A 144,179-nucleotide genomic window follows, 5' to 3' on the forward strand; every position below is an offset into this window, starting at 1 on the left:
TATAGCCAGTATACCTCTTTCCCTGCCTCACCAATACTGCCCCTATACTCTGTAAAATGACTGCAGACTGAGGACGCTATGGTCTGCATGCCCGATATACAAAAAAAAAAAAAAAGTTGTGCAACACTGCTCCCAGCAGCCTCAACAGTACTGCACACGGTCAGATGTGGCCCTAAGAAGGACCGTTGGAGTTCTTCAAGCCTAATATAACACCTAACACTCTCCCTATAGTAGCTACAGCAAGACAGCACTTTCCCTGATCTCTGTCAGAATGCATCTGTGGCGAGCCGCGGGCGGGGCAGATTTAAATACTCGGGTGTCACCTGATCTCCCCAGCCACTCACTGCAGGGGGGTGGTATAGGGCTGGAATGTCACAGGAGGAAGTTGTAATGCCTTCCCTGTCTTTCTATTGGCCAGAAAAGCGCGCATATTTCTCAGGGAAGAAAATGAAAGTAACTCAAACATCGCGTGGTGCTCGTCTCGAGTAACGAGCATCCCGAGTACCCTAATACTCGAACGAGCATCAAGCTCGGACGAGTACGCTTGCTCATCTCTAGTTCCTACCTAAGTTGAGGTCTGTGTCTGCATGAAACATCTCAGTAGTGTATACTGCATCATTGATTAGTATGGTTCCGTCTGATGTCAGACTGTTTTCCATGTCTGACACATGTTGACGGTCTAAGGGTGATTTCACATCTGTTTTTTGGATGAAAAAAAGTTTTTGTTGCAGGTTTTTCAGCCAAAGCCTGAAGTGGTTCAAGTAAGAAGTGCAAGTCTTTTATATTTCCCATAGCTTTTGAATCTATTTCTGATTTCGGCTCAAAAAGTTGCAGCTTTTTAAAAGCTGTCAGGAATTGCATGTTTGGGAACTATCGGTGTGACGTCACAGCCGTGTATTTGTAAGATGTGTTCCATGTCGCTGCCATGTTAATTCATTTCTTGCTCTGTGTCACCTGCTGCACAATGGATTGTAGTGCAAATGAAACAAAAGTAGGTTAATAGCCTCATCTTGTAGAATATTCAGTAGAGGAGTAAAGCGCATTTCATGATCTCGCAGAGAAGCAGTAATGCTATTTTACTGAACTCAATGGGATTGAAAGACCTGAGATATTTATCAAGTGACGGAGAGGAGGACTTGTAGCATATCTTTATTTGCTGCGTGCCATGGGCGAGAGCCTGGGACACCTCTTATTTAGGGTCTTTTTGATGTATGTGTGAGCACAGAAATTTGCAAATGTGAGTAGCGCTGGCCAATCACAAAGCAGCAGGCAGTGTCTGACTACTGGTGTGCATCGAGTAGTCACAGGAGCGCTGTGGCCATGCTGAAAAAATGAGGAGGGGCTCCAGAAAAAAGTGGATCATTGGAGATATCAGCAGCAAGTAATATTTCCAACCCCCCCTCCTTCCCTGCAGTTGGGCCACAACTCATGGCCAGTGCTGTTGGCTTGTACCCCTTGTCCACCAGGATAAAATTTGCTATCCAGTCCATGTTGGTAAGGGGAAAAAAAACATACTGCCCATTGCCTGCTACAGACTCTGTTATCTGTAGTTCAGACCTGTACCACCCCGTAGGGACTGCATCTCTACAACTGAGACGGCCGATTATCATAGACGTCATAGTAACAAAGTCTTATCCCAGCTTCACCACATTTACTTCTGTAGCCTAGATCCTTTCCACCACATTGGGGCCGTGTCTTTCTGCAAAAGACACACAACATTGTAGACATTGGCTTCTCTCTCAGTCTTACTCAGGCTTCAACAGTCCTTACCGCCCAACTTACGGCGTCAGGTGGCTTGTTGCACCCTTACATACAACATTCACATTGCGCATAATGACAGTTTAATAACAACTCCCCGCATAATGAAGAATATCTCGCAGTATCCTTTACCCACTTACTTAACTGTACTTATATTTGAACATACAAGCTTTGACTGACTCCAGCTAACCCCAAATCAGAAACGTTCCCTGACCAGGAGTCCAATAAAGTCCAGATGGTCATCCTACCATTGAAGCCACAATGGTAACCCTCTCCCTTGCGCATCTCATTACACTTTCAGGCCCCAGTCGTCAGGGCCCTTTTTAATGCTCTTATGTATTCGGCTCCAGTCATCAGGTGAACAATTGTGTGCAAGCCTCGAAGGTTGGCTTCCTGAAGGAAACTAGGCATAAATAACACTAACATTTCCTCCAGCGGTAACGGACTCACCGGGTCAGAGAGGAGGAAGCATCCATATCTCGAGTCCATAGAGGAGGGAAGCTATTGGACAATACTGTAGGCGGCCTGGAGTACATCTTATATGGAGTTGGGACAATACCCTTATCAACTCATGAAGCGACCACATTTTGCGATGCATGGAAACGTAACTGGTGTAAAAGTGCTCTCCTGTGCTGCTCCCCAGCGTGGGAACAATGTAGCTCCTGTAGCCTCCGCCACTGTAATCGCCCAACTGTTCTCACCCTTCTCCCCAGACTGCTGTTCTCTGCTGCATCACCATCTGTGACGCAGCTTCTTTCTCTTATTTAGCAGGCAATTCAGGCACCTTGAACGTTCTAAGACTTTTGGGACAAGGGGTAGGGTTAGCCCCATTCATTTTCCATACTGGGGGTTGATCTTCACAGTGCTAGCTGCATCAACAGGAGCTTTCCCAGCAGCCTCTCAGCAATTCCAAGTGCTTCCGTCCTCCCTGACGCTGCTCCTTATTTAAGGTAGGAAGTTGGTAAATGTTGCACATGTCGGTTGTAGTGTATTTCCTTTTAAAATACTGGTGAAAAGGGGTCGTTCCAGACAAGTTCTGATGAAGGATGTACTTGGATTAAAAAGTTGATTGGAGAGGGAAAACATATAGAGAAGTGCAGTAAATTAGAGGCTGCTCAGCGGAGGTGATCTCAAATGCCTTGAAGTGTCATCCCCAATCTGAAAGTCACGGAAGGAAGCGTGGAACTACTGTTCGAATGGATTGAAGAATAGCCAAAATGGCAAAGACTCAGCCACTGATCACCTCCAGGTAAATCAAATAAGATCTGAACTTACCAGTGAGTACCGCTACAATCAGAAGATGATTAAGTAAAGCCAAGTTACCAGCAAAAAGACCCCTTTCCAGAAAAAACACATTTCCCGAATAGGTTAGAATTAGCAAAGGAACACCTTGGTGGCCCAAAGAGAAATGGGAGCAGGGATCCTAACTGGTGCTCCAAGCGCTTCTTCTACCTCCCCCTCCCCAGCCATGACACTGGCCGGCAGAAAGGGTCTCTCACACAGTGCTGACAAACCCAGCCGTGGCAGGTGCCTCCTTCCTCTTCCCTGCTGGGCCTGGGCAGGGCTATACGGATGGCTCCTGGGCCACATATCAGAACAGCCGAGCCACTGTAATGTGCAAAGGGGCAACAAGGCACCTCTCATCCACCTTGCCTATACATTACATTACTTATTCTGTACTGATATTTGTTTATATTCTGTATTATTCTCCAGAGCTGCACTTACTGTTCTGCTGGTGTAGTCACCATGTACATACATTATTTATCTTGTACTGATCCTGAATTGCTGTCAGGGATTAAGTGTGGGACCTCCAGTGCTCCAGCCAGCAGCTCTTCATGTTGAGCTATCCAGCTCTCTGCAAAAGTTCCCTTGCTGAATCCTTGTTTCTGGTTCTTTGCTCCTGATCTTGTTCCCGCCTCTCTGCCCTTGCCCTGCCCTGCTGCTAATTAGGATTTCCTGTAAAGCCTGGCCATTCCACCCACTTCTTGCGTGATAATTCTGCTCCCCAGCATTGCTTGATCAGCTCCACTTCTGCCTGCTCCGTGGCTATTGTGACTAGATCTCCTGATACCTATGTCCGACTTTCCACCTGACTACACTACCCACTTCATCCATTTGTGCTGCAAACTTAGACCTCCCGTTGTTGACCTCTGGCTTTCCATCTAACTACACTACCCGCTTCATCCATTTGTACTGCAAACTGAGACCTCCCGTTGTTGACCTCTGGTTTTCCATCTCACTACACTACCTGCTTCATCCATTTGTACTTCAAACTGAGACCTCCCGTTGCTGACTCCTGGCTTGTCCCTGCTCGTACCCTCCAGACCTGTGGCTACCACACCTGAGGCTCCAACCCAGTGCCTGAAGCCGCTACAATTGCAGGCTGTACTAGACAATACTCTGCAAAAGTTTTAGGCAGCTGTTAAAAGAAAAAAAGCTGCAAAGTAAGAATTTTTTCAAAATTTTTTCTCTAAATTTATTCTGCAGCAGGACAAGAATCCCAAATATCCAGCCAATGGCATTAACAACTATCTTCAGTGTAAAGAAGAACAGGGAGTCCTGGAAGTGATGATATGGCCCCACAGAACCCTGATCTCATCATCAAGTCTGTCTGAGATTACATGAAGAGACAGAAGGATTTGAGCAAGCCTACGTCAACAGAAGATCTGGGCTTAGTTTTCCAAGATGTCTGGAATAACCTCCCTGCCGAGTTCTTTAAAAAACGCTGTGCAAGTGCACCTAGAAGAATTCATGCAAAAATACAATAGAAAAAGATCTTGCGCCCCTTTATGGGGGTGAACATTGATGAACAATATAGGGGTTACGTTCACTTAGGCATCGTTCACATGAGCATTGTTTTGCACACATTCATGCTGCACGGATTTGTAGAAAAACGCGTGAACAAAGCTCTGTGCCAATTGCTTTCAATAGGGCTGCCACTGCTGTCGGCACCCCCCGCTGTGATTTTCAGGCAAGGGCTTTAAATATAAGCCCTTCCCTGAAGATCATCCCAAGCATGTGTAAAAAAAATATGTATACGCTCACCTCTCCGCCACTGTCAGGGCACAGCGCATCTACCCGCTTGTCTGCCCAGCACTGTACGGAAGCTCTTTCAGCAGGTGGGGATTTAATATCCCTGCCTCCTGAAAGGGCTGCGTCTGATTGGCTGAGCGCTCAGCCATTCATTGAATGACAGCTGATCGTTGCCTGTGATTGGTCACAGCGCTCAGTCAATCACAGGCATCGCTTAGCCATTCATTGAATGCCACAGCTGTGGCAGAGGATTATTTACTCCCCGCGGAGAGTGCCATCATTACTGAACACTGTGACAGAACCGTCACGGTGTTCAGTGATGAAGGGACTCCCTGCGGGGAATATTGATGCGCACCACAGACCGATGGTGCGCGCATGTCCTAGCTTTTGCAGGTGTGCACGTTTGCACGCCCGTAAAACACAGATATGTGAACACATCATAGGAAGCCAATGATTCTAATAGACGCGCAATTTCGTGTGCACGATTGTATGCACATGAACACGCTCATCTGAATGAGCCCTCACTTCTGAAAGGAGTCCTCTCCACAAAGACCCCCCTAGATGGAGAAGTGACATTGAATATCAATATCCAAAAGGAACCTCCAAGTCCATCCAAAGGAGGTTTACAAACCGGACCTATAGTTTACAAAATAACTATTTATTAATAGAGATGAGCGAGCGTACTCGTCCGAGCTTGATACTCGTTCGAGTATTAGGGTGTTCGAGATGCTCGTTACTCGAAACGAGTACCACGCGATGTTCGAGTTACTTTCACTTTCATCTCTGAGACGTTAGCACGCTTTTCTGGCCAATAGAAAGACAGGGAAGGCATTACAACTCCCCCCTGCGACGTTCCAGCCCTATACCACCCCCCTGCAGTGAGTGGCTGGCGAGATCAGGTGTCACCCGAGTATTAAAATCTGCCCCGCCCGCGGCTCGCCACAGATGCATTCTGACAAAGTTCAGGGAAAGTGCAGTTGATGCCGGAGCTGCTATAGGGAGAGCGTTAGGAGTGATTTTAGGCTTGAAGAACCCCAACGGTCCTTCTTAGGCCATAGAAATCGCAGATCGCACCTATCTGCGATCTGCGATTCCTGTTCTCTTCTCTATATGCGCTCAATGGGGCCGGCGGCAGCAGCGCCGACCCCATTGAGAACATATAGAAGACAAATCATTTTTCTCTGCCATAGCTGTAACAGCTGTGGCAGAGAAGAACGATGTTTGCCCATTGAATTCAATGGAGCCGGCAATACAGCAGGTTCCACTGAAAGCAATGGGCTGCTGGCGTGCGCGGGATGAATTGTCGGGAAGGGCTTAAATATATAAGCCCTTCCCTGCAATTCATCCAGAAATGTGTTAAAATAAAAAAAATATATATATATATACTATTACTTACCTTGTCCCGGCAGACGGAGTTCAGCCGCAGCGGCCAGCAGTGGGTGTGAAGGGGGTGTGAGTCAGACTCAGCGCTGAGCCAATCAGGGGGCAGGTCTGACTCACACCCCCTTCACACCCACTGTAGGCCGGCCGCGCTGAACTCCGTCTGCCGGGACAAGGTAAGTATATACTGTATATACTGGCGTATAAGACGACTTTTGAACCCCGAAAAATCTGCTCTGAAGTCGGGGGTCGTCTTATACGCCGGTAATACAAAAAAAAAGAAAGTGTCAAAAAAAAATTCATTACTCACCTCCCGCGGCGTTCTGCGGCGCTGCTGCAGGCTGTCGCTCCCTCCTGGTCCCTGGCAGAGCATTGCTTTCTGGACGCAGGGCTTGAAATCCCCGCCTCCAGAAAGCTACTGTGATTAGCTAACACACGCCGTCAGCCAATCACAGCCATTCAATGACATCATTGTCATTGGCTGTGATTGGCTGAAGGCACGTGTGTTTCTGGAGGCGGGGATTTCAAGCCCTGCGTCCAGAAATCAATGCTCTGCCGGGGACCAGGAGGGAGCGACAGCCTGCAGGAGCACCGCAGAACACCGGGGGAAGTGAGTAATGATTTTTATTCTTTGCTCCACTGTATTCCCGGCGTATAAGGTGACAGTTGGGGGGTCGTCTTATACGCCCCATCGCCTTATACGCCGGTATATACGGTATATTTTTTTTATTTTTACACATTTCAGGATGATTTTCAGGTAAGGGCTTATATATTTAAGCCCTTCCCGACAATTCATCCCGCGATCGCCGGCAGCCCATTGCTTTCAGTGGAACCTGTTGTATTGCTGGCTCCATTGAATTCAATGGGCTAACATCGTTCTTCTCTGTCACAGCTGTTACAGCTGTGGCAGAGGAGAACGATCTTTACGCTGACAGTGCGGGGGGGGGGGGGGCACTCTTGCCACTATTGTGGCTTAATAGTGGGACCTGGGAACTTGAGATGCAGCCCAACATGTAGCCCCTCGCCTGCCCTATCCGTTTCTGTGTCGTTCCCATCACTTTCTTGAATTGCCCAGATTTTCACAAACGAAAACCTTAGCGAGCATCGGCGATATACAAAAATGCTCGGGTCGCCCATTGACTTCAATGGGGTTCGTTACTCGAAACGAACCCTCGAGCATCGCGATAATTTCGTCCCAAGTAACGAGCACCCGAGCATTTTGGTGCTCGCTCGCTCATCTCTATTTATTAAGTTAATTTACAAAACAAACAAGAAAAAAAACTGACAACTCAAACCAACTAGATACACACACTGGATCTGGAATCTAATATTGTGTAAACCATCGCTCTGTACATTGTACAGGTCCTCATATCTGTCCTGGTCTGAAGGCTCCCTCACAGAGCAACAACTCTGACGCCTCGGACCCTCTTCTCATTATCTACTGCAGGATTGTCCCCGATGAGCGCCACGGCTCTAATGATGTGTCCCTTATAAAGAACGTGACGTTTTCCATGAACTTCTTTCAAGGAGACGTCCTTTAAATCTTCCTCAGAGGCAACTTCTGCTGTAAGAGCCTCAACTTCTTCCTTCCAGGCCCCTCGCTCTCTTCATGCATGGCTGCCCACCCAAATATAATGAGGCAGTATTTAAGCAGAGGAAATTGGGTTATTGTGTTCATGGATATATTTTCTTCCTTTCTTCTTCTTGAATCTTTGTGAAGAATCTTCACTGATCTCAGTTTTAGGATCTGCCAGACGTCTCTTTATGTAAGGAAACCCGCAGACAGGAGGGATCTGAAGGGATCTGACTGCACGCTTTGCAAAATACGCACGGTTTTTGTTTGTTTGCACTCAGGTTTAGGTGCAAGACATGTAAGAGATAAAAGGGAGAAGGGGCTTCACGTGTAACCCCATACAGTAAGACCCCCTCCACACAGGTGTATTTGCGGCGCAATACACAGAGAATAGAAGCCATTGATTTCAATAGGTTCGTTCACATGCACGTATTTTTTTGTGCATTTTGGTTGCGCAAGACACCCCGCAGTATGCAGTTTCGCACACCAAAAGCTCCCACGATCAATGTAAATGTGCACAATAATACGGTAGGAGATGCATGAAACGTTGCGTCATTGTGCAGAAAAAAGAGCGCATCTGGAACTCATTAGACTAATTGGCCAGTTCAACTGGTGTGTATATTTTTGCACAGTGCACGTAGAAAAGTACAGTAAAATACACTGATACGTGCGCAAAAAAACATTCGTTCCGCAAAAGCGCTATGCTTATGCGCAAATCTGCATACACTCGTGTGAATCCGGCCTAAATGGAATATCTGCAGTGGACATGCTCACCTGGAATGACAGCTTTATACAGCACTAAATGCGCCAGATATTACACCCCCGGCTGCTGCCGGCTCCACGGGTCACAGACAGACGCTGCAGGAGGATTGGGACGTCTGATGTCGGCCGAGGAGATCCACACGGACAAGATGTAGCTAAATGGCCGCTAACATGCCAATGAACGATTTTTAAATACCCGTGAACCTCCAGTGCTGTGGCTGTCTGCACCGCTGCTGCATAATGAAGAAAAGCTGCGTTCAACGGGGATTTTGGGATCTACAACACGTCAATTTTAGCACTGGATATGCTGCAGTTTTCGTCCAACGGACTGGAACAGTAGCTGCGGATTTTCCACATATATACAGATACTAGCTCCCTCCCTCACCCTATTGGCACTTCTGAGAACTAATCACGGGTCGGTTGGTTATCATGGCAGCAGGGGGTCAAATAATGACCTTCAGGCCTGTGAGGGTCAGCGTCATCATGGAGAGTAATAGACATTCCTGTAAGTGACGAACATGACATATCATATACTGCACTTTATAAGAAGTGAAGTGCAATAGTTAACTGAAGGATGATTGCATCTCCAAACCCCCTTGTGGGACAAACAAATGTAGTTTACGAAAGAAAAGAAATAATAAAAAATGTTTTCATGGAAAAACCGCTCCAAAAAATAAATCCGCAAAAGCCCATTTTTCCAATTATTACAGTTTTTTTTTTATTTGCATGTTTCCAATAACAATTTTCTATCAATTCGTTCGTAACGACCAGTGCTATAAAATGATGTCATTTATCCCAAGTGGTGAACACCATTTAAAGAAAAAAAATGTAATAAAAACATCGCTGCCAACATCGCTGTTTTTGATCATCCTGCAACAGAAAAATAAAAATTGATCAAAATGTCGTACTCACCCCAAAATGAAAACGTCAACTCATCCTGCAAAACTTAAGCCCTCATATAGCTCTATAGATAGAAGGGGGAAAACAGTCATGATTCTCTGAATACGGCGATATAAAAAAAAAAAATGTATGAAAAATTATTTTCTAGTCCCAAAGTAGTAAGAGCTAAAAAAAAAAAAGAAAAAGAAAAAAAAAAATCTGTAAATTGGGCATCGCCGGAGTTCTAATGACAAACAGAATAACCTTGTCATTTATATTGCACGGTCAACAGCATGCAAAGAAATAAAAACTGTGTCAGAACTGCAGATTTTTGCACACCCAAAACACGTAATAAAAAATGATCAAAAATGGACTCCAAATTGGTACAAATGAATGCGTGAACTCATCCCACAAAAAACGGGCCTCAAACAGCTGGGCAGATGAAAAAATAATTAAGTTGTGTATTTATGAATATGGCAATACAAGAAAAAAATTGTATGAAAAATGTTTTTAGTGTGCAAAAGTAGTAAAAAAAAAACACCAAAACTTTATATACACAAATGTGGCATTATTGGAACCGCACTGACCTGCAGAATAAAGCTAACATATCACTTATGGGGCTCAGTGAATGGAGTCCAAAGAAAAAAATGAAGAACAATGTCAGAATTAAGTTTTTTTGAACAGCCCATCTCCTTAAAACGCAATAGAAAATGATCAAAAACTTTTGTCTGCAAGCAAGAATAGTACCAGTAAAAACATCCGCTTGTCCCACAGCGTTGTAAGTGGAAAGAAAAATAAAAATGATGGTTCTCTGAATATGGCGATGAAAGAATGAGCACAGAAAAAGGCAATCGTCAAAATCCACACGTGCTCCTTCATGTCTGAGACTGGAGTTTGAGTCATGGTGCGCACTGAGGACACGTGTGGGATAGTTCTCATTAGAGATGAGCAAGCATACTTGTTAAGGACAAATACTCGAGTGAGTATCGTCCTTTTTGAGTATCTGCCTGCTCGTCTGCAAATATTCAGGTGCCGGCGGGGGTGAGCTGTGGGTTGTGGGAGTGAGCAGGGGAGAGCGGGGGGGTTGGTGGGGGGTGGGGGGTGGGGGGTTGGGGGGGGAGAGATTCCCCCCACTCTCCCCGGCTGCCACTCGCTCGAGTATTTGTCCTTAGCGAGTATGTTCGCTCATCTCTTGTTCTCATCAGTGCAGATTCCGATTAATAAATACTGAGTTTTGTTTATCTGATAACTTCCGTTCTGTTACAGAAAAAACATTATTAAAATTGATAATCTGCAAGAAAAATGGCACTTTCAAATTTATCCTCCCCTTTGCTCCCCTTAGAATTTATAAATGCTCGTTTTGAAAACTTTGAGGGGTGCATTTTTTAAAAACATGGTGATTTATGGGAATTTCTAATATCTGGGGTGATTAATGGGGTTTTAATGTCACTTAAGAACTGAATTAGTAAATTTAAAAAAAATAGATTTTGGTAATTTCCCGCTTTCTGATGTCCAAAGTAAATAAAAGGATGTTTTTGCTTAAAAAATGCATCGCATTGCATCTACATATGTACGATTTTCACACGCATGAAAAAGTCCTTCGATAGTTGCAATGGAAGAAAATCTAATTCCATGGCATGTGAGTGTGGTAGGATTTTGTTTAACGATCCCATAGGCAATAACAGGTCACCCGAAAAATGGAACTTGCACATGAAAGTCGACCATGTGTGTGCACCCTTAGCCATAAGGCTAAGCCTACACAGAGATACGTATCACAAGATACATAAAAGTAGTGCAACAAAAAAGTTGTGAGATTCGCCTGTGACTCGCTGTTGCACAACTATTCCTGAGCTGCGTTTTGGCTGTAGATAGGTCATAGTTACATATGATGCTTATATTGATCCCTATTTTGGAAAAAAATGACCTGTGGCCAAAATCTAACAGAATGTTATTTTCTGCGACTGTCATGTTGCGGTTGTGTTATATTGCAGGTCGCAGCGCTCCACCTTCTGAAAAGCACTAGATACAACGTTACATGCAAATTCAATGCTGGCCGTGCCTGCTGTACCAAACCAGACTGCTGCAGTGCTGACAGCACTATCTGCTTCCCGCACTGTCGATGCTGACAGCAGACCTGGCAAACAGCTGATCCGTGGGTATCCCGAGCGGTGCACCCCCACCAATACTCAGGGTAGGGCATCAATAGAACAAGTCCTTTAGGTGGGCGGCAGTTTCTTGATAACGTTCCTTGCGGTGGTTTATTTACAGATGTAGCAGCGCTAACACTGATCTAATGAAGCCTGGCTTGATGTGACTACGCTATTTGCATAGCATGACCGCCATTCAAACTGAGCCCACACTATGCAAATAGCGTAGCGGCAGCTGGCAGCCTACGCCAACACCCTAGAGCGTCGTCCCTCAAGCATGGCACAGCTATATCTGTACTGCTAGTTTTTATTATCGTTCCATCCTTACTGCATTGGGAATCATCGTTCCAAGCACTGACTTTCTGCTGAGCTTGTGCTTGTACACAGCAGCCAATCAGAACAGGCAGAGCTTCAATGTAATCTGTTAGGCCGTGTTCACACGGAGCAGATTTGCTGCAGAATATCCGCAGCAGATATTCTTAGGCAGATCCGTCGCTGAAAGTCTGCATTCAGATCAACCGTTTTCAGTCGCCGATTTTATCCGCAGCATCGACAGATAAGTCTCACCCTAGCTTTCATTGCGCAGGAAGCTCTCATAGACTTCAATGACTTATCTCCTTTGTCTATTGAGCACAGCGGTCAGGGCTTCCCCAGCACTTGTATTTTAGGGGATATTTTTGATTTTGAAGGGAAATCGTTATAAACAATGTCGCGCCTCCACCATCACCCGCGGTTTTTAAGGTTCTTGCATTTGTTTCTATTTTAAACGCTCAGAATAAGTTGGACTTTTGGGAGGAGCGGCAGATTGTGATGAGGAAGGAAGCCGGTCTTGAAGGAAGTGAAGGCTGCTTGAGATAAGGAGTCTTTATAGCGGTTACAGACCAATTCCCAAGGAGGCTCCTGCTCGGTGAAGACAAAGGACCTTCTCAACAACAATGATAGATTTCCTGTTATTTTCCTTGGCGGGAGCCTTATACCAACGTGGGGGGAGGGGAATCATAGGCCACATTTTTCTTTAATGGATAGCCCTCATTCAGGCGGCTGCATTATTAGTGGCTGTGCAATGAACTAGATCCCTGAAGTTTAAGGTGACGATCACGCTGATGGAAGTTCGGTTCACTTGAACCACAGAGAGTCCCGAGTCTTGCGGCCTTAACGTGGACGCTGATAATATGGCTGTCTGAATGAGATCTAAAGTGCAGCTTTATAATAGTGTAGTACATATCGATAGACGGGTGAGTCGTCTGTGTTCCCAACTCATATTTCCAGGGACCTTTGCATGGGACGGAATAACACTGCAGGACGCAGCCAAATCCGTAGCTGCAGAATTCCACATCCAAATCCGCAGGTCTAAGGCCCCCTTCACATGAGCGAATGCGCATTTGCGCTCGCCTTAGTGCAACTGTTTTGCCCACTGCACAAGACTTTTTTGCACTCATATTGGCATATTTTGCTCTACTTTTTGCGTCCACAAAGGATGTTTATTTGCGTGCGGCAAACATAAACGTACCCATTTAAATGGCTAATTAGTCGAATGAGTTACAGATCAGTTCTTTCCCAGTGAAATCAGGCAGCGATCACACATCTCCACGCTCATTTGCACAACCCCCATTGACTTCTATAGAGCCCTTTGGTCCGCAAATACGCAGAAAAATAGGCCATGCTGTGTTTTGCGCAACCAAAATGTGCAGAAAAAAATACGTACATTGTCAAGTTTTCTTAGCGCTTTTGTGTCTAACTTTCGGTTGCTAATAAGCCAGCGGACAGATGGGAGTCCATAGGAGAATGCATTATTGTGGACATGTACGGTATACTGTAATATACATATATAATGTATTTTGGCCCCAGTGAGGATGTTCCCAAGATGCAGTCTGCTGACAGTGTGTGATTTCTGTGGAAATTTCCCACCCGTAAACCCCAATTGCAGCACAAACTGCGACTCCCTGTACGACCCGTGCTGCGTTTTTTATGGTACGTTGCCAATCCCTGTATGAAGGAGCCGTCTTCTGATTCTGTGTTTACATGACTGTAAATATTGTGCGCCAGGTGAATACAAAAAGACGGAAGAGTAAACAAACACAAAACCAGTTCTCCGGTGGAGCGATGCTCCTACACCAGACGCGCGCTTCCTATATACTGTCGGTATAGGGAAATGTGCAGCTGCTCATACAGGTGATGGGGAGGACTCAGCTGCTCAGTGTAAGGCCCCACACACACGAGCGGATTTAGCCTGTGTATTGAGGCCCATTTAGACACAATGATTATCGCTCAAACTTAACTGAAAAGCCATCTTTTGAGCAATAACCGTTGCGTCTAAACGTGCGGCCACCGTGCACTATTCATTCGTCGGTGATTTTTAGCAAGCTAGAAATCACCAATGACTGTTATCAGCGCCGCATGCTGAGGTCTCAGCGGGACACTGCTGATAGCATTTCAGTTCGTATCTCCCTCAGACTTCTCAGCGGGATACCAACTGAAAGCTCCAAGAACAAAGCAGCTGTTTGCATATACAAAACAGCTGCTGTTCTCTGAGTTATCAGAGATATCCTGCTCTGCCTGCATTTAACTCTTTAGTAGCTAATTAGCTACTTAAGAGTTATGCAAAGATGAGCGCTCAAAACTGTCACTGAAACTGTCATTTGAGCGATTTTCGAGCGATTATTTTTCTGTGCAAATGGGGCTTTACTCGCATATTGTTTTGCATGCATAATATGCAGTACTAAAAGACTGTTGATTTACATTGGGCCATTCATACCTACGCATTTCAAGTGCGCGTATTATGCACGTTAAAGAAAATGCAGCATGTCCTACTTTGCAGCATATTATGCTCTTAATTCGCACCATCAGGGGCGTAACTATAGGGGATGCAGTTGCTCCCGGGCTTAGGACCCTTAGGGGCCCATAAGGCCTCTCTTCTCCATATAGGGAGCCCCGTACTATGAATAAAGCATTATAGTTGGGGGCCCTGTTACAGGTTTTGCATTGGGGCCCAGGAGCTTCAAGTTACGCCTCTGCGCACCATTATCATAGTCTGGTCATAAAATACACAGTAAATACACATGCGTATTTGCTGTGTACTGTGTATTACACGTGTAAAAATATCCGCTGAGGCTAACTTCACACGGACAAACATGATATGGGGCCATGAATCCCGCCCCCATATTGCGATCCCCACTATGTGAAGTCCACAGGGATCCAATGTGTTTTCATGGCAAAACAGCCTTGCATCACTTCGGGGAAGAAGCCATCCTCCGCCACGACTGTCACAGATGCGGCAGAGGACCATGGAGCTATCCCATTGCTTTCAATGGGTCCGACAATGCTGCCCCCGGCCCTTCTGAAGACAATTGGCGCTGCGATGCAAGACCATGCAGAAGATAGAACGTGCGGTTCATATTTGTGCATCTCGCAATGGATATATTTTTTCGCACAATTTTGATACCCGTGTGAAGGCTAAATATGCGCAGGCTAAATATACCCATCTGAGTGAGCTCTGGGGGAAGGTAACAGAATTGTCCAGTTGTATTTAAATTAAACTTAATTGTTGTGTAATATACTTTCTTAGCATTTACAAGATCTCTTCTTGCTGTCAGTGAATGTAAACATTAATTATTTACAGCCAAATAAAACTCATTGTGACATGATATTCCTCATATGTTAAAGAGAACCTGTCACCACGGGCAGCACGAACCCGGGATACGGATGCCTACTGCTCCTGTGTATGTGTTATTCTGAAACACTCTAAAGTTTGACTCTGATTGGACCTCCGAATCACAGAGCTTGCCCCCACTGGACTCTTCGCCCACAGCATGTTGACTGACCGCTCTCTCCTCTTTTGTGTAGAGGGAGAGCGCTGTCAATCTGCATGATGTGGGCGGGCAAAGCCCAGCGTGGCCCACCTCTTTGACTCAGGATTCAGCTTCAAGTCAAATTTCAAAGTATGATTATTCTAAAATGCCGCAGTGTTTCAGAATCACACATACATGGAGGCAGTAGGCGTACTTTCCTTGGGTTATGTCTGTGGATGACAGGTGACAAGTCCCCTTTAAGGTTTGTTACATCCTATCAGCGAATCCTCTGTGAGCAAACACAGCACCACAAATCTCCCTCCTGTCTGGGGCTGTGGTTGGTACTACAGCTCTAATGTGTAGTGTATATCTTTGTATTAGTATATAGGTAAATGCAGCCATTGGCAGTGATATTTGAGTTGGTTTTTCCCTTTGCAGTGATATGTTTATAAATGTTAGTGAAGGGACCTGCAAGATAGCAAGGACCCTTAACGTGGGTTGTGAGCTTATGTATTTTGGCCAAAATATTCACTTTGCCTGCCTTTACACCTGCACTCGGGGGTTCCATTTTCCTGCTTTATTCGGGGAGCAGGAAAGGTGAATCCCCTGGTAAAACAGGTCCATCTTGTGATGGAACCGAACAGCTCTGGACGGACCCTATTGACTATAATAGGGTCCATTCAGTTTCCGTTCAGCTGCCCGGCATTTTACCAGAAGAAAAAGGCCTACATGTAGCACTTTTTGTTCCAGTATTTTGTGCTGTATCTGCGACAGAATCTCCAACGGTAGGTTCCAACGCAGATGTGGAGACAGCCTTATACCTCGTATTTATCATTATTTTTGCAGTAAGCAGTCTGTCGTTAATCATGCCCATCATGCACTTACCCTGTCTTCTTCATCCATCACTGAGTTCAGGTCAGCATGAAATCCATTGTCCCTGATAAGAGGGACGTCATGCTGAGTTCTCCTTGGGCAGCGCTGATAACATTGTATGCAGCCGGCAGCCCAAGGCAGAATAATGGACATGTATTTAGAGAACAGGCCACCTGCTGTTTTCTAAATACATGCACATGAAGCTAGTTATCTACTAATGAGCTAATTAGTCCATTAGTAGCTAATGCAAAAGGAGCACTCAAAACTATCAGAAACTGACGAATTTTGAGCGATTATCTCTGTGTGAAAATGGGGCTTTATTCCTATATGGTGTCATTAATAGGTTAAATGCCTGCATAGTGCATATATCAATGGGTCTGACACCCTCTGTATGCCTTGCTATGTGCAAGTAGGATGCTAAGCAGCCATTCTCCACAATATTTGGTAGGTATGTAAAGGGTCGTTTATCTTTATCTTGCACCTGTGCATTGTGCCTGTCTAGATTCTGCTGGGATATGGTATCTGTACCTGCCCTTGTATATCTTTGTAGTATTATATATGTACATATTGCCACTGGTGGTCATATTTGAGTTGACGTTCCCCTTTGCAGTGATATATTTATACTCCAAATATTAAAGGGGTTGTCTCGCGAAAGCAAGTGGGTCTATACACTTCTGTATGGCCATATTAATGCACTTGGTAATGTACATCGTGCATTAAATATGAGCCATACAGAAGTTATTCACTTACCTGCTCCGTTGCTAGCGTCCCCGTTGCCATGGTTCCGTCTAACTTCGGTGTCTTCTTGCTTTTTTAGACGCGCTTGCGCAGATGCATCTTCTCCCTTCGGCTGGTCTTGGAAGCATCGGCGTTTTGGCTCCGCCCCCTTGTACGCATCATCGCGTAGCTCCGCCCCCGTCACGTGCCGATTCCAGCCAATCAGGAGGCTGGAACCGGCACACGTCATGGGGCGGAGCTACGCGATGATGCGTACAAGGGGGCGGAGCCAAACCGCCGATGCTTCCAAGACCAGCCGAAGGGAGAAGATGCATCTGCGCAAGCGCGTCTAAAAAAGCAAGAAGACACCGAAGTTAGACGGAACCATGGCAACGGGGACGCTAGCAACGGAGCAGGTAAGTGAATAACTTCTGTATGGCTCATATTTAATGCACGATGTACATTACAAAGTGCATTAATATGGCCATACAGAAGTGTATAACCCCACTTGCTGCCGCGAGACAACCCCTTTAAGCCACATTTAGATGGGACGAATGCCGGGCAAACGATGCCCGATACTCGTCCCCGCACATACTCGCTCTTGTGCTGCTGCACGGAGCTAGTATTGTTGGCTCACAGCAGGACAGCAGGAGGAGATTTCACTCCTCGTTCTCCCCCTGCCCCTCTCCATTGACATAACATAGCGGCTGTTCAATACTGTACTGCTGCTATTTACACTCAGTGATCAGCTCATCGTTCAGGATTTTATGCGGCATAAACGATGGACAATGAGCTGATCGCTGATCGTTTAGTGTAAATAGCAGCCGTTCAGTACTGAACATCCGCTGTGTTATGTCAATGGAGAGGAAATCTCCTGCAGCCTCCCCGACGCCTTGCTGGCCGCTCTGTGATCAAGTGAGCGATACTAGCTTCTGTGCAACAGCAGGGAGCGAGGACACACAGGGACAAGTGTTGTGCATCGTTTGCCCAACATTCTTCCCGTCTAAATGGACCTTAACAGAAACCCTGTTGAATGGACACCAAAGTGTTGTCCTGGCAGTGAGTGGTTGTGTTCTTTTCTATCAGGGTTTCTGTCACAATGCTGTTTTCGGTACCTGTGATGTAACCCCCAGACAGAATCCCACTGCATAGTGAAAACACAGTATGGCATCTTTTTGCAGGCATTTTCCTATTGACTTCTCTATTGGGAAAAAAATGCATATGTGTAAAAGAAACACCATAAAAAAAACACATGAAATTCATGTGTTTTTTGTTTTTTACAAGCTAGAAAAAAATGGCACAAAAATAACTAGCTGTAAGGGAAATCTGACGTGTCCATAATGCAATCCTTTCTAAAAATATCAGCCATGCTGGCAGTGCAGCTGTACGGGATTATTAATGGGTCCCTGAGCGCTGGGTGTCATTGTCCCTGGGACAGGAAGTCACATACATTCTCCAGACTGGTTATCAGGAGATGCAGAATGTCCCGTCCCGGCAGCAGGGAGGCTCCTACAGACACACCTGCCGTGTGCACCAACACCTCTGGCTGATCAGGTGTTTGGGACCTTTCACATGGGACAGAATAGGCCGCATGACGCACCGCAAGCCGCGGTAAACTCTGCACCAAAATCCACAGGATACCTGCAGATTTTGATGCAAAACTGAAAATGGCTTAAAACCTGCCTGCAATTCTGCATCACATTCCTCAGCAAAACCTACGGATTTGACTGCGTCCTGCGGCGCAATTCTGTCCCGAGTGAATGGTTTCTCTCTGTGTGATTGCATGTACTTCAGCTGTAAACTGGCAGAGGGAGCCACCGGTGCGCTCTGTGCTGAGCAAGGATTCTCCACTCACTCTACTGAGGTTTTCAGGTCTACAGAGGACAGGAACTTCTCACTACTGAGGGCACTGCAGCCGGGGCAGGTGGTGACAACCAGTGCAGAGGACACTGCAGCCGGGGCAGGTGGTGACAGCCAATACAGAGAACACTGCAGCTAGGGCAGGTGGTGACAGTCAGTACAGAGGACACAGCAGCCGACGCATGTGGTGACAGCCACTGCCGAGAACACTGCAGCCAGGGCAGGTGGTGACAGCCAGTACAGAGGAAACTACAGCCGGGGCAGGTGGTGACAGCCAGTGCCGAGGGCACTGTAGCCAGGGCAGGTGGTGACAGCCCAGTGCAGAGGACACTGCAGCCGGGGCAGGTGGTGACAGCCAGTGCCGAGAACACTGCAGCCGGGGCAGGTGATGAAAGCCAGTACAGAGCACAGTGCAGCCAGGGCAGGTGCTGACAGCCAGTACAGAGGACACTGCAGCCGGGGCAGGTGGTGAAAACCAGTGCCGAGGGTACTGCAGCCACGGCAGGTGGTGCCAGCCAAGTGCAGAGGACACTGCAGCCGGGGCAGGTGGTGACAGCCAGTGCCGAGGGCACTGCAGCCGGGGCAGGTGGTGACAGCCAGTGCTGAGGGCACAGCAGCCAGGGCAGGTGGTGACAGCCAAGTGCAGAGGACACTGCAGCCGGGGCAGGTGGTGACAGGCAGTACAGAGGACACTGCAGCCGTGGCAGGTGGTGACAGCTAGTGCAGACAACACTGCAGCCGGCGCATGTGGCGACAGCCAATGCCGAGAACACTGCAGCCAGGGCAGGTGGTGACAGCTAGTACAGAGGAAACTACAGCCGGGGCAGGTGGTGACAGCCAGTGCCGAGGGCACTGCAGCCAGGGCAGGTGGTGACAGCCCAGTGCAGAGGACACTGCAGCCGGGGCAGGTGGTATCAGCCAGTGCCGAGAACACTGCAGCCGGGGCAGGTGATGAAAGCCAGTACAGAGGACAGTGCAGCCAGGGCAGGTGGTGACAGCGAGTACAGAGGACACTGCAGCCGGGGCAGGTGGTGAAAGCCAGTGCCGAGGGTACTGCAGCCACGGCAGGTGGTGCCAGCCAAGTGCAGAGGACACTGCAGCCGGGGCAGGTGGTGACAGCCAGTGCCGAGGGCACTGCAGCCAGGGCAGGTGGTGACAGCCAGTGCTGAGGGCACAGCAGCCAGGGCAGGTGGTGACAGCCAGTGCTGAGGACACTGGAGCCGGGGCAGGTGGTGACAACCACTGCCGAGAACACTGCAGCCAGGGCAGGTGGTGACAGCCAGTACCGAGGACACTGCAGCCGGGGCAGGTGGTGACAGCCAGTGCTGAGGGCACAGCAGCCAGGGCAGGTGGTGACAGCCAGTGCTGAGGACACTGGAGCCGGGGCAGGTGGTGACAACCACTGCCGAGAACACTGCAGCCAGGGCAGGTGGTGACAGCCAGTACAGAGGACACTGCCGCCGGGGCAGGTGGTGACAGCCAGGGCCGAGGGCACTGCAGCCAGGGTAGGTGGTGACAGCCAAGTGCAGAGGACACTGCAGCCGGGGCAGGTGGTGACAGCCAGTGCCGAGAACACTGCAGCCGGGGCAGGTCATGAAAGCCAGTACAGGGGACAGTGCAGCCAGGGCAGGTGGTGACAGCCAGTACAGAGGACACTGCAGCCGGGGCAGGTAGTGAAAAACAGTGCCGAGGGCACTGCAGCCAGGACAGGTGGTGCCAGCCAAGTGCAGAGGACACTGCAGCCGGGGCAGGTGGTGACAGCCAGTGCCGAGGGCACTGCAGCCAGAGCAGGTGGTGACAGCCAGTGCTGAGGGCACAGCAGCCAGGGCAGGTGGTGACAGCCAGTGCTGAGGACACTGGAGCCGGGGCAGGTGGTGACAACCACTGCCGAGAACACTGCAGCCAGGGCAGGTGGTGACAGCCAGTACAGAGGACACTGCCGCCGGGGCAGGTGGTGACAGCCAGGGCCGAGGGCACTGCAGCCAGGGTAGGTGGTGACAGCCAACTGCAGAGGACACTGCAGCCGGGGCAGGTGGTGACAGCCAGTGCCGAGAACACTGCAGGCAGGGTAGGTAGTGACAGCCAGTGCCGAGAACACTGCAACTGAAGCAGGTGGTGAAAGCCAGTGCCGAGGGCACTGCAGCCAGGGCAGGTGGTGACAGCCAGTGCCGAGGGCACTGCAGCCAGCGCAGGTGGTGACAGCCAGTGCTGAGGGCATTGCAGCCAGGGCAGGTAGTGACAGCCAGTGCAGAGGACACTGAAGCCGGGGCAGGTGGTGACAGCCAATGCCGAGGGCACTGCAGGTGGTGACAGCCAGTGCCGAGGGCACTGCAGCCAGGGCAGGTGGTGACAGCCAGTGCCGAGTACACTGCAGCCATGGCAGGTGGTGACAGCCAGTGCCAATTATATTATAGGCACCAGGGTGGCATTGTTTCTGATCTCTCAGCGCTGATTGACTTACAGGATCCAGGAGTGACACCATCTCCCCTGGCTTCTGGTACTAGTCTAGAGGTGGCAAAGTCTGCCTTGCTCAGAGCTGAGTACATTGCAAAGGGATGCACAGTCACTCCTCTACCTGTGCTAAGCACATTACTGGGGTGGCACAGTCTTCTCCCAGTACTGAGTATAAGGGTGGCACAGTCCTCTTCCAGTGCTGGGTATAAGAGTGGCACAGTCCTCTTCCAGTACTGGGTATAAGGGTGGCACAGTCCTCTTCCAGTGCTGGGTATAAGGGTGGCACGGTCCTCTTCCACTGCTGGGTATAAGGGTGGCAAGGTCCGCTCCCTGTGCTGGGTATATTATAAGGGTGGCACAGTCCTCTCCCAGTGCTTGGTATATTATAAAGAGTAGCATATTCTGTCCCCTCCCAGTGTTGGGACAATTTCTCCTCTTTCTCAGCGCAGAATATATTACAAGGGTGGCACAGTCCTCTCCCAGTGCTGGGTATATTACAAGGCTGGCACACTCCAGAGGTGGCAGAGTCCTTCCTTCCTCAGTGTAGAAGTGCTGGGTATATGGGTGGCACATTCTCTCCTCTCCCGGTGCTGAGTATATTATAAAGAGTGGCATATTCTCTCCTCTTCCAGTGTTGGATATACTCCAGGGGTGGCACAATTTCTCCCTTTTCTCAGTGCAGACTATATAACAAAGCTGGCACAGTCTCTCCTCTCCCAGTCCTTGCTTCCTCAGTGCAGAGTATATTACAAGGGTGGCACAGTCCTCTCCCAGTGCTGGGTATATTACAAGGCTGGCACACTCCAGAGGTGGCAGAGTCCTTCCTTCCTCAGTGCAGAGTACATTACAAGGCTGGCACACTCCAGAGGTGGCAGAGTCCTTCCTTCGCAGCACAGAGTAGACTGGTGACAGGCTCTGGGTGTGACTTGCTGTCACTTGGCTGCAGGTGTCCCCTTGCTCCTCCGCCCCCTGCCCCACTTTGGATTCTATTACAGCAGCTGTGTAAGGACAAGAGCAAATCAGTTGTGAGGAGCGGAGAGCAGGGACCTCCTGGCATCATGAGGATTATATGGGGATCATGGAGGTGCTGGCTCCGGGTCCTGGGGGCCCTACACCTGCTCATTGGTAAGTCACATCCCATACACCTCACCTGATTGCAGGAAGCAGTGATCCCTCCTGTGTGGGATCTATTAACCCCTTACTTGTCAGTTATTAACCATCCTCCCCAAACCAGATTTTAATGCTACTTTATATTTCTGGGACCTGGAACTGTGTCCTGTCTACTTGGTGCATGAGAGTAATATGCAACTTGTGGCTCTACAGCTGTGGTACTACAACTCTCAGCATGCCTGTAATTTGACAACAGCTGTAGAGCCACATGTTGCAGGACACTGATACATACGATAATGCACAGGATGGGGTGAGCTTGTAATTGGGGTATTGGCTACAGAGCTCACAATCGTGAAGTGTACCCATACTGGTGATGTCCTGCATGTACCCTATACCGTGCACGTATATACTGCTGATTTATTGGGGGATCAGTCTGATCTTGTGAGAGAGGATTGCAGGATCTATTCCTAGTCCCAGTTTATTGGGTCTTTTCATGTATAATCCTCAGTGATGACTCCAGAGCCATAATAATCAAGTGTCATTATACAGAGGCTCCGCCAGGACAGGGGCTTCTAGGAATCATCAGATCGATAGGACTGTAGAGAGAGAGCAATGTCCTGTGTATACCGACTGTATGACACCGTATATAGAGTATGTGTGTATAGTGGCAGTATAATACTGTGTGTACACAGTAATGTCCCATGTATAGTGACTGTATGACACTGAGTATAGAGTAATGTCTTATGTATAGTGACTGTATGACACTGAGTATATAGTAATGTCCCATGTATAGTGACTGTATGACACTGAGTATAGAGTAATGTCTTATGTATAGTGACTGTATGACACTGAGTATAGAGTAATGTCCCATGTATAGTGACTGTATGACACTGAGTATAGAGTAATGTCTTATGTATAGTGACTGTATGACACTGAGTATAGAGTAATGTCCCATGTATAGTGACTGTATGACACTGTGTATAGAGTAATGTCCTGCGTATAGTAACTGTATGACACTGTATATAGAGTAATGTCTTATGTATAGTTGCAGTATAATGCTGTATATATAGTAATGTCCTGTGTATAGGGGCAGTATATTGCTGTATATATAGTAATGTCCTGTGTATAGGGGCAGTATATTGCTGTATAAAGAGTAATGCCCTGTGTATAGGGGCAGTATAATGCTGTATATATACTAATGCCCTGTGTATAGGGGCAGTATATTGCTGTATACAGAGTAATATCTTGTGTATAGTGGCAGTATAATGCGGTATATAGAGTAATGTCCTGTGTATAGTGGCAGTATAATGCTGTATATAGAGTAATGCCCTGCGTATAGGGGCAGTATAATGTGGTATATAGAGTAATGCCCTACGTATAGGGGCAGTATAATGCAGAATATAGAGTAATGTCTTGTTTGTAGTGGCAGTATAATGCGGTATATAGAGTAATATCTTGTGTATAGTGGCAGTATAATGCGGTATATAGAGTAATGTCTTGTGTATAGTGGCAGTATAATGCGGTATATAGAGTAATATCTTGTGTATAGTGGCAGTATAATGCGGTATATAGAGTAATGTCTTTTGTATAGTAGCAGTATAACTCTGTGTATATAGAGAGTAATGTCCTATGTATAGTGACAGTATATCACTGTGTATATAATGTCCTGTCTATAGTGACAGTATAATACTGTGTATATGGACAGTAATATCCTGTATAAAGTGACAAATGATTCACGTCATCTGTGGTTTCAGGATGTCTGCTTGCTGTCTATGAAAGGAAACCTAATTGTTTATATTCAGAGGCTGAACCAAACAGTAATCTTCTGAAACATGTAGTATAAGCGGCTCATTTGAATAACCACCATACACATTAGGGAAAAGTTGTCCGAAGTCTCTAATTTCAGTGGGACCAGCCTGTTGTATGTACATGGGGTCTCCTGACTGACCCCTGGCAGATGATATTGGGGATAGAAGGATCAACACCTAAACCTATTGTTCCCCTGCAGTCACACTGATTCGGCCACTATATGGCTCAATATGACCATTGTCTATGTGTATAGCATCCCACACATCTCCACCCCGCCATACCGTGCACATCTCCAGCCCTTTACCTTCTGTATCACCCCACTATTTTTAGTATGTAAGCTCATCGGAGCAGGACCCAGAGGCCTCATATCCACGGGCCCGCATGGTTTCCCCGTGCAGAATTCTGCAGCAGATTCCATCTGGCCAGCAGACATGAGGCCAAAAAATACATTTACTCACCTGTCCAGGTGCTGCTAGGCTCTCCTCCGTCACGGCTGGATCTTCTTTCTTCTGCACAGTGACAGCTGCGGACATGCTGCGGATCCAGCCGGCTGCCATTGGCTTCAATGGAACCCGCAGGAGCCGTCCGTGAGGGAAAATTGCAGAAAAATGGAGCATGCTGCGGTTGTTTTCCTGCGCATGCGATCTGCACGCCAGGGGAAAATGATATCTGCCGATATTTAATTACCCACTGGTGCCCAATCATTCCCTATGGGCGCGGATTGCATGCACGGGAGACCTGCGCGGATCTTGTAAATCAATTTATGCCGTGAACATGAGTTTCCATCAACTGATTATCAGATGTAACTGTGGTTTTGTTTTTTGTTCCCCCTGTTTTGTAAGCGCTGCGGAATATGTTGGCGCTATATAAATAAAGATTATTATTACATTGTAGCAAGTCTGAATGTAAACAGCAACAATGTTTCCATTCAATCACAGCAGAGATCTGCAGAACGCTTCAGAGTGAAGCACCAAGTGTATTATAAAGCTTCAGAACTTCTCACGACTCTGTGACTTACTGTATATAGCGCTCTAGACTCTGGGTGTAACCCTTCCAGTGCCGAAAACAGTGAAAGTTTGTATGGATGGAAGCTTATTGGATGTATCGTGCAGCTCAGTGCAATTGCTCTACACTGATTAGAATGGGGTTATATTTTCATATTCCGTTAACTTTATGACTGGTTTGTGGAAGGTGTTAATTGTAATTCATATAATTACAGCTTTTAATCAATAGTTACTTGATGATTTGTAGAGCGTTAAATCTGCCGCTGTAGATCCGTGACTTTATCGTCTTTTAGGCGGTACATAAATTATGTTACTGACATTTATAGAGCGGGCGCGCAAGGTTATTCTAAGTATTTCCAGTAATAAATGTTCATTAACTGCTCGTCTCTATGTAAATGTGACCAGAGAGCAGAGTGCACTGAGTGCAGGCAACAGTGTGATCAGTAATGTCCTCTGATAGCCCTACTGGTGACGGTGTGATCGGTACTGTCCTCTGATACCCCTACTGGTGACGGTGTGATCGGTACTGTCCTCTGATACCCCTACTGGTGACGGTGTGATCGGTACTGTCCTCTGATACCCCTACTGGTGATGGTGTGATCGGTACTGTCCTCTGATAGCCCTACTGGTGACAGTGTGATCTGTACTGTCCTCTGATAGCCCTAATGGTGACGGTGTGATCGGTACTGTCCTCTGATACCCCTACTGGTGATGGTGTGATCGGTACTGTCCTCTGATACCCCTACTGGTGACGGTGTGATCTGTACTGTCTTCTGATAGCCCTACTGGTGACGGTGTGATCTGTACTGTCTTCTGATAGCCCTACTGGTGACGGTGTGATCAGTGCTGTCCTCTGATACCCCTACTGGTGACAGTGTGATCTGTACTGTCCTCTGATAGCCCTACTGGTGACGGTGTGATCGGTACTGTCCTCTGATACCCCTACTTCTGCTGACCGTGTGATTGGTACCGTCCTCTGGTACCCCCACTCTGACTGACAGTGTGAACGGTACTGTCCTCTGACACTCCTACAGGTGACGGTGTGATCGGTACTGTCCTCTGATACCCCTACTGGTGACAGTGTGATCGGTACTGTCCTCTGATACTCCTACTGGTGACGGTGTGATCGGTACTGTCCTCTGATAGCCCTACTGGTGACGGTGTGATCAGTACTGTCCTCTGATACCCCTACTGGTGACAGTGTGATCGGTACTGTCCTCTGATACTCCTACTGGTGACGGTGTGATCGGTGCTGTCCTCTGATACCCCTACTTCTGCTGACCGTGTGATTGGTACCGTCCTCTGGTACCCCCACTCTGACTGACAGTGTGAACGGTACTGTCCTCTGACACTCCTACAGGTGACAGTGTGATCCTTTGATACCCCTAGGGATGACAGTGTGATCGGTACTGTCTTCTGATACCCATACTTGTGACAGTGTGATCAGTACTGTCCTCTGATACCCCTACTGGTGACGGTGTGATCAGTACTGTCCTCTGATAGCCCTACGGGTGACAGTGTGATCGGTAGTGTACTCTGATACCCCTACTGGTGACGGTGTTATCGGTACTATCCTCTGATACCCCTACTGGTGACGGTGTGATCAGTACTGTCCTCTGATACCCCTACTGGTGACGGTGTGATCAGTACTGTCCTCTGATACCTGTACTGGTGACGGTGTGATCGGTACTGTCCTCTCATACCCCTACTGGTGACGCTTTGATCAGTACTGTCCTCTGATACCCCTACGGGTGACAGTGTGATCGGTATTGTCCGCTGATACCCCTACTTCTGCTGACTGTTTGATTGGTACCGTCCTCTGGTATCCCCACTCCTACTGACAGTGTGATCAGTACTATCCTCTGATACCCCTACGGGTGACAGTGTGATTGGTACTGTCCTCTGATAGCCCTACTGGTGAAGCTTTGATCGGTAATGTCCTCTGATACCCCTGCTGGTGATAGTGTGATCAGTACTATCCTCTGATACCCCTACTGGTGACGGTGTGATCGGTACTGTCCTCTGATACCCCTACTGGTGACGGTGTGATCAGTACTGTCCTCTGATACCCCTACTGGTGACGGTGTGATCGGTACTGTCCTCTGATACCCCTACTGGTGACGGTGTGATCAGTACTGTCCTCTGATACCTGTACTGGTGTTGGTGTGATCAGTACTATCCTCTAATACCCCTACTGGTGACGGTGTGATCGGTACCATCCTCTGATTCCCATACTCCTACTGACAATGTGATCGGTACTGTCCTCTGATACCCCTACTGTTGACAATGTGATCGGTACTGTCCTCTGATACCCCTACTGTTGACAGTGTGATCAGTACTGTCCTCTGATACACCTACTGGTGACAGTGCTATCGGTACCATCCTCTGATTCCCATACTCCTACTGACAATGTGATCGGTACTGTCCTCTGATACCCCTACTGTTGACAGTGTGATCGGTACTGTCCTCTGATACACCTACTGGTGACAGTGCTATCGGTACCATCCTCTGATTCCCATACTCCTACTGACAATGTGATCGGTACTGTCCTCTGATACCCCTACTGTTGACAGTGTGATCGGCACTGTCCTCTGATACCCCTACTGTTGACAGTGTGATCGGTACTGTCCTCTGATATACCTATTCCTGCTGACAAATGTAATTGGTACTGTCCTCTGATACCCCTATTTATGCTGACAGTGTGATCAGTACTGTCCTCTGACACCCCTACTCCTGCTGACAGTGTGATCGGTACTGTCCTCTGATACCCCCACTCCTACTGACTGTGTGATCGGTACTGTCCTCTGATACCCCTACGAGTGACAGTGTGATCAGTATGGTCCTCTGATATCCAGACTGGTGACAGGGTGATCGATAGTATCCTCTGATACCCCTACAGGTACAAGAGTGATTGGTACTGTTCTCTGATAGCCCTACTGGTGACGGTGTGATCAGTACTGTTCTCTGATACCCCTACTGGTGACAGTGTGATCGGTATTGTCCTCTGATACCCCTACTGGTGACGGTGTGATCAGTACTGTCCTCTGATACTCCTACGGGTGACAGTGTGATCGGTACTGTTCTCTTATACCCCTATTTCTGCTGGGAGTGTGATCGGTATTGTCCTCTGATATCCCTACTGGTGACAGTGTGATCCTTTGATACCCCTAGGGATGACAGTGTGATCGGTACTGTCTTCTGATACCCCTACTGGTGATGGTGTGATAAGTACTGTCCTCTGATACCCCTACTGGTGACAGTGTGATCAGTACTGTCCTTTGATACCCCTAGGGATGACAGTGTGATCGGTACTGTCCTCTGATACCCCTGCTGGTAACAGTGTGGCCAGTTCTGTACTCTGATAACCCTGGCCCCTGGTCTGGAGTGGGTACAGAGGCCAGTGGCTGGGTTGACTCCTCTGAGATAGCTTCCACGTTTACAGCTGCCTGCTCGATCAGGTATTGGATGTAACGCCCTACCTCTTGTTTTCCCCATAGTAAGTAGGGTTGGGCGGCATGTCTCTGGTGGTGGGCCAAGTCACAGAAGACGTAGCAGGCCTGGCGCGGACTAACTTCATGAGGGTGTTGCATTTTTCAAATGTTTATGTCGTTTTCACATGACTGAGAAAATTGCACAAAATTTGTAAATTGCAAGATGGGGTCATACACATGTGTGATTTTTTTTTTTGGAAAACAAATTGCAGCATGTCCTATCTTTGGGTGTGCCCTTGCATCGCCCATTATTTTCAATGGGGTCGTCAGCAGCATCGCACCACGTGCTAGGGGATGGTGGTGCAATGTGAAGTATTTCCATTAAAAACAATGGAAGAAACTATGCGATTATTTGTAGTATGGATTGATACGTCCCCAAAGTGATGCAAGACAATTTTAATATAAAAACACCTTGCATCTGCGGGGATATCGCACTCACCCATGTGAAATTAGCCTTATCGCAACCGTCAAGAACAGGTCAGTGATAGCCAGTTGTAATTGGGGAAGTATGCCGGGTTCAATACTGGTCACCTAGATACGAGGTGTAGACATATCTTTCCTCGCTCTGTGTCTCTGTCCCCCCTTTCCTCCGGTAGGATTAGAAGCTTCTAGTGTCCTATTTTGGCAGAACCACCTCTTGCATGGAAGCTACACATAGACATGTAAATGCCCCCATCTTTCACTCTTCGGCTAAACGATGATTTTTAGGTGAGCATAAAATCCATTGTTGAGCCGGAGAGAAGATAACACAGACCTCATGCTGTGTTTGCTTAAACCCCTAGTCCTGGTGACAGTGTGCTCAGTACTGTACTCTTATACCCTTACTACTGGTGATAGTGTGCTCTGTACTGTACTCTTATACCGTATACTTTAATTACTTAGTTAATTACTCCATTTTTATCCAAGTACTTGCATACATGCTGTTTAATAATTTGTTCAAAAATCTTTCCCGGTATAGAAGTCAGGCTCACAGGCCTGTAGTTTTCTGGATCCATCTTCTTCCCTTATTTGAAGATAGAGACAACAGTTGCCTTTTTCCAATCTTCTGGGACTTCTCCTGTTCTCCAGGAATTTTCAAAGATTATGGCGAGTGGTTCAGCAATTACCTCTGCTGCTTCTTTTAGTATCATTATACTCCTGGTGACAGTGCACTCAGTACTGTACTCTTACACCACTACTCCTGGTGACAGTGTGCTCAGTACTGTACTCTTATACCCCTACCACTGGTGATAGTGTGCTCAGAACTGTACTCTTACACGGCTACTCCTGGTGACAGTGCGCTCAGTACTGTACTCTTACACCGCTACTCCTGGTGACAGTGCGCTCAGTACTGTACTCTTACACCGCTATTCCTGGTGACAGTGTGCTCAGTACTGTATTTTTTTTGGCTTCTGGCTGTTGTCCGTACCCTCTGTGCCGCTATGGAACTAAGAGAGGCTATTTACTTGACACAGCATGCCCCATCTGACATTATTCACAGGGTTGTACCAGCCACCTGTATATGAAATACAGTGCCGAGGGGCTTAGCTAAAAGCTCAGGGAATCCCCCACAACTTTCCTCTGTACCGTTGGGTCTCCTAAGAAGTCTATAGATGCAACACTAGCAGGTGAGGGCACTGCTAGCATTTTAAAAGATTAGGATTAGGCTAAATGTAGGGGGTGCCAATGCAAAATCTGTAACGTGGCCCCCCAACCATCCATGTGCCATTTATAATACTGGTGCTTTCTTATATGTTTGAGAGGCCATTGGACCCCCTAAGGCTCCAGGGCCCAGTGGGAACTGTTACCTCTGCAACCCCTATAGCTATGCCCCTGGCAGCGTCTCCATGAGTGTCTGTGACCGCTACAACAGCCTTGGCTTGTAATCTGCACACCAAGAACAGTTGCATTTGTTTCCAAAGTGCGATCCCATTAGCACAGTTCAAGTCCACAGTTTACACAGTCCTTTAAAGGGTTACTGCCTCTGGCAGAGTACCATTTTTAAGGGGTTGTACTAAAAAACACCTTTATTGCTTATGCACAGGATAGGTGAAGAAAGTCTGATTAGTGGGGGTCTCGGCTATAAGGATGTCAGAATGAATGGAGCAGCCGTTGCACCTGGGCAGAGCCGCTCTATTCATTTCAATGAGGCAGATGGAAATAGCAGAGTACGAGCCTCGACTATCTCCAGCAGTCCTACTGAAAATGTATGGAGTGACACTGTGCGGGCGTGACTGCCAATCCACTCAATCTCCCCCTCACTACTGTTGGTAAAGTGAACTGAGACCCCCACCCTTCCGTCCTTTATCGCCTATCCTATGGATAGATGATATGAATATTTTTTGGTACAACCCGTTAAATTTTATCTTTAAGCGCAGCAGACATTTAAATTTGACAGTAAATTTTCTATTTTCATGGCACCAGTTGCACCATATATCAGTTGCAGGAGGAGGTTATTTGCAGACACTATCCCATAGTCGTGTCTCTCACTGGTTCAATTAACCATAGTGAAAGTCTAACTTTTATTATTTTAAGGCAGCTCCCGATGCCTTCAGTCTCCCCAGGCACTACATATGGTCTCAGCCACACACACTCTAACTACCTGTTGCATAGCTCATTTTATACTGCATGTACTATAGCGGCATCTAGTGGCAGCGAACAACATTGCAGATGTGCCTTCAATGCATTGAATTACTTTCAGCACGCATTGTAACATAAACACAATTTAAAAGATCGTATACATTTGAACTTTACCCACGGCATAAGTGTGTCGCCCCCCCCTTACTTATGCTGCTCTATGGGAACAGCCGGGTTTGTGTGCTCTGCTGCATGAGAAATCACTGACCTCTCAGCTTTTAATCAGAACTAAGGAGATAAATCCAGGGAGGGAATTTGATTAAAGACTTGAGTCTCCAACGTCAGTGTCCGAGTATTGAGCGGCTTAGTGTTTACAGGAACTCTGCTTGTTGTGGAGGGGAGTTAATGACCCCTAATCTTAGGCTGTGCCTCTAATACGTGCTCGTTGCTTCTTATTAACTGCTGACAAGTATTAATTAGCAGCATTGATCTAAGGATGAAGAAGTAGGGGCTACATGTCACCAAAGGGGAGAAGCTGTGATGACCCCCAACCTCTGGGCACCAGCAGAGACCCTAACAGAGGCACAATCTGAAGCTCAGATGCTATATCTGTACATGTCCACACCTACTACATGCCATTTATAAAGCTGTTGTTTTTTTATATGGCAGAGGGACCTTTGGGACCCCTTAGGCACCAGGGCACGGATGTGACTGTAACCACTCCACCCATATATCCCCTCTCCCGTATCTTAATGGGGTTGTTGCCTGTCAAGTGCTTCAACTTTCTGTTTCTGCGCAAGTAGGGTGCTGCTACCCAAATTTGCCTAGATATGCAGAAATATGAGAAATGGGGGGGGGGGGGGGGGTAGGATATTACTGTATGTATAAGCAGATTTCACAACATGACTCTAGGGAAGGCAGGTGGGTAACCCACTGAAATCTATAATTACACCCATATTGGATAGCACCAGCCTTCCCAGAAACGGATATACGAATATGGCCTTCATTCTTCCTTTTCCTCTTTACTAATTATATAATTTGGTTCTTAATTCTTATATCTTACAGCTAGAGTAGCGGCTTAAAGGCCCATTTACACCCAACGATTCTCGCTCAAAAATCCCTCAAAGCCATCTTTTGAGCGAGAATCGTTGGGTCTTACTGCACAGACATCGTGCAGTTTTCGTTAACGAGTCGCTGATCGGTCTCTTTCTGCAACGAGTCGCTGATCGGTCTCTTTCAGGACTGCCTGCTTAGTTCCCAGCGGGATAAAGCTGAGAACACAGCCGGAGTATGAAGAAGACAGTGGTCCGCTGTGTTCTGCATTCCCCACATAGAGCAGCCGCGCAGTGATTTTCAGGGAAGGGCTTTAAATATAAGCCCTTCCTTGAAAATCATCCCTATCAAGTGTAAAAAATATATACTCACCTCTCCAGCGCTGCCGGGGCTCAGCCGGGTCTTCTCCCTGCACTGCTCTGAAGCTCTTTCATCAGACGGGGATTTTAAATCCCCGCCTGCTGAAAGAGCTGTATCTGATTGGCTGAGCACTCAACCAATCACAGGCAGCGCTCGGCCATTTATTGAATTCAAAGAAGACCCGAAAAATATGCAAATAAAGGTATTGTTTTTTTAGCTTTTTGAATAGGGCAGCGATTCTTTTGTTTGGTATCCAGTTTTGCAGTGATCTCAGCTCACTTTCAAAATAGTCGATGGTTGATCAGAAGTTGTCTGGTGTAAAGTCACAGTTGGCCGTACTTGAACGATTTGTGAGTGAACTTGCATGGAGATCCCCTCTGTGAACAATATGTCAGCAAACAACTAAGTGCTCTGTGCAAAAGCAAACAAATGGCCGTCGTTCATTGCGTTCTATCTGAATGACATTTCCTCCATGTAAAGGTACCTTTCCAACAGAACAGGTTTCTCTTCGCAGCTCGTTCAGTGACTCACCCAAATGTCGGATTGTTTGATTAATCCCAAGTGACAATACCCTGGGAGTGCCCGGACTATAACTCCCAGGATCACCTCTAAAGAATAGAGAGAATACACAACCGTCACATTCATCACTGTAATGTGGAGCGTAATATCCAAAGTGATTAGCACTGACACTGACGAGAGGGAGCGGGACGCTGTCAGCCGCTTCTCTTAATTCCCTCTTCATCCTCTTAGATAAAGACTTAAGTGCGAAAACGGAGTTCACGCTTCTTACTTTCTACAACCAGAACTATCTAATAAAGATAACACATATGGATTTCAGAAAGCAATATCACAAGTATTTACAGGGAGCGAATACAGGGCGTCCCAAAAACCGTATATATATATATACACTTCAGTATGAAGAATATCTGCATGAAAGCTTTAGATTTCCATAGACATCAAGGATAGCTGTAAGTCATGTTTGACCTCTGCAATCACATTAGGCGCTCAAAACGGTCGCCTTTAATATCTAGGTATTTCTGATTTAGGGCTCCGGCACACTTGCGTTTTTCTTGCGCGTTTTTTTTACACGATTGTCAATGGGACTTTCTAATGTTAAAAACGCATCGCAAGTTGGTGCTTTGCAATTTTTGTGCAATGCGTTTTTAATATTAGAAAGTCCCATTGACAATCGTGTAAAAAAAACGCGCAAGAAAACGCAAGTGTGCCAGAGCCCTAAATCAGAGATGCCTAGATATTAATGGCGACCGCTTTGAGCGCCTACTGTCAAAGCTATGATCTAAGCCCTAGCTGCAGGAAAAAAAATTTAAAAAGACATACATCACCTTAGAAGCGCTCTCCACCACCACCGCAGCTTCTACCCGGGTCCCAGCACTGATCATCTTCTGCATCTTCTGGCCGGGCATTGAAAAAGTCCCGCCTCCTGAAAGCGCTGACTGTGATTGGCTGATGCTTAGCCAATCCCAGCAAGTCCTCGATGAATGGCAGTGATTGAACCCATCACAGCCAATCATCGAGCACTGGCTGTGATTGGCTAAGCATCAGACATTCACAGCCAGCGCTTCCAGCTGCCGGGGATTTTTCAATGCCCGGCCAGAACATGAAGAAGATGATCAGTGCCGGTACCTGGGGAGAAGCTGCAGCGGCACCCCAGACAGCGCGGGAGAAGTGAGGTATTCTTTTTTTTTTTTTCTTCAGCTAGAGCTTATTTTCAGGGTAGGGCTTATATTTCAAGCCCCTTCCCCCCAAAAATCCTCACGTGATGCTACAAAGTTGCGGTATTGCTGCGAGAAGACGCAGTGATATCGCACGGTGCAGCGATGCGATATCGCTGCAATTTTCTCACAGCGATACCGTGTTGCCCTTGTGAAGGAGGCCTTATTCTATGTAGCACATTCGGTGCACATTCAGCTGCCATGTGCACATAGTACAATAAAATGCACTGGTATGCGTGCAAAAAACAAAATTAATTGTACATAGCACAAAAACGAATATGCCGTATAAAGGAACCCTTAGGGTCCGTTTACACCATCTAACCTTATGGCGCCATTGTTGTATCTCACACTTTATCAACTTTTCTTTAACGCTTCAAAATGGTCCAGCATTGCTTGAAGCCAAGCGTGGCTCTGCCGTTTTATTTGACTTTCCTGACGGCCACGTGGGGGGTTTAGCGGTCGTGAGATCATGAGACTACTAACATCTTTAGAGACCGCATAGTACTATATATCGCCGCCATAACTGAATTCGTATTTAACCAGTATCGGAGTGTATATACATTTTTTGGGACACCCTGTATGTGACAACTAAAAAAAAATTGGATTGTCCCTTTAATGGCTTCTTTACACAATAAAAGTCCCATAGAAGTCTATAGGAGGTGCAAAAAGGGTGTGAGACGGGGAAAAACCGCATCCGCCGCGCAGCATATTTGCACATAAATGGGGTTTGAAGAGGTGCATAAAGCTCACATGAGCGCCTGACACGCCCTTTCTGTGGGTTTCGAGGCTTTTTAAAGCATTTACTGCACAAGCCATGCGGACAAGTTAAAAATTCTCATCTACATGGAATGCGAAATTTCAGCACAGAATATGTGACATATTTGAAATACAAGGATTCAAATCTACGGCAAACCGCCAAAAAAAATCCATGGCTAAATCCACTGGGGATTTGCTGGGTATTCGCTGTGCACGCTGCAACAAGCCTGCAGTGAATACGTCTTCTGCGATGGCACCCTAAAACTGTTTCCAATTAGGTCTATAAAAAACCAAGGACTGTTCCTTTAAAGGGCCACTGCAGCAAAAACATATTTTTATATCCCTGCCAGACTAACCTGATTGCCAGTCACACTCTGGAGGTCTCCTCTGTGTATTACAGTTACTTCCATAAAGTGCAGCCCCGTCTGATACTTATCAGGCACCATCCTAAAGGCCTTTTTTCATTGAAACAAACCCCGTTCCCCAGTTGCGCTCAGCCTAAAATAACAAATGAGGGTATACTCTCCTCTCCTGGGGCCCCGGGACACAGCTAACTGTTGGCACTGCCATCAGTGGTGATGTCTGGGTAGACAGCCTGGACGGAAGCACATGACCACTGTGGCCAATCAGAGGCTGCAATGTCATGTTCCCAAACTGTGGGCATCATAGCTGCCAGTGTATGAGCACTGATGCCAGGAGCGCTGACTGTGGCACTGAGGCCTCTGATTACACTGTTTAATTAGCATTACCTTCTGTATTTACCTAAATAAGCTACAGCCCATAAGTATACAGTCGGGAGCTGTGATCTCCTCTATTATAGCTGTGTGGCAAGAGCCGTGTGATCATCATCAGTAACTGTAATAGGAGTGTCTGTGTCCTCCTGTAAGGTAGATCCATGTAACAGCATCACACAAACTGAGACTCTGACTAGAAAATGAATCCATAACCACAAATAAATCTGAGTCGGTTAGAATTGAGATCACAGGACCTTTTGAGGAAAAATGAGGCTGGGAGTCTCAGACAGAAAGAATACAACTTAGGGAGGTAACACTAACTCATTTATATGGACTGGGATGGGTGGGGGGTGGGGACAGCAGCTACATAATGAATGAATGAAAAAAAATCACCGGAGTGGCCCTTTAAATTTGTGACTTCCAGTGATTATCGAGACTAAATATAAACTCAGGACTGTTCCTTTAAATTGGTGACTACTAGAGATGAGCGAGCGTACTCGGCCACACCCCTTTTTCGCCCGAGCGCCGCGATTTTCGAGTACTTTCGTACTCGGGCGAAAAGATTCGGGGGGCGGCGTGGGTGAGTGGGGGGTTGCAGCGGGGAGTGGGGGGGGAGAGGGAGAGAGGGCTCCCCTCTGTTCCCCGCTGCTACCCCCCGCTCTACCACGCCTCCCCCCGCCCCCGGCACCCCCCGAATCTTTTCACCCGAGTACGGAAGTACTCGAAAATCGCGGTGCTCGATCGAGTAATTACTCGAAACGAGTAGGTTCGCTCATCTCTAGTGACTACCTTCAAAATCTGAGTTGTTGAGTTGTTCTAATCTGCGAGGTCTATTAATATCCAATTTTGCTTATCCTCTAGATGCGGGGTGACAACCACTAGTAGTGGCCCTTAGACTCCCCTTAGGCCCAGACCAAGACTGACATGTCAATTGGCATTGTTATACAGTAACACCTCTCACTGCTGTGTCTATGAAAGCGTTCTTAGTACTCTATGAACCAGGAGACTCTGGATGAGCAGACCGATAGATCCTACCAGATAGATGAGTGTAGGATAAAGTAAATGTCACAATGTGACCTAAACCTTCAGTGACAGTGCTACATTTTGGCTGTGACTCTTTAGGGGGGTTCTGGACTTGCCCTTTAAGGGTGCGTTCACACGTTGCAGAAATGCAGCATAAAAACCTCAGCGGAAACGTTTACTATTAGGCTGGGTTCACACAGGGCGGTTTTGCCCCGGATTGCCGTTGCATATCCGCACTGCGGCAAATCCGCTGCGTTTGCAGAGCAATGCAGCACAAATGAGATTTGCCAAAAAGCTGTTCTCACAGTGCAGATTTTTTTCCGCACAGCCGCAGTGTGGAAATGCAACTGCGGCGCGGTTTTAAAAGATGCAGCATGTTCATTCTACGGTCTTTTCCGCGGCGCTTTTTTTCCCATAGACCTCTATGGACGCAGCCAAAACCGCACCAAATACGCGGCAAAAAGTAAAAAAGCGCAGCGGAAAAAAACGCTTGCGGATTCTTCCGCATGAAAATCCGCAGAAAAATCCACAAGCCCAAATTAACCTTTGAAGCGGTTTTGCCGCAGAAGCAGTTCTTCTGCGGCAAAACCGCAACGGAAAAACAGCGGCAAAACCGCGACAAATCAGCCCTGTGTGAACCCAGCCTTAAAGTGAATGGGATTAAAGCAAACCCTGTTCACATGTAGAGGAAATGAAATGCTGCGGATTTTCTGCTGTAACCATACTGTAACAAAACTGCAGCGCTTCCACACCGTGTGAACGCTCATGAGAACCACCAATATTCTTAAAGTGATAGGACGCCATTACCAGCCCGCCGCTCTTGCAGTCACAACGTATCGTCTACACGGCGAGGGACATAGATTGGTGTAAGCCGGCACACGTCCCTGTAATGCAGCCAGACTGTGCGCTGCAACAATGTCACTACTCCAGATTCGGGATCCCTGGAGGATGTTGCTACTTTTGGCCGGGGGGTCGTGAGAATTGCTGTGGGTGACTTTCCCATCAGACATTGCTCCGGCACACGCACTTAAGATCCTATATTCCCTATTTTAGATGAATATTTGATGCCATCTGTCATCAGGGGACCCTTCCTGACTTACTGTACTGGGATGTGACATTTTAATGCTTGGCGCCAGCGGGTGGCCTTTTATACTGACTTCTGTGGGTAACATGGCTCCAAAAGGGTCATTGTTTGTAATCTCACATGAGCAAGAACGGCACGTAAGAAGGTGCTTTTACACCTAATAGTTTATCATTCGCACTATGAACGATGTCGGACTTCGCCTGTTAATACAGCAGATAAATCGCTCGGTCTCATTCAGATTCACTGAACGATCGGTATTTAAACCAAACGATTACGAATGAGCCAATGATACTCGCATGAGATAAGCGAATGAATTGTTCGTCATTCATGGTTGCGTTTACAATGAATGATTGTTGTTCATTTTCGCTTGTTTAAACTATTTTTTGAACGATGATCTTTCTGTGTAAAAGGGTCTTTCTATCCATATACTGAAAACTCGGACCGAACCTGAACCCATTAAAATTAAATTTCTCATTTTAAAAAAAATCACAGCATGTCTTATTTGGATTCAATCCACGGATGAGAGGAGAACACGTAACCTCACCTCTCCTGCGTAGAATGGGTACAAGCCTCTTGAGGGTGGACACTCACTGGCGATTTTTTCTTTCTTGCGCTGCGAGAGCACGAGAAAACTATCGCCTCGCAGCGCAAGAAAGACGCTGGTATAGAACCGGCATATCGCTAGTGCTTTCAATGGGGCCAGCGGCAGCAGCGCTAGCCCCATTGAAAACATAGGGAGAATGCCGCGGACTTCTGCCACAGCTGTCACAGAAGTCCGCGGCATTCTATCTCATGGCTTTCAATTGGATTAGCACTGCTGCTGATCCCATTGAAAGCACTGCTTTGTCAAGCCCCGCGGTATGATTATCGGGGAAGGGCTTGAAATATAAGCCCTTCCCCGATAATCAGCAAAAAGTGTTAAAACATTCTTTTTTTAAATTACTCACCTCTCCAGTGCTCAGACGCGTCCTCCTGCTGGCTCCCCTGCACTGCTATTAAGCTCTTTCAGGGCTGTGCTGATTGGCTGAGGGCTCAGCCAATAGCAGCTAGTGCTTAGCTATTGGCTGAGCGCTCAGCCAATGACACATAGCCCTTAGCTATTCATTCATGATGAAGGGGATGAAGGAAACTCCTGCCACAGCTGTCACAGCGGTGACAGAAGTCCCCGGCATTCTCCCTATGCTTTTAATGGGGCTAGCGCTGCTGCCGCTGACCCCTTTGAAAGCACTAGCGATATGCCGGTTCTATACCATCGTCTTTCTTGCGCTGTGAGGCGAGAGTTTTCTTGTGCTCTCGCAGCACAAGAAAGAAAAAATTGCCAGTGAGCGTCCACCCTAATACTTATGTTTCATCCAGCGGTACCTCTTTGCACCAGATGATGTAGGTTTTTGTTAGAATCTATTCCAATTTCCGCTTCAGTTCTTGGTACAGTAAAAGAGATAGGCAACACATGGCTACTCCCCCTAAAGCCTGGCTCCGCCCAATTTTTGAAAAAGTGGCAATGCACAAGCCCAAAAAGTCACAATCTAGTAGTTACAAATAAATAGGCCCTTTTGTGCCGTGGAAAGTTGCATAACTGCACATGTTTAGGGCCAATTCCCACGGATGGATTTATGCTGCGTTTCACGTTGCGGAAGTCCGCGGTGTTATCCCGCAGCTATTAGATTCTATTGAACCTAATAGCTTTCTGCCTTCCAATGTTCACGCTATGGAATTCTACCGTGGAATTCCGTAGCGTGAAAGAAATCGTGGCATGTTCTAATTGGCGCGGAAAACCTTGTAGTCAATGGAAGCCGTCCGTCACACAATACTTACCCTGTGGGCACAGCAGATTACGCGGCACCGCCCACCGCAACTGCACTGCATATGCAGGCCGTGTCACCGGACGCGACTTGCGCGGTGGATCCGGAGAGGTGAGTATGGGGTCTTTCGGGTGTGCTGTGTTGGACTCCACTGCGATATTTCGCTGGTGGAGTCCGACACGGCCGTGGGGAAAGGAGGCCTTAAGGTCTCATTCACATAAACGTTTGTACACGGCTATTTTGCGGTGATTAAACGTTGGCCGAAAATTGCAACCATGTGAAGCATTGCATTCATTCACAGGGGCGATTTTCGAACTTGCGAAAATGTGAAATCATTGACCGTTTTCAGTCGCCGATTTTTCACACAGCGTCAAAAGATGGGTCTTGACCTATCTTTTAAGGGAAAAAGTTGGAGGCTCCCATAGACTCCCATCGTTTTTGCACACGCCTCAGCTTAATGTTTTTGCGCTATGATGCTTTTTTACTTACATTTTCGTGTATTTTACTGTAGTTTTTGCGCGGTTTATTTGCACACTGCAGGCGAGAACAATTTAAATGGCAAACTAGCCAAATTGGTTCCAGATGTGTTCTTTTTTTTATGGCATGGTGCAGTGTATTGCCCATCCCATTGCACATGCATTTACGCACCCCCTCCATAGACTTCTATGGGGACTTTTGGTGTACAGAAAGATAGAGCACCGAAGATTTTTCCGCGCATGAGAAATGCGCAGTCAAAATCGAGAAATGAGAATAAACCATGGGTACTATTCTCTGCGTATTATGCACATAAATTTTACTTGCGCAAATCCGCCCGTGTGAAGCCGCTTTAAATGCTGAAATATCTTCACTGTAGGTAGATGTAATCAGGCCATCTCTGCGGTTTACAACAGGCCGTGTTCACACGTTGCTGTTTTACAGTGCATTCCTGGGCGCGACTCGCATCGCACAGCAGATGGACACTCCGTCTGTATGTTGTATGTTGTGTGGGAGATCGCGCATCTGCATGTTCTATTCTCTTGTGAGACTCACAAAACTTGAACGTGCTGCAACTTTTCCGTCTCTGTTACTGCGGGAAAAAAAATCGCCATTGTAGATACACCTATTATAAATACTGTGCGGTATTTTCGTGCAAACTTTCTCTCCCGTGTGAATGCACCCTTCCTACGATTTTTAATAAAACAACTCAGCAGCGAAGTCCTGTCCGTATGTCTCGCATCAGCCGCGTCGCCTGCATGACTACCTGGATAACTGTCTGAAGAGAGCATTGTAACAGCGAGGAGCGCTGCATTCGCCTCACGTACATTTACACTAAGAACTTTCTATTTTCGGCCGGGTTGGATTACACACATCTATTATTTATTGGATGCAGATTCTGTTACCGCACCACAGGGAACAGTGCATGTGTCAAGTCGTGAAGCGTGAAAACCCCGGATACATGGCGGTATGATGGCCGATGGGTTTCACAGATTGAATAAACTGCTGTCCTAAGTGGAATTGTCTGCCGCCAGTGTTCAGATACGGCTACACAGTGCGGTATAATGTAGTGTACTATAACCTAATGTGGTGTGGTAACTACATATTGTAGCATTACAGTATAACATATAATGTAATACAGTATAGTACACCGACATGCCAAAAGTCATGGGATAGCCCGACAAAGTGCAGCATGTGAATGGACTTCACCACCACATCCTATTAATGTTTGATTGGGCTCTTGTTGGGTGAATGTACAGGCCACACCATTCATAGGAACTCTCGAGAATGTTTGTTGAACCAATTCTGGATAACTTCAGTCCGATGCCACGGTGCACTATCCTGCTGGAACATGCCATGATTGTAGGGGTACTTGAAGTCCATGAGATGCTGCAAATGGTCACCAAGCAGAGGGAACTGGTCAATGATGTGTTTAGGGGACCAGTGTACCCAACCCGTGCCATGAAAACACCCCACACCAGCATGGAACCACCACGACATACACAGTGCCTTGTTAACAACTAGGGTCCTTGGCTTCATGGGGTCTGCACCACACCTACCATCAGCCTGAAACAATTGGTACCATAACTCATTGGACTACATGTTGTCAGTCCTCTAGGATCCCAGATGCGGCGCTGTGTGTTAGTAGAGGCTCTCTGGTGGGTCTTGTGCTCCCATATCCCATGGAAGCTAAGTAACACCGCACTGACCTGCGGGATATGTATGTTTGGGGCCTTCTGCATTGTAGTGGAAGTGATTCACAGACAATTCTAGCCACATGGTGCCGGTAATTAAAATTAAGCATCCATGGTCGGGAACCATGCCGTCCACTATGGGTGGTAATACCTTCTATAACATATTCCTGGTACATGTGACACAAGATGGAGGAATGTTATTTGCTCGCACAACTTCAGAAATGGCATGTCCCATCGTCTGGCACCCGCTATCATGCATTGTTTGAGCTCCGATAACATCGTCTTGCCTTGAGCACGCTTGCCAGTGTTCATCCTCACAACTTATACAGGTGTGGATGTTCCCAAGTCATCACCTGAGGTAACACCACTTCATAATCCATTTACATACTGCTATCCCATGACTTTTGGCATGCCATTGTATAATCTAATGCAGTATAATATAATAACATATAATGTAGTGTTATAATATAACATAATATATGATAGGTATTACAACATAGCATACAATATAGCATAATGTACTATAATAACACAATAGAGTGTTACAATATAGCATATAATGCGGCATATATACACTTCAAACAAGGTGTATGCGTGCAACAACACATGACTCCCGGGTGCATCACGTTTGGTGACAGGTGTGATGTTTTCCGGGGTCATTCATGGTCGCAGTTCTGCCCTTCCACACAGTTTTTATCCTTTGTCATCCGGTCTTATCTCTGTTGTTCCTTCTCTGTGACACCTCCTCAGATTACTCCACATCCAAGACGATACCGTAAGGAAAACAGCCCATTGTGTCTTAATATAGGCATGAAATATCGCTGCGCGGAGTTTATCCGGTGACGCTATAATAACATCTATTATAATAGCCAGCTCATGACGGAGGTCGTAGCATTGTGTGGTTCCATGATAGTCGCTCACATGATAGGATTAGATACGGCAAATCTCTTTATTGTAAAAGTAAGAAGCATAACAAAGGATAATAACAAAATAACAGGAAAACTGCCAAAATTGCAAAGAACATAATCTACCAACTCAAAAATTATCAAAATACAAGAGTCAATAGCAAAAAAGAGGATATTACAAAATATTACAGAAAAATAACTGGTTGCATATCGGTTCATATGTATCCCATTTACACCAAATAAGTTATACAAGAATACAAAAATAAAGAAAATCATCCATGTTAGACACACCAGACCGTGTGAGCCGGCATGCCGCATGCAAGAGACACCCAGCAAGTACACAATGACGTGTATTTGCTGCATGCCGCCAATCCCCATGCACTATCTTGGTGTGTATGCGTGCATTGTATGCGCTAAGATAGAGCACGCTGCATTTTCTTTTGCGAAAGTAATACGCGCAAAGAAAATGCTGGCGTGTGTAGCCCAATAGAAATGCCGCGTTTGATGTGCAGTGACAATACACCCATTTGAAAGCAGCCTTACATACCTGCATACTCCAACCTACTAAGCAAAAAAACAAAAAACACACATTAGTAACATAATATGTTTATACACATATGTTTAGCCTATACGCATACCCTGCACCCACACCATATACTCATATACCCTATACGCACACCCTATGACCATATACCCTATGCCCACACCTTATACTCATATACCCACACCCTTTACCTATATACCCATACTCTGTACCGGTATTAGTGTATTATGTCTCCACCAGAAGTATGAGTTGGCCGTGCTCACCTACAGGTAACACCCAGGTCATGGCCCAAGCTGGCAAAAGCTCCCCATTGGCAGAGACATACTACACTAGTACCGCTCAGTACTAGTAGGCAGCTCCCAGCTCCGTCATGACTACAGCCAGGAAGCTCCTGGACACTCCTTCCGAGCGGTGCCGGACCAGAGGGCTGATACCGGTTGGGATGCATGAACCCTACTCTACCTTCCTCCTTAGCACTCTGGGACAGACTCTCAAAAAATAGCTTCTAAAGACCTCCCCATGTCCAATATATTTGGTAAGACTGCCTTCCCTCCTGGTATGAACAAAACCAACTCTGGACAGTAGATGCCAGAGATCTCACCAGAATGATTGATTTGGGGGATAGATTAGAATGAACAATCTGAATTCTTTCAAACGCGGAGATTTTTTGTCTCCAGCAAATCAAGCATTCCGTATTGGCTCTTTCCGAAGATAGACAGAACCTGCCAGAGTTAACTATCTTCAGAAGCCTTTGTAGTATGAACACATGGGGCCCTAGAATAATTGCCAAATTATACTCCAATTTCACAACACCTAAAGATAAACTCCCCTACATGCGGGGATGGGAAGGAGAGCTAGGTGAGGAACTGCCAATTTCGGAGTGGCATAAAATCGCTATATCAATCGCAAAACTATCTATTAACGTATCAATTACAGAAGCGGGTTACAAACTTCTAATGCGTTGGTACCTTGTTCCTAAAAGAATCTCCAGCATGTTCCCAGTCAGGCCTATGTTGTAGGGGATGTGGAGGGGAGGGTACCTTTCTACACATATGGTGAGACTGCCCTAGTAGGTTCTGGATTCAGGTATACACTCTTATATTCTCCATTACTAATCTATTGTCCTGGGAAGCTTTATTCCGCAAACATATACCTAAGACCCCCAGGCACTCCTATAAATGGATATCTTATTGCATGCTAGCTGTGCGTATAGCAATCGCTCGCTCCTCGAGGAGGACATCAGTTAGCATTGATTTACTTAAAACAACATTATCATGGATTATGGTCAATGAGAAACTGGCAGCTATTCTTACGGACAGTGAAACCAGAGGCGTAACATGAAGCTCCCGGGCCCCGATGCAAAACTTGTAACAGGGCCCCCAACTATAATGCTTTATTCATAGTACTGAGTTCCCTATATGGTGAAGAGAGGCCTTATGGGCCCCCTAAGGCTCCTGGGCCCGGGGGCAACCGCATCCCCTGCATCCCCTATAGTTACGCCCCTGCGTGAAGCGGTATATGAGAGGACCTGGTCGTCCCGGCACCAGTACTCGCTCACTATGAGTCTCTGGAACCCAACAGTCAGATCCTCGTTCCTCCCAGGGGAATCTAGCTTACCATCAAGTATATCCTCTACCCCCCAACAAACTTATGAGGTACATATCTTCAAAATTGGGGCTCTTACACACTGCGATAGGGTTTCTAACGATGCGAGACTGAGTGAAAACGCATGATTATGAAACCAATGATTTTCAATTCTCATTTGCGATGTGTTCAATCAAGCTTCGCTGCGATACAAAAAAGCTGCGATAATCACCCATTGAAATCAATGGGAGAAGATAGAGCAGCAGCCTTGGCATCCAAGGTGAGAGGGGGGCGGAGCTACAGGGGATCTCTGACATATCTCCCCATATTTGGAGAGATAGGGGGCGTGGCTAAAATGCTTTCCCAGGGTTTTCCCGAGAGAGGGGGCTGGGCTAGAGAGAGGACAGGGCTAGAGGGATTCTTAGTGATTCAATCTCTGGCCAAAAGAGGGGCAGGGATAGCGGGCGGATCCAGCTAGTCCCACCCCCTCTTTGGTCAGAGATTGAATCACTATGAGAATTCTTCTAGCCCCGTCTGCTATCTAGCCATGGCCCCTCGTCCCTGCTCTCTGGAAAAGCCCTTTAGCCGCGCTCCCTATCTTTCCAAATATTTGGAGATATGTCACAGATCCTCTGTAGCTCCGCCCCTTCTTTCTCCTTGTCATGGGGGTCTAAGGCTGTTGCGCAATCTTCTCCCATTGATTTCAGTGGGGCCCCTGCCCCATCGAAAACAATGGGTGCTAAATGCTAATAGAAATCCCATTGATTTCTATTGGGCCACTCACACCTGCGTTTTTTTTCATGTGCGTATTACATCCGTGAAAAAAAATGCAGCATGTCTTATTTTTGGTGTGTGTGCCGGACGTGATATGCACAGATGTAGGCTATGAAGATTTACCATGCGCAGCAAATACTATTAGCTGTGTACTGCGTATTTAACACATGTGATACACGCGACACATACGCCTGTGTGAGCCCTTATAGTATCTGCCGCAGCATGTTCAGATCAGCACATTGTAATAGTAATACGAGAGCGCGGTGGATGGCTGAATATAATAATCACAAAGCCTTCGTGTGGAATGTGGCAGTTTGCTCTGAAGCCTTTTAACAGGTGTCGCTGATGATGTCCAGAGGCGCCGGAATAGTAGCCCCCGGGGATATATATGGAGGCAGCCCATGACAGGGTTAACGGGGAGGCCAGGGTTAATGGAAGGGTGAAGAGGGGGGGGTGTAGTAGAGGGGGAAGTTAGAGAGAAAGTGCGGGAACAGCAGGGGGAGGAGCATCCCTAGGCGGCAACGGAGGAAGAAGAAGCAGAAGGAGAAGACGGAGGCCACGAGGAAGAAGAGGGAAGAGGTAGAGAAGACCCAAGACCCCAGGCAGAAGTCCCAAGACCCCAGACAGAAGTCCCAAGACCCCAGACAGAAGTCCCAAGACCCCAGGCAGAAGTCCCAAGACCCCAGACAGAAGTCCCAAGACCCCAGGCAGAAGTCCCAAGACCCCAGGCAGAAGTCCCAAGACCCCAGACAGGAGTCCCAAGACCGAAGTCTGCAGACCGAAGTCCCAAGACCTGTCCGTGAAGAGCCCGAAGGTGATCGTCAGGAAGCGCCCAGAAGAGGACTTACCGGACATGGAGGCCGCCATGGAGAAGATCCGGGCAGCGGTGGAGGAGCGGGGCATCGACTGGCTCATGAGGATCCTGGATGTCGGGGCCCCGGGCCCATCGGAGGTGGAAGCGGCACCCGCACGGTCAGCAGCATCGGGGGGAGAGGCGTCCGGAGCCCCTGCAGCAACTGCGGTGAGAGAAAGGGGGCGAAGGACAGCCGCTGCGGGGAGCCGCACACCGGAGGCAGCAGCGGGAGCGCTGTCGGGGACTGCTAGCGGCCGGAGGGAGGAGGCAGGAGGGAGCAGGCAGACACCGGCAGCATCGGCGAGAGGGCCGAGTACTAGGAGGGCCCGCGCTCCGGCGCGTCTGAGCCCGGATCAGGCTCCACAGCGTCGGCGCCGCATAGAGAGTCCCTCACGGGCCCCTCCGGGCCGGCTCCCTGCACCATCCATGCCATCGGGGGAGCGCAGGCCCGGGAGGAATCTCGCCGGGCGGCACGGCGCAGCGTCCGGCACTAGGTCCCGTGCTGCCAGGGGGGCGGGGCCTAATACCGGGCTGTCGGCGGTGAACCGAGCTACAGCGTGGGGCCGCTCTGCAGGAGAGCCGGTGGTAGCAGAGCAGCCCCACAGTAACTTCCAGGGACAAGCTGAAGTGCGGCCCGTGAGAGCCAGGCCGAGCAGCAGGCAGGCGGCTGCGAATCCGGAGGTGCGTATGCAGCCAGAGGAGGACCCCGGTCGTCAGTTCGGACCACATTCGGACGAGGAATCGGATCCGCTGGAGGGAGGATCGGCGGCTGGTGGGACTACAGCCCCTACGCAGCCAGGTGAGCAAACACACGGGGACACTACATTACATGCAGTTAGCCGCGTTGCGCACGCGGGAGATAGTTTTGGGGGGTGGACAGGGGATGGGGGGGCGATGGCAGGCACACATGGCGCAGCGAGTGATTTTGGGTTATTTCTGGGTGGATTATGGGAGTTGTGGCGCAAGCAAGACGCAAGAGCAGGGCCGTCGCCAGTAGCTGCTTGGACGCTACCGTCCAACGCGTCGATCGCCGACGAGAGCGCTAGGGGTGGTAGCACGGCGGGGGCGTCTGTAGGGCAGCAGGTAGCGCCCGTTACGGTAGGGGTCCAGACGGAGAAAGATGGGGAAGGGATTCGCTTGGATGACAGAGCGAAGGGGGAAGTTTATGTGTGTTTCGAGGGCCCCCTAGGTGCACACTTAAAGAAGGAGGTTAGAGAAAAGATTTGGCGCGACGAATACGTCGAGATCTTTTCCCTTCTCCCTTTGGAAAAATTCAATTTAGATAAAGGGAAAAGGACAGAATATAAGAAGGAAGAGGAGGAGAAACGTCGGTGGAAACTGATTCCACAGACGTTCTCCAACTGGATGCAAGCCTTCGCTATTCTGGCCAGCGTTATAGGTGAAAAGGCGCCGGAGAACTGCTCCGGCCTTTTTTGCTATCTCGATGCGATAGGTGAGGCGTACAGGGTGTACGGGGGCCAAACGTGGCTTAGGTACGACGAGCAATTTCGTCAGCGGAAAGCGATCCGACCGTCTATTCGGTGGGATCAGAAAGATATTGGCCTATGGTTGCGGGTAATGGCCCCAGTTAGGTTTGGCCAGCCCTTTCAGGGGGGGGCCGGGACTAGCAGCTCGGCCAGTGGTTCCCAAGGGGGGGGGCAGGGAGGTCAGTCAGGGAGTCATAGGCTCGGATTGTGTTGGCAGTTTAACGACGGCCAATGCAAATTCGGGAACTCTTGCAGGTTCAAGCACGTCTGCTCCGTGTGTAACGGCACGTCACATGGAGCAGCAAAGTGCTTTAAAAAAGGAAAAGGAAAGGGTTTCGGGGCACCTGGAAAAAGGGATGACACCAGTGAAACTGGCAAAGATGGTGCCGTTTCTAAATAGGTACCCCGACCGAGATAAGGCTAGTTTACTGTTTGAGGGTTTTAGGGACGGTTTTAGGATTCCCGCCCCAGTTCATAGGGTTCCGGTCACAACCAAGAATTTGCCGTCAGCGATTCGGCAATCGGCTGTGGTGACCGAAAAATAGTTTAAGGAGGTTCAGTTAGGCCGCATGGCGGGACCGTTCCGTTCCCCGCCCGTGGCGGACCTGGTGGTCTCACCGCTGGGGGTTGTTCCTAAGAAGGAACCTAACAAGTTTCGACTCATACACCATCTGTCATACCCAAAGGGGGCGTCAGTAAATGACGGTATAGACCCGGAAATTTGTTCTGTGGTGTATACTTCATTTGACGCCTCAATAAAATGGGTCCGCAGGTATGGGCAGGGAGCGAAGCTGGCAAAGGTGGATATCGAGTCTGCGTTTAGGTTGCTCCCAGTTGCTCCCGAGAGCATTCGTTTGTTAGGGTGTTTTTGGGAGGGAAGTTATTTTGCGGATAGGTGCCTACCCATGGGCTGTTCCATTTCTTGCGCTTATTTTGAAGCGTTCAGTTCCTTTTTAGAATGGGTAGTTAGGGATTGCACGGGGATTAGGTCTGTGATCCATTATTTGGATGACTTCCTATGCATAGGGCCAGCAGGTTCGCCTATTTGTGCAACTTTGCTGGGGTCACTTCAATGGGTTTCCGGTCAATTCGGGGTGCCTTTGGCGCCTGGGAAGACAGAGGGGCCCACTACATGTTTAAAGTTCCTGGGCATTACCATTGACACGGTTGCAATGGAATGCAGATTGCCCGAGGAGAAGTTGACAGAGTTAAAGGCGGAGGTAAAGAGAGCAAGGGTTGTCACCAAGGTCACTTTGAGGGAGCTCCAATCGTTATTGGGCAAGCTTAATTTCGCTTGCCGAATAATGCCGATGGGGCGAATTTTCAGCAGAAGGCTAGCGTCAGCAACGGCGGGGGTTCGGTTACCCCACCATTTTATTCGGCTAGGTAAGGAACTCAAGAAAGATTTAGCAGTATGGGCGGCGTTTCTAGAGAACTACAACGGTCGGTCAGTAATGATGGAGGAAATGGTAAACAATTTTGATTGGGAATTGTTTACTGACGCCGCAGGGAGTTCGGGTTTTGGGATTTACTTCCAGGGCCAGTGGTGCGCGGCCGGATGGCCGAGCGATTGGTTCTCGTCAGGGTTGGTAAGGAACTTGGTGCTACTCGAGCTCTTCCCCATTATAGTGGCGGTGGAGATATGGGGCGAGCAATTTAGGAACAAGAGAGTACGCTTTCACTGCGACAACCTGGGGGTCGTGCAGGCGATAAATAAATTGTCTGCATCGTCCCCTCCAGTGGTGGCCTTACTGCGCCACCTGGTGCTGAAAGCGTTATCACTTAACGCTTGGATAGGTGCGGTACATGTGCCGGGGGTGAGCAATTCACTAGCGGATGCTCTTTCTCGTTGCCAGTGGGAGCGATTCCGACGTTTGGCCCCGGCAGCAGAGAAGGAAGGGGTGTCTTGCCCGAGACACATCTGGAGCGTGGTCAGCGAGCAGTGAGGCACTTGATAGGTACCTCACTGGCTCGGAGTACGTGGACGTCTTATAGGGCAGCCTGGTCGGAATGGGAGGAGTGGCTGCAGCAGTGGGGAATCGTGCGTTCAGACGAGGACAGGGTAGGGGCGTTGTTAGGATGGTTGGGGAAAAGTTCTGAGACAGGGTTGTCAGTCGCCAGAGTTAACAAATTTATGGGAGGAGTGGCGTTTGGCGCTAAGTTGCGGGGTTTGACTGATGTTACAAAGAATTTTGTAGTCAGACAGGCACTAAAGGGGTTTAGAAGGGGGCGGGGGGGGTCAGATATGCGTCGGCCAATCTCGTTCGACTTGTTGAAGAGATTGGGGGGCGCATTGGGGGAGATATGCGGGGAAGGGTTTGAATACTCGCTTTTTAAGTTGGCTTTTTCATTAGCTTTCTTTGGGGCTCTTCGGCTGGGGGAACTGGTTTCCCCCAGCAAAAAGAAAGGGGGGGGTTTACAAAGCGAGGATACCAAGGTTATAAAAGGGCGGTTGGAATTAGTCATCCGTCGTTCTAAGATGGATCAGGAGGGTAGAGGTCGGAGAGTGTCGCTAGGACAAGTGCGGGGAGAGTCCATGTGCCCAGTTAAATGTTGGGAGGACTATAGTTTGTTAGCAGGAGTCAGGGTGGGGCCTCTTCTGCAGCACCGAGATGGTCGTTTTTTGTCAAGGTTCCAGTTCGAGGCGGTGTTAAGAAGAGCGATAGATACGCTGGGGTTAGACAGCTCTAATTTCGGGACACATTCTTTTAGAATAGGCGCGGCAACGGAGGCAGCAGAGAGGGGACTGGATAGTCAGGCGGTGATGGGCATCGGTCGGTGGAAGTCGGGACGGTTTAAACGTTATATCAGGCCGCACTTGCTTTAAGCGGGGGGGGGGGTACGTTTTGCGGCGGGGTTAATTACGACTAGTTGTTTTTTCTTTTGTTACAGATCATCGAGCCGCGTTGGTGTGGATAATGGGCCACTCTTTTGTGTATTGGGGGGGGGAGAGGGCTAAGATCAGGCCTAACGGTAGACAGTTAAGGCTGAGTAGAGAGACGGCGGTAATTCGATGGATCGGAGTGCGGGGCATGGCCTGGTTCCGGGTGTTACAGGACGTTCAGCGCTTAGTCTCCCTAGACAGGCCGCCTAACATCCTCGTACTGCACGTCGGGGGCAACGATTTGGGGCAGAGACCCTTTAGGGACCTAGGTAGGGACATCCGGTACGATATGCTTCGTATGATGCAGATGTACCGGGGCTTGATCGTGGTCTGGTCAGAGATGGTCCCTCGCAAGGTGTGGCGCAACGCGCGCTCAGTGCGGGGGATAGACAAGGCCAGGATCAAGGTTAACCGGGAGGTTTCACGCTTCGTTGCGCGTAATGGAGGAGTGGCCGTTCGGCACATAGATCTTGAGAAGGGAGTAGGAAACTATTGGAGGAGCGATGGCGTGCATCTCAACGAGATTGGGACGGATCTGTGGTTAGAGGGGGTTCAGGAGGGAATAGAACGCGCGTTAGTTCTGTGGGGTGCTGCGCAGGCATGAGGTGGTCATGCCATGCTGGCGGTGGCGTTCGGAAGGGGGGGGGGGGGGAGTTCTTGGAGCCAGCTGATGTGCGGGGCGGGGGGGGGGGAACGGGGGCTGATGGCTACCTCCCCCCCCCCTCCCCCTTTTTGGTATAGTGTGTGTGGTCAGCCTGTCGCCTCCCGGCTCTGTCAGGCCGTAGTCCCTGCAGAGAAACGTGGCTAGCCGAGGAACGGCTCGCGCCTCTCTGAGTCGGGAGGAGGAGGGCGACTAGGGGCAACCGGTTGTGTGTTGCCTCCCGAGTCGGCTGTCTTGCGACGGGAGGGTTTTAGCGGGAAGGATTTCAGTCTCCCGAGTCGGATAGAGGGAGAGAGCGGCGGGAGGCAGGACGGAAATCCTTTTCCCTGTTGGGGAGGCGACAGAGGGGGTTGGAGGCTCCGGGGACTTCCCCCTTTTCAGTGGGTTGTTTTATTTGATGTTTTTATCAATTGTTAATAAGAATTTTAATAAATGGCCGCTGTGGCCAAAAATTTATCCAAGCTAGAAGTTGCAGCGTTTTAATTGAAGAAAGGGGGAGGTTTGGGTTAGGTCACAGAGGTCACATCCGATATACCCGCGTCAAGAGGCGCCGGAATAGTAGCCCCCGGGGATATATATGGAGGCAGCCCATGACAGGGTTAACGGGGAGGCCAGGGTTAATGGAAGGGTGAAGAGGGGGGGGTGTAGTAGAGGGGGAAGTTAGAGAGAAAGTGCGGGAACAGCAGGGGGAGGAGCATCCCTAGGCGGCAACGGAGGAAGAAGAAGCAGAAGGAGAAGACGGAGGCCACGAGGAAGTCCCACCCACCCGCCCTTACTTTAGCATATAGGGGGCAGTTTAGTTAGTAGAAAGGGTCGTAGAGGTATCGTAACATTGTCATAGCGGCGTTCGGAAGGGGGGGGGGGGGAGTTCTTGGAGCCAGCTGATGTGCGGGGCGGGGGGGGGGGGAACGGGGGCTGATGGCTACCTCCCCCCCCCCTCCCCCTTTTTGGTATAGTGTGTGTGGTCAGCCTGTCGCCTCCCGGCTCTGTCAGGCCGTAGTCCCTGCAGAGAAACGTGGCTAGCCGAGGAACGGCTCGCGCCTCTCTGAGTCGGGAGGAGGAGGGCGACTAGGGGCAACCGGTTGTGTGTTGCCTCCCGAGTCGGCTGTCTTGCGACGGGAGGGTTTTAGCGGGAAGGATTTCAGTCTCCCGAGTCGGATAGAGGGAGAGAGCGGCGGGAGGCAGGACGGAAATCCTTTTCCCTGTTGGGGAGGCGACAGAGGGGGTTGGAGGCTCCGGGGACTTCCCCCTTTTCAGTGGGTTGTTTTATTTGATGTTTTTATCAATTGTTAATAAGAATTTTAATAAATGGCCGCTGTGGCCAAAAATTTATCCAAGCTAGAAGTTGCAGCGTTTTAATTGAAGAAAGGGGGAGGTTTGGGTTAGGTCACAGAGGTCACATCCGATATACCCGCGTCATGAATAATACTGGGGTGTCGGCCTCCCGCAGCTCCGGTTGTGGCCTTCACACTTTTTGTTGTCTCTAGGGCTACTCAAAGGGAGTTGTATTCATCGCACTTTCACCGCCGCCATACCTGCTCAGTGTTCTTACCCGCCAGAAACGCATAAATTATCATAAATTACACAGAGATTCCGAACAAGTCTGCAAACCTCCAAACTGAAGTATTAGTATTAGCCTAATATTGTTAGTAGAGATGAGCACATTGAACCTGGAGAACCCGAATTCAGGTCAACCTTTACTAAAAGTTCAGTTTGGCGAGAACCTGAACCTTGGGTGCTACTTTTAGGCTGAACCCGAAGTTCATAAAAATCCCTAGAATTAACATTTTTTAAGGTTGGGGGAGGAAACAGTGGTGGTGCTTCACTGGATGTAGCTCAGTGGTTAGCACACAGTGCTGGGGCCCTAGGTTCAAATTTGACCAAAGACAACATCTGTATGGAATTGGAAAACTCCATGTAGATGTTGTTCTTGGTCAGAATTGCACCAAGGACACCATGGCTGCAAGGCAACAGTGCTATCTATCTATCTATCTATCTATCTATCTATCTATCTATCTATCTATCTATCTATCTATCTATCTATTATCTATCTATCTATCTATTATCTAATATTTATCTATCTATCTATTATCTAATATCTATCTATCTCATATCTAATATCTATCTATCTCATATCATTTATTTAATATCTATCTCATATATATCTCATATCTATCTAATATGTATCTCATATCATATATCTAATATTTATCTCATATCTATCTATCTCATATCTATCTATCTATCTATCTATCTATCTCATATCTATCTATCTATTTATCTATCTCATATCTATCTATCAATCTATCTATCTCATATCCATCTATCTATCTCATATCCATCTCTCTACCTATCTCATATCTATCTATCTATCTATCTATCTATCTATCTATCTATCTATCTATCTATCTATCTATCTATCTATCTATCTATCTATCTATCTATCTCATATCTATCTATCTATTTATCTATCTCATATCTATCTATCAATCTATCTATCTCATATCTAATATCTATCTATCTATCTATCTAATATCTATCTATATATCTATCTATCTCATATCATATATCTAATATTTATTTATCTATCTATCTATCTCATATCCATCTCTCTCTCTATCTCATATCCATCTCTCTCTATCTCATATCCATCTCTCTCTCTCTCTATCTATCTATCTATCTATCTATCTCATATCCATCTATCTATCTCATATCCATCTCTCTATCTGTCTATCTCATATCTATCTATCTATCTATCTATCTATCTATCTATCTATCTATCTATCTATCTATCTATCTATCTATCTATCTATCTATCTCAGTGGTGGATTATAATACAGGTACTTGGGCATTTGCCAAGGCTTTCAGCAAATCTATGACTACACAAACTGCCCGTCATCTTAAACAGCACCTGTCTTTAGCCGTAGCCACCGTGGGAGTCTGCAGCGGGTGAGTTGAGTGTCGCAGGAAATGCCCTAATGTCTGTATAATTTTATTTAGATGTAGCAGTGCTGAATGTGCTAGGGTCTGTTTAGACGAGTCAATTTCTCGTTTTAATGAGTGAATGACGTCCGAGTTCGCTCATTTACTCATGCAGCCTATTTATACAGGCAGATACATCGTCGGCTCGTTCAAACGAGAACTCGTTCAGGCATTCACATAAGTGAATGAGAACAACTGAATGATCAGTATTTAAACTGAAGGATAAGTGAACGAGCCGACGATGGTTTTTACGCCTGCATAAAATAAACGGTGAATGAGAAGTTAAAGGAGATGTCCCGCGCCGAAACGGTTTTTTTTTTTTTTAAACCCCCCCCCCGTTCGGCGCGAGACAACCCCGATGCAGGGGTTAAAAAAACCACCCGCACAGCGCTTACCTGAATCCCGGCGGTCCGGCGTCTTCATACTCACCTGCTGAAGATGGCCGCCGGGATCCTCTGTCTTCATGGACCGCAGGGCTTCTGTGCGGTCCATTGCCGATTCCAGCCTCCTGATTGGCTGGAATCGGCACGTGACGGGGCGGAGCTACACGGAGCTACACGGAGCCCCATAGAGAAGAGGAGAAGACCCGGACTGCGCAAGCGCGGCTAATTTGGCCAGCGGAGGGCGAAAATTAGTCGGCACCATGGAGACGAGGACGCCAGCAACGGAGCAGGTAAGTATAAAACTTTTTATAACTTCTGTATGGCTCATAATTAATGCACAATGTACATTACAAAGTGCATTATTATGGCCATACAGAAGTGTATAGACCCACTTGCTGCCTCGGGACATCTCCTTTAATGTTATCGTTCGTCATTCGGTCATTGGCTGCGTTGGGACTGAACAATTATCTTTCACTTGTTTGAATGATTTTTTGAACAATAGTTGTTCCATGTAAAAGGGCCTTCAGGCCGTGTTCACACATAGCTTTTCTACTGCAGATATTGCCAAGCGCCTGTTAGTGGTAAAGCATGTGCATTTTTTTCTGCACAGCCCAAGGTCTATGGTCTACTTCATCCACCGTGGTTAACGATTTACACAGATGAGTAGTTTGTGGGCTACAGACGGACCTTGTACTGAAACGAAAATACGCTGCACACTACTGGAGAGTTAGCAAATCACGAGAGTTAGCAAATCGCACGTCGGCGCTGTTTACTTACTGTTTCCTCTCCAGTTAAGAAAATCACAATCTGCAGCGATCCATCATAGTAACTTAGGTCTGATCCTATCATGGCCCTGAGTTTTGTATAGAACTAGAATGCCGGTCACAATTTACATCGGAATATTTGCTATATTTAAAGGGGTTGTCCAGTTGTAAACTATAGATGACCTGTGCTCAGCACAGGCCATCAATAATAGATTGGCAGGCGTCCATTGCCAGTGCACCCTACCAATTACCTGTTCGCCAGGACTGTGCCCTCATGTACTTAGCTGATTTCTGCAGTTCCCACTATAGTGGCCAGGGCTGGTATTGCAGGCTGAGTTCCCATTGATTTCAGTAGGAAGTTGGCCTGTAATAAAATCCTGGCCACTGCTGTGGGAACGGAGCTGTCTGCTTCCTACAGAAATAATCTCATTGCACAAGCATATCAGCCCAGAGAACAGCTGATCAGCAGGGGTCCTGAGTGGCAGACCCCTGTTGATCTACTATTGATGACCTATCCTTAGTATAGGCCAGTGGTGGCGAATCTATGGCACACGTGCCAGAGGCAGCACACAGAGCCCACTTTGCTGGCACGCACGCCAGCGATTGCTCACCACGATAGTGATTACCAGCCAAGGTACCGCAGCTCCCCTACCGGTAATCACTCAGCGGCGCTGCTAGTGCACCCGCGGTCCTCCTCCCCTAACATCTCCTCCTTTGTTCCACTAGAGCAGAGGGGAGGAGGTGTCCGAACGCAAATACTGACATCCACAGCTACGCCTCGACGAGGACGAGGACGAGGAGGAGAAGGTAAGTATATGGGTCTCAGGGGATCTCTATTACTACAGGGACTGATACAGGGGATACTATTAGTAATACTGCCCAGTATATCAACCCCAGTAGTAATATTATTACTACTACTAATAATATTATTATAGGAGTCTATGCAGGCTCCAGCGTAAAATCGTTCATGTGCATGAGGCCTTAAAATGCAGGTTTCTCCAAAACTACTGCACCAATCTATACAGCAAACATATCAGATGGTGACACATTCCTTTGAGTTGAAATTTCCTTTTAACCCACTCCCATCATTATATGTATGGTGCCTACCTCCATTTTTTTTAATACTAGCAGTGCATAGCAACCAATCAGGATGCTGCTTTTGTTTTACAGCCTATAACCTGGTAGGCTGCTATGGTCCGTGCCATTGTGTTAATCATAGAATCATAGAATAGTAGAGTTGGAAGGGACCTCCAGGGTCGTCGGGTCCGACCCCCTGCTCAGGGCAGGATCACTAAATCATCACAGACAGATATCTGTCCAGCCTTTGTTTGAACATTTCCATTGAAGGAGAACTCACCACCTCCCATGGTAACCTGTTCCACTCATTGATCACCCTCACTGTCAGTAAGTTTTTTCTAATATCTAATTTGTGTCTCCTCCCTTTCAGTTTCATCCCATGGCTTCTAGTCTTTCCTTGTGCAAATGAGAATAGGGCTGATCCCTCTGCACTGTGGCAACCCTTCAGATATTTGTAGACAGCTATTAAGTCTCCTCTCAGCCTTTTTTTTTGCAAGCTAAACATTCCCAGATCCTTTAACCGTTCCTCATAGGACATGATTTGCAGACCACTCACCATCTTGGTAACTCTTCTCTGAATTTGCTGCAGTTTGTCTATGTCTTTTTTACAGTGGGGTGCCCAGAACTGGTCACAGTATTCCAGATGAAGTCTGACTAAGGAAGAGTAGAGGGGATAATGACCTCACGTTATCTAGATTCTATGCTTCTGTTAATGCATCCCTGAATTGTGTTTGCCTTTTTGGCTGCTGCATCACATTGTTGACTCATGTTCAGCCTATTAATATACCCAAGTCTTTTTCACATGTGCTGCTGCTTAGCCCAATTCCTCCTATTCTGTACGTGCTTTTTTTGTTTTTCATGCCCAGATGTAGTACTTTGTATTTATTCTTGTTAAATACCATTCTGGTAGTCGCCGCCAACTGTGCAAGCTTTTCTATATCTTTTTGAATATTCTCCCTCTTCCCTAGTGTTAGCTATCCCTCCTAGCTTTGTGCCGTCTGCAAATTTGATCAGTTTCTCATCAATTCCCTCTTCCAGATCATTTATAAAAATGTTGAACAACACTGGGCCTAGGACAGAGCCTTGTGGTACCCCACTTGATACATTCTTCCACTTGGATGTGCAGCCATTTATGACTACACTTTGAATATGATCACTCAGCCAGTTGTGAATCCACCTAACAGTTGCCTTGTCAGTTCCATATTTGGTCATTTTTTCAATAAGTATGGTATGAGATACTTTGTCAAATGCTTTACTAAAGTCGAGATATACTATATCCACCGTATTTCCATGATCTACCCAGTCGGTGATTCTGCCATAGGATGAAATTAGATTAGTCTGGCATGACTTGTTTGTTACAATCCCATGCTGGCTCTGGTTAATTACTCCATTTTTATCCTAGTACTTGCATACATGCTGTTTAATAATTTGCTCAAAGATCTTTTCCGGTACAGAAGTCAGGCTCACAGGCCTGTAGTTTCCTGGATCCACCTTCTTCCCTTTTTTGAAGATAGGGACAACATTTTGCCCTTTTCCAATCTTCTGGGACTTCTCCTGTTCTCCAGGAATTTTCAAAGATTATGGCGAGTGGTCCAGCAATTACCTCGCTGCTTCCTTTAGTATCCTAGGATGTAAATCATCTGGACCTGGAGACTTTGATTCATTTAAGTTAGCTAAGTGTTCCCTTACCATCTCTCTGCTTACAGATAGCCTGCATTCTTTTTTTCACCCAATAGCACAGGGAAGATCAGCTGATGTTACATCTACTTGCTGAGAGAAAACTTGCTGTGTCTTCTCCTGTAGTTTAACTACTGTCCGCTCTGCATCCGTTTCCTTGGTAAACATGTATAAATGTCCATCTTGGCGGTTCCTTTAGTCTCTTACAATCCCCTTGCAGCCCATATGGCCACATGACACAGCTAAGAAAAACTCAATAAAGGTCCGCGACTGTCTGAAATCAGGTCAGCGGTGATCTTACTGCTAATTCCCAGATAATGTGATCTTACAGACAGCAGCTGCTAGTCCATCTATAGCTTGAGACAACCAATATAGCTGCTACTACAGGGGGCGCCACTCAGCTTTCCCAGAGTCCTGAATGGGAAGCGTACTTACGCAACCAAAGCCTGCATACGCCCGTGTGAAACAGCCCTTACTAAGAAACGGCCAGATGAATGCTAGCAGCTTCTTAAGCAATGGAAGTGCAGAACTCTTGAGAACTGGTGATGTCACAGATACGGGAATGCGCAGTAATCTGACCTCCAATTAACCTTTTTTTTAATCGTTAGTCCTTTGGCCGTAGCAAAGCTTTTCCTTGGCGTTGCTGTTAGGCAAACGCATCAGAACAGAAAACGACTCATTAATCCTGGGTCATTATGTAAAGCGATGTCACTCAGCGTTACTCACGGCACGATGAACTCATAAGAAACGTCATTCTTTTTCGACGGGGGGGATAGGCGAAGCATCGCAGGCCACCATTATGGAGGACGCCTGTACAATGCAGCATTGTGATTCGTCTGATAATGTTCTTCACTCACTAGCTAATCCAATTATGGAGTTGTCCAGCCACTAGTACACCATGTGAGAACGTCCGCCACTTTGGAATGTCTGATGGTGACGAGGCGGCAGGTATTTCTGCACGGAACGCCAAAACACAATCTGTGCCAAAAAGTCTGTTGACATGACGACCAACATGAAACTCCGCTTCCCAGCAGTCCTGATAGGAACATTCTGGAAATGAGTGGAAAAAATAAGTCACCGCGTCCTGCTGACACGATGCAGCAGAGCTGGAAAAGCTTCAATCACATGAACCGACCTGATACTGACTCATTATGGGAATACATGCACTGAAATAATATAGATATGGTCTGCGGTTATAGTAACTTAGTAACACACTATGTAAGACCGAAAAAGGCATATGTCCATCCATTAACCCCCAATTACTGTCCCCGGAACAAATCATTAGCACAGGACCTTTGTGGAGGTTGTACATAGTGATGAAGTCAGAATAGTCCCTTTCCCTCTGAAGAGCCTGGTGGAGTGGTGCTTAGAATTACACACCACCGAAAGTGAATATCCACCTATTGCTTGTCGGTCTATCAGCTCGCGCTCGTGCTCCTCTCCTAGTGGTGGCTTGATGCTCATAGTTGGTAATTGCAGCTGATATTTCCTTAGACGATTGGCAGAGCTCTTGCATTGCAACAGCTCGGTAGCGCCACCCCAGGAATCCTAGTTGCACTTTTTCTCTCTCTGGTACAGTAAAACCCAGCTCTCCAGTAGCTATGGGACAGCTCACTCCTCACATGGCTCTCTGCCCTCGGCAAAAAATGCTAAGTCACCACCTAGCTGCTTTTTATACCAAGCCCTTCAGCCAATCAGTGGGCATCTGACTCCCTGTTACTCCACAAGGCAAAGTTAGAATAAAAAAAAACACAGTCATGTGACCTCTTTAAAGGTTTTAGAACACGTGTCAAATTAAGGCACTGCGCATTTACACAATCCCATTGACTGTAATGGTCAATTTAGGTCCATAACACAGACCAAACTAGGACATGCTGCGTGAAAAACACATGTCTGAATACCCCGATGGCTTTATTATGCATGTAAAAATTACACATGGAATACGGAGCGCAAATTCACCAGTGCGAATGAACCTTAATAAACGGCCCTTTGAAGGCAACCGTAATACAGCTGTGGCGCTCAGTGAAACTGAGTTTGACACCCCTGTTCTAGAAGAAACATATATAAAGTCCAGCAGTAATATACATGAATATATATGCATGGGTATTTAACCCCTTACAGATTGTTGTCCCTTTTACATGGCCTGCTAATAGGGTGAATGAATGCTCGGACGAACGTTCGTACCCGATAATCAAGGCGAGTAAATGGACCTTTAGCCCAATCTGCACTATATAACAAGCGCCAATCAGTAAGATTGGTGCTCGTCTACCGGGTGTTTTATACAGGCCAATTCAAACTCTATCGAAGACAAACAATTGCTCATACGATCGTTCGTTCCTCATAGGGTTTCATCACTTTTGGCAGCACATCCCCCGTTTATAATGGGAGGTGTGCTGCTAACATGATTTTTTTTGATGCTACATGAAAGATGTGATTACCGGACAAAGGAGCATTTGGTGGCACTTTCACGGGCAAACAAATGTTCTTACTTAAAAGGCCCTTTATCATTGTGTGTGATCTATGGTGTTACATAGGACTGCAGGCAGCATCTATTACATTATCTGTACTGATCTGTATGGTTGCATAGGACTGCTGGTAAAGGCGTCATGATCTGGCAGATATAGGAGGTTCCTGCTCTTCCACAGCTTCCTGATACTTGACCCTTCTATAGTATCTTGTTATAGTAACTCCCATGTTACTAGGAAAGGTCAGCGGCCCGCAGAGTATTGCACCCTAGCCTTTGGCCGGCAGCTTTGTTATATGTACTTTGTGAATATTTGTATACGATATACAGATAATCCCTGGGCTCGGAGTATTTGCCCTCTGTCCACAATAACGGTAGGCAGCTCACTTAAAGGGGTTGTTGAGACACAGATGCCCAACAGGTCGTCTCAGCGATGATTGTACCTGTGCTTTTACACAGGAACGATCATTACTCAGTGAATGGAGGCGGAGGGGGCCAGGGATCAATCATGATGCCCATCTCCATTCACAATAAACATGCAGTTGTTTATAGATTAACCCCTTAGTGACCACCCCATAGTGTTTTTACGTCCTGGCTTTCTGGGCTTTAATCCCCAGGGCCGTAAAAACACGCTCGCTCTGGGGATTAAAGCCACATGGGCTGTAGACGTGACAGCTCCATACTGCTGGAGGTAGCAGACATCCTGGAGCTGTCATGGGGGGCTGTGGGAAGTCCCCCCACCCCCCTTCCTGCTCATGCGATCGGCGGTATCCACCGGATTCCTGCGATCACATAAAAGTGTGAAAAAAGTAAGTAAAAGTTAAAGATTCAGCTCCCCTCATGGATCGGATCCATGGAGGGGGCTAAAAAGTACTCAACCCCGTCCTCCTCGATGTCCCGTGACGTTCTGGTCCTTCCAGGACCTGATGTGGCATTCTGCACGTGTGCGCCAGACGTAGACGTCGGGCGTGTGCACAGAAGGGCAAGGGGTCCGGGAAGTTTAAAATCTCTCTGGTTCCCGGCTAGTATGTGTAGAGATATCACCGGCGATCATGTAAGATTAAAAAAAGTGTCCAAAGAAGAAAAGAAAAGTTGAAAAAGTTTAAGTTTCATCTTCCCTTTCAGATATCCATGACGGGAGATGAAATTACGTACCTAAGGCCCCCAGATTTAGCCACGGACCTTACCACGGCTTATGAGCACGCACCTGTCGCTGAAATGTCGGACGCATGCGCAAAAAACGCGTATTGCCAAGATAATTTAAAATCTTTGTGCTCCTGGCTAATAAACATAGTAGAGAACCTGGAGATCTAATGGGAGGGCTGTGGTATGAGGGTTTTGGTCACGTGATCGCCATTATCCAATGGATAGCGGTGATCTCGTAAAAGTAAAAAAAAGCGAAAGTTTCACCTCCCGTCAGGGATCCGGACCGTAAGGGAAGTGAAATTACTTACCTAAGGCCTCTTGTGATGTCCCCCAATGAGATCTTTAACCATGGAACTTTCCCAACTTTGGCACATGCGCCCATCACCAAAATGGCGGATGCAAGCGCAGAAGCTGAGGGGGACATGGTAAATTTAGAATCTCCGTGCTCCTGGCTACTAAAGGTAACCAAGAGCTTGGAGTAGTGACTGAGGGCCACAGTAAGCGGTTTACGATCACGTGATCGCCGTTATCCAATGGATAACGGCGATCACGTAAAAGTTAAAAGATAGTTGAAGTTTAATGCTCCTTTCGGTTTGGGCCCCGTTGTGCCTCCAGACATTAGATGAGGGCCACAATGGGTATGTTTCTGAACACGGGACAAATAGGGGGATCCATTTTGGGGTGCAAGTCTTCATTCATGTGTGTGCTGTACAAAAAAAATGTTTTTAAAATGTCATAATTGCCAAAAAATGAAAATCATAATTTTTTCCTTCTGCTATGCTTTTAGCCATTTAATCAGAGCGTGGCCCAAGCGAACAATCGATGCCTGCGCAAATGTGAACGCAAAATACATTCGTTCTTTGCTCAAAAAAAGTTGCACAGTAGCAAGCATATTTTGAAATACGCCCGCCTGAAGCAGCCCTAAATCACTTACTAATCAGCCTGATGCATTGCAGCAACAACATTTTGGGCCGCTACCGCTCATGAGTTTAGCTCATAGGGCATTGCTCAGACTAGATAGAACTATATCCACTTCTCTGCTGAGAGCAGCCTCAGATTGTAAAGTGTCCTCATTCACTGACAGCAAACTAATATCTTAAAAATGGTGGGAATTGAAATATAAAGGAGAAATTTATCAAAGGCCTTGCACCAGGATTGTGGCATCAAAGTCATCTATTTTTATGCATGTCGTGGGTGATGGTGCAAATAAGGGAGATGGAATAATACCTCCACAGTGCCACCTATTGGGGGGTGATGGTAACGTGTTGCAGATCCAGGATACGATAAAGCAGATGGAGTAACGACAATGTACAATATTTATTAATAAAAACATAAGAATGTAAGTGACCAAAGTTATCTGTACAAGTGCTTGTCGCTGACTACGGCCGGCTGCACACCGGCAGATTTGCATTGCGGAATTAGGAGCGCACGTCCACCTCCGGATTTCGCAGCAAATACCTCCCATAGCATACCATGGAAAAGCGATTTTTCCTGCACACGAGCGGAAATCAATTGCAATGTTCCGCTCTTGGAGGAAAATGCGAACCATGCTTTATTTTTAGGCGGATTCCATGTGGATAGCTTCCATTAAAGTCAATGGAAGCCGTCCGACTCGCGGCCCTACCGCAATCATCATTACGGAAAGGACTCAGGTTCCGCGTCATCACCTAGCAACGGCGCGGCAAAATCTGTACCACGCATGTGCATTGGCCTGACCATCCGCAGTACAGATTAAGAAGATTCCGGACAGGTATGCAGGGTCACTGGCCGGGTACAAGGTCGTATTCCACTGTGGGGTCCCGCATGCAGAATCCGACCTGTTTGTGTGCAGGCAGCCTTAAACTAATTCCTAGGATTAATAAGGTTCTGTATTCAGTACAAAATAAGAACAATGCAGAATAATTGTATTAATAATTCTGTAAACAGATCACGGTTCATCTTTAAGGCTGGGGTCACATGGGGGAGGAATTGCCGCAGACTTTCCATGTGGAGGGACCACGCGGAAATTCCGCTTCATTTACAGTAGCAGCAAAGTGGACAAGATTTTGAAAATCTTGTTCACATGCTAGGAAAATAACCCGCACAAAACCCGTACGGAAACTTGCTTGCGGCGTGGAATTCAAATCCGCAACACATCAATTGTATCGCCGTCTCTGCTGCGGAACCAAACCCCTCTCAATGAGGAGGTGAATTCCACACAGGAATTTGTTATGAAACCTGCTTCAAAACCTGCACAAAATGGTGCCAGTGTGCAGGCTGGCATTCCATTGTACACATCTAATATCGATATTAAGGCCAGCCTCACTTACAGTTTCATTGTACAGGAAGCCCCACTATTACCGACTCAGGCTTGTTCCAAGGCAGGAGCGCACCTCTATTGTGCTGGTCTCTTCAGTTCGGGGTTGCAATCAGTTGTCTCCATCAGGTTGTGGCTCTAACACTACTTTTTGGTAGCAAGCAGTCTCTGCATGCCCTCTATGCATTCTACAAACTGCCTTTTTACCTCCAGGAATCCAGGCTCCTACTGCCCTTTTCCTGTCTCTCTCCAGCAGCAGCCCCTCTGCAGAATATTGCACCTCTGCTCACTGTCACAGTCCCTGCGCCCTGCTGTGACACAGCAGGGATCAGCCAATCAGTAGGTGCCCACTGGGCATGCTCAGTTCTGCTATGCTTAAATTTAGTGCAGATTTTGGAGCATGTGGTAATTTGGCACAAATTTTGGCATATCTTCTGTCCGTTGCCACAGCAGCCTTTTAGTCCTTTAGGAAAGCCCTTTACATGAATGCCATTTTAGTGGTCAGATATGTAATGTTTTACTCCTCTCACCACTTTAGAAAAGTGGCAAGAAATATGACGGGATTTAGCAGGATGCAGGGTGGCTATACCATGATCTGACAAATGTATTAAGTTTTAAATCAGAAAATGGTGCAAAAAGCGGCTTTTAGCATGTGTTGAGCTTACTTTTTTGCCTTTGGCCTCATTCAGACGGCCATATACCCGAGTTGTACCCGAGAATCTTGTGTGCATTTCACAATGCCAGCACATGGGCAGCCATCTGACCTGCAGGGACAATGGACATTGCATGCCCTATTTTCTATTTGTATCCATTATATGGACCAGAATAGTACAGGCCACAACTTTTTTTCACATTGACCATTGGTCCGGGTGCAAACTCACCATGTGAATAGCCTTGTAGGTTATAATGGGGCTATACAGCTGCTTGTTTGGCCGGCTGTCAGTTTGGACAGAGCCGGAAGCAGATAGTACTGTCAACATTGCAGTGATAAAGAGGATGATGAGGATGATTACTATTATCATCATCACTCAGTGTTGCACTTCCCTTATAATCAGGCAGTTCTCTATCAGATGGCAGGCATTTTCCTGTGCCCATACCATCAGTGGAGCTCACACTGAGCATACAGTCTGTTAACCCTTTAATAAGCAGTGTATTCAGTTGGCTGATGAAGTGATTGACTTGTCCTTACATTAATGAAAACTTCTAAAAATGTAACTTGTGTGTAAAAGCCCAAACCAGAGTCTGGGAAGGTGACTGTAGAGAAGGAGCGGAGACCCTGCAGCGCTGCCCCTGGAGGAGGCCACTCGCCTTCCTTCACCCAGCCACCTTGTCTTTTCACATCTTGTAAGAAAAAGCAGGAAAAGCTGAAGACAATGCTCAGGAAGGGCAGGAAACATCTGAAGAACGTCCTTGATGGACCCCAGAGAACTGACATCACACAGTGCAAAACTCTACTTCCAGTCTCAGACTCCACTCCTCAACCCCACCCTGGGGGGTCAGCACAGTAAGGGGTTGGGGGGTCAGCACAGTCAGGGGTGGTCAGGGAGCGCCCGGGATTCCTGTTATACTCATTACAGCACAAAGATGACATTTATATTAAATCAAACCTTGGAAATCCTTCTAGATATAATTTCTCATCGATTTCTGTTCCTATGTTTCACCATTTCTAGACATCTGCTTGATGTCACTGAGTGAGGACACACTTATTTATATCCAGAGACTGAAAACCCACCCTGACTGATACTTCACAGCTGAGGGTTTGTTACAGTTCTGTCCAGTCTGGGCAATCCTCTGTGTGCTGAATACCCTCCAAAGTAATATATTTTACCTGCACTGACACATTGTAACAAACAGGACAGGAGAAAGCCTTGTGCAGCTCATGTGCTAACGTGCTCGTTTAGGACAATTATTCGATCGAGCATCACTTTTTTCGAGTAACTGCCTACTCGGGCGAAAAGATTCGGGGGGCGCCGAGGGGCGGCGGGGTGGAATGGGAAGTAGCAGTCGGGAACAGGGGGGAGCTCTCTCTCTCTACCCCCCACTCCCCCCGCAACCCCCCGCTCATCCCCCCGAATCTTTTCGCCTGATTAGGTAGTTACTCGAAAAAAGTGATGCTCGATCGAGTAATTGTCCTAAACGAGAACTTTCGCTCACCTCTAGTTTTCAGCTTCTGAATGTTCCTATTCCTTGACAGTAAGCAGAGATCTATCCAGTCTTCATTTGAAAGCAGACCAATAACCAAATGCACATTTGTTTCTTTCTGGATGAGTTGACGCGTTTCTCTGCCACATTTACTGTTCCTTGTACGATCCCAGCCTTCCTGTTCTTGTCCCTTATAATATCTACTATGATGTATGTTTTTATCTGCAAAGTGTTATATATTATGATGAGCTGAACCCGACACGTTTCTGTAGCTGCATTAAAGGGATTTTAGAGGACTTAAAGGAGTTTTCCAGGACTTTTTCATTTTTTCTATAAACGACAAGCACCTGCGAATGGGATCCCTATTGACCAGCTGATTCTCTGAGTTGCTGTCAGTGCAGGGAACAGATGACCATAACACAGCGGCCCGGGTCAGTAACGCAGGTGTAGCTCCCATTGAATACCACCCTGGGCTTCTGCACTTTCAGCTTCCTCTGCTGCGGCTAATCGGCTAATTCCAGGGGATCTGAGTGGCAGGAATCCTACGATTATCTATTGATGTCCTGTTGGTCATCGATAGAAAAAATGTTAAAAGCTCCTGGAATACCTCTTTAACTAACTATTGATGACCTATTCTCATGATAGGTCATCAATAGTTGATCGTTGGGGGTCCGCCGCTCAGGACTCCAGGGGATCAGCTATTATCAAGCCCATTGTCAGTATGGACGGAGACGGAATGGGAGCTATGCCTGCATTTACCAATCCTGGGCTACTGTAATGTGGACGCAACTGTGACCATAGGAGCATGCGACCCGTGCAGTCGCACAGGGCGCCAGTCACCAGCTTGTAGGGAGGGCACAAGCTGGATTTAGGTTGGGATTGTTCACCCCCTTAGGTCCACATGGCCAGATGATCTTCTTCCTCTGTATAGCAGTTTTATGGAGTTACCTGAATCCTTGTCCTCCTGGTACGGTCTCCTTCCCTCTGATGTTCTGAGTTGCCGCTATCAGCCCCACAACATGATCTCTGAGTTCTGATACTCTATTTATGTTAAGAGCTTAGTTCTGGTGCTGTATATATGTTTTTAGATTGGTCCTGAGGCTGTATGTATATTATGAACTTGGTTCCAACATTGTATCTATGTACTGAGATCGGTCCATGCTGTATTTATATACTGAGTTTTGTTATGCTACTGTATTTATGTACTCAGCTTGTTTCTAGTGCTGTATTTCTGTTATAAGCTTGGTTCTGGTACAGTACTTATTCACTAAGCTGTTCTGGTATGGGGATGTTGCTATTCAGCTGCTTTCTGCCCAAGCAGAATACAGGTCGACTGCTTGTTAGTGCAATATATATATAATTTTTTTCCTATGATGAAGGGGAAGGGGAGCCAAAGATGATTCCACGCAGGGTACCATCTAACCTAAGGCTGGCACAGGCCTCCGGCTCCATCCATACTGACAGCTAACCGGCTCACTGAGAGTCCTGAGTGGTGGACGTCTGCCAGGGGTGTAACTATAGAGGGTGCAGGGGATGCGGTTGCACCCGGGCCCAGGAGCCTTAGGGGGCCCATAGGGCCTCTCTTCTCCATATAGGGAGCCCAGTACTATGAATAAAGCATTATAGTTGGGGGCCCTGTTACAGGTTTTGCATTGGGGCCCAGAAGCTTCAAGTTATGTCTCTGTGCAGCATGGTTTAGGTATGGGTACGGGTACAGATACAGATAGAAGGGGGGCCCCAGCTCATCTTTTGCATCAGAGCCCCTGAGCCTTTACTTACGCCCCTGACGTCTGCCAATCATTATGAATGACCTATGCTGAGGACAGGTCATCAATAATGAAGTTCCACGAAACCCTTTTAAGTGGCCTAAAGAAAACAAATGAGTCCATGAAACGCCAAAGCCTCTGCTGACTTCCTACGTGTTTGGGAACTTGTGATGTAAAATGTTCTCTGTGATTCTGTTCCTGGGACCTTTTTCTGGAATTTTTCCCACTGACTCCAAAATAACTTGAGCGAGGCCGTCTGCGGACCGGAGTCTGTGAGAACTCTGTGTTACTATGGTTACTTAGGTCTTCATCATATATCACTATTATAGTTCTTCTTGCGATCGTTATCATCATTATGCCGCAAATAATTGATGTGAACGCGTTTTATCGTTTCTCTACATCTTATCCCAGTTTATTGGTTTCATCTTCTCCTTCCCTGTAATCTCGGCATCCTATCCTTCGTGGATAATCCAGGATATCATTTGTTCCTGTTTCTTTTGGAATATGTGGAACCTTATCCCTATTCCCACGCGTTTTTAGCCTGCCGAGATCAACTTTCATTCATTACTTTTAATGTGATCATACAGGGCTTACAACAGTAGCTGCAAGCCGTAAGTAGAGGATGGAAGGCCATATCTTCCAGTGCTGCATTCCTTCCTACCATGGGCATCAGGATGCCGCCAGTCTCCCAACTAAGCACCAATTATAGAATCACTAATCTGAAGTTGGGGAGATGCTTTCGGTCCCTACTTTCATACATCTCTTCCCCCCTAGCGGTGGCATGACCTGAAGTAATGGCAGATACTTCATAGCGGTGCAGCAGCACGTCAGATGATCCAACGCACGGGCAGCTCTTATTGCGCATTTCTTTGCCCCATTTTCCCCCATTTCCTTTATGGGTCTAAATATCGTCTCATTGATCACTTTGTAGTCGCAGTAAATGGCCAAGGGAGAGTCAGATATAAATATACACATGTGAAGAATGGGCACAGCTACTGTTTATTTAAGTGGAGGTTACATTGTTGTGCAGCTGTGTTCTCGAATCTATCAGCCACATCTTGGCTTCCTGAGCAGACAACCAGAACACAGGAGGAAAAGTCCCGGTATAACGGACAGTGTTAGATAATAGCATGTAGAGTCGTATTATCAGATTGGACTGCGGAAAACCAGAAGAGTCACGGAAAAGCAGAAGAGTCACGTCCCATTCTACTGATAAGAGGAATTCCTTAGAGAGGCGTCCTGTCTTCATCTATGTAGTTAGTGAAAAGTTCTAAAACTTTTTAACATACTTTGTGTTTCAATTCTTCCTTATTTTCAAACTCTCTGCTTACTGTCAGTGAATAGGAACATTCTTCTTTACATGAAAACCTTTAGAGAGCTACAAGTTTTCACAGTTGAGGGTTTGTTATAATTGTATGCAGTCTAGACAATCCTCTGCTAGGTAAACAATCTGCATTTCGTACTTATACATTTCACGTGCACTAATACATTGTAACAAACTATCAGGACAGAAAACAATACAGGCCTCCACATGAGTGAAAGTTGACATCCAACATGCAGAAGATATCAGTTGTAACTTGGATCACATAATTATGCTTAATGATCTACTTATATAGGCAGATTATATCAGACCAGAGTGATCCTGGGAACGCTCGTTAGCTCTTCTATTGGACTGTGTAACGGGACAAACGATCAGCCGACAAACGAGCTGATTAACCCTTTCCAATCCAATTTGTATCCTGGTTTTCCTAGGGGGCTTACTCTTTTTCTGCTGTTATACAACAGCGCTATCTGCTGGCTAAAGCCAGTACTGCGTAAGGTGACACGTTGGATAGGCTCTGACAGCAGAGAGGCTGGCAATATACAGTAAGAGAACCACAACGGACGTCTTCCAATATCGGACCTGTACAGCCTTAAATCATAATGTCTTCAGAGGTCAGACAGTGGATTGGAAAGGGTTAATGGTACATCTCCATACGTGAACAGGGAGAGGTACAGCTGGCCTATGGGGTCGAACACCCATAGCATTCTCAGCCTACGTAAAAAACAATGAAACAAGCGCCGATCAACATTGATGTCCAGTTACATGGGTCTGCGAATTCAGCCTTTATAAAAGGAGCCTTAATTTCATTCTTGGACCACATTGGGAATTTATCATTAGAGGAATTTTTATGCCACTTTTCTTTCTTTTTTCTTTTTCCCCCTCTTCAATGCAAAGTGCGCCAAATCTGTCATATTGTCACATGAGGTTAATACATTTGTCATATCTTTAAATATATCTAGAGATCTTCCTATTCTTTTTACGCCACTCACCTAGTGGAGTGAGATTGCGCCAAGATGTTGCGTCTTTTTAAAGTGTCTCAATTGGTAAATTGGTCTAAAAGTCTTACTCCACTCAAACCCCGCCTCTTTTTCTAGGTATTTTTGAAAAAGTGGAGTGAGAGGCATAACGTGTAGAGATGAGCGAGCATACTCGTCCGAGCTTGATACTCGTTCGAGTATTAGGGTGTTCGAGATGCTCGTTACTCGAGACGAGTACCACGCGATGTTCGAGTTACTTTCATTTTCTTCCCTGAGAAATTTGCACACTTTTCTGGCCAATAGAAAGACAGGGAAGGCATTACAACTTCCCCCTGCAATGTTCAAGCCCTATACCACCCCCCTGCAGTGAGTGGCTGGCGAGATTAGGTGTCACCCGAGTATTAAAATCTGCCCGCCCGCGGCTCGCCACAGATGCATTCTGACATAAATCAGGGAAAGTGCTGCTGCTGGTGCTGCTGCTGCTATAGGGAGAGTGTTAGGAGTTATTTTAGGCTTCAAGAACCCCAACGGTCCTTCTTAGGCCATAGAAATCGCAGATCGCACCTATGTGCGATCTGCGATTCCTGTTCTCTTCTCTATATGCGCTCAATGGGGCCGGCGGCAGCAGCGCCGACCCCATTGAGAACATATAGAAGACAAATCATTCTTCTCTGCCACAGCTGTAACAGCTGTGGAAGAGAAGAACGATGTTTGCCTATTGAATTCAATGGAGCCGGCAATACAGCAGGTTCCACTGAAAGCAATGGGCTGCCGGCGATCGCGGGATGAATTGTCGGGAAGGGCTTAAATATATAAGCCCTTCCCTGCAATTCATCCAGAAATGTGTAACATTAAAAATATATACCGTATATACCGGCGTATAAGGCGACGGGGCGTATAAGACGACCCCCCAACTGTCACCTTATACGCCGGGAATACAGCGGAGCAAAGAATAAAAATCATTACTCACTTCTCCTGGCATTCTGCGGCACTGCTGCAGGCTGTCGCTCCCTCCTGGTCCCCGGCAGAGCATTGCTTTCTGGACACAGGGCTTGAAATCCCCGCCTCCAGAAACACACGTGCCTTCAGCCAATCACAGCCAATGACAATGATGTCGCAGAACGCCAGGAGAAGTGAGTAATGATTTTTATTCTTTGCTCCGCTGTATTCCCGGCGTATAAGGTGACAGTTGGGGGGTCGTCTTATACGCCCCGTCGCCTTATACGCCGGTATATACGGTATATATTTTTATTGTAACACATTTCTGGATGAATTGCAGGGAAGGGGTTATATATTTAAGCCCTTCCCGACAATTCATCCTGCGATCGCCGGCAGCCCATTGCTTTCAGTGGAACCTGCTGTATTGCCGGCTCCATTGAATTCAATGGGCTAACATCGTTCTTCTCTTCCACAGCTGTTACAGCTATGGCAGAGGAGAACGATCTTTATGCTGACAGTGCCGGGGGGGGGGGGGCCACTCTTGCCGCTATTGTGGCTTAATAGTGGGACCTGGGAACTTGAGATGCAGCCCAACATGTAGCCCCTCGCCTGCCCTATCCGTTTCTGTGTCGTTCCTATCACTTTCTTGAATTGCCCAGATTTTCACAAATGAAAACCTTAGCGAGCATCGGCGATATACAAAAATGCTCGGGTCGCCCATTGTCTTAAATGGGGTTCGTTACTCGAAACGAACCCTTGAGCATCGCGAAAAGTTCGTCCCGAGTAACGAGCACCCGAGCATTTTGGTGCTTGCTCATCTCTAATAACGTGTTATTTTGGTGCAAATCAATAGTAAATTTAGCTAAATTGATTGGCGCCAAAAAGAAGGAGCCAGAATTATGGTGGAACACTAATAGTAAATGTATCACAATGTGTTTCACAAGTCATGTGACCTGATGAAAGGGGTAAATTAGATCCCTCGAAATGAGTTGTTCTGTTCGCACCGTGAAACGCGTTCTACTATAATTCAGAATGATTGATGTCAGACCCCCTCCCCCATCCCTCTTTCTTCCACATATTCTTCAGTTCGTATAATAGTTATTTCTGGGTAGCTGTATGATGTATCGTCTGGTCTTTAGTCTTTGTACAGAAAGCGGCTCTTTCATATTATTAGTATACCTTGTGGCATCCAATTCATACAGCGCAATGTAAGGAAAATCCACGAGGAGTCCTCCAGCTCCAGGCTACTACATTAATGGTAATGGCCAGCTAATGGATGGATGAAAGCTTTGGCCTGGTGCCCAGTGTCGCTGCCCTCTGCAGTCAATATACGTTACCCATAATGAACCCTGAAGAATAGGACATTATAATACGGTCTAAAGGTTCAGGAACCTTCACTTAGGTCAGAACAGATTCACCCGGCCCCCTATACACACATTGTGGATATCATCACACTTGCTGGCAATATATATAATCCTATTGCTACATCATGTTCAATCCTCCAGTCACATTCAGAGCTGAACTTATAATTCTACTGTTACAAGATGTTCTATACCAGGCACCCTGCACCTACCACGTGCCATCCATAATCTTGGGGGCCTATGTGGTAGAGGGGCCTTTGGACTCCCTCACACTCCAGGACAAGGGTGTGACTGCTACCTCTGTGCCTCCTTTAGCTATCCCACTGTTCTATATGTCAGTTACATGCAGAGCTGTATTCACAATTCTACTGTTACATAGTGTTCTCTACTAAAGTCATATCCAGAGCTGCATTCACAATTCTGCCATTGGAAACAGGCTGTGGGTGTAACAGGTGCAGAATATAACAATGGTGATGAAGAGGCTTCACACCAGTTCAGGTGAACGAAGAATGTTTTATTTTGGATGCAAACTGTTTACCAGCATTCAGTTAACACTATGAAGAGGGTGTCCTTAATATTGTGCACATAATATAGAATGATCCTAGACAATAAATGGCTTACCCTGGCCTGGGGTAAATAGCTCCATTGACACTGTTTGAAAATAGGAGTCTTTTCTGAAGTAACTTAGTCTTGCGGGAACTTCAGTTAACCATATGACTAAATCCACTAACTAAAGTATTTCAGTCACTGTTCCCTGAACAAATTATTAGCACAGTACCTTTGGGGAGCCTGTACAGTGATGAAGTCAAACCACTATTGATGAGCCTTGGTGATGGTACAGAAAACATAATTACAAACCCCCAAAACTTGATATCTGCATTCTGGCTGGTGGTTTTTCTCCCAGTGACAGCTCAGCACTTGCACTCTGGGAATCAGAGTTGCGCTCGCACTAGTACGGGGAAAAAAAAGTCTTCCATTAGTGCTGGGGCAGCTCACTCTTCACAAGGCTCTCTGCAAAAATCTATTCCACCCTGGCTGCAGAACCTCAGCTGCAGAACAGATCTGCAGATTTCAGTACCTGAGTCATCTCTGCACTCTGTGAAACTGTTGAGTCACACCAAAGCCTGCCCTTTATACCTCCATCAGCCAATCAGCAGGCAGCTTAGGATCTATTAGTCCACATTAGCAAAGTTAGAGTGCAAAAACCCAGTCATGTGACCTGTCTCTGAAGGTCCTGGTAGGAATATAAATAAAGTGCAGCAGTAATAATTTTGGTAAACTGAAACTAAATGACTAGCAACTAGCCCCCGGCCATGTTTACACTGAACGACTATCATGTGAATTCGCTCTTTCGAATGATTATTTGGCTGATAGTCATCCCGTGTAAAGGTACCTTAAAGGGGTTGTCCCGCGGCAGCAAGTGGGTCTATACACTTCTGTATGGCCATATTAATGCACTTTGTAATGTACATTGTGCATTAATAATGAGCCATACAGAAGTTATAAGAAGTTTTATACTTACCTGCTCCGTTGCTGGCGTCCTCGTCTCCATGGTGCCGACTAATTTTCGGCCCCTAATGGCCAAATTAGCCGCGCTTGCGCAGTCCGGGTCTTCTGCTGTCTTCAATGGGGCCGCTTGTGCAGAATGCCGGCTCCGTGTAGCTCCGCCCCGTCACGTGCCGATTCCAGCCAATCAGGAGGCTGGAATCGGCAATGGACCGCACAGAAGCCCTGCGGTCCACAGAGAGAGAGGATCCCAGCGGCCATCTTCAGCAGGTGAGTATGAAGACGCCGGACCGCCGGGATTCGGGTAAGTACTACCCGGTTTGTTTTTTTAACCCCTGCATCGGGGTTGTCTCGCGCCGAACGGGGGGGGGTTAAAAAAAAAAAACAGTTTCGTCGCGGGACAACCCCTTTAAGTAGTCAGCAATTACTGACATTCATCCCATCCACGGCCTGAAATAGCAGGTAACAGCAAACAATAGGTAGCTTTCACTTTTCCTACAATCAGTCTCTCGCCAGCCTAAAGTGGCTGATAACAGGGAAGAATAGATTTCTTGTATTCATCTGCTCTACGGTCAACTTCTCTGTAGCCTGAACTGGATGTTAACAAAGAAAAATACTTTAGCTGTAGAGTCCCTTTAAGGACTAATTCCTTTTGGATCCAACTACCGTGTTTCCCCGAAAATAAGGCACCCCCTGAAAATAAGGCACACCCCGAATTTTGCAGAAGTCCCAAATATAAGGCACCCCCGATAGTAAGGCATAGTAAAGTGTGCAGGCAAGTCAAGAGGACTGTCCCCTGCTGCCATCCCCATTGTCTCCTACCTCCAGATGTATAGCTAGATCTGCAGACAGTCTGCTGTTATCCTGTACCTGTTGTGCTGTACGAGTGTGCTGTTGTGAGCTCCCCTTGCTGGCTGGAAAAGTCCATACTGTACGTTCTGTTCCTGCTGTACATGTCTGCTGTGATAAGCTCCCCCTGGTGGCCAGAAGCTGCAATACCATCCCTGCTTACAAGTGGTACAGAAACTTCTGTCTGCAGACTGGTACCTTACTTTACAGCCCTTATTTTTTTATGGCTCTGTGTGTGAGTCAGGCAACCTGTGTGTGATTCTTAAGGCTGGGTTCTCACAGAGCGTATTTCCAGCGGAAATCTCGCAGTTTGGCCACAGCGATAAAGAGCGAGATCTCCGCTGGGAAAGCGCTGCTTCAAAATCCACGGCACTCAGACGCTTGTTTTGAAGCGACCTGGCTGCACGCTTTTCCATTTCTGTGGCCGGTGAATCCACACCACAGCACCGGCTTCTCCTAGCTTTGCCGTGACAGATTTGCTGTCCTATGTGGACGAGATTTCTGAGAAATTTCGTCCATAAAGCTGGCCAATTAAGGGATTAGCAGCCACAGACGGATTTGCCGCGGCGAAATAAGACACCCCCTGAAAATAAGACGTAGCGCATATTTGGGAGCAAAAATTAATATAAGACGCATCTTATTTTGGGGGAAACAGGGTAGTTGCAGGAACTTAACCGTAGTTTTTTTAGCCCGCGCAAATCATGAACAGAAATGTCTAGAGCAATCCGGGCCAGGGAGGCTTTCAGCATAGCAGCCTGTAAATCGGGACTTGATACGGGACCATGAATTTAATCTATTCCTCTTTGTTACTGACCCCTGAGAGGTGCTGATCTCTTTGATGTTACTGGTCAGCCTAGATTTCTGATTCCCCCAAAGTTCTTGATCCCACACACTTACTGATTCCCTGTGGTTATTAAACCCATGTGTTTACCGATTCCCTGAGATTACCACTTGCTTGAGGTTACTAGTTACTAATCCCCCTGAAATTACTAATCTGCCCAAGGTTCCAGATCTCACAAGGCTACTGATATCCTGCAGTTATTAATCACTCTAAAGTTATAATTCCCTGAGGTTACTGATCCCCAAGGTTACCACTCCCTGAGGTTACTGATTTCACTCATGAGGTTTCTGATTCCCCCAAGGTTCCAGATGCCCCAAAGTTACTGATCTCTCGTGGTTACTGATTCCCAGAGGTTACTGATTCTTTGAAGTTACTGATCTTGTGGTTACTGATCGCCCAAGATTTTCAATCTTCTCAAGGTTACAAATTCCCTCGAGGTTACAGATATCACCAAATTACTGATATCCTGTGGTAACAGACTCCCCCCCCCTACCCACCCAAGGCTACCAATTCCCGATGTTGCTGATCCTATTAGGTTAGTGATACCCCCAAGGTTCCAAATCCCCCACGGTTACTGATTCCATGGTTACCAATCCCTCTAAGATTACTAATTCCTGAAGTTTACCAATCCCCAAGGGTTACTGATCACCTGTGATTACTGATTCCACAAAGCTACTGATCTCATGGTTACTTCCCCTCCCCCCCCCCCCCTCCCCCAAGGTTACTGATCTCACAAAGTTACCATTTCCTTGAGGGTACTGATTTTCCCTGAAGTTACTGATACCTCCAGGTCTAATGATTCTCCTTGATTTTAGAGTCTCATTATGATATTTTGGATTTTTTATCATCTGCTGGTCTTAAGATAAACATAGTAGTTCAAGAACAAAACAGGAAGGGCAGTTGAATGGTTTCCCGGAGGGATGTTTCTGCTTCCTGCTACATTTCCTTCTAGATGATTCTTATTCATATTACAAGATTACAGTTTTCCTGATTAAGGATTTGAAGTTCTCTTGATAGGATGTGTTGAGTAACAATGAATCGTCACCCCCCAGCGACATTCTCCTATCTATATCATGGTTATCTTTTAGATGGCTCGATCAGACCCAGGAAATGAACACGATTGATAAAATTGGTACTCGTTTAATTGGCCTTCATGCATGCCGATTCAGTCTGTGAAGCGATTTATCATACATAGGATCAATCATCCCCCATACATTTTCATCATTGTCAGCAGCACATTCCTTCTTTACTTGGGAAGATGTACTGCCAGCAACAATCATTTTGGATGTTCAATAAGTTTTATTGGAAAAGACAGAAGATCATGATGTCCATAGACCATCATTAGGTAGAACTCCATTGTCTATTGAAATTTCATAGGCTTGACTTTACACAAGCGTTGACCACTACACAAGAGTCAGAGCAGCTGCTTCCGCTCCGACCTCTGTGCACCCATTCAGCTGATTAGCTAGCTTCCCGAGCGGTGGACCCCAGCAGATCAACTATTGATGACCCGAGGGTAGGTCATCCATAGTATTTGTGCCTAGAAAACCCCTTTAAGTTATGGGAAAACCCCTTTAAAGTTACAAAACCACAATTTGCGGTGATACCAAGTTAGTTATTTGCTGCGTGGTTCTTGGCTGCATGGGATGAATCGCAGCTCAGCTACAACATGTAAATAGTGTCTCATTATTACGCAGAATAGACTCAGTGATGATACAGGGATGATATATCTGATACTGGTCTGTATACTGTTACCATCCCTGATGCATCTATGCGTGTAGATGCTGGACATTGCCGTATTCCTGCTGATTGGTTTGTCAGTGTCGGTCAGGGCTGAATACGTCCCCTCGCGCAGTGAAGGTTAAATACCGTAAATTGTGCGCTGCAGCCTCTTCTGTGCGTCCAGGCAGAATAAGCTCCTTTCCTCGGTGGTTGCTTAATCATCTTGATGGGACTTTTGGAGCGCAGCGTCTTAGTGCTGGCGGCTGTGCGCACTGCTCACAGTCCTGTCTTTTTTGTTACTGTCATAATCTGAAATTACAGATGTGAAAAGATTTAATAAGAATAATCATTTGCTCCCATTTGCTACGGGCCACATTAGGGGAAGACATTTCATGTGTCCCGTACTACATATTTCATGAGACATTCACATTGTAGTTTATTCTTCAAAGACTTCAACTCTGAGACCTTATCCTTCTACAAATCCCTCAATTGTAGCACATTACACCTCAGTGATGTCACCGCTGCTCTCTAGTGAATGGGCAGGCTGCATTCTCATTGATGTCACTGCTCTCTAGTGAATGGATAAGCTGCTTTCACAGTGATGTCACTGCTGCTCTTTAGTGAATGGGCCGGCAGCATTCGTGGTGATGTCACCGCTACTCTCTAGTGAATGGACTAACAACATTCGCAGTGATGTCACTACTGCTCTTTAGTGAATGGACAGGCAGCATTCACAGTGATGTCACTGCTGCTCTCTAGTGAATGGACAGGCAGCATTCGTGGTGATGTCACTGCTACTCTCTAGTGAATGGACTAGCAGTATTTGCAGTGATGTCACTGCTGCTCTTTAGTGAATGGACAGGCAGCATTCACAGTGATGTCACTGCTGCTCTCTAGTGAATGGACAAGCAGCATTCACAGTGATGTCACTGCTGCTCTCTAGTGAATGGACAAGCAGCATTCGTGGTGATGTCACTGCTGCTCTCTAGTGAATTGGAAAAGCAGCATTCGCAGTGATGTAACCACTGCTCTCTAGTGAATGGATAGGCAGCATTCTCATTGATGTCAAGGCTCTCTAGTGAATGGACAGGCATTATTTGCAGTGATGTCATCACTGCTCTCTAGTGAATGGACAAGCAGCATTCACTGTGATGTCACTGCTACTCTCTAGTGAATGGATAGGCTGCATTTGCAGTGAGATAATCAATGCTCTTTAGTGAATGGACAGGCCGCATTTGCAGTGATGTCACCACTGCTCTCTAGTGAATGGACAAGCAGCATTCACTGTGATGTCACTGCTGCTCTCTAGTGAATGGATAGGCTGCATTCGCAGTGAGATAATCAATGCTCTTTAGTGAATGGACAGGCCGCATTTGCAGTGATGTCACCACGGCTCTCTAGTGAATGGATGGGCAGCATTCGCAGTGATGTCACTGCTGCTCTCTGGTGAATGGATAGGCTGCATTCGTGGTGATGTCACTGCTACTCTCTAGTGAATTGGAAAAGCAGCATTCACTGTGATGTCACTGCTACTCTCTAGTGAATGGATAGGCTGCATTCGCAGTGAGATAATCAATGCTCTTTAGTGAATGGACAGGCCGCATTTGCAGTGATGTAACCACTGCTCTCTAGTGAATGGATAGGCATCATTCTCATTGATGTCACTGCTCTCTAGTGAATGGACAGGCATCATTCGCAGTGATGTCACCACTGCTCTCTAGTGAATGGACAGGCAGCATTCACAGTGATGTCACTGCTCTCTAGTGAATGGATAGGCTGCATTCGCAGTGAGATAATCGATGCTCTTTAGTGAATGGACAGGCCGCATTTGCAGTGATGTCACCACTGCTCTCTAGTGAATGGATAGGCAGCATTCTCATTGATGTCACTGCTCTCTAGTGAATGGACAGGCATCATTCGCAGTGATGTCACCCTGCTCTCTAGTGAATAGACAAGCAGCATTCACAGTGATGTCACTGCTCTCTAGTGAATAGATAGGCTGCATTCGCAGTGAGATAATCGATGCTCTTTAGTGAATGGATAGGCCACATTTGCAGTGATGTCACCACTGCTCTCTAGTGAATGGACAGGCAGCATTTGCAGTGATGTCACTGCTGCTCTCTAGTGAATTGGACAGGCAGCATTCGCAGTGATGTTACCACTGCTCTCTAGTGAATGGATAGGCAGCATTCTCATTGATGTCACTGCTCTCTAGCGAATGGACAGGCATCACTCGCAGTGATGTCACCACTGCTCTCTAGTGAATGGATAGGCTGCATTCGAAGTGAGATAATCAATGCTCTTTAGTGAATGGACAGGCCGCATTCGCAGTGATATCACCACTTCTCTCTAGTAAATGGACAGGCAGCATTCGCAATGATGTTACCACTACTCTCTAGTAAATGGATAGGCAACAGTCTCATTGATGTCACTGCTCTCTAGTGAATAGATAAGCTCCATTCTGAGTGATGTCACTGATCTTCCCTAGTGAATGGACAAGGAGCATTCTCTTGTGAATGGATAACCTGGATTCTCAGTGATGTCCCTAGTTTCTAGAGAATGGATAGGCTGCATTGTTATTGATGTCACTGCTGTTCTTTAGTCAATGGACAGGCCTCATTCTCAGTAATGTCATCACTGTTTTCCAGTGAATGGATAGTCTGGATTTGCAGTGATGTCACTGCTGTTCTCTAGTGAATGGATAGACTGCATTCTCCCTGATGTCACCACTACGCTAGTGAATGGATAGGCTGCATTCTCATTAATGTCACTGCTACTCTCTAGTGAATGGATAGGCCTCATTCTCAGTGATATCATCACTGTTTTCAAGTGAATGGATAGCCTAGCTTCTCAGTGATGTGACTGCTCTCTAGTAAATAGATTCTCAGTAATGTCACTGCTGTTCTTTAGTCAATGGACACTTCTCGTTATCAATGATGTCATCACTGCTCTCTAGTGAATGGATAGGCTGCCTTCTTATTGATGTCACTGCTGCTTTCTAGCGAATAGACAGACTGCATGTCCAGTGATGTCACTGTTGCTTTCTAGTGAATGGACAGGTTGCATGCCCAGCGATGTCACTGCTTGTCTGTAGCCAATGGACAGGCTACATGCCCAGTGATGTCACTGATCTCTAGTGAATGGACAGATTGCATTCTCACTGATGTCACCACTGCTCTTTTGTGAATGGACAGGTTGCATGCCCAGCGATGTCACTGCTTGTCTGTAGTAAATGGACAGGCTGCATGCCCAGTGATGTCACTGATCTCTAGTGAATGGACAGATTGCATTCTCACTGATGTCACCACTGCTCTCTAGTGAATGGACAGGCTGCATTCTCAGTGATGTGGCGATGGTGTGTTATGGCATGGCGGTGACAGATGGAGGTGGAGACTGCATACATTTTTTATTAAAAAATAACTTTTATTAAAGGAAAGCAATGGTTAACTCATACACTACATAGGAGGGCACTTGTACTTTAAATGTTACAAAAACCCAACCCGGGATTTCACATTACAAATGTGTCTCAATCTCAGACTGGCAAGTCACTTCGAACTCTCTTGTAGTTGTACGTCTACATGATAATACTACATACCTAATTTACGGAGGTCTACGGCATTACACTATCAGCATGGTCTCAGAGCACTGTAGGTGCCAGAGTACATCACAATCTCGGAGTCCCTGCAGCCTCCATGCACCATAGTTGCAGAACATTTCCATTTCGGCATTCCTGTCTCACTCGCAACATTATATTCGTATGGCGCTGCTACTCCAAAGTAAATCGTCATCCTTGTTACAATCGCTGCATATCACTTTGGTACACATCATTCATTATTTCACACAGGTCACATTAATCACAATTTCCATGTTCCATAAACTTTCCAATAATCATACAAATAACAAGGATAACCCAGTTTGATGCATATCAGTCCTTTTTCCCCATTCCTCCTATCTCAGGCCTACAAACCATCATAAAGTCTCTATAATGTGCACACCAGTACCTCGGGACCCACTTATCCATAGTTGGCAGGAGGTATGCCTCAACCACATTCAGATTGCCTTGTCGCGAGTCCAAAGGTCCACCTGCATTCTCTTAAATCATGACCTGCATCCTCATCCAGAAGCAGTCCCTCTTAGGACATGGATTACATAGTCCACCACAGTCCATTGCGCCTTGCATGCTCAGCAACATTTATATCTCCAGGCAATCTCCACTGGTATGCCCCTGGTCATCAGAGCTGGCAGCTTCCCTGGCATGGGGACAGCTCTGCTCCAACAGTCAACAGCCGCTGCCACATCTTTGCAGGTCTCTTTCTGTGTCCCACTAGAACTACCGTTGTTCTGCGCTGTTCTGTCCCACTATGGAGCCATGGCATAGCTACTCATTTTATATATAACGCCTGCAGAGCGTCTAAAACTTTCCCAAACATTTGGGGTCAGGGTTTCGCTCAGGTGTGCAAATATTTGTCCATGCCTTCACATGGAACCCCTTACATAATCACCACTGCTCTATAGTAAATAGACAGGCTGCATTCTCAGTGATGCCACCACGGATATTACTGTAAAGAGTTAAATTGTTTCAATGGTGATGGACTGTAAAATGCACTAAAAATAAGGCTGAAAATTTGCTCCAAATTATAGCACATTGGAACTGATTACTGATTGGCTGTGGCTCCCTAATAAAAGGGACAACTTCTTGCTGCGCAATAGGAGAGAATTCAGAGACTATCTCAGTGATCTGAAGTGCTGCTGGGGAGCAATAGTCTGTCAAGAGAGGTGCAATAGTCTGCAGAGGGGCTACTGACAGAGAACAGTGGGTGCTACACTGAGGAACCAGAGACCGCCTGCTACCTGGAACCAGCAGAGGGAGAGAGTGTCTGCGCTAAAGTCCCTTGCTGGTGGAAGCCATTGGACTACCTCAAGGGACCAAGGAGACCAGTATGGTAGTGTTGCACTCTCAAATTGGGACAATCCAGGGTCAAAAGTAGAAGTGATTCCTGCCCGTTACAACTGTAAATGAGGCCGGCCTCAATTCAGACATTAGGGATGCTATTAGGTAGTCCACAGGCTTGTTGATAAACCCACGTACTCCATTGAGGGGATGAAACGGTTGAATGAACTGCCGTTTTGTGTACTGCTGCTTTTGGACTGAGCTAATACACAGAGGCAGGTGTGACAGCGGACTCTTAAAAGAGATTTCCAACTACATGGAAAGTTCCATTGCTCATGATTACGCACTGAGATAGTCATACAGAGAGCCTAGATAATAGAGACCCGTTGACAGAAGTTTAAACTCCATGTTTCCAATTAGATCATATTGATAAGAATAGAATGCTAACTCTCTAAGGATGAACTGTACTAAAGTGGCCTCCTTCTGGTATGATGGGGGCAGATTCTCCAAAAAGTCATTCACTGTTAATGCAGATCAGTACCTGAATCTTCAGCAGATAAGAGTCCATGGTATGAACACAGGTCCAACGATGCCTCCATGCATGTATCGTAGCAGTAGGAGGCCACTTTAATGGTTAAATAGTTGACATACTGTTTATTCCAGCAGCAGTTCTCTCTATTTAGGTTAATCATTGATTCCTAACTGCATTAGTTACATGGCAGGAGGAGATCGGCGCTGACCAGTTATGCTGCTATTATGGTGATGGGTGTATGTTTAACCCCTGGCAGGTGTCAGTATGTGTGAAAATGGGATGATCTTCTGATATAAGTGCAGCAATGAATGTAACTATACCCTTAGGGTGCCTTCACACTTGTGATAAAATTGTGCGCTTTTTGCCCGGTGCGAGAGTAAGTGAAACCATAGAATTATGAAACCAATGATTTTCAGTGGTTTCATTCCCATTTGTGATTGTTTTCACTAATGCGATGTTGCGATAAAAATTTCCGATATTTCCCTATGGAGCCTCCTTTTTATTGCAACACAACGCAAGATTATTATTATCAGAAAATGCATTACTGATGCTCCAAAAATCGTGGGAACAAAGACGCAATTTTGCCACGCTTTTCTCGTGGCAAAATCACGATTGCCAGTGTGAAGGAGCCCTTAGGATAGAATTCTGTGTGCGGTATTAGTGTAGCATGTCTCCACCGGAAGTATGGGTTGGTTGAGCTGACCTACAGGTAACTCCCAGGTCACGCACAGTTTCACTCTCCAATGGAGACATACTACCGTATCGCTGGCTTGCTTACAGAGCGGCCAGCAGGGCGTGAGGCGGCTGGAGGAGATTTCACTCCAAGCTCTCCCCCACCCCTTCCCATTCACTTTAGCAGCAATTGTTCAGTACTGAACGGCCGCTATGTTAAGTAAATAGAAAGGGGCGGGGGAAGGAAGAGAAATCTACTCCAGCCGCCCTGCCTCCCTGCTGAACAAGCCAGTGATACTCGCTCCTGAGCAGTAGCAGCACGGGAGCGAGTATACACTGGGACCAGTGTTGGCATTGTTTGCCCAACATTTGTCCAGTGTAAATGGTCCTTTAGAGTAGTATGTCTCCGAACAGGAGCTTTTGTCAGCTTTGGGCATGACCTGGGTGTTACCTGCAGGTCAGCCCGCCTAACTAATACTTCCGGTGGAGACATACTGCACTAATACCTCTGTGCACTACAAGGACACATGTTCTATGAGACATAAGTGATGTCAGAGGTCCAATATGTGTGTTTCTGATATGAAATACAACATATTAGTACTATAAAATATAATGTGCTTCTGTCTAGCTTTTCCATCAGAAAGGTTGCCTAGTGACTTCTTGTATACCTTGTATGACTACCACGTAAACACATGCAGCTGTATATTCAGGATGGATGTGTACTGAAGAGACATTGGAGGAGATGTATTGATGCATTTATGATGTCCATGAGCCACTGTATTTTCCTGATCTCTAACACTTGCTTTTCTTTAATTCTTCTCATCACAATCCATTTTTTCCTGCTTGTAATTTTTTTGTTTGCACTGACTTGTAACAAGAAAATGCTTCTTTGTATTCTGACAGAACTGTCCCTGGCACTGCTGGAAGTTCATGTGGAGCAGAAAATGGTTACAGCAATAGAAGGTCACAGTATTACACTCCCTGTCTGGTATTCCAGCAGCTCAGAAGAAAGACCATATGTCACCTGGTTTATAGAGCGACCTTCAGAGCAACAATCCCAGGTATAACATCATGAGATAACTAGTGCTACAGATCACTCTGCTGTGCTGACACCTATGTAAAAGAATACAACTACTATAATACTGCCCCCTATGTAAAAAAATATAACTATTATAATACTGCCCCCATGTACAAGCATATAACTACTATAATACTGCCCCCTATGTAAAAGAATTTAACTACTATAATACTGCCCCCATGTACAAGCATATAACTACTATAATACTGCCCCCTATGTACAAGAATATAACTACTATAACATTGCCCCCTATGTACAAAAATTTAACTACTATAATACTGCCCCCTATGTACAAGAATATAGCTACTATAATACTGCCTCCTATGTACAAGAATATAACTACTATAATACTGTCTCCCATATACAAGAATATGACTACAGTTAGTCCCCGACTTGCGAACAGGTTCCGTTCCAGGAGCCCGTTCGCAAGTCCGTTTTGTTCGCAAGTCGAACAAATGGTAGTATGGAGCGGGATCGCGGGTGGATCCCGCTCCATACAACGTCGGGTGCCGGCTGCCGTGGCGCTTGTCGGAACTGTTAACACTTTAAATACCGCTCTGACAGCGGTATTTAAAGTGTTAACAGTTCTGACGAGCGGCGCGGCTCGTCAGAACTGCTGCCGCCGAGTGCCCGCTGTAAGAAACAGCCTGCACCCGACGTTCAGGGGGCCCGTACAGCGTCCCATGGTGAGATCGCGGGACGCTGTGTGGTTGCTAGGCAGCCGGGGACCTCCTGAAAGGCCCCAGGGCTGCCTATGCAGAGCGCCTATCAAGCGCACGGCTTGCTAGGCGCTCTGCATAGACTGCCCTAGGGCCTTTCAGAAGGCCCCCGGCTGCCCAGCAACCGCGATGTGACCGGACAGGCTTCTATCAGGCTTGATAGAAGCCTGTCCGCTCCCTGCACAGTATGATGTAATGCCATAGCATTACATCATACTGTGCTGTACAGATAGTTCGTATCTAGCGAAATTCGTAAGTCGAATGTTCGCAAGTCGGGGACTATCTGTACTATAATACTGTCATCTATGTACAAGGATATGGCTACTACAATATTGCCTCCTATGAACAAGAACATAGCTACTATAATAATTCCTCTTAAGTACAAGAATATAACTACTATAATACTGCCCTCTATGTAGAAGAGTAAAACTACTATAATACTGCCCCCTATGTACAAGAATATAACTTCTATAATACTGCCCCTATGTACAAGAATATAACTACTATAATACTGCCCTCTATGTAGAAGAGTAAAACTACTATAATACTGCCCCCTATGTAAAAGAATATAACTTCTATAATACTGCCCCTATGTACAAGAATATAACTACTATAATACTGCCCTCTATGTAGAAGAGTAAAACTACTATAATACTGCCCCCTATGTACAAGAATATAACTTCTATAATACTGCCCCTATGTACAAGAATATAACTACTATAATACTGCCCTCTATGTAGAAGAGTAAAACTACTATAATACTGCTCCTATGTTCAAGGATATAACTACTATAATATTGCCCCCTATGTACAAGAATATAACTACTATAATACTGCTCCTATGTACAAGAATATAACTACTATGATACTGTTCCTATGTACAAGAATGTAACTACTATAATACTGCTCCTATGTACAAGGATATAACTACTATAATACTGCCTCCTATGTACAAGAATATAACTACTATAATACTGCCCCCTATGTACAAGGATATGACTACTATAATACAGCCTCCTATGTACAAGAATATAACTACTATAATACTGCTCCTATGTACAAGAATATAACTACTATAATACTGCCTCCTATGTACAAGAATATAACTACTATAATACTACCTCCTATGTACAAGAATATAACTATTATAATACTGCCCCCTATGTACAAGAATATAACTACTATAATACTGCCCCTATATACAAGAATATATCTACTATAATACTGCTCCCTATGTACAAGGATATGACTACTATAATACAGCCTCCTATGTACAAGAATATAACTACTATAATACTGCTCCTATGTACAAGAATATAACTACTATAATACTGCCTCCTATGTACAAGAATATAACTACTATAATACTACCTCCTATGTACAAGAATATAACTATTATAATACTGCCCCCTATGTACAAGAATATAACTACTATAATACTGCCCCTATATACAAGAATATATCTACTATAATACTGCTCCCTATGTACAAGGATATGACTACTATAATACAGCCTCCTATGTACAAGAATATAACTACTATAATACTGCTCCTATGTACAAGAATATAACTACTATAATACTGCCTCCTATGTACAAGAATATAACTACTATAATACTACCTCCTATGTACAAGAATATAACTACTATAATACTGCCCCCTATGTACAAGAATATAACTACTATAATACTGCTCCCTATGTACAAGAATATAACTACTATAATACTGCCTACTATGTACAAGAATATAACTACTATAATACTGCCCTCTATGTAGAAGAGTAAAACTACTATAATACTGCTCCTATGTTCAAGGATATAACTACTATAATATTGCCCCCTATGTACAAGAATATAACTACTATAATACTGCTCCTATGTACAAGAATATAACTACTATGATACTGTTCCTATGTACAAGAATGTAACTACTATAATACTGCCTCCTATGTACAAGAATATAACTACTATAATACTGCCCCCTATGTACAAGGATATGACTACTATAATACAGCCTCCTATGTACAAGAATATAACTACTATAATACTGCTCCTATGTACAAGAATATAACTACTATAATACTGCCTCCTATGTACAAGAATATAACTACTATAATACTACCTCCTATGTACAAGAATATAACTACTATAATACTGCCCCCTATGTACAAGAATATAACTACTATAATACTGCCCCTATATACAAGAATATATCTACTATAATACTGCTCCCTATGTACAAGGATATGACTACTATAATACTGCCCCCTACGTACAAGAATATAACTACTATAATACTGCCCACTATGTACAAGAATATAACTACTATAATACTGCTCCTATGTACAAGAATATAACTACTATAATACTGCCTCCTATGTACAAGAATATAACTACTATAATACTACCTCCTATGTACAAGAATATAACTACTATAATACTGCTCCTATGTACAAGAATATAACTACTATAATACTGCCTCCTATGTACAAGAATATAACTACTATAATACTACCTCCTATGTACAAGAATATAACTACTATAATACTGCCCCCTATGTACAAGAATATAACTACTATAATACTGCTCCCTATGTACAAGAATATAACTACTATAATACTGCCTACTATGTACAAGTATATAACTACTATAATACTGCCCCCTACGTACAAGAATATAACTACTATAATACTGCCTCCTATGTACAAGAATATAACTACTATAATACTGCCTCGTATGTACAAGAGTATAACTACTATAATACTGCCTCCTATGTACAAGAATATAACTACTAGAATACTGCCCCCTATGTACAAGAATATAACTACTATAATACTACCTCCTATGTACAAGAATATGACTACTATAATACTGCTCCCTATGTACAAGAATATAACTGCTATAATACTGCCTCCTATTACAAGAATATAACTACTATAATACTGCCTCGTATGTACAAGAATATAACTACTATAATACTGCCCCCTATGTACAAGAATATAACTACTATAATACTGCCCCCTATATACAAGAATATAACTACTATAATACTGTCCCCTATGTACAAGAATATAACTACTATAATACTGCCCCCCTATGTACAAGAATATAACTACTATAATACTGCCCCCTATGTACAAGAATATAACTACTATAATACTGCCCCCCTATGTACAAGAATATAACTACTATAATACTGCCTCCTATTACAAGAATATAACTACTATAATACTGCCTCGTATGTACAAGAGTATAACTACTATAATACTGCCTCCTATGTACAAGAATATAACTACTATAATACTGCTCCCTATGTACAAGAATGTAACTACTATAATACTGCTCCCTATGTACAAGAATATAACTACTATATTACTGCCCCTATGTACAGGAATATAACTACTATAATACTGCCCCCTATGTACAAGAATATAACTACTATAATACTGCCTCCTATGTACAAGAATATAACTACTATAATACTGCCCCCTATGTACAAGAATATAACTACTATAATACTGCCCCCTATGTACAAGAATATAACTACTATAATACTGCTCCCTATGTACAGGAATATAACTACTATAATACTGCTCCCTATGTACAAGAATATAACTACTATAATACTGCCCCCTATGTACAAGAATATAACTACTATAATACTGCTCCCTATGTACAGGAATATAACTACTATAATACTGCCTCCTATGTACAAGAATATAACTACTATAATACTGCCCCCTATGTACAAGAATATAACTACTATAATACTGCCCCCTATGTACAAGAATATAACTACTATAACACTGCTCCCTATGTACAGGAATATAACTACTATAATACTGCTCCCTATGTACAAGAATATAACTACTATAATACTGCCTCCTATGTACAAGAATATAACTACTATAATACTGCCCCCTATGTACAAGAATATAACTACTATAATACTGCCCCCTATATACAAGAATATAACTACTATAATACTGTCCCCTATGTACAAGAATATAACTACTATAATACTGCCCCCCTATGTACAAGAATATAACTACTATAATACTGCCCCCTATGTACAAGAATATAACTACTATAATACTGCCCCCCTATGTACAAGAATATAACTACTATAATACTGCCTCCTATTACAAGAATATAACTACTATAATACTGCCTCGTATGTACAAGAGTATAACTACTATAATACTGCCTCCTATGTACAAGAATATAACTACTATAATACTGCTCCCTATGTACAAGAATGTAACTACTATAATACTGCTCCCTATGTACAAGAATATAACTACTATATTACTGCCCCTATGTACAGGAATATAACTACTATAATACTGCCCCCTATGTACAAGAATATAACTACTATAATACTGCCTCCTATGTACAAGAATATAACTACTATAATACTGCCCCCTATGTACAAGAATATAACTACTATAATACTGCCCCCTATGTACAAGAATATAACTACTATAATACTGCTCCCTATGTACAGGAATATAACTACTATAATACTGCTCCCTATGTACAAGAATATAACTACTATAATACTGCCCCCTATGTACAAGAATATAACTACTATAATACTGCTCCCTATGTACAGGAATATAACTACTATAATACTGCCTCCTATGTACAAGAATATAACTACTATAATACTGCCCCCTATGTACAAGAATATAACTACTATAATACTGCCCCCTATGTACAAGAATATAACTACTATAACACTGCTCCCTATGTACAGGAATATAACTACTATAATACTGCTCCCTATGTACAAGAATATAACTACTATAATACTGCCTCCTATGTACAAGAATATAACTACTATAATACTGCCCCCTATGTAGAAGAATATAACTACTATAATACTGCTCCTATGTACAAGAATATAACTACTATAATACTGCTCCCTATGTACAGGAATATAACTACTATAATACTGCTCCCTATGTACAAGAATATAACTACTATAATACTGCCTCCTATGTACAAGAATATAACTACTATAATACTGCTCCCTATGTACAAGAATATAACTACTATAATACTGCCCCCCTATGTACAAGAATATAACTACTATAATACTGCGCCTATGGATTGGCATATGGATTTCACTTAGCGGGAGGTTTGCTATGTACATCCTTATCTGTGTTCTTTTTTCCCATTCGCAGATCTTGAAGTACATGGATGGAGTAGTCGACACTCCAGAACGTTTCAGGGGACGGTTGGATTTTGTGTATCAGATGCCGTCGAAAAACATTTCGATTGTAATTAATAAGACTCTAGCCTCAGACTCCGGAAAATATAGCTGTGTCGTAAATGTGCGCAATGATCAGACTGTGGGTGACCGTAACATCGGAGTGTTTAATGTGTCCATCCTGGGTGAGTACGGGGAGCTGTGAAGGGCCGGGATAGTCTCCAGGAATGCAATGCTATTAATAATTCCCTTTGTACTATGCGGGCGGCTTAGTGATGATCTGCAAATATCATTATCATCAGACAATGCAACAATACATGGTCTCATTCACAGAGGAGAGTACAAGGGGTGCGGAGGGGGGTACAGAACAGTAACACATGTTATTTATAGGGTTTATTGTGCACCAGGAAGATATGTGACTCCACCTAAAGCTAAAATGTAAGCAATGTGTAGCGATCGTATATCATTTGGTTGGCATGCTGACCATAAATTGGGTAGTTTTGATAATTCATTAGACCATAAGGACACCTCCGGTTAACCCTTCTGCCGCTGCTTTGTATTTGGGAAGTCCTAGGACGCCTGTTTAGACCAAACGATGCAGTGGCAGACGAACAATGATTTTCAAGTCTACATGAAAGATCCAAACAGCGATCATGTAATGATTTATCGCTATCATTCATTTACTGCACATTGTAACAGTGAGCGGAGGGACATAAGCTCTGAGGTGATGGTATCATAGAGGAATCCAAGCAGTGGTGAAATGGTCAAAACAATCTTTTTCTAAATAGGGTACAATACATAAAGCTGTATGAGACGGTCACCAGACGGTCATATCTGTGTATGTCCAGATATGAAGTGCATTAGAGTACATGGGGTGTGGGGGAAGCAGTGGGATAAAGTAATCAGGTTCTCAGGCAGAATGAAGAAGAGGGGTAAATGGAGAAGAGTTGGATTAGGGAATATGATAATCTTTCCTAAAGAGGTTGAATTTTTGTGGTACGCTTACAATTGTGGATATTAATAGTTAACCTTATTGTCTGGGCTAGCTCATTCCAGAGAACTGGTGCAGCTCGAGAAAAGTCTTGGAGACAGGAATGAGAGGTTTGGATTATAGAGGAGTTTTAGAGTTAAAGATGATCAGCAGAACAGAGAACATGGAAAGGGTGGTAGAAGGAGATGAGGGAGGAGATATAGGATGGATATAGGGCGGTGCAGCACTGTGGGGAGCTTTATGGAAGAGAGTGAGGAGTTTAAAAGGATTTTCTAGGCAAAAACTATTGATGACCTATCTACCCTCTGGAGAAGTCATCAATAGTTGATTACCAGGGACCTGCTGCTCAGGATCCACAGTGATTAGCTGATTGGGATGCCCACTGTCAAACCGCAATACACAGGGATCGAAGTGGAAGCTGCTGTTCCGACTCCTGCGTAATGAGCGGCACTTTTACCGCCAGGCGCAGCTTCCATTGATTTCAATTAGACTTCAGCTGTCAGTTACAAGTGCTGGCCACTTCACAGGGGTCGGAGCAGTAGTTTCTGCTTTGACCCCTGTGTATTGTGGTGCTTTCAGCAGGCGGTTGATCAGCTAACCCCCAAAGATCACGATATTTTGCCTGGAAACCCCATTTGAATTGTATCCTATAGTGGACGGACAACCAGTACAATGACTGGCACAGGGTGGAGGCATCAGTGTCGTAACTGGCACAGGGTGGAGGCGTCGGTATAGTGGCTGGACAAAAAAGATAAGGCTGGCTGCTGCATTCAGGATAGATTACAGAGAGGGGAGTTTAGTGAGGGTGTGACCGAACAGTAGTCAAGAAGAGTAAGGAACAAGGCAAGAGTAAGCCGTTTTAGATGGAGCAATGTCTCGTTCAAATGAGTGAATGAGAACAACTGAACGATCGGTTTTTAAACTGAACGATTAGCGAACGAGCCGACGATGATTTTCATGCTTTCATGAAATGAACGATGTACAATAAGCGAACAAATTACTCATCTTTCGATTGTTGACTTTGTTTACACTAAATTCGAACGATCTAGCGATTTCTTTTTAACGATAATCGTTCCGTCTAAACGCACCTTAAGAGTTCTCTCTGTTTCCATAATAGGAAAAGGACAGATTCTGTAGATGTTTTTGAGGTGCAGAGGACAAGAACAAGCAAGTGAGTAAATAGAGGCAGGGAATGAAAGATAGCGGGCGTGCTGCCTAGGCGTTATCATGGCACCTCACAAATGGAAGTATCAGGTTTACGTATATTAATAGACAGCGGAAAATTCAGTTTTTGAAAGCTTCAGTTTCAGATAGAGAGGACATGATGTAATTGACAGCAGAATTTTCATACTAATACTTTCACCTCTGTGAGAATAGGGCTGTCACAGTGCAGAGGGATCGGCCTTATTCTCATTTGCACAAGGAAAGACTAGAAGCAATGGGATGAAACTGAAAGGGAGGAGACACAAATTAGATATCAGACAGTAAGGGTGATCAATGAGTGGAACAGGTTGCCACAGGAGGTGGTGAGTTCTACTTCAATGGAAGTTTTCAAACAAAGGCTGGACAGACATCTGTCTGGGAGGATTTAGTGAATCCTGCACTGAGCAGGGGGTTGGACCCGATGACCCTGGAGGTCCCTTCCAACTCTACTATTCTATGATACTATGTTTCTGTCAGGGCTACAAGAATGCTTTGACACACGTACCTCTGTCCTGTTTCGTATCATGAACAGCTCTGTTCAATGCACTTCACACAAACAGCTGCACTACATGCATGTCTCACACACACACAGCTCTGCTACATGCACGTCACACACACAGCTCAGCTACATGCACATCACACACAAACACAGCTCGGCTACATGCACATCACACACACACAAACACAGCTCTGCTACATGCAAGTCACACCCGCACAGCTCTGCTGCGTGCATATCACACCCGCACAGCGCTGCTACATGCACGTCACTCACTCACAGCTCTGCTACATGCACACCATGCACTTCACACACTCACAGCTCTGCTACATGCACGTCACTCACACACAGCTCTGCTACATGTACATCACATACAGCTTTGCTACATACATTTTTCATCTCATACAACAGGAATCACAACAAGCACACACTGATCACACCCTGATCATGTGACAGTGGACTCCTCCCACACAGGTGACTGATCACATGATGGTGACATCATCACAGGTGATGACATCACCGTCATGTTATCAGGGGCGGAGCTCAGAGCCTGGGTGACTGATCCCATTATGGTGGCATCTTCACATGTAACTCACACAGTCACTGACTTACAGACAGGTGGTCATTAGTATTCCATAGCAACTGAGGCTGCGGGGTTTGTAGGGGATGTAGTCCGCCCGTAATCTGCACAGGGATGAAGGACCTGTGATGACATCACCATCATGTGATCAGGGGCGGAGCATGTAACTCACTCAAGGACACAGAGCCCAGGTGATTGATCAAATGACGGTGACATGATCACAGGTCCCGTAAGCACATGGCTGCTGTCAGGCTCTGCATGGCTCTGTCAGTCACAAACAGGTGGTCATTAGTATTTTGATATTCAATAGCCCTCACTCACTGACTGACTCGCCGCTAATTCTCTAACTTCCCGATGTCGTACAAACTTGAAATTTGGCACGACCATTCTTTAGGTTCTAAATAGGAAAAGTAAAGGGGATCACAATTCGATTATTCCATTCTATACATACACACATACACACTCTCATTTTTCAAAAAATCAAGCACCTAGAAAGAGTTGCAGGAATTAAATTTTCTCTGTGTGATTGTAACATTGATATAAGTAATTACAGTATCAGAACAAAAGGATAATTTATTGTGAAAAACTGAACACTTGAAGGGAGGCTCTAATACCCTGTTGTTAGAGATGAGCGAACGTACTCGTCCGAGCTTGATGCTCGGGCGAATATTAGGGTGTTCGGGATGCTCGTTACTCTTAACGAGCACCACGCGGTGTTCCGGTTACTTTCAGTTTCCTCTATGAGACGTTAGCGCGCTTTTCTGGCCAATTGAAAGACAGGGAAGGCATTACAACTTCCCCCTGTGACGTTCAAGCCCTATACCACCCCCCTGCAGTGAGTGGCTGGGGAGATCAGGTGTCACCCGAGTATAAAAGTCGGCCCCTCCCGCGGCTCGCCTCAGATGCCTTGTGACTGAGTTAGCTGAGGGAAAGTGCTGCTGCTGGTGCTGCTGTAGGGAGAGTGTTAGGAGTGAGTGTAGGCTTCAAGAACCCCAACGGTCCTTCTTAGGGCCACATCTATCCGTGTGCAGTACTGTGGAGGGTGCTGTTAGCAGTGTTGCACAATTTTTTTTTTTCAAAATCGGCTGTCTGCAGAGCATTGCGCCCTGCAGTAATAGTCCAGGAACAGAAGTGGTGGTTAGGCAGGGAGAGTGTTAGGAGTGAGTGTAGGCTTCAAGAACCCCAACGGTCCTTCTTAGGGCCACATTTAACTGTGAGCAGTACTGTGCAGGCTGCTGTTAGCAGTGTTGCATTTTTTTTTTTTTTCAAAATCGGCTGTGCAGAGCATTGCGCCCTGCAGTAATACTACAGGGACAGAATTGTGTAGGCAGGGCCAGAAGACATATATTATTGATTGAATATACGCAGTGGGCCTTTTCTTTTTTAAAAAAAGGGAAAAATTCTATGTGCCCTGCCTCTGTCAGTCCTCAGCGTTCTGTGTACGTGTGTGGTGGGTGGAGATAGTAAAAAATTCATACGCAGCCAGCTACGTTTAACAGCAGGCTTGCGCCAATTTATTTCCTGCCTTCCTGGGAAAAATCACCGCTCTGCTGCACTTCATATAACTGCATTTCTGTGGAACAGATTTCTTATCTGATTGAATATAGTCAGTGGGCCTTTTCTTTTAAAAAAAAGGGAAAAATTCTATGTGCCCTGCCTCTGTCAGTCCTCAGCGTTCTGGGTACGTGTGTGGTGGGTGCAGAACGTTAACAAAAAACATACGCAGCCAGCTACGTTTAACAGCAGGCTTGCGCCAATTTCTTTCCTGCCTGGGAAAAATCACCGCTCTGCTGTAGTTAATAACTCTGCAACCCTGCAGTTCTGTGACACATTTGCAAGGCCAGAAGACATATATTATTGATTGAATATACGCAGTGGGCCTTTTCTTTACCAAAAAAAAGGGAAACATTCTATGTGCCCTGCCTCTGTCAGTCCTCAGCGTTCTGGGTACGTGTGTGGTGGGTGCAGAACGTTAACAAAAAACATACGCAGCCAGCTACGTTTAACAGCAGGCTTGCGCCAATTTCTTTCCTGCCTGGGAAATCAAATCACTGGTAATACACCATGCTGAGGGGTAGGGGTAGGCCTATAGGATGTGGACGCGGGCGAGGACGCGGAGGCCCAAGTCAGGGTGTGGGCACAGGCCGAGCCAGTGCGGTGGCCAGGGGTAGAGGCAGGGCCAGACCGAATAATCCACCAACTGTTTCCCAAAGCGCCCCCTCGCGCCATGCCACCCTGCACAGGTCAAGGTGCTCTACGGTGTGGCAGTTTTTCACAGAGACGCCTGACGACCGACGAACAGTGGTGTGCAACCTTTGTCGCGCCAAGATCAGCTGGGGAGCCACCACCACCAGCATGCGCAGGCATATGATGGCCAAGCACCCCACAAGGTGGGACGATGCCCGTTCACCGCCTCCGGTTTGCACCACTGCCTCTCCCCCTGTGCCCCAACCTACCACTGAGATCCAACCCCCCTCTGAGGACACAGGCAGTACCGTCTCCTGACCTGCACCCACACCCTCACCTCCGCTGTCCTCGGCCCCATCCAGCAATGTCTCTCAGCGTAGCGTCCAGATGTCGCTAGCGCCACAGTTTGAGCGCAAGTACGACGCCACGCACCCGCACGCTCAAGTGTTAAACGTGCACATTGCAAAATTGATCAGCCTAGAGATGCTGCCGTATAGGCTTGTGGAAACGGAGGCTTTCAAAAGCATGATGGCGGCGGCGGCCCCGCGCTACTCGGTTCCCAGTCGCCACTACTTTTCCCGATGTGCCGTCCCAGGCCTGCACGACCACGTCTCCCGCAACATTGTACGCGCCCTCACCAACGCGGTTACTGCCAAGGTCCACTTAACAACAGACACGTGGACAAGCACAGGCGGGCAGGGCCACTATATCTCCCTGACGGCACATTGGGTGAATTTAGTGGAGGCTGGGACAGAGTCAGAGCCTGGGACCGCTCACATCCTACCCACCCCCCGAATTGCGTGCCCCAGCTCGGTGGTGGTATCTGCGGGGGTGTATGCTTCCTCCACTAAACCACCCTCCTCCTCCTCCTCCTCCTACGCAACCTCTGTCTCGCAATCAAGATGTGTCAGCAGCAGCACGTCGCCAGCAGTCGGTGTCACGCGGCGTGGCAGCACAGCGGAGGGCAAGCGTCAGCAGGCCGTGCTGAAACTACTCAGCTTAGGAGAGAAGAGGCACACGGCCCACGAACTGCTGCAGGGTCTGACAGAGCAGACCGACCGCAGGCTTGCGCCGCTGAGCCTCCAACCGGGCATGGTCGTGTGTGACAACGGCCGTAAGCTGGTGGAGGCTCTGCAGCTCGGCAGCCTCACTCACGTGCCATGCCTGGCCCATGTGTTTAATTTGGTGGTTCAGCGCTTTCTGAAAAGCTACCCCCACTTGTCATACCTGCTCGGAAAGGTGCGCCAGCTCTGCGCACATTTCCGCAAATCACACACGCACGCTGCCACTCTGCGGACCCTGCAACATCGGTTTAATCTGCCAGTGCACCGACTGCTGTGTGACGTGCCCACACAGTGGAACTCTACGCTCCACATGTTGGCTAGACTCTATGAGCAGCGTCGAGCTATAGTGGAATACCAACTCCAACTTGCGCGGCGCAGTAGGAGTCAGCCTCCTCAATTATTTACAGAAGAGTGGGCCTGGTTGGCAGCCATCTGCCAGGTCCTTGGAAAGTTTGAGGAGTCTACCCAGATGGTGAGCGGCGATGCTGCAATCATTAGCGTCACCATTCCTCTGCTATGCATCTTGAGAAGTTCCCTGCAAAGCATAAAGGCAGACGCTTTGCGCTCGGAAACAGAGCCGGGGGAAGACAGTATGTCGCTGGATAGTCAGAGCACCCTCCTGTCTATATCTCAGCGCGTTCAGGAGGAGGAGCATGAGGAGGATGAGGAGGAGGGGGAAGAGACAGCTTGGCCCACTGCTGACGGTACCCATGGTGCTTGCCTGTCATCCTTTCAGCGTGTATGGCCTGAGGAGGAGGAGGAGGAGGATCCTGAAAGTGATCTTCCTAGTGAAGACAGCCATGTGTTGCGTACAGGTACCCTGGCACACATGGCTGACTTCATGTTAGGATGCCTTTCTCGTGACCCTCGCGTTACACGCATTCTGGCCACTACGGATTACTGGGTGTACACACTGCTCGATCCACGGTATAAGGAGAACCTTTGCACTCTCATTCCCGAAGAGGAAAGGGGTTCCAGAATGATGCTATACCACAGGGCGCTGGTGGACAAACTGATGGTAAACTTCCCATCCGACAGCGCTAGTGGCAGAAGGCGCAGTTCCGAGGGCCAGGTAGCAGGGGAGGCGCAGAGATCAGGCAGCATGTACAGCACAGGCAGGGGAACACTCTCCAAGGCCTTTGCCAGCTTTATGGCTCCCCAGCAAGACTGTGTCACCGGTCCCCAGTCAAGGCTGAGTTGGCGGGAGCACTGTAAAAGGATGGTGAGGGAGTACGTAGCCGATTGCAGCACCGTCCTCGGTGACGCCTCTGCCCCCTACAACTACTGGGTGTCGAAGCTGGACACGTGGCCTGAACTCGCGCTGTATGCCCTGGAGGTGCTTGCTTGTCCTGCGGCTAGCGTCTTGTCGGAGAGGGTGTTTAGTGTGGCTGGGGGAATCATCACGGATAAGCGTACCCACATGTCAACCGACAGTGCCGACAGGCTTACACTCATCAAGATGAACAAAGCCTGGATTTCCCCAGACTTCTCTTCTCCACCAGCGGACAGCAGCGATACCTAAGCAATACGTAGGCTGCACCCGCGGATGGAAGCATCGTTCTCTCTCACCATCCAAAACGGGGACATTTCTGCTTCATCAATCTGTGTATAATATTCCTCCTCCTCCTGCTCCTCCTCCTGAAACCTCACGTAATCACGCCGAACGGGCAATTTTTCTTAGGGCCACAAGGCTCAGTCATATAATTTTTCTAAACAATTTTTATACGTTTCAATGCTCTTAAAAGCGTTGAAACTTTCACCTGAACCAATTTTTCGTTCAACTGGGCTGCCTCCAGGCCTAGTTACCACTTAAGCCACATTAACCAAAGCGATTAATGGGTTTCACCTGCCCTCTTGGTTGGCCATGGCCAATTTTTTGGATGTACATTAGTACTGTTGATACAGCAATTTTTGTGGGCCCTCGCCTACAGTGTAATCAAATGAATTTTTAGCCCACCTGCATTACAGCTGACGTTACATCCGCTGTGTTGGGCAATGCAATGGGATATTTTTATGTACCGCCGGTGGCTTCCTGGCACCCACCCATGCTGTGGGTCCACAGAGAATTATAAATGCATCTGAAACCACATCTAAAGAACCCCAGTCAGACTGGGGCATGCAGTGTGGGCCGAAGCCCACCTGCATTAAGCACGACATTACTACCTCAGCTGTGTTGGGCAATGCAATGGGATATTTTTATGTACCACCGGTGGGTTCCAGGGAGCCACCCATGCTGTCGGTCCACAGGGACTTCACAATAGGGAGTTGTACCTGCCTGTGTCTATGAATTAAAAACTGCGGTCTGACTGGGGCATGCAGACACCTTGACAGAATGAATAGTCTGTGGCACATAGGTTCCCCATTGCTATGCCCACGTGTGCAGCTCCTGATGGCGGTGGCACAGGATTATATTACTCATTGCTTCTGTACAGCATTGTGGGCTACCGCCCCGCCCCTTTTAAAGAGGGTCGCTGCCTAGCCGTGCCAACCCTCTGCAGTGTGTGCCTGTGGTTCCTCCTCATGGCAGATGCACTTATAAATAGACATGAGGGTGGTGTGGCATGAGGGCAGCTGAAGGCTGCGCAGGGACAATTTGGTGTGCGCTGTGGACACAGGGTCGTGCAGGGGGGGTTGGGCAGCATGTAACCCAGGAGAAGTGGCAGCGGAGTGTCATGCAGGCAGTGATTGTGTTTTGTTGGAGGTAGTGTGGTGCTTAGCTAAGGTATCCATTGCTAATGAGGGCTTTTCAGAAGTAAAAGTTGTTGGGAGGGGGGGGGGGGCACTCTTGCCGGTATTGTGGCTTAATAGTGGGACCTGTGAACTTGAGATGCAGCCCGAGATGCAGCCCCTCGCCTGCCCTATCCGTTGCTGTGTCGTTCCCATCACTTTCTTGAATTGCCCAGATTTTCACACATGAAAACCTTAGCGAGCATCGGCGAAATACAAAAATGCTCGGGTCGCCCATTGACTTCAATGGGGTTCGTTATTCGAAACGAACCCTCGAGCATCGCGATAATTTTGTCCCGAGTAACGAGCACCCGAGCATTTTGGTGCTCGCTCATCTCTACCTGTTGTACCACCTCTAGCTTGGATACAAGATGTGATACGGACAGTCATGGAGGCTCTAGTACCCTGTTGTACCACCTCTAGCTTGGATACAAGATGTGATACAGGCGGGTACGGAGGCTCTAGTACCCTATTGTACCGCCTCTTGTTTGGATACAAGATGTGATACGGACAGTCATGGAGGCTCTAGTACCCTGTTGTACCGCCTCTAGCTTGGAAACAAGATGTGATACAGGCTGGCATGGAGGCTCTAGTACCCTGTTGTACCACCTCTAGCTTGGATACAAGATGTGATATAGGTAAGCATGGAGGCTCTAGTACCCTGTTGTACCGCCTGTAGCTTGGATGCAAGATGTGATACTGGCGGGCATGGAGGCTCTAGTACCCTGTTGTACCGCCTCTAGCTTGGATACAAGATGTGATACATGTGGGCTTGGAGGCTCTAGTACCCCGTTGTACCCCCTCTAGCTTGGATACAAGATGTGATAAAGACGGGCATGGAGGCTCTAGTACCCTGTTGTACTCTAGCTTGGATACAAGATGTAAAACTGTTGGGCATCCCACATGGTCTCCTACATGTTCTATTGGCAATAAATCTGTCGACCGGGCAGCCACGGAAGTGTGGCAGTGTTGTGGTGGCACTCTTGTGGCACCCTTGCGTGTGCGGCTGAGCAGTATCCTGCAGCCAAAATGGCTCTTGGAAGCCGCCATTAGAGGAACACATGTGGCTGTAGGATATCGTGAACATATCGCTGAGCTGTCATTGTCCCTCGTACCACTACTGGGGGTGACCGACTGGCATTTCATCTCCTAACAGTCTGCTCAGAACAGCCCGGTGACGGCAATTCATCGCTACGACCATCCAGCTTCTCACATGCCAATAATGCGCCTCCTCTCAGACTCTGTGTCCCTGGTTGCTGTGAGAAGAAGCCATTCTACATGGCTTTTCCTCTTCTAATTGCACCAGCTTTTTAATGGACCTAATGCTCTGTGTCGTCAGTGCCTTAGTGCATTAGCTGTAGGCTATGGACAAACTGGCGCTCAAGGGTTCAGTTTTCCTGCTCCGTTATGGCAGCAGGAAAGGGGAATCCCCTGGCCAAATGGATCTGTCTTATGACGGAACTAAATGGCACCGAAAGGACCCCAATGACTATAGTGGAGTCAATTTGGTTTCCGTTCAGCTGTCCACCACTTTACCGGACAAAAAAAGTCCTTCATGCGGGAATTTTTCTTCTGGCACTTTCTGCAACAGAACCTCAGACTGGAAGTTGCTAAAGCAGATGTGAACATAGCCTAATCCAACCCAATGCACTGAGACACAGACAGGGATGGTCCAGAAGGGAGTAGAAATCGATTGGGATACTCATGGAATAGTTTTAGAGTCATTAGTGTAATCAGAATTGACAGAGGTTAGAGGACAGGAAATCACTTTCTGGTTTGACCATGTAAATAATCGCATATCACGGCGCCATTTTATTTCCCATTGCTATACCGGTCTGTTGTGTCTAAAGTTAAAACAGCAAGAAAAGGTACCCATAGGCGATGTAGTAGAAGCCTAATGCTGGCCATAAATGGACACACCTGTTGACCACAAGCTGTTATCATCCCGTTCCCCTATGAATATGCAGATTCTTATTATTTCTGGGGAGAGATACTAGGTGACCGGCTGCAGGAACCCCCATCATTTACAGGGATAACAATAGAGGAAAGGAAAAAATACATGGCCAATTCTCATTTAGCCCAGGCTGCAAATTCTTAAGAAGCTAAGAAATGAATGTCTGTCTTTACATAAATATAGTAAAAACCAACCATGCAGAGCGCCACCTGATGGAAGATGCTTGGTCTTTACCTGCCATCTAGTGGTGATTCATCAATACTGCATGTTGTGTTAGTAACAGGTTTTCTTCCTTTTACAGTATGGTAAGTAAAATGTGGTCAATTACAATTATAAGGAATTCATTATAGATTTTTTTCAATCCAGTGCCTCCTTCTAAACCCAAATGCCAGTTACATGGAGATCCCTATATCGGTGCCAACGTTACCCTCACCTGCAAGTCTTCGTCTGGACAACCTGTACCGATGTACTCCTGGATAAAGAAGACAGCGGCCAATGTGGTTTACTTTCCTCCAGTTCTTGGTAAATTTGATTCTCCCCTTTCCAGAGGACATGAGCATCGTCAATGAGTAAACACAGTCTATGCCAACTGACCTATAATTGAACAGCATTATTAAAGGAGGGTCCACAAAGAATATTGTTTGTAGTTAAAGGGAACCTGTCAATACCATTTCACTCCGGAACTAACTTCGCTGGTTGGCAGGGTATGAGAAATCAATGACTTCTAAAGCCCTCTACTGAGCCCACATACCTGTGCAATTAGGTTGCAAAGGTATCCTATGCCGTATGCAAATGAGCAGAGAAGAGTCATCTGGCTGAGAAGAGTCATGCTGGTTCATGAGCCTCTGAGATAACCACATGTTTTTTTTTCTTGATAGACAGGGTTTCCTGTGTAATGTGGGATGCTATAAGCTGTTAATCAAGAGAAAGGGGGCGTGGTTTTCTTGGCAGCACATCAATCAACAGGACTCTTTTTGCAATAATGTTGCGGAATATGCCCTCCTCTGGAATATTCACCCCCCAAATCTGCACTGCTAATGTGTGTATTGTGGTGTGGAATTGAAAATAGAAGAATCATGTTGGCAATTCCGCATTATAGTCCGCAGTTAGCAGTCTGCGGAAATCTTCCACCCATATGAAAGCATCCTTAGAGCTCCTTCACACTGCTGATCGCAATATCACTGTGAGAAAATCGCGGCAAAATCACAATTTTTTTCCCCGCTGCCACTTGTGATTTTTTCTTGCGCTTTTTTTAAATGCCTAAGTCAATAGGACCTTCTAAGGTAAAAAACGCATTGTTCGAAAATCGCAATTTCGTGCTTTGCAATGCAGTAAAAAAAGGCTCCATAGGGAAATTTGAGTGATAAAAAACGCTATGCATGAGTGAAAACATTGCAAATGTGAAGGAAACCATTGAAAATCATTGGTTTCATAATTCTGCGTTTTCACTCACTCTTGCTTCACACGGAAATTGCACGATTTTATCACCAGTGTGAAGGCCCCCTTAGGGTGTGTTCCCACGTAGCAGAAACCTCTTGCAGCTGAGACTCAGCCTTGTCTGCCCATCAGGGGACTTAATGGAAGTATGATGTTGCTGCACACCTAGCAGAATTTGCTTTCTAGAAGTTTCTGCACCAAAACTTCACACTACCTATAGGCTTTGATGCGGAATTTCTTTCAAAATTTTTTCCATTTTCAAGTCCCCATCAAAATCTGCATGTCAGGCCTGTGAAGCTGAGAACCCGTCCTGATCTAAAATCTCCCAGCTGTGGATGTGCTGTAGCTGTATGCAGTCCGGACAGTTTTCTGTGTGCTCAACAATCTGGACTCCAGACTGAAACATTTTACCTATACCAATGCATTGTAACCAGGGACGCCCTACCATGAGGCAGCCTAAGACTGCTGCCTTAGGTGGCAGTCTACAGAGCCTCAGAGGGGTGATGGGCTGCTGTGACTCCTGACCCCTCCCTTGGCATTTTTGCTCCTGCACACAGAACCTGGGAGAGGGCTCTGCATGCTGGGTGAGTGAATTGCTTGTTGGATTGCTGCAGGGTCAGAGACTACTATTACGGTATTAACGGGGCCACTATAGGGAACACTATTATTACTGGGGCCACTCTGGGCATCACTATTACTACTGGGACTACTAATGGGGTCATTATAACTACTGGGGCCATTACGTGGGTTACTATTACAATTGGGGCCACTAAGGGGGGCACTATTAAGGCCCATTTAGGCGCAACTATTATCGCTCAAAATTCGTAATAATCGTTCTATCTAAACATGCTGCTATCGTGCACTGTTTGTGCACTATTTGCTCATTAGTGATTTCTAGCAAGCTAGAAATCACCGATGACTCTTATCAGCGCTGTACTCTGATTTTCTCAGTGGGCGGTGCTGATAGTATTCTTTCAGCTGGTATCCCGCTGGAGCTGAAAGCTCTGAGAAAAATGCAGCTGTTTGCATATACAAAACAGCTGCTTTGTTCTCGGAGCTATTGCTGCGGTATCTCGCTCCACCTGCATTAACTCTTAAGTAGCTAATTAGCTACTTGAAGTTATGCAAAGATGATCGCTCAAAACTGTCACTCAAACTGTCGTTTGAGCGATTTTTGAGCGATTATCTTTCAGTGTAAATGGGCCTTTACTCTTGTCACCATAACAAGTCTCAATGGTTCAAATATGTGTTGGGCATCTTCTGGGGGGAAGAAGGGGCTGTTTAACACTTCGCCTTAGGCAGAATAAAGGCTTTGGGCCTCACTGATTGTAACAAACTATCAGGACAGCTTTGTGCTACTGATTTGGATACATCACAGAGGATTGTCTAGACTGGATACAATTGTAACCTCTCATCTATATTAGATCTGCTTTCAGCCTCTGGATTTAAATAACAGTATATCCATTCACTGACAGCAAGCTGAGGGTCTTGAAGTGGTGAGGAGAGAAACACAAAATATCAGAAATTTGCAGAAATGATAAAAGCAGTAAACAAAAATGTCAGTTATTACAGCCCAGTAAATGTGTCTCCCGAAATACTGTGTGCTACTGGGGATTCCCATTATGTAGTTCCGACACGTCTCACTAGTATTTATTCCCCCTTCACGTGATGGCATTACAGAATAGTTCTATGGGTACAGTTCCCCCATACAGCCATGCTCAAATACTCTGTGCCGCTGTGGGCTTTCTCATGCTGTACTATGGTCTAATATATAATACTTCTATCTGCAGACTCTGTGAAGGGAACATTAACGTTGACCAACCTTACAGCGGATAACACTGGGATGTATGCGTGCACGTCCCGAAACATCGCCGGGGTGTCTGAGTGCAACATCACCATGGAGGTGAAGTCGGGTGAGTGCGGCTGTAGGGAGCCATTAATGCCCCCCCGATGAGTTGTCTCATGTGCGAGTACTGATCATTGCTGATATTCTGTAGTTTCCAGGGTGGTGATAATCGTGGGGGCGGTCGTGGGGTCCATCGCTGGACTCTGCTGCCTGGCGATCCTGGCGATTGTAATGATTTACTTGTATCGACGAGGGAAGAAAGCCGCACAAGATGAAACCGAGAACGACATCAAGTAAGAATCTGCCACATCGCTCCTTCTGGCCTAATCATTAACCCTTTCCAATCCACTGTCTGACGTCTAAAGACACTCTGATTGAAGGCTGTACAGCTCTAAATTTTTTGGAAGACGTCCGGCAGGGTATTCGTACTGTATATTTCTGGCCGCTCTGTTGTCGGGGGGTCTCTCCAGTATGTCACATACCATAGTACTGGCTCTAGCCAGCAGATGGCGCCATTGTATATTGTAAATTGGATTACAAAGGGTTAAAGGACATTTCCATTGGATCACAAAATTTATCTTGTGACTTATTCCATGGCTTTGTGCAGATAGGTCAGTGTCACCCAACTTTTCAAATCTGAAGAGCAAATCTACCTAGTAACACAGCAATATGCTAGCAGAGGACGTATTGCTATAAAGCTGAGCAGTTCTGCTGTTCAGGATCCTAGAAAAGCTGGAAGACAAACTTTCTGGCAGATAATGACAGGCACTGGTTGTCACACAGCTTTCCTATTAATAAATAATTGAGTTTCTATCGGTTGATCTCCTAGAGAGGTTGTCACCGAGCTTTCCCAGGATCCTGAATGGCACATCATTCTAGCTTTGTAGCGATACATCCGCTGCTTCCTAACTAGGCTGGTTTGCTATTTAGGACTCCATGAAAGCTGGGTTGCAACCTCTATGGTATAGGCAGCTTTCTCACAAACCAATATAAATAATAGGCATTTTGTCACAGACTAAGGTTTTATTCACAGGGGTGCTGCAATTTTCAACCACCCGCATCGTGGCCGAAAATCACATGAACGGGTGGCAGCCGCAACCAAGTCGTGGCTGCATCTCCCGATTTAACGCCCATTTAAACGTCTGCAGCCCAGAATACTGTCGGGCGTGGGGAGAGAGTTTAGCTCTGATAAAGTCCCTCCCCCTGTCCGCCCTTTGCCAGCTGCCAGCAAAGGGAGAGGGGCAGGACAGAGTGTGAGCTAGTGTGCCAGCCTATGCGTTCCTTCACATTAGCGATGCTTTGTCTGCTGCTATCTTGCGAGAAAAAAAAATTGCAGCATGCTTTATATAAAGCATGTCACGATTTGCAATGTTTTGTAGCCCATGTTTCCCTATGGAGCCTTCATTTTTGTTGTATCACACGAAATTACGGTCTTCGTGCGATGTGACTTTAACATTAGAAGATCACTTCCTGGTTGCAGGATTCATAAATCCCGCCTCCAGGATGCAATGGCTCTGGTTGGTTCTCGAGCGTTGCTCAGCCAACCAAGGCAGCGCTAGATGAACCAATGCAATGTCTGTGATTGGTTCATTAATCTCTGCATTGATTGGCAGAGCTGTGGCCGAAGAACCAATCAAAAGCCAGCGTGTTGTGGAGGCAGGATTTATGAATTGGCTGAGCCATGGCATTGATTGGTCAATTCATAAATCCCGCCTCCACAATGCGATGGCTGTTATTGGTTCTTCCGCCGCTACTCAGCCAATTAATGCAGCACTGGATGAACCAATCACAGCCATCGGTTCCTGGAAGTGGCATTTATGAATCCCGCAATCAGGAAGTGATTTTCTGTGGGCGAATGAGGACTGCATAACATGGTGGAGCTTCGGAGAGCAGCGGGAGGACCCGGACAGGACCTTTAAGGGAAGAATCTCTTTTTTTTCTTGCAATAAAATCATGGACAGCAGCGATGCAATGCATGATTTTTCACAAAAAAACGCATCACTGACGATATTAAATTGCGGAGACATAGCTGTGATATCGCCATGATTTTGTAACAGTGATATTCCTGTCGCCCGAATGAAAGAGGCCTTAGGCAGGAGAGAGGTTCCCTTTAATTTGCAGATATGACGTTGCTATGTTACATTCTCTTGGTCTAACCGATTTTATTATGTGCAGGGAGGACGCCCCAGCACCGAAGACTCTCACCTGGCCCAAAGGCAGCGATGCCGGCCTGGCATACAAAAATGGCACCTTATCCTCCATGAACAGCCACCGGGAACACAAGCCGTACCCACCCAAATCGCCATCCGACACCACCTCCATCAACACCGCAACAGGGAGCAACCTTGGCTACAGACCCCCTTATGTCAACGGCAGAGTTACGACACCCACCCCAAGCATGTCCAGCCAGTCACTGCCCACCTACATGGCACCATCCAATGGCAACTACTACAGCACAGCAGTGTCAACAAACCGGGGCCCCCTGCAAAATACCAACGGTGTGGAGTCACAGCCCCCCAGGAAGGAAATAAACATCCCATCTGGGGTCACTCCATCCAACCTGGCGCGGATGGGTGCTGTGCCAGTCATGGTGCCTGCTCAGAGCCAGGCAGGATCCTTGGTGTAAAGCATCTCCATTATCATACAGAACTGAATGTTTACAGGACTCCGCTGCCAACAGTTATGAACCGTTTGTAAGCATCCTCTGTCCGCCATCACAAAATACACTGAATCAGCATCTCAGGTGATCTGGAGGCGCGGGACATTCTCCGGGTCACTGGTCTTATCGCTGCCATATACCGCGTCCTATTAGTACTTATGGCTCGCGCTTTTAGAACGTCATAACTATGCCATTAGGCTTCCTGACCATCTGGATTTTAAAACGTTTCTCATTGGTCTGTATCCGTTTTTTTTTTTCATCACATTTGCGTTCTGATTTTGGGATTTGAGCTTATGGTGCCATAAAGCACCAGGCAACGTTGTGGCATCCAGAGGTCCAGCTGACAATGGTCATGTGACTGTTTTGAAGTATATAGTGTCCCCGAGATAGAGGGCGCTAACCTGGAAGTATTGAAAACTGTCTTGTCACATAAGCCCCTCGCCTTTACAGATCCTCTTGAGTGTCAAACTCAAGGCCTGAAGGTCAAATCCAGCCTGCCACTTCACTTTTTGTGGCCCCCAATGAGCTCCGGATGCAGAAGGACTGGCTCTACACTTTCCCTCCTTGGCAGAGGGGGCGTCGCCAGAACAGGGATGGGTACCAACTGGGATTCTGAGCTCCGGTGCAGCCGGGCATCCCAGCCACCCTCCAAGGTAGGAAGCTCAGTGCTAAAGAGGTGGATGGGGAGAAACACCAACATAGTGCACAGAGCTCCATAGCCATGGTAAGGAGGAGTTACAAAGGGTCTTTTTTCTAAGGGGTCCGAAGGAAGTTCAGCTTTGATAGCACACTAGAGAAATTAGCTGCTCTTAAAGGAGCCCATCCCTTTAAGTTCCCTTTAAAACCTGATCCAAATTTATTTTTACAGATTGGCTATAAGGCCTAGTACCCATGGCCGTGACGGGCTCCATAAGCGGAATCCGTCACGGCGTCACCCCAGAGACCCCATACTCACCTCCGGATTCGCTGCCCGATGTCCTGCATCCCGTGCTGGCGCGCATGTGCAGTACAGCGCATGTCGCGCCGGCAGCGTCATATGACACGTCCACAGCGTCACATGATGCACCGGCTGCGTCATAAGGCGCGAGCGTCGGTGGGCAGGGAAGTATTTTCACGCTATTTACCGTTGTGCTACAGCGGAAGATAGCATGACAGATGACTTCCATTGACTGCAATGGAAGCCATCTGCACGTACACTCGCGGCGAATAGAACATGCCGCGGGTGATTACGGGCGATTTCACGGGGCGGAATTCCATGATGGAATTCCGCACCGTGAGCATTGCGCTGTTAAGGTCAATAGAACCTAATAGCTGCGGGCAACGCTGCGGAAATCCGCCCGTGGGAATAAGGCCTAAAGAAGGTGATGATTATACTGCTGTAATGGTTTTTGTCTCCACTATATTGTCCCTGGCATGGAAATTCATGGAAGGACAAGCCCACGATCCAGTGACTAAAAATCAGCAATTATAACATGTGAACGAATAGTGAGCGGTAATCATCCCATCAGAGGCGTAACTTGAAGCTCCTGGGCCCCAATGCAAAACTTGTAACAGGGTCCTCAACTATAATGCTTTATTCATAGTACTGGGCTCCTATATGGAGAAGAGAGACCTTATGGGCCCCCCAAGACTCCTGGGCCCGGGTGCAACCGCATCCCCTGCATCCTCTATAGTTATGCCCCTGCATCCCATGTAAAGGGCCCATTAGGCTAGATTCACAAGATGCACAAAACTCGTGGGATATCCTGCATGTCCAACTTTTTGGAATGCATCGCCCATTGTTTTCAGTTGGGCAGTCACACACATCGCACGCCATGTGATCTGCACGTAAGTGCAATGTAATATTTCCTGTAGAAATCAGTGGGAAATACTTGCCGATCCTCCATCGCTTGTTCCATGGAAGTGATGGGAGGCATTTATGCATGAACAACGTCTTGCATCCACCGGTAACAAGCGCGATATCCGGCTGGGTTTTTCAGCCTGATATCACACTTGTCCGTTTGAATGTAGCCTTAGGCTGTATATGCACGAAAGTGATGGGATTTGCAAGAAAATCCCACTGAACATGTCATTTTCACACGTGTGAAAATTGCATGTATTTTCCATAGGAAAATGAAAGAAAAAGGCATGAGAATTGCATGGACATGTGAGCGCGGGGCAATTATTTAACTCGCCCATAGGAAATCATGGGCAATTGTTTTGCCAGATCGCCGAAAAATAGAACATGTTGCAATCTTTCTATCTCACACGCTGCATCGCTGCGAGAGAGAAATTGTGCATGCAAATTGACCCATGGAAAACAATGGGGTCTATTTCAGTACTTGTTTTGTGCGTCTCGCAATGTACAGAAGTCGCACCAGAAAATCCACCCTAACCACAATTCCATCAGTTAATAATTCATGATAGGGAATGTACTGCTCAGAAAGTATCACACAGGATATGCTGAGATACAGCACGCAGTATCACACATGATAAGATTAGATATAGAGATGAGCGAGTATACTCGCTAAGGCACATTACTCGAGCGAGTAGTGCCTTATCCGAGTATCTCCCTGTTCGTCTCTAAAGATTCGGGGGCCGACGCGGGTGACAGGTGAGTTGCGGCGGGGAGCGGGGGGAAAAGGGAGAGAGAGATCTCCCCTCCGTTTCTCCCCGCTCTCCCCCGCCGCTCCCCGCCCGCCGCCGACCCCAGAATCTTTAGAGACGAGAGGGGAGATACTCGGCTAAGGCACTACTCGCTCATCTCTAATTAGATACATAGCTGACAGTATCACACATGATAGGCCTAGATACAGTAGCTGGGAGCAGACAGTATCAAAAATGATAGGATTAAATACATGGCTCAGCAGACAGAATAGAACATGGTAGCATTAGATACACAACAGACAGTATTACATATGATATGATTAGATACATGGCTCAGAAGACAGAATAGAACATGATGGGATTAGATACAGCGGTCCAGCACACAGTGTTGCACATAAGAATACATACACAGCAGACTAGATCACATAGGATGATATTAGATACAGAGGATACTCAGGATCAGATTCTTTGGTCTAGCAGACAGTATCACACATAGATACACAATAGACAGTATCACACATAATAGGCTTAGATACACAATAGACAGTATCACACATATTAGGCTTAGATGCAGCAGCTTAGCAAACACATGGTAGGTTTAGATACACATCAGGCACTATCCCACATGATACAATTAGATACATGGCTCAGCAGACAGAGTGAATCATGATAGGATTAGATACTTTTGTCTGGCAAACAGAATCACACATGATCTGCCTAGATACAATAACTCAACCTACGGTATTTCACATGATCAGCTTAGATACAATAGATCAGCCGACAGTATCACACATGATCAGCTTAGATACAATAACTCAGCCTACGGTATTTCACACGATCAGCTTAGATACAATAGCTCAGCAGACAGTATCACACATGATCAGCTTAGATACAATAGCTCAGCAGACAGTATCACACATGATCAGCTTAGATACAATAACTCAGCCTACGGTATTTCACACGATCAGCTTAGATACAATAGCTCAGCAGACAGTATCACACATGATCAGCTTAGATACAATAGCTCAGCAGACAGTATCACACATGATCAGCTTAGATACAATAGCTCAGCAGACAGTATCACACATGATCAGCTTAGATACAATAGCTCAGCAGACAGTATCACACATGATCAGTTTAGATACAATAGCTCAGCCGACAGTATCACACATGATGAGCTTAGATACATGGCTTATTGTCCCTAAAAATCATTTTATACAGAATTTCTGTGACATTTTAGGATATGCGAACAAGTCGTTGTTTTCCATGACAACGGAAAGTCTTGAATGAATTGGCGTTCTGGAAGCGTTCCGGTATTGTGTTGACAAGTCGTATCTATAGTGGGATAGGATCCCTAAGCAGCACATGCTGCACTAATTGTTCTATTATACCGTGTGCATAATTTATACCCCCGATGCAGGGAATCCGCCAGACATCTGCAGCGTCTCCATAGAATGAGGCTAGCAGGTGAGATTTAAAGGGGCGGTATCACCTCTTTTACGGGATTTGCTTTGTGACATTTTTCCTTGCCAACAAAATGATGAGAATTTTGATTTATAAAGACTCCTTTCTTCAAATGTCAGAGAGAAGAACTCCATCACTTGCGCTGCCTATCTTCACCGTATTGGTGCAGGCGAATAAAGCCACAGACACCAATGAAACAGCAAATTCAACCAAACAGTTAACATTTTGTAGCATCCAGCCTTGCCGTGCTTCGTCCCCCGGACCCAGCGGAGCGCCTCCTTTATTCTACAGACTACCAACCTATTACTCGGGGAGCATTGCAGTTTCCCTTTAAATCTCCCCACATGACTCTTTTATTACCAGTCGGCGCAGTATTCGCTCACAGATTGAGTTCTCGCTGTTCCTCCTCGGCTGCGGCAGTGAACCTGTGATCACATGACCTTTATTCTGCTTCATTATTTATGTTCTTTGTTACTTTGTGGATTTTTTAAAAATGAAATTGTACAGAAAAGATAAGAAAACCAAAGCCGCTGAGAACGCTGAACGCGCCGCTTGTTATTTTATACGATGTGTGATGTTATATACCATTCTACGGTGAATTCTCTCAGCGATGCCAAGTTATTACACTGAAATATTTAAAGTGAATTTTTCATTAAAAGGAAAACTAATTATAATCGTCTCTAGTTTTATTGGCGTTTGCTCTAATATGTATATGAACCCTTGTTAGAAAAGGTGTCCTACATGATGAACATCAACATGGCGGCCGCCACGACTTCCACAAATTAGCCTTCCCCAACACCCCGGCAAGTCTGTCTAGTTCTATAGTGATTAGTGATGAGCGAGCATTGCCCTTAGCGAGTACCTGCCCGCTCGAGAGAAAAGGTTCGGCTGCCAGCGCGGGTGACAGGTGAGTTGTGGCAGTGAGCAGGGGGGGAGAGAGGGAGAGAGAGATCTCCCCTCCATTCCTCCCCGCTCTCCCCCGCCGCTCCCTGCCTGCCGCCGGCAGCTGAACCTTTTCTCTCGAGCGGGCAGGTACTCGCTAAGGGCAATGCTCGCTCATCACTAATACTGATACATCGCCTGCCCCTATAGCAGTGCTGTTGTGGCTGAGGAGCCCATGATGCATACAGTATCTCTGTTACTAATTGTGTCCAGTGTGGATGAGCGGCATCATTAGGGCTTGTTCACACGATTGGCTGTGGAATGTGCGCAGCAGATATTCCGCAGCTGCATCAAAACCAGCTTTTGACACAGTTTTTAACACAGATTTGGGTGTGGAATTCACCCGCCCCCCAATGAGAAGAGGTGGTGGATTCTGCAAGCGTAAACAGCGATAAAATTGACATTAAATTCTGCACGGCATGTCGATTCTCACATGGGTTTTGTGCGGATTATTTCTGCAGCGTTTGAAATCTCATCCACTTTGCCGCTAATGGCGTGTATTTTCCATGCGTAAGGTCCATAAGGAAAGGCTGACGTAAATCTGCCCAATGTTTACATCGCCGTATGGTCGGTATACATTTTATATCTTCCTGCACTCAAGAGTATACATTTATTACCAATGGAAAGTGCTATGTGTTAGTTCCTCCAGCAGAGGGCAGAATATATTCAGAATTATCTGCTACACTATTCTACCAAAAGTAATTGGACACTTGAGCAAGAATCAAAAGTAGTTTTTATTACATATGTTAATACTTAGTGGGGCTCCTTCGGCCCTAATGACTCTGGCATACTTTCAACTAACGTCTGATAAACTTCAGCTGGTATTTCCCTCCATTCATCCTGTAAACATCTAGCAAGTTCTCTCAATGGACGTAGTTCATATTATCTGACCCAACGTTCCAGTTCATCCCAAAGATGCTCAGTAGGGTTCACTCATGTAACATCCATATCCTCAAACCAACGTAAAGCAGCGTTGGATCTGTGACGAGGCGTGTTGTCTTGTTGGTGGTATGGCTGACCATTCCCAGAGTATTGTCACATTGTCAGCAGCACATTATTGTCTAGAATGTCACATATTCCTCCGTGTTCAAGGTTCTTGTCACGACAACCAACGAACCGAGACCATGTCATGTAATACATCCCCAGACCATAACAGAGCTTCCGCCGTACTTAACTGCTGGCACAACACACTCAGGCAGAAGGCATTCCCCTGGCATCCTCCACATCCAGGTACATCCGTCTGATTTTAAGACGAAGTAGTGTGATTTTAATACTCGTAGAACGTTCTTCTATTGCTGAACTGTCCAATGACAACACCCCTTGCACCAATGTAGACGAGCCAATTCATCTTCTTTGAGACAACTCACCAGATGTTTGCAGGATGAATGGAGGGAAATATCAGCTAAAGTGTATCAGATGTTAGTAGAAAGTGTGCCACCAAGAGTATCCAATTTCATTAGGGCCAAAGGAGCCCCACTATGTGTTAACATATGTAAATAAATACTACTTTTGATTCTTGCTCAGGTGTCCGATTACATTTGGTAGAATAGCACATATCTGTAAGGGTTTATATCCATGACCACGTTTTTACCGCATATTACGTGTGCGTTTCATGGACACAAAATTCGTGGTTGAGTCAGTGAATGTCAATGGACTTTCATTGATCCATGTACATTTGTGTGTGCGAACTGCGTATTGAGAAATAGATTGCAGCATGCTCTATTTCTCTGCATACAACGTGGTGTGAGCCCTCTGCATTTGTATAGGCTGCATAGTATGATACACTGTCCGTATGCAATACATTGAGTATGGTCAGCGTTTTCATACGCATCCCCGCTCTGAGGTGTTAAGCACACTGCTGTAGGCGCAACTACGCTCACCACTATGGAGCATAGTTGCGCCTGCACGAGGGAAATTTCCTCTCCCTCGCCGGCAGCTCAAACTCTGCGCCAGGGCGCAGGAGTTTGAAAACAATTGCGTTAAGATAGGTGCCGCCCATCTTCCCTACACCTTGTATGCACTACGTGCGGGGAAGATGGGGCAGGTCCTATCTTTTCTCAGCCATAGTATTCACAGCCACAAAAACCCAATAGTGAAAACAAAACCACTAAACTCTTATTGTAATCAGTGCTTTGGTTTTGTCCCGTTACACGCCGGTATAAGGGGAGGAAAACTCGTCCATGTGTTTTTGCCCTAAAACAGAGAGGGGGACTTAAAAAGAAAGTCACAATGCACATGTCCGTGTGATACGTGGCCATAAACTGTTTTCGCCGACTCTCTATCGGTAGATCATATAAAGGTTTACATCTGTCCATTTTGTATGTACAAGGGTGGTTAAGGGTTCCCTGTTTAAAAAAGTGCCAAAGACTGTATAGTCACGGGCTGGAGCGGGAGGGGTCGTGGCCCCTTTAAGAGGAAGCCCGGCATGACGAGGGGGACCAGATAGCCGGTAGTCAGGAAAGGGTTAAAGTTGGGAATAGGTGGAGATAGAAAGTGCTAGAAGGTTGAGGTGAGGGTCAGGATAGGTGGAAAGTTTAGTGGGAGGGGGGTTATATATAGTGGGGGCGCTTCGTGGGTGGTCACCTTGAGAGGAGATTACAGAGAGTCCCGCCCGCCCGTTTTGCTAGTTGGTGGGTGAGGAAGGTCGATAGTTTAATTGTCATAGCAGTGTCGGGTGGGGGGTCCTTGGAGGCGGTGGAAAATGTGTAGGGGGGGAGTCGGTTGGGCATGGTCCTACCTGTAGACTCCCTCCTCTGTAATCGGTGTAGGATCTGGTGCAGGGACTTGGCTGGTAGTGGGGGGCAGTAGACCCTCCGCCGGCTGTAAGCCCCAAGTGTGGTAGCCCCCTAGGGGCACATTGCGTTGCCCCTGAGCCTGTCTACGGCTGTGGGGCAGCGTGTACTTTGGTTTGATTGTGGGAGCACCAGATTGTGTCACTCCAAGGATTCCCCCCCCCCCTCGTTAATTCATAATGTATGTTTTTGTTAAAGAAAGGCTGCTGTGGCCAGTAAAATATCCAAATGAAAAAAGGTGTCTGTGTTTATTGGGTGGGGTATACGAAGAGGGGCATTCTGGTCTCCAGGTGTCATGGTTATGACAGAAGAGTTTTGTTATTTCTTTTTGCACATAACAGTGAAAGAAAATGCTTGTTGGTTACAAATCTCAAAGTAGTTACAGAAGCTTAGTGGTTGCAGTACACTCTAGGGGGCACTATTACTCTTGTGGGTTGCTATTCCCTTTTGGTAATGCAAAAATGCTTGGATGTCCTGGAAAAAAACATTAGCAGACTTTGGAACAACTACATCACTGGCAGATCACTCTTACGTTTAGGCCAGTGAAACACCACCAAGTTTTGCCTGTTTTTGCATCCATAATCTGGACATGTGTCGCTGCCTGACAGGGTTGGCAACCTCCAGAAATTCCTGGACATTCTGTAAAAATAGAGCACTTTTTTCTGGAGAGGTGTCTGTGGATTTTTTTTAGATAACCCATTATGATTGTAATTATCAGCATTTTACATCTCACCGTATGCTGGTAATGAGATCATATCAGTATCTGACCTATAGACATGTATGACTTCTAGAGATGAGCGAGCCTACTCGGCCACGCCCCTTTTTTGCCCGAGCGCCGCGATTTTCGAGTACTTCCGTACTCGGGCGAAAAGATTCGGGGGGCGCCGTGGGTGTGTGGGGGGTTGCAGTGGGGAGTGGGGGGGGGGAGAGGGAGAGAGAGAGGGCTCTCCCCTGTTCCCCGCTGCTACCCCCCGCTCCGCCAAGCGGCCCCCTGCCTCCCGGCGCCCCCCGAATCTTATTGCCCGAGTACGGAAGTACTTGAAAATCGCGGTGCTCGATCGAGTAATTACTCGAAACGAGTACGTTCGCTCATCTCTAATGACTTCTAATCTTTACATTTACATTGTTTTTGGCTAAGTTTTCTAGAAAAAAGAAAAATTCAGGTTGGTAGCCCTGCCACCTGACGATGGGTCTCCTGATCCGAACAGCATAGATTCCTATGATGATGGTTGACCGTCATGTTTTACCTACAGGAGACACTGTGATGGTTGTCAGTAATGTGGTATATGATATTTTGTCCGTTGTGTGTTATATTAAAACGACTGGTGAAACAAAGATGTCCGAACCGATTCCTGACTTATATACACTGTGCATTAGTATGCTATAGTCTAAGACACTACATGCTGCTCTGACTGGTCAACACTGCTCGTGTAGGCAGCATAGGTCAATCAAAGCCGCTGTAGTGTCTTAGGGCTCATTCACACGGGCATAAATAAGCGACGTATTATACATGTACTTTTTACGCATGTAATAAGCAGTGAATAGAACCTATTGATCAAGGGCGTAACTAAAGGCTCAGGGGCCCTGATGCAAAAGATGAGCTGGGGCCCCCCCTCTATCTGTATCTGTACCCGTACCCATACCTAAACCATGCTGCACAGAGGCATAACTTGAAGCTTCTGGGCCCCAATGCAGAACCTGTAACAGGGCCCCCAACTATAATGCTTTATTCATAGTACTGGGTTCCCTATATGGAGAGGAGAGGCCCTATGGGCTCCCTAAGGCTCCTGGGCCCGGGTGCAACCGCATCCCCTGCATCCTCTATAGTTACGCCCCTGCTATTGATTTCAATAGGTTCATTTACATCTGCATATTTTCCACGTGATTGTTGGTTACATGAAAAAATATGCAGCATGTTCTATTTCGGTGCACATCGCGTAACGAGATAGGCCATAGAAGTGAATGGGCTAGCCCAAATACGTAGCGAACACACATGAAACATGCACACTCACTGCGTAATTGTGCGTCAAAACAATGGTCCCTCCTGTGTATTTTTTTGCGTGTGTATATAATCTGCATATTTACGCACGCAAAAACACGTAAAAGGGGCGAAATATGCATAGAGAATAAGTATTTTTCGGTCCTTGCATATGCTGCGTATTCCCAAAATAGACTTATGCTCTTATTGTGATGGTTTTCAAACAATGGCGTAATGAAACAGCACACTAATTATGCTGGACATGATTTAATTCATTCTGTAAGAATTCTGCTGCTACAGATTGAAAAGTACAACGTTTCAGGTATAAGTAGACCCTTCATTAGGTATAAACGCATGAAGAATCGACATAAACACTGATCCAGGTTCAATGCAAGACCATGTGTAGAGCCTCTGCTGCTTATACAGGCTAAACCTATACATGGTCTTCCCTCAATCCTTACACTGAACATGGATCATGCTGATTCACTTATATGCCTGATGAAGGGTCTACTCATACCCGAAACGTTGTACTTTTCCATTTGCAGCAGTGTTTCTGTGGATCTGATTATAATAATAAACTTTATTTGTATAGCGCCAACATATTCCGCAGCACTTACATAGACAGAGGGAATACAGAAAGTCAAAAAGTACAAACATTACAGAACCACGGTTACATAGTAATCAGTTGATGGAAACAATAGGGGTGCAGGTCCTGCTCCAACGAGCTTACATACTACGAATAGTGGGGTGATACAGAAGGTAAAGGGGCTGGAGATGTGAATGGAATGGCGATACACAGACAATGGTCAGATGTTCAGCCGTGTGATTGCAGAATCAGTAAGACTGCAGGGGCAGTTGGCGGCAGCTAGCAGGGATTGCAGTCAGTAGGTCAGGGAGCATGTTATCAGGCGGAGTACAGAGGAGTTTGTTTAGGGAATGCGGTATGCCTCCCTGAAGAGGTGCGTTTTTAGAGCACGCCTGAAGTTCTGCGAGTCCTGGATTGCCCGGGTAGCCTTTGGTAGTGCGTTCCTGAGGACCGGTGCTGCTCTGGAGAAGTCTTGGAGGCGGAAATGAGAAGTTCGAATTAAATGGGCGCTCAGTCTGGTTTCGTCAGCAGAGCGGAGAGCCCGGGCTGGTTGATGGATTGAGAGGAGGGAGGCGATATAGGGGGGCGCTGCACTGTGGAGGGCTTTGTGGATGAAGGTCGTGAGTTTAAATTGAATTCTGTATTTAACGGGCAGCCAGTGCAGTGACTGGCACAGGGCAGAGGCATCCGATTATAAAACTTCAAACATATTTGGTGTGCTGTTCCATGCGTTACATAGTGACATTGTGACGGTCGTCATCATGTCTTATATACAAATGTAAATGTGATGGTTGTCGTCTTGTCTTATAAACAGGTAATGTGTAAGTCGTGATTTATAGACAGGAGGTGCCATGCTATTCCTGTATACGTGGGCAGCCTTGGTAATTGGCATGCAATTTTGCCACCATTTATGGCTCCTGTGGCGATTATTTCGGGGCAGAGATTACAAATTTTTAGTTTCAGGCAATTCCGTGATTCCACGTACCATTTATAGCAAATTATAATTGGCTGCTGAGAGATATATTGTTCATGTAATATTCGTTTCCCTGCTTTGTGTTGCAGAGGGACGACAGAACACGATGGGAGATGACCAGCACCACCAGTGTGACCATTACCAAGGCAATTACGAGTCCTGTAATCAAACATTTGTAGATGAATGCAGAATTAAAGCCGCGGCTTCCTGGTGTCATACCGTCATATAGAGAAAGGAAAACCACAGCACTCCTTTCAAGATGAATACAAAGAAGACCCTTTATCTCTCGGGCATTACAGTCGGGGAATAAAGGACCTTTTTTGCATTCATCTAGAGAAGGAGAGCTGGTCTTTTCCTCTCTATATACCATTATCCAGGCATCTGTTTAATAGCCATCAGATACAGATTCGAACATGAAAGTCCCCATTCACTGACAGCAAGCAGAGATGTAGAGATAATGTAATACTTTTTAGCAATTGATTCCGATTGTCCAGTCCCTGTGATTGAGGGGCAGGAGAGTTTTGTGCTGTGATATAAATGGCAACACACGTTCTGCATATTAGTTGGTGTCTGCGGGTATAAAATGTGCAGAGGTTGCTCCCCGCTGTGCACGACTCAATCCCTATAATCATCGTGACGCCCCCTGACAGCCTGGGAGTAGTTGTAGTTTAACATTGTAGTCACGTCCCCACAGCTCCGCAGTATAACATCAGGCACTGCTCCAAAATTAAAATTATATATACACGAATCAGGCATAACATTAAAACCACCTACCTAATATTGTGGAGGTCCCCCTTGTGCGCCAAAGCAGTTCTGGCCCTCTGAGGCCTGGACTACACAGGACTTGTGAAGGTGTCCGGTGGTAAAGGACAGCAGATCCTTTTCTTCTGTAAGTTACATGGTGCGACCTCCGTGGATCGGACTTGGTTTTCCAGCACATCGGATTGAAATCTGGGGAACTCGGGGGGCAAGTCATCATTTTGAACTATTTGTCACGTTCCTCTGACCATTCCTCAATAATAGTACGACGGGGCATTATCCTGCTGAAATAGCCCACTGTGATTTAGGGAATAGCGCTGGAGGGGAACTTTTTCAGAAGTTTGTTCTATGGTAGCTCTTCTGTGGGATCGGACCAGATGGACAGGCGTCTCTGAACAATTACACTCATTGTTAAAAAACCAGCCCTCCCTTAAAGGCTGTCGGAATCGAATAGAACTTTCTCTGTGTGATTGTACACTGTTGTGCCACCTCTAGCTTAGATACAAGATGTGATACACGGGACATGGAGGCTGTAGTACCCTGTTGTACCGCCTCTAGCTTGGATACAAGATGTGATATGGGCAGGCATGGAGGCTCTAGTACCCTGTTGTACCGCCTCTAGCTTGGATACAAGATGTGATACGGGTGGGCATGGAGGCTCTAGTGCCCTGTTGTCCCGCCTCTAGCTTAGATACAAGATGTGATACAGGCGGGCATGGAGGCTCTAGTACCCTGTTGTACCACCTCTAGCTTAGATACAAGATGTGATACACGGGACATGGAGGCTCTAGTACCCTGTTGTCCCGCCTCTAGCTTGGATATAAGATGTGATACGGGCGGGCATGGAGGCTCTAGTACCCTGTTGTACCGCCTCTAGCTTGGATACAAGATGTGATACGGACGGGCATGGAGGCTCTAGTACACTGTTGTACCGCCTCTAGCTTGGATACAAGATGTGATACGGGTGGGTTTGGAGGCTCTATTACCCTGTTGTACTGCCTCTAGCTTGGATACAAGATGTGATATGTGCGGGCATCGAAGCTCCAGTACCCTGTCGGGTCGTCTCTAGCTTGGATACAAGATGTGATACAGGCGGGCATGGAGGCATACAGGTTCTGTATGGTATCCTGTGGCACAGCGATCCACATTTGCTGTAATTGAGCCTCTAGATTGTGCATACTTGTAGGCTGTGGAAGTTGGTGTCTCAGATGGTCCCATAAATGTTATATTAGCGACAAATGTGGGAACTGGGCAGCGACAGTAGTGTGACAATGTTGTGGGGGCTCCTGTGACCCCCTTGTGTGTGCGGCCGAGCATTATCCTGCTGGAAGCCGCCATAAGAGGAACATATGTGGCTGCAGGATGTCCTGAACATATCGCTGAGCTGTCATTGTCTCTCGTACCACTAGTGGGGGTGAACGACTGTCATATGTGATGCCCCCCAGACCATCACACCAGCAGGGGGCAGTGTACTGGTCCTCAGCTAAGGCAGGATTGAGGCGCTGACCCCGAGGTCTCCAGACAAACATCGCGAAAAGGATGTGAAAAGAACTGGTATGGAGGCGCAACACTCTAAGCTACTAGAAGATGTAGATCAAAGTCCAATGTGTGATGGTGAAAGCACTTCTTTTTTATTATTTTTTTTTTCAGAAATTAAAAACCAGCAATGGAATACGCGTTTCGGGGAAGAACCCCTTCGTCAGTTCGGCTGGATAGGACAACAGGATGCCTAGGGGTGACACGATTCCAAAGATGTATGGAATGTGTCGGAGGTCCTGTGTGCAGGAGGACAGGGGAGAAAAAAAATGCTTTAACCTTCCAGACAAACATGGCTGTCGTCAGCGCCCAAACTAAACCTGGATTAATTGCTGAAGACAACCCGGTTCCACTCCGCAGCTTCCAGTTTCATTGATCACAACACTATTGCAAATGGAGACAATTGTGGATGTCAAAAGAAGTTCATGTAATGGGAGCAGTAAGACCAAATGTCCTTCAGCCAAGTGTCTGGAAATAGTTTAGACAAACACAGGGGTGTAACGTCGGCGCCACCAGTCTCTGGATGGCAGACAACAAAACAGTTGGAGCTGCTCGTGCTTGTTGGACAATTAGACATTCCTCTCTACTAGTGGTGTGTTGAGGGCGTCCTGAGCCCGGTCGCCTTGTGTACCGTGGTATGCATCCACTGATCCCAACACCGTCTAACAGTCTGGCCAGAACAGCCAATGTGGGGGGACAATTTATTGATATGAACATCCAGCTTCTCACATCCCAATAATGCGCCCCTCTCAGACTTTGTTAGGCCCAATGTCCACGGGTGGATTTGATTTGCGGCACCCGAGTAGAAGATCCGCAATTCAAGCCACCCATAGGAAAGCATGGGCGTCTGCTGCTGAATTAAAGCATTGTATTTGTTTTGCGGACCTTTCAGCTGAATACAATATAATCAGCACTCCTGTGGAGAACACAGCGTGTGGTCCCTGTTATCTACTCTCCAGATGTACAATGGATTTTATGCTCACCTAAAAATCATCGTTCAGTTGAAAAGTAAATGATGGTAGAATTTACAGGCAATGATTATCGTTCAAAAGCCATCGTTTGAGCAATGTTTGAGTGATAATCGTTGTTTGTAAATGGGCCGTAATATAGGATGCAACTCGCGATCAGTGCAGGATAAGTAATGTATGTGCACAGTGACTCTACCAGCAAAATATTGAGTGCAGCTCTGTAGTATAAGGCCTTAGTCACATGGGCGTAAATACTCTCGTATATACGCGCGTATATACTCGCTTATATACGCGCGTAAAAAAACGCGTGGCCAAGTTTATTGCCACCAATATGTTCTATCTTTTGTAGGTGCGTTTTTACGCGCGTATATACGTGCGTAAATACGTCCGTGGGTTTTTATGCGCGTATATACGCGCGTATTTACGCCCGTGTGACTAAGGCCTAATACAGGATGTAACTGAGGATCAGTACATAATAAGTAATGTATGTACACAGTGACTCCACGAGCAGAATAGTGAGCGCAGCTCTGGAGTATAATACAAGATGTAACTCAAGATCAGTACAAGATAGGTAATGTATGTACACAGTGACTCCACCAGCAGAATAGTGAGTGCAGCTCTGGAGTATAATACAGGATGTAACTCAGGATCAGTACAGAATAAGTAATGTATGTACACAGTGACTCCACCAGCAGAATAGTGAGTGCAGCTCTGTAGTATAATACAGGATGTAACTGAGGATCAGTACATAATAAGTAATGTATGTACACAGTGACTCCACCAGCAGAATAGTGAGTGCAGCTCTGGATTATAATTCAGGATGTAACTCAGGATCAGTACAGGATAAGTAATGTATGTATACAGTGACTCCACCAGCAGAATAGTGAGTGCAGCTCTGGAGTATAATACAGGATGTAACTCAGGATCAGTGAAGGATCAGTACTGTATGTACACAGTGACTCCACCAGCAGAATAGTGAGTGCAGCTCTGGATTATAATTCAGGATGTAACTCAGGATCAGTACAGGATAAGTAATGTATGTATACAGTGACTCCACCAGCAGAATAGTGAGTGCAGCTCTGGAGTATAATACAATATGTAACTCAGGATCAGTACAAGATAAGTAATGTATGTATACAGTGACTCCACCAGCAGAATAGTGAGTGCAGCTCTGCAGTATAATACAGGATGTAACTCAGGATCAGTTCAGGATAAGTAATGTATGTACACAGTGACTCCACCAGCAGAATAGTAAGTGCAGCTCTGGAGTATAATACGCGATGTAACTCAGGATCAGTACAGGATAAGTAATGTATGTATACAGTGACTCCACCAGCAGAATAGTGAGTGCAGCTCTGCAGTATACATGCTGTAATTTAGGATCATTATATGGTGAGTAATGTAATGAAATAATGAAGGGCGTCATGTAGCTTTACTTCAACAGAGACGTAAGGCTTAATGAGTACAGGTGCAATGAACAATCTCTCAGTAGCGCACATAGCGGTGACCCCGGTGCTCATCTGTACTCATTCAGATTAATATAACATAACCAGCAGTCACTTTTGAGGAAACATTGCACCTGCAGATCATAAGTTGTCACAGCTCATCAGGGCAAAGAGTGCAAGACACAACATAACTTCCCTCTGCATGGCGAGGCTGAAAACTAACTGGTCCTCACTTCTCACGGTTGATGGTTTGTTACAATTGTATCCAATCCATGAGTTAACTTCAGACTGATACATTTTCCTGCTCTGATACATTTGTAACAGGGCAGGAGGGAGATTTGTGCTGCCGATATGTTTAATTCACAGGCGATCCATAAAGCTTAAAGTCCCCTTTGACAATAGGGGGAGCTATTCTCATCAGTGCATGCTGGGACATCATGTTACCCAGGGACTAGATTATAGACCCACATGTGCTGGAGGAATGTGGGGGATTGGGACCCATGACTGGTAATCATCCCGTTACCCCGGACAGTCCCAAACGCCTTTTTTTCGCCATCAATAGGCTTTCAATTTTTTTCCGTGGGTTCTCCGTCACCATGGAGACGAATTCCAATGAGCCAAAGCAGGAACTGCACAGATTTCCTCACTGGATGTTTAAGATATTATTGTAATTAAGATGATTTTATATAAATACTTGAGAGCGGAAGAAAAGGCGCAGACATAAAGTGAGCCTGGCGCCCTATGCGCCATGATGAGCGGATGAAGAGCGATCTGTCAGCATGTACGCCCACTGCCCAGGCTGAAAGCTGCCTGCCAGAACAAACAGTCCCTAATGGAAAGGAAATGAGGAGATAGTGCGAGTCGCAATAGAAGAAACTGTTATAATGTCACCAGCCATCAATCAGATGGAGTACGGCCGCAGCGAGGACCGCACAGCTCAATTCGTATAACTAATCTTCAATGTCAAAATCCTCCCTTCTAGTAAAATTGTTAACATTTGGATTGAAGGATTTCTTAGTTACATCTGGAAATGCTGAGAGGCAACCAATATGGCTGCCAGAAGCATCTACAGGAACTGTCACTCAACTTTCTTAACCCTTTCCAATCCAATTTATATCCTAGTTTTCCTAGGGGGCTTACTCTTTTTCTGCCGTTATAAAACGGCGCTATCTGCTGGCTAAAGCCAGTACTACATGATGTGACACGTTGGATAGGCTCAGACAGCAAAGAGGCTGGCAATATACAGTAAGAGAACCCCGATGAATGTCTTCTAACATTGGAGCTGTACAGCCTTAAATCATAATGTCTTTAGATGTCAGACAGCAGATTGAAAAGGGTTAAAACTCTGAGTGGCAAATCTTCTGACTACTCAGCAATAACTACATTGCAGCTGATGGGCCGATGCAACATTTCTAAGGACGCTTTTACACGGGACGGAATATTCTGCCGTTCTGCATCAATATCCTGATGTCTAATATGGGTTTTAAGGTGTAATTGAAAAGGGCAGAATTCTGTCAGCAATTTCACGGATTTTGCGGATTTTGACAATGGAATATTCTGCAGTGTCCTACAGAATATTCTGTCCCAACATTTGCCCACACAATACGGATGAGAATAGAACCTATTGATTTCAATGGGTTTGTTCTCATGCCCGTATTTTGCGCGTGTGGAAAAAAATAGGACCTGCTGTATTTTCATGTATATTTGCGCACCAAGGGCCCCACAGAAGTCTATGGGAAGTGCACAAATGCGCAATATGCTGCGGAATTCCGTGAAAAAATGTACACATCTGGCCCTTATTAGGCTAAATTCCTTTTTTTTAATCACGGGAGGAATGTGTCGCGCCCGCATGTGAACAGGCCCAGCGTGTGCAAAAGGTAGGATAATATTTGCCGATACGCGCATAAACTTACTCCATCAACCTTTCTCACTGCGCAAATACATAGTAACATAGTATGTAGGGGCGAAAGAAGAAATATGTCCATCCAGTTCAGCATATTACAACCCCCCCCCAACCCCCCACCCCACTATTGATCCAGAGGAAGGCAAAAAAAAAAAATAAGGTAGATGCCAATTTTACCCATTTATGGGAAACAATTCCCTCCTGACTCCAGTTTGGCAATCGGAATAATTCCTGGATGACCGACCCTTTTGAAGCAATCGGGCATACAGTTGTCTGAAGCCGTGCTGACTAGAGATGAGCGAACGTACTCGGTAAGGGCGATTTCGCAATCGAGCACCGCGATTTTTGAGTACTTCACTACTCGGGTGAAAAGTACTCGAGTGCGCTGTGGGTGAGCGGGGGGTTGCAGCGGGGAGTGGGGGGGAGAGGGAGAGAGGGCTCCCCCCTGTTCCCCGCTGCTACCCCCCACTCCCCTCTGCAACCCCCCGCCCCACAGCGCACCCGAGTAGTGAAGTACTCGAAAATCGCGGTGCTCGATTGCGAAATCGCCCTTACCGAGTACGTTCGCTCATCTGTAGTGCTGTCTAAATACAGTAAGCACAAAGACCCATTAACGTTAATTACGCTATTCATACAGGCATTTTTTTTTATGTGGACTGATGATATGCGCAAAAAAAGGTTGCAGCATGTCCTAGTCTGGTCCGTATTCACAGAATACAATTTCCCATGAAAGTCTATGGACTGCCTCAGGCGGGCATTAATCTCGTCCATTCGCTGTCCGTATTTGTTACTGACGGATTAAGGTAAATTGGTGTCTCAATGCATTTTTTATGTTGATCAATGGTCCGTGTAGAAAAAACAGCACAGCATGTCGTATGTTGGTCTGTATTCATGGATCGAAATCACCCATGAAAGTCTATCGGCTTCTTCACACAATCTTGCGCACATGAAATCTATGCACGCATAACCCAGAGAATAGAACTCATGGATTTCAATGGGTTAGTTCTCATGAGCACGTTTTTCATGCGCATTTCACGTGTGCGAAAAAAAAGCACCTGCTCCATTTTCCTGCGTTTTGTGCAGCAAAGGCCCCATAGAAGTCTATGAGGGTGCGAAAATATGCAAGGGAAAGCGTAAAACACTGCGCAAAACGCAGGAAAAAGAACACATCTGGACCTCATCAGCTAATTAGGCTTTTAATCCATGTAAGGCACGTGTGATCTGGCCCTGCATGCACAAAAAGTACAGCAATATGCACAGACAGGCGCGCAAATGTAACTAATCCTTTCTCGTTCATGTGCAAATACTCTGCGCAGCAGCGAGTGGTTTTGCGCAGGCGGTGGTCTGAATAAGCTGCGTTTCTGCGCATAGGACTGTACTTTTTGCGCTCGCAGAGCCTGTGCGCAGGACACACCCTCTTGTGGATTAAACGTCTATTAGCCTAATGAGGTCCTGATGTGTTCTTTTTTTGCAGTGTTGCGCAGTGTTTCACGCATCCTCTTGCGTATTTGCGCACCTCCCAGAAACTTATATGTTTTTTTTGCAGCACAGGACGCAGAGCGCAGGTCACGCTCCTTAGGACGAACGCATTGAAATGAATGGGTTCTATTCACTGTGTTTAACGCATGTATATTTTATGTGCGCAACAAATGCACGAGAGCGGTCATGTGAAGAAGAAGCCTTTACGGGGGGTTTTGCTGCGTCCGTGCATTTTATATCAGTTCTTGCTCAGTTTTTGTGTTTTCAATGCATGAGTGTTATCTAAGTGTAATCCGTTTTTCACACACGTTAAAAAAGGTGACCCAATTGATGGATTTAAGGGCTTCTTCGGACGATCATATTTGTTAGACTTAGAGATGAGCGAGCATTGCCCTTAGCCAGTACCTGCCCGCTCGGGAGCAAAGATTCGGCTGCCAGCGGCTGGCAGGGAGTGGCAGGGGAAAGCGGGGAGGAACGGAGGGGAGATCTATCTTTCCCTCTCCCCCCCCCCCACCCCCCCGCTCCCCCTGCTCACTGCCACAACTCACCTGTCACCCGCGCCGGCCCCCGAACCTTTTCTTCTGAGCGGGCAGGTACTCGCTAAGGACAATGCTCGCTCATCTCTAGTTAGAATATAACAGAATATAACCATCACACGGGCGGTTGCCTTTTTGCTCTCGACTTACTGCAACGTGTTTGCACTATTTGAAAGGCTCTTTTGCACACATATCGGAGTATTTCACTGTACTTTTTGTGCACGAAGGGCATGTACCTTCGCGCACAGCGGACGAACCCGATTTAAATGGCTACTTAGCCTAATGAGTTCCAGATGTGTCGTTTCCTTTCATGGAATGGTGCATCTGTGCGTACATTAGAGCGTCTCCCATAGACTTCTATGGGGACGCAAATGTGCATCAAAATAGAGCAGGTCCATGTGCAAAAAGTGAAATGAGAACGAACACATTAAAATCGATGGGTTCTATTTTTTGCGTATTGCGCATGAAATTTTTGCGCACACACCTTAGAATTGTGTGAATAAGCCCTTACAGGTCCGCCTCAACAACCATGCTTGATTTATAGTACTGGTTGCCACATAAGGGGAAATCGTTTTGGGCCCCTAAGGTTCCAGGGCCAGGGTGCAATTACACAATCTTTACCCACTGTAGTTAAGCCCCTGAATAATGGAGGCATCAATCTGTAACCAGTTTTATTATGGGGCTGTAGCAACCAATCACAGCACAGCTTTCATGTTACCTCAGCGGTATAAGAAATAGCAACCAATGACAGCGCAGCTTTCATGTTACCTCAGCAGTATAAGAAAATGAAACTATGATTGGTTGCTATGGGCAACAAAGACAGATATTCCTTTAGACCGTTTTTATGAGAGTACGTCATACATATGAGCGTTTTTATCTTCCCGTATCGCATTACAGTGCGGGAAGAAATCGCGGCATGTCCTATTTTGGGCGTTTCCTCGGAATGCATCGTCCATTGTTTTCAATAGGGACGGCAAAAGCATCGCAAAGCGCCGGAGGATCGCTGCTTCCCTAGAAGTGATGCAAGACGTTTTCGACACAAAAACGTTTTGCATCCACGGGGAACGGCATATTGGCAGGCGCGATATATCGGCCTGAGTTTCACAGCCCGATATCGCACTCGCCTGTGTGAAAATGGTCTAAGGGGGGCTTCACTCAGGCATGAGCGTTTTTGTGCGCGACTCAGCTTAAGATATTAGCGTTATGAACAAGTCTTATTTACGTATCGATCAATATTACCGTGTTTTTTGCGTGCGCAGTGCCTGTCCATTTGATTGTAGCAGGCAAACTCGCCCTCTATGGGGACTTTTGATGCGCAAATGCGCAGGAAATAGAGAATGCCCTACAGAAAGCTTGTCCGAGCCCATTGATAGGCCCACATGAGGAGCCCTAAGGACGGCTTCACACGGGCGGATTTGCGCGTGTAAAATTTACGTGCGCAATGCGCACAGAACAGAACCCGGTGATTTTGATGCGTTTGTTTTTTCTGCGCATTTCAGTCGCGTAAAAAGTCCTTTACTTTCAAAAGTTCACATATAGGTCAATGGGGGCTGCGCAAATACGTACGCAATATGCTAGGAGATGCGTGATACGCCGCGTAATTCCGCTGGAAAACAAAAACATCTGGAACTCATTAAGCCTAATTAACCCTTTCAATGGGTGCATCTTTGTTTGCCGGGCGCATATGAACATAGCTTGCGGGCCAGAAAGCGCGGTATAACACTACACTCATGTGCGCGCAAACAAGCGTCCGCGCCTATGAATCTGACCTAAAGGGGCATTTACCTAACAGCCCCCTGGGGCAGAGGCGTAACTTGAAGCTCCTGGGCCCCAATGCAAAACCTGGAACAGGGCCCCCAACTATAATGCTTTATTCATAGTACTGGAGAAGAGAGGCCTTATGGGCCCTATAAGGATCCTGGGCCCGGGTGAAACCGCATCCCCTGCATCCCCTATAGTTACGCCCCTGCCCTGGGGGTTACAGACAAGGGGCATCCAGCCACATGCGGCCCCCTGATGTGGGGGCTTCATTCAATAGTGACTGGTGAATAGAACTCTCCGCTATTCTAGATACATCGTAGTCATCGCTGTACGGATCGCTGCGGCATTTACAGCGTTTTATACATTTTATACGTTTATTTGCTTCAATGAAATTTCCTCCTGGTAAAAAAATTGTGTTGAAAAAAAATGAAAAGAAAGTAAATAAATAATTATCTGTCCTGGAACGACGGCGAGATCAGATGGTGTGGGGGCGGCGAAAAATAATATACACGGCCCAAAATAATAAATCACCAAACCCACTGAGTAACAGCAAAGGGATGGAGCGGAGATGTGAACAGTGTGAGGACGGATAGTACTTCACTGCTGACAGGGACGTAAAGTCCGAGGCCGCTTCGTTATAAAGAGGGTAGGCAGCCATAGAGGGTCAGAAGCGATTGTGGCCCCTGGGCATCATACTTCAGATTGGGGTCCCCATAGTAGGGGACCCAGTTTTTGTTTAAATTGCACTGCTCTGTTTTGCGGATGTTTGTGGACGTTTTTTCTTTTTTCCCCCATAAAAATATAATAAAAGTTATACAACAATACTTGTATTTCGCGCGCCGTGTGTATGAGCTGTGTGGCGGATGGCCTCCATTGACTTCAATAAAGGCCACCTTTGCAGAGTCCGCGGCAAAATAGATAATATGCTGGGAATTTTTTTTTCCCTGCGCTTTTGGAATACACAAATCATGTCTGCGATACACCACCCAATTTGAAGCTAGGGGCTTGACAGGGGGCGTTAACTCCAGCAAAGCCAGGTCAGTGCCTAGCTTCCGGTGGAGACAAGATACAACAGTGTGTGTGTCGAACGGCCTCCATTGACTTCAATAAAGGCCGCCTGTATGGAGTCTGCGGCAAAACAGAGAATATGCTGCGATTTTTCCTCCGCTCGTGAAATGCACAAATCGTGTCTGCGAGATTAGGTGAAAAAACGAAAGCACATGCTCTTCAATGCCTGCATTTTGCTGCAGACGCTGATTGCAGATTTCGCAATTGGAATCCACACGTGTGAGCCCGGCCTAAAAGGGTTTTCCGGGCACAAAATGGAAATTCTGAAAATGCTGAAATCTAGGAAGAACAGCTAAGGGCTCTCACATAAGCATTTTTTTGTTACCGCGTACTACACACATGGGTTTTGCGCAAATAATACGCAGTAACTAACTACACATTGCTTTCAACGGTGCCTTGCACATACAGCGCGCCAGGTGCACGTGCATAAAAGAATGCGACATGCACTATCTTGGTACGTATTACGCGCCAAGGCAGTCTACGGGAATTTGTGATTGGTTACAGCGCTCAGCCAATCAGAGCAGCACTTTCAGGAAGCGGGGATTTTTAAATCCCTGCGTGCTGAGAGAGCTTCAGAACGCTACCGAGGACCAAGCGTCAAGAAGCGCCGGAGCCCTGACAGGGGCGGACAGGTGATGTATATATTTTTTTTATTTTTTCAAGCATCTAGAGATGATTTTCAGGGAAGGGCTTACATTTCAAGCCCTTCCCCTAAAATCACTGCGGGGGTTGCCTGCACCCCATTGCTTTCAAGCAATGAAAGCAATGGGCATGGAGCTTCGGTCACACGCATTTTTCACATCCATGCAGCGCATTTTTTTGCGCAGCACAGATGCGTACAAATACGCGCTCCTCTGGCTGAGCCTTAAAAGGTGTCATCCCACAATGGCTATTTCTTACCTATCCACAGGAGAGGTAATAAGTGTCTACCTGTTGGGGTTTCAACTGATCATTAGAACAGAGATCGCGAGCCCCCCATACGCCATGACTGCAGTGCCGAGGAGTTTGTTTGCAGTGGTGGCCAAGCAAACACAGTGCTATATCCATTCAATGTCTAAGGGCTTCTTCACACAGGCGTATTTCTGCACGCAATACGCAGAGAATACAACCCATTGATTTTAATTGGCTCGTTCTCATTTCCTGAAGTTGTGCATGCATATTTCGCAGAATTGCACAGCATATTGCACATTTGTGCACGTATTGAGTGCGCATTTCCCATAGACTTCTATGGGAATCTTTGGTGCGCAAATGCACACAAAAATAGAGCATGCTGCTTCTTTTGCGTGAGCAAAGAAAAAAAAAGTAACGAAAGTGAACCCATTGAAATCAATGGGTTCTATTCTCTGCATATTGCGTGCGCAAATATGCTCTTATAAAGGGGCCCTTAAAGGGGTTTTCCAGGGACAGACGAAAAGAGCTGATTACAGCGCTCAACTGCTTCGGGGACCTCTGTTGTAGTGATCGCGGCTGTCTCAGCAACCAAACATGTATCGCCTATCCTGTAGCTTGGTCATCAAATCCATTGCATAACTAAAGACCTATTGCAATGGGTCCCATAAATATGGCCCAGACACATCAGTGTTACCATCTTATTATATTATATAATGTACTTGTGTTACCATTACTGTCCAATCTTTTCTATGTTTTCTCACAAAATTCGTGGAACCAACAGTTTTGTTCATCCCAAGCTCTTGGTAATGAATAGAATGCCAGACCTACAGTGAAAACTGACACAGAACTGAAGAATTGATGGAATAGAGCAGTTTATAAGGGGGACAACACATACTATATATGATCAGTACTATATGGGAGCACTACTGTACACAGGAATATATACATTTTCCCACCACCACCCCATTCTTTAAATTAGAAATGCTCAGGTAGATGTGAGCTATTATATGCAATTGCCTGCAAGGAATATTCAAAAATACATTTTCAGCAGATCTGCTCCCGTTATGTAATCTTCATCCATATATCTCATGTGGTTTGTAAAAGATGAATTCCTGGATATAAATATCTTGTGTGGGATCCTTGTCGGCGTTAATTCCCTGATTATCTGGGGAGTCGACTGTCACAAGGAAGACCTAAACCTATAGCAATCTGTCAGAACTGTGCTTCCCAGTATAACTAGATACATTGCAGCCGTTCCCTAACTATATATGTAGAACAAGAGAGTGAAGGCTATAGTGCACATATGTCAAACACGAATTCCCGTAGACTGCCTTGGCGCGTAATACGTACCAAGATAGTGCATGTAGCATTCTTTTATGCACGTGCACTTGGCGCGCTGTATGTACAAGGCACCGTTGAAAGCAACGTGAAGTTAGTTACTGCGTATTATGTGCGCAAAACCCACGTGTGTAGTACGCGGTTAAAAAAAAGTTCGTGTGAGAGCCCTTAGCTGTTCTTCCTAGATTTCAGCATTTTCATTTTGTGCCCGGAAAACCCCTTTAGGCAGGGCTTACACAGGGGGATTCCAATTGCGAAATTCGCGATCGGCGTCCGCAGCAAAATGCAGGCATTGAAGAGCATGTGCTTTCCTTTTTTCACTCAATCTCGCAGACACGATTTGTGCATTCCACGAGCGGAGGAAAAATCGCTGCTTATTCTCTATTTTGCCGCAGACTCCATACAGGCGGCCTTTATTGAAGTCAATGGAGGCCGTTCGACACACACTGTTGTATCTTGTCTCCACTGGAAGCTAGGCACTGACCTGGCTTTGCTGGAGTTAACGCCCCCTGTCAAGCCCCTAGCTTCCAATTGGGTGTTTGTGTGTCTGCTGTCCCGTCTCCTAAGCTTTTCAGTGCCCACAATCACTTGCAGAATTGCATCCATACTTGCCTCTGCAAGACAACTTCACAGGCAGGGGAGATGGTAGTCCGCTGGCAGTCTCCTCTCCGCTGGGCATTGCAGGAAGGCCGGTGGGGAAGACACTTGAGGCTGTGCTCCCGTCTGCCGCCCGCTGCCACTGTCCTCGCCGGGGCCATTCCAGGGAAGCCCCGGGAAAGCTGCGCTTTCAGCTAAGACTGGAGGGTCCCGGCGGGGAAGACGCTCGCAGCTGAGACTGCAGGGTATCGCACAGCCCAGCCAATCAGCAGCTGAGGGCATACCCTACACCTCCCACAGCACAATGATAGGTCTCCACCCATTTTTGTGGTGGAGACAAGATACAACGGTACCTACACTGCCCATACACTTATCAACGGTGCGGGGAATACAAATATTGTTGTATAACGTTTATTACATTTTTTAGGGGGGAAAAGGAAAAAGCTTACAGAAATTCTGCATTGTTTTGGGATTTTGTTTTCACAACATACACCATTCGGTAAAAGTAACATGATAACTTTTTATCTGGATCAGCACGATCATTGCGATACCAAGTTTACAAAGTTTCTTTTTATTTTTTACTACTTTTTCACAATAAAAATATGTTTTCAAAGAAAACAATTGAATCTGCATTGCCGCACTAGAAGTCCCATAACATTTTTATTTTCTGGAAATGGAGTTATGTGAAGCTTGTTTTTTGCAGGAAGAGTTGTAGTTTTTATTATTTTTAATAATCTTTATTTGTATAGCACCAACTTATTCCGCAGCGCTTTCAAAACACAGGAGTACAACAGTTACATGTGGTAATCAAACAGTAAGAGACAATAGGGATGGGGGATTTGCACTAGGGTGATGCAGTACGTACCGCGGAATGGGATGTACAAGGTAGGCAAAATGGGGAATGTGGGGTGCCATAGGTAGACAATAGTCCAGATGTGTGTTAGGAGAGATGGGGCATGTTGTAAGGGTGAGGTCCTGCAGGCGTTAATGAGAGGTTCGAAATAAAGGGGCATCTAGTCTGAATGTATTAGCAGATCAAAGTGTGCAGGATGGGTGGTATATGGACAGGAGGGAAGAGATATACGGTGGCACGGCGCCATGGAGAACATTATGGGTGAGGATAAGGAGCTTGAATTGAGTTCTATAGTGGATGGGCAGCCAATGCAGCGACTGCCATAGTGTGGAGGTGTCCAAGAAGTGGCTGGAAAGGAAGAGGAGTCTAGCTGCTTCATTTAATATGGACAGGAGAGGAGAGAGTCTGGTATGGGGAAGGCCAATTAGCAGAGAATTGAAGTACTTGAGTTGAGGATGGATGAGGGCGACAACGACTGTCTTTAGCATGTCCATGGTGAGAAACAGTTGGATTTTTGCAATGTTCCTCAGGTGCAGGTGGCCTGTTCGGGCCAGAGATTGGATGTGGGGGGTAAAGGAGACGTCCGAATCCAGTGTGATCCCCAAGGCAGCGGACCATGCTGTCTCGGGATTATGATGGTGCGGAATACTGAGATAGAGATATTTGGGGGAGGTCGGCTGGTGGAGGTCAGTTTTTGAGAGTTTGAGAAAGAGGGGGGACATGATGTTAGAGACAGCAGATAGACAGTCAGTGACGTTTTGGAGAAATGGTTCAGAGAAGTCACGGGAAGAGGTGTATAACTGGGTGTCATCAACATACAGGTGATATGTGAGGCCAGAACTGTGGATAATTTGTCCGATTGGGGCTATGTAGATAGAGAAGAGAAGGAGGTTAAAGACCGAGACCTGGGGGACCCCAACAACGAGGGGGAGCAGAGAGGAGATAGAGCCAGCGAAGGAGACACTGAAGGAGCGGTCAGAGAGATAGGAGGAGAACCAGGAGAGGGCAGTGTCCTTTTGGCTGATGGAGCGAAGCCTAGCAAGGAGGAGGTCATCGTCAACAGTATCAAACACAGCAAAGAGGTCAAGGAGAATTAGTAGGGAGTAGTCACCCCTCCAACTTATTACTTTTTAGTACATTTTCTGGGACAAAAATCTAAAGAAAAATACCATTTCTCGATTACTTTTTAAATTATTCTTACAGCGTTCACCATGCACGATAAATAACAAAATATTTTCATTGTCTGAGTCATTACAAACATGGTAATACCTATTATGTGCTGTTTCTTTAAAAGAAAAAAAATGGTATTTTTTATCCATTTCAAACAGGTTTTTGTGGGGAAAAATGTGTATTTGATTTTTAATCTACATGATTTTTCTTTAACTTAATCTTTATTGAACTTTTTTACACTATTTTTTAGGCCCTCATGGGGTCTGGAAGATGCGACCATTCAATCGCTAGAATAGTACACTGCATTACATATGTAGTGCATTCCACTAAGCCTATGACAGCAGTCTATTAGACTGCTGGAAGCCGGGTCTAATAGACTGAGTTACATGGCAGACATGTAGGCCTTTGTCAGACCTCAGACTGCCATGGGAACCCATTTGTACATTGCCATCGCATTATGGGGTACTGATGGATGGCAGAAAGATCCCCCTACCTGTCATCTGCTTACATGCTGCAGTTGCAGTATAAGGCCACGCTCACACATGCCCTTTTTACCGATTTTTTTGATTACGATGGCGTTTTGAATGCCTTGGTAATTGCGGTATAACGCTCCGATTGATTTCAATGGGGCCTTGTAGACATGCGCTGGAAAAATGCTGCAAAAATACTGCCATTTTTGAGCGCTGTCTGCTCTATTTTACTGCGTTTAGCGCACGTCATCACCTATCACAATGCTGGGGTGCACTAAAACCTGCTGTCGGATGCAGGAACCTGTGTCCAAAAAAGTAAGTAAAATCCCAGCAAAACGTCGCGATCTAAATCCCAGCGTTTTGCCTAGCACATGTGTGAGAGTGGCCTGAGGGGTTAAACTGCCAGGATCTAAGGTTTTTACTTTCCTGCCAATTAGAGCATGGGCCTGGCTGTCAGTAGTTAGCCAAGCCAACACCCTTAAAGTGATATATGTGCAGGTTAAAAGACTATTAGTGAGGTCAGTAAAAAGCGGTTAATAGAGGCACTTGAATGACACTATTAACAGTAGCACTTTGATGGCATTACTGGTGGTATCGCAAGACAGACTCAGGATATGATGCAGCAGAAGGAGTTACAAAAATGTACTGTATTTATTTATGAATAAAGGAATCAATGTGATTCAAGTTGAAATAACAACCAAGCAATGAATTTCAGTCTACCTGAACACGAGAGCCCAAAAACTGTTACAACTGTTCAGTTGCCCACTAATGTATATCTTCCTATTCCCAGCAGGCCTGCTGGCTAACATTTTTGCCCCTGGTGGTGTGCACACCTACTTGTGGAGGCCGGCCCCCCTTACAGTAGTTTTGCCTGGCTGTCACAGGTCAGGAGTACAAGTCCATCGTGTTGTCACCATTGCTACTGGTTGAAGTCCAGATGCCCCCATCAATACGGTGCTTCTCTTCAGAGTGTTGCATCTTCCCTGGCAGCTGCTTACACAGTCCCTGTGCTCCCCTGTTGTGCAGCTCAAATTGACCCTTTTTATATCTGGTCATCATTCCATACAAAAGTTCTCAGTGAACATACTGACTCCTTTTTCTCTCTTTCATCATTGTAGGACCAACTAACACATGACCTCCCAACAGCCAATCAAAGCACAGCACATACCCTGTTTCCCCAAAAATAAGACCTGCCCACAAAATAATCCCTACCCTGATTTGGGGGGATTTTCAGAGAAGCTTGAAATATAAGCTCTTCCCCGAAAATAAGCCCTAGCTGTATCACATAAAAAAAGAAAAGAAAAATACATTTCGTAGCAGGCTTTGGTCCATGTCCCTCCCACTGCTCTCCAAAGCTCCGATGCATTTCTTGGTTGCCTACAAAAGATCACTTCTTGGTTACGGGAATCATAAATTCCACCTCCAGAAAGTGATGACTCTGATTAGCTGCGCAGCGCTCGATGAACCAATCAGTGCAGTGCCCGATGAACCAATGTGATGGCTGTGATTGGCTAATCGAGTGGTGCATTGATTGGCTGAGCAGCGATCGAAGAACCAATCACAGCCATCGCATTGTGGAGGCGGGATTTATGAATTAGCCAATCAATGCCACGGCTCAGCCAATTCATAAATCCCGCCTCCAAAACAGTTAAGTAAATATAATAAGAATTACCCTGAAAATAAGACCTAGCCCCTCTTTTGGGGTGAAAATTAATATAAGACAGCATCTTATTTGGGGGGAAACAGGGTAGTAGTCAATATCTCGGTGCAGTTTTTTTAAAAAAACTGGCCACTAGAAGTCACTACAATCCCAGAATTCTAGCTTCATAGCAATTTAACTCTTTAGGGAAGCCTCTTAGGGATCCCTTACAGCGCTATTCATAGAAGTAGTCTGGCAAGGAATATTGATGATGCACTCTTAGGAAATGTGGGGTCTAAACTTTCAAATATTATAGTAATACTAGTATGTGCGTTGTGTGTGGGTAGAAGAGAGTCTTGTAGGATTTCTGGGCTTCATGGTCCTTGGGTCTTATCTGAAAGTCTTATGGAGCAGTCTACCTTGGCGTCCTGCACTTAGAACTGGAGACATTACTATTGATACTGTAAATCACAAATGAAAGAATGCATACCGTATAAGCATATGACCATTGATGAGTGGAGCAGCCACCATTGTAGGTTACAATTGTTATGTCTATGAAGCATCTGATCATGGCAGTCTACTGGACATTTAGTTCAGTCTATTGGACATTCAATTCTTGTCTATGAAATTAATATTTAACTTATAGTAGCTGAATCAGATGTGCTCAGTACCAGGTAGCTGCAGGGAGAAGGTGCGGCAACCAAAACCTGATAAAGGGGAGAACAAATAAGATCTCCAGATAACATCTCCAAACATCACGTGAGGCTGAAAATGAATTTCATGCTGGAATGGAGTGAGATCATGACAGCCGCCGTCCTGGGCATCTCTGATTATAAAAGAGCATCTAAAAAGTAATGAAGCCATAGAAATATACACAGAATAGGTTCCCACAGCTCCATCAGATAATAGGGTGTAGTCAGACCCCATCATTGTACCCCGTATTCTCAGTATTAGATATGATTCTCACCCTCTGTCCTTATATTATGAGATAATGAAATACTTCTAATTTGCAATGTTGTAAAACAAACGGTGCTGACCCTCCAGAAAGTCTGAGAATTGGGCATATCTAATAATATAACACCTAGAGGAATGCCAAGCTGTTGGAATTTTTTTTTGTATGATCCATTAGGGCCTTTTAAGACAGCCATGTATTTGGGGAATGTGCTGTCCATGTGTTCCATGGGCAGCACAAAAACCTGTAATAGCCTATAAGTATTCATACGGCCGTTCTTTCACACAGATCGATGGTTCACGTGAAAAAAATGTCTGCATGCATATTTCTCATCAATAGAGGACATGAGGGTGTCCATGTGCTGTCTGTTGGAGTTGTACTCGAGTTTTACATACATCAGCCTAAATATATCCTAAAGGCTTATTCACAGGAGCGTAAATCGTCCGCATTTTCACGGCCGGACAATATACGCTACCATCTGAGCTGTCTTCCCCCTTCCCTCCCCCTCACTGGCTCTCTACCTCTCACCTCCCTCCCATTGCAAACAGCCGGAGGTGAGAGGTAGAGAGCCGGTGAGGAGGAGGGAAGGGGGAAGACAGCTCAGTTGGTAGCGTATATCGGCCGGCCGTGAAAATGGCGGACGATTTACTCTCCTGTGAATAAGCCGTAAGGGCGGCTTCAGACGAGCGTATGCTCAAAAATGCACATTTCAGCACAACTTATTTGCGCAGTGAATGAGGTTGATTTGCACACATATCAATATCAGTGCATTGTACTGTACCTTTATGCGCACACAGAACCTGTTCATAGGCGCCCGCCCGCCCTGATTTAAGAGGCTATTTAACTGTATTTACGCATGCAAGTAACATAGAATAGAACCCATTGATGTCAGTGATTTCATACACTTTTCCGTATATTGTGTAAGTACAAAAAAAAAATTCACCAGGCTTTACTTTTGTCTGCATTTGCACACCAAAGAACCCCATAGAAGTCTATGGGGGGTGCGCAAATAGTCTTAACAACTCCACGGGAAAAAGAACACACCTGGAACTTATTAGGTTGAAAAGCCATTTAGCTCAGGGCGTTTGTGTCTCACAAGCTATAATGAGGCCATGTGCAGCCCATGCAATTACATGGATACTACACGGCCCAAAAATACAACTGTGTGCCCTTAGCCTTTAAGAAGTTGTATTTCTGTGATAAGATGCACCAGTTTATATAAACTTACACATATTCCTTGCAAGAAACAACAATTACATGCTTTCTCCAGGAGGGAAACTACTCCGTAATTAACTGAGCTGAGTACGGGGATATTTTGTCATATGTTATCATACATGCTATTCTAATAACAGAGGTGTCGGAATGAGAAAGTCCGGGGTATTCCCTAATTATGTGATTGTGTGGGGGACAGTAAAGTACCAACAGAGGATCTACTTTCACAGGCTTTAAGAAGCAATGATATTCAAAAAGTTAGTGCAAGAATGGCTCCTGAGTCACATGACAAAGGCATTTTTCTAATACAGGATTTGGTAATAGGTGGGCTACTATAAGGGCTCATTTACACGGGTGGAAATATGCTCCGCATTACGCATGTAATACGGTATGAGTATAGAACCGATTGATTTCAATAGGTTTATTCTCATCTGTTTATTCTTCTTGTGCCTTTCAATCGTGTAAAAAAAAGCAGCATGTGCTATTTTTGTCCTTATTATAGACCAAAGTAGGCATTAGAAGTTAATGGGACTGCGCAAATACACAGTGAATATGCAAGAAACGAGCGTATTTACAGCGTGTTTGCCCATAAAAATAATAACCCCCTATTGCTTTTTATTTGCATGTGTAAATACGCAGTGCTTGCATGCTCCAAAAAATAGCAAGAAGGGGTGAAATAGGCCCTGAAAAGAGGATTTTTGGTTTATCAATACACGAGAATTTTGCTGTGTATTCACAGACAAATAAATGTATCCCATTATCTGGTAGAATTATATACAAAAATAGATAGTAACTACTATAGTATTGCCCAATAAGCGGCAATTCCCATCTACACAAATATATCTACTATAATAATAACCACTATGTACAAAAATATTACTACTATAATACTGCCCCTATGTACAAGAATATAACTACTATAATACTGCCCCTATGTACAAGAATATAACTACTATAATACTGCCCTCTATGTACAAGAATATAACTACTATAATACTGCCCTCTATGTACAATAATATAACTACTATAATACTGCCCCTATGTACAAGAATATAACTACTATAATACTGCTCCCTATGTACAAGAATATAACTACTATAATACTGCCCTCTATGTACAATAATATAACTTCTATAATACTGCCCCTATGTACAAAAATATAACTACTATCATACTGCTTCTATGTACAAGAATATAACTACTATAAAACTGCTCCTATGCACAAGAATATAACTACTATAATACTGCCCCTATGTACAAGAATATAACTACTATAATACTGCCCTCTATGTACAATAATATAACTACAGTAATACTGCCCCTTTGAACAACAATATAACTACTGTAATACTGCCCCCTATGTACAAGAATATAACTACTATAATACTGCCCCCTATGTACAAGAATATAACTACTATAATACTGCCCCCTATGTACAAGAATATAACTACTATAATACTGCCCTCTATGTACATGAATATAACTACTATAATACTGCCCCCCTATGTACAAGAATATAACTACTATAATACTGCCCTCTATGTACAAGAATATAACTACTATAATACTGCCCCCTATGTACAAGAATATAACTACTATAATACTGCCCCCTATGTACAAGAATAAAACTACTATAATAACGCCCCCTATGTACAAGAATATAACTACCATAATACTGCCCCCTATGTACAAGAATATAACTACTATAATACTGCCTCCTATGTACAATAATATAACTACTATAATACTGCCCTCTATGTGCAAGGATATAACTACTATAATACTGCTACCTATGTACAAGAATATAACTACTATAATACTGTCCCCTATATACAAGAATATAACTATTGTAATACTGCCCCCTATGTACAAAAATATAACTACTATAATATTGCCCTTATGTACAAGAATATAACTACTATAATACTGCCCCCCTATGTACAAGAATATAAGTACTATAATACTCCCTATGTACAAAAATTTAACTACTATAATACTGCCCTCTATGTACAAGGATATAACTACTATAATAATGCCTCTGTGTACAACAATATAACTACTATAATACTGCCCTCTATGTACAAGGATATAACTACTCCAATACTGCCCCTATGTACAAGAATATAACTACTATAATACTGCCCCCTATGTACAACAATATAACTACTATAATACTGCCTCCTATGTACAAGGATATAACTACTATAATAATGCCTCTATGTACAAGAATATAACTACTATAATACTGCTCCCTATGTACAAGAATACAACTACTATAATATTGCCCCTATGTACAAGAATATAAGTACTATAATACTGCCCACCTATGTACAAGAATATAAGTACTATAATACTCCCTATGTACAAAAATGTAACTACTAGAATACTGCCCCCTATGTACAAGAATATAACTACTAGAATACTGCCCCCTATGTACAAGAATATAACTACTATAATACTGCCCCGTATGTACAAGAATATAACTGCTATAATACTACCCCGTATGTACAAGAATATAGCTACTATAATACTGCCCTCTATGTCCAAGAAAATAACTACTATAATACTGCCTCCTGTGTACAACAATATAACTACTATAATACTGCTCCCTATGTACAACAATATAACTACTATAATACTGCCTCCTATGTATAACAATATAACTACTATAATACTGCTCCCTATGCACAAGAATATAAATACCATAATACTGCCTCCTATGTACAAGAATATAACTACTATAATACTGCCCTCTATGTACAAGGACATAACTACTATAATACAGCTGCTATGTACAACAATATAACTACTATAATAGTGCCTCTATGTACAAGAATATAACTATTATAATACTGCCCCCTATGTCCAAGAATATAACTACTATAATACTGCCATGTATGTACAAGGATATAACTACTATAATACTGCGCCTATGTACAACAATATAACTACTATAATACTGCCATTTATGTACAAGGATACAACTATTATAATACTGCCCCTATGTACAACAATATAACTACTATAATACTGCCATGTATGTGCAAGGATATAACTACTATAATACTGCGCCTATGTACAACAATATAACTACTATAATACTGCCATTTATGTACAAGGATATAACTACTATAAAACTGCCCCTATGTACAACAATATAACTACTATAATACTGCCCTCTATGTACAAGGATATAACTACTATAATAATGCCTCTATGTACAAGAATATAACTACTATAATACTGCCCCCTATGTACAAGAATATAACTACTATAATACTGCCCCCTATGTACAAGAATATAATTACTATAATACAATCACATATGTACAAGAATATAACTGCTATAATACTGCTCCCTATGTACAAGAATATAACTACTATAATACTGCTCCCTATGTACAAGAATATAACTACCATAATACTGCCTCCTATGTACAAGAATATAACTACTATAATACTGCCCCCTATGTACAAGAATATAACTACTATAATACCGCCTCCTATGTACAAGAATATAACTACTATAACACTGCCCCCTATGTACAAGAATATAACTACTATAATACTGCTCCCTATGTGCAAGAATATAACTACTCTAATACTGCCCCCTATGTACAAGAATATAACTACTATAATACAGCCTTCTATGTACAAGAATATAATTACTATAATACTGCCCCTATGTACAAGAATATAACTACTATAATACTGCCCCCTATGTACAAGAATATAACTACTATAATACTGCCCCCTATGTGCAAGAATATAGCTACTATAATACTGCCTCCTGTGTAAAAGAATATAACTACTGTAATACTGCTCCCTATCTACCAGAATATAACTACTACAATACTGCTCCCTATGTACAAGAATATAACTACCATAATACTGCCCCCTATGTACAAGAATATAACTACTATAATACTGCTCCCTATGTACAAGAGTATAACTACTATAATACTGTCCCCTATATACAAGAATATAACTATTGTAATACTGCCCCCTATGTACAAGAATATAACTACTATAATATTGCCCCTATGTAAAAGAATATAGCTACTATAATACTGCCCCCTATGTACAAGAATATAACTACTATAATACTGCCCCCTATGCACAAGAATATAACTACTCTAATACTGCCCCCTATGTACAAGAATATAACTACTATAATACAGCCTTCTATGTACAAGAATATAATTACTATAATACTGC

The 144,179-nt window shown here is 45.8% G+C and overlaps 2 protein-coding genes across 2 annotated transcripts; both read left to right on the forward strand.

Annotated features, from left to right (window-relative positions):
* The first annotated feature begins 21,854 nt into the window (after window positions 1-21,854).
* ESAM (endothelial cell adhesion molecule) lies at window positions 21,855-112,788 on the forward strand. Its single transcript, XM_066606669.1, has 7 exons — window positions 21,855-22,349; window positions 84,814-84,971; window positions 90,895-91,105; window positions 102,489-102,644; window positions 105,350-105,472; window positions 105,557-105,698; window positions 107,581-112,788. The coding sequence occupies exons 1-7, from the start codon at window positions 22,283-22,285 to the stop codon at window positions 108,029-108,031; spliced, it is 1,308 nt and encodes a 435-aa protein (XP_066462766.1). The 5' UTR covers window positions 21,855-22,282; the 3' UTR covers window positions 108,032-112,788.
* On the forward strand, window positions 46,452-51,563 carry LOC136572052 (uncharacterized). The gene is made up of 2 exons (XM_066572667.1): window positions 46,452-47,366; window positions 50,947-51,563. Exons 1-2 carry the CDS (start codon window positions 46,568-46,570, stop codon window positions 51,540-51,542), a joined length of 1,395 nt encoding a protein of 464 aa, XP_066428764.1. The 5' UTR covers window positions 46,452-46,567; the 3' UTR covers window positions 51,543-51,563.
* Window positions 112,789-144,179: the final 31,391 nt, after the last annotated feature.

This window comes from Eleutherodactylus coqui, chromosome 6 (assembly GCF_035609145.1).
Source record: "Eleutherodactylus coqui strain aEleCoq1 chromosome 6, aEleCoq1.hap1, whole genome shotgun sequence".
Classification (NCBI taxonomy): Eukaryota; Metazoa; Chordata; class Amphibia; order Anura; family Eleutherodactylidae; genus Eleutherodactylus; species Eleutherodactylus coqui.

Coding starts and splice junctions, on each gene's coding strand:
- ESAM (XM_066606669.1), top strand. CDS start 22,283: ATGAGGATTATATGGGGATCATGGAGGTGCTGGCTCCGGGTCCTGGGG. Junction 91,106..102,488: donor GTTTAATGTGTCCATCCTGG/GTGAGTACGGGG, acceptor TTTTCAATCCAG/TGCCTCCTTCTAAACCCAAA. Junction 105,473..105,556: donor CACCATGGAGGTGAAGTCGG/GTGAGTGCGGCT, acceptor GATATTCTGTAG/TTTCCAGGGTGGTGATAATC.
- LOC136572052 (XM_066572667.1), top strand. CDS start 46,568: ATGGAGGCCGCCATGGAGAAGATCCGGGCAGCGGTGGAGGAGCGGGGC. Junction 47,367..50,946: donor TACAGCCCCTACGCAGCCAG/GTGAGCAAACAC, acceptor CTTTTGTTACAG/ATCATCGAGCCGCGTTGGTG.